Source organism: Symphalangus syndactylus, chromosome 7, assembly GCF_028878055.3.
Source record: "Symphalangus syndactylus isolate Jambi chromosome 7, NHGRI_mSymSyn1-v2.1_pri, whole genome shotgun sequence".
In the NCBI taxonomy this organism is placed as follows: domain Eukaryota; kingdom Metazoa; phylum Chordata; class Mammalia; order Primates; family Hylobatidae; genus Symphalangus; species Symphalangus syndactylus.
The window spans coordinates 51,954,402-52,098,580 of record NC_072429.2 but is presented as its reverse complement, the minus strand read 5'-3'; the positions used below and the strand labels follow the sequence as shown (position 1 = coordinate 52,098,580).

General features: G+C 42.0%; 1 protein-coding gene and 1 long non-coding RNA gene across 5 annotated transcripts; one reads left to right on the top strand and one right to left on the bottom strand.

The window, feature by feature from the left end:
- Positions 1–26,478: 26,478 nt before the first annotated feature.
- On the bottom strand, positions 26,479–61,490 carry LOC129486383 (uncharacterized). 2 transcript variants are annotated; one of them, XR_008658947.2, is made up of 4 exons: positions 61,393–61,490; positions 61,144–61,288; positions 57,584–57,668; positions 26,479–26,708 (listed from the first exon to the last, which is right to left on the bottom strand). It is a non-coding gene; the product is annotated as an uncharacterized lncRNA (long non-coding RNA). The 2 variants fall into 2 exon arrangements; XR_008658948.2 differs by having other exon boundaries at positions 61,367–61,450.
- DNAJC5B (DnaJ heat shock protein family (Hsp40) member C5 beta) lies at positions 54,790–139,510 on the top strand. 3 transcript variants are annotated; one of them, XM_055286207.2, is made up of 6 exons: positions 54,790–54,999; positions 81,857–81,980; positions 90,222–90,357; positions 115,997–116,210; positions 119,714–119,885; positions 139,315–139,510. In XM_055286207.2, the coding sequence occupies exons 3-6, from the start codon at positions 90,239–90,241 to the stop codon at positions 139,407–139,409; spliced, it is 600 nt and encodes a 199-aa protein (XP_055142182.1). In that variant the 5' UTR covers positions 54,790–54,999; positions 81,857–81,980; positions 90,222–90,238; the 3' UTR covers positions 139,410–139,510. The 3 variants fall into 3 exon arrangements, with proteins under 3 accessions (XP_055142182.1, XP_055142181.1, XP_055142183.1); XM_055286206.2 differs by lacking the exon at positions 54,790–54,999 and adding an exon at positions 61,492–61,694; XM_055286208.2 differs by lacking the exons at positions 54,790–54,999; positions 81,857–81,980 and adding an exon at positions 81,993–82,106.
- The last annotated feature ends 4,669 nt before the right edge of the window (positions 139,511–144,179 follow it).

Here is a 144,179-nt window from a genome sequence, read left to right as displayed (position 1 = left end):
CTGAGATCGGACCACTGCACTCCAGCCTGGGCAATAGAGTGAGACAATGTCATAAAAAAAAATAAAACAAAACAGAAGTGATGATACAATCTTGAAAAAAAAGTAGAACCCAAAATTGTGTGCCCTGATTACACAACCTTAACAATGCATAAAAATAAGTAGTGAGATTATACATCAGGATATTAACAATGGATGTGAGAAGTAATGAATCAATAAAAAATTCTTTAAAAATATTGTTTCTATTTTTCCAAATTAAAAGAGAACATATATTGTCTTTATAATTTAAATATATATATAAAGAAAGAGGTCAGGAGAGATGATGTTACAGTGCTTGTAGTCACCTGGCAAATTTTTCCTGTACAACTGTTTAATAAGCATCACCCAAAGTCCATGAAACAATCACACAGACGCTGATGACTGCACTCTGGAAAGCACAGCTGGAACATCACAGGCCGCTGTAAAAAGCCAGTATCCCTTTAGGAACTGATGACAACACTACCTAAGACTGAGGTCATGCACCAACCTGCCCAAGGAGTCTTTCCATGCAGTCACAGCTGCTGTAATACTTTACAAGGCTTCATAAACACATCAAATGCTTACTGGCCAGGAAATAAGCCTGGTAGTTAGATATTTTTGTTTATGTTCAACATAAAGTGTGTCTGTGTTTTTCAACTTTTCATAAGGTTAAGGTCACAGTGTTTTTCCATTATAAAATTGCTCATGTAAGAAAAAAATACCCACAGTTGCACCATAGAAAGTGTTTTTATTATAGGAGTAATCAGTAGACGTAGGATCCATTTTTTTCCCCAAATGTCATTTTAAACGTTCAAGTTGCATTTGTGCTGGTAGTATCAAGGAAGTACACTGGTAATATCATTTTACTTGTAGTTTTGCTGCTCCTTATATTGGAGGATGTTTAAAGTGAATGTAATACAGTAGGGGGTAATCTTCCATTTAGCTTGATAATTCTATCAGCAAAATGCCAGGGGAGAAGGAATATCATGTTCTCTTTGAATTGCATTTTTGCAACCTGAGATTCAAGTTCAGGTTTCTTGATGCAATATGAATTAATTATTGTGTCCAATTTCCTCCACCTAGCCCCTAAGGCAAGTGCAAACGAGCCATCAACGTCACTTCCATGGCCACTAGAGATCATATCAAAGGAAAGGGCAGAGTGATCCACTGCGCAATGTTCCACTGGTAAGAAGTTTTTTTTTTTTTGAGACGGAGTCTCACTCTGTCACCCAGGCTGGAGTGTAGTGGCACGATCTCGGCATACTGTAATCTCTGTCCCCTGGGTTCAGGGTATTCTCCTGCTTCAGGATCCTGAGTAGCTGGGATTACAGGTATGCGCCACCGTGCCCGGCTAATTTTTGTATTTTTAGTAGAGACGGGGTTTCACCATGTTGGACAGGCTGGTCTTGAACTCCTGACCTCAGGTGATCCGCCTGCCTCAGCCTCCCAAAGTGCTAGGATTACCAGTGTGAGCCACCTCACCTGGCCCACTGGTAAAAATTTATCCATTGGGAAGGACTGAAGGGAGAGTCAGGCTGGCCCAAATTGGAAGCTATTCGATACACTTAACATCTTCTAATTTAATTCACACTTTCCAGGTGTGGATTAAATCACATCAAGAACCACTGTGCTCTGATGATTAAAGGAGTACTTTTTTTTTTTTCCTTTTTTTCACTGTAGTAGCAATTAGCTAGGCACTGCCTACAAAGGGGAAGGCAGGCCTCACGCCAGGCTGCATGCTGCTGATGGGGTCGCCACCCATTCTTAGCGGGAACGTGGTTCTTTATGACAGGTGTGAGATTTGGCCTCAAAGAATGACTCACAAAAGCAAAAAGCAGATACAGGTCTTTCTAAAGCTCTTGCTTCTCCAAAAGATTTGTAAAACCCTCAGAGTATTTTATTTCCTATGATTTTGTAAGTCCCTAATAAATAATGATGGGCCTGTAATCCTAGCACTTTGGGAGGCTGAGGCGGGTGGATTACTTGAGGCCAGGAGCTCCAGACCAGCCTGGCCAACGTGATGAAACCATCTCTACAAAAAATACAAACATTAGCCAGGCATGGTGGTGCGCACCTGTGGCCCCAGTTACTCAAGAGGCTGAGACACAAGAATCTCTTGAACCCACGAGGCAGAAGTTGCAGTGAGTGGAGATCGCGCCACTACACTCCAGCCTGGGCAACAGAGAGAGACGCTGTCCCAAAAAAACCCACAAAAACCAAAAACCAAAAAATAACACAAAACAATCAAGTAAAAATGAAAAAAACATAATGATGGGATTAATAAAGAAATTTCATTATTTTGTCCTCTAAAATGTGTGTGCCTGCTCTCAGATTGTCTTTTTGTCTTCTGCGATTCTGCATAAAATGTCTCACTGAAGCTCTCAAAAGGCTGGTCCTGTGGGAAGAAAAATAGAATAGCATTTCTTATTCTTTTTATTGGAGACATAAGTGAAAAATTTCCTTCCTCTTAATGTAAGTTTTAGGGCAAAATTATTGAGAAAGACTTTATAAATCACCCAGGAGTTTAATTCTATACAACAGAGTATTTTAAAAATAAAAATAATAAACATTATTATTAATAAGAATGAATAATAATGAAATCTAGCAGACAGACTGTACAATAACATGGTCAGGAAGTGGATGAGAGTCAGACAGACTGGCGTAGAATCCCAAGCTAGTAACGGTCAAGACTGCAATTTTACTGCCTCTCTAGAGGCCATTATTATTGGTGGTGGTTTGTTATTTCTTGTATGGCTAAGGTGAATATGTAGGTGAGGAGGAGAGAGGTCAAATACCAAGAGAGAGCTGGAGAGGCCGCCGGGACCAGATTATGAAAGGCCTTGCTTCTGAGTTTGGATTGAATTATAAGCTTGATGTCCACTGGAAAAAATGTATCTTAGAGAGAATGACATACACCTTAGACATTCTGGCTCATGATGGAGAATGCATGGCCAGGGCAAGAGTGGGGACACGACCTGCTAGGATAATACAGTGGTCCAGTGAGAGGTCACGATGTCAGAGACAGTAGAGATGGGAACAAATGGGGATATTCTGAATTTATCTAGAAGTTAGAATCCACAGGACATGGAGATTGGCTGGAAGTGTCAAGAATGAATACTACCTTACAGAATTAAAAGACAAGGTATGACTCTCCTGGTGTCTATTGTGTATTAACAGGGACCATCTGACACATGGTAACTTAATCCAGAAGAACAGTAAATCTAGGTAGTTCTGTGCAGGCTTTTTGGACAAGACCCCTTTCAGGCCCTGACTGGTTGCTCAGCCCGTTGACCCACGGGGCTGGCCATCAGAATACGTTCAAGCGACATACTTTTTATAAGCTTTGGATTCATAATTGAAAAACCTAAATCCTTCATGCTGTCTTTTAAGTACAATACTAATTTTTCTTTAGTAAAGATTGTTAATTATATTTTCTTTACTAAATCTGTATCTTTATGTAAAAGAGGAAAAATTAATCTTTAAAAATCCTTATACAATGTGTGTGTGTGTATATATGTATATAGATAGATAGATTTTTTTTTTCTTTCTGATAGAGTCTCGCTCTGTTGCCAAGGCTGGAGTGCAGTGGTGTGATCTCAGCTCACTGCAACCTCCGCCTCCCGGGTTCAAGTGATTCTCCTGCCTCAGCATCCCTAGTAGCTGGGATTACAGGTGATCGCCACCACGCCCAGCTAATTTTTGTGTTTTTAGTAGAAACGGGGTTTCGCCATGTTGGCCAGGCTGGTCTCAAACTCCTGACCTCAGGTGATCTGCCCACCTCAGCCTTTCAAAGTGCTGGGATTGCAGGTGTGAGCCACCATGCCTGGCCTATAGAAAGTATTTTTAAAAATTAAAAGCAATTTAAATATCTAGGCAAGTTATCAAAATTTCCAGTTCATTAAATTGTAAGTAGCTGCATGGCCTGTTTGTAGCTTTCCCTTGATGTGTTCTTTCTAAAGCATAAATCAGTTTTGAAAGAAAAAGCCAGTGTTTCAAGTGGTATTTACTGAATGAAGAGCCTTGATACAAGTATGGAAATAAGTATACCATGATCGGATAGTATTAAAAAAATCAGAATTAACAGCCTGGGCGTGGTGGCTCACGCCTGTAATCCCAGCACTTTGGGAGGCTGAGGCAGGTGGATAACGAGGTCAGGAGATCGAGACCATCCTGGCCAACAGGGTGAAACCCCGTCTCTACTAAAATACAAAAAAAAAAAAAAAAAAAAAAAATTAACCGGGCGTGGAGGCTCGTGCCTATAGTCCCAGCTACTTGGGAGGCTGAGGAAGGGGAATAGCTTGAACCTGGGAGGTGGAGGTTGCAGTGAGCTGAGATCGCGCCACTGCACTCCAGCTTGGCAACAGAGCAAGACTCTGTCAATAAATAAATAAATAAATAAATAAATAATAAAATAAATAAAAATCAGAATTAACAAATATCCCATTCTGACTTTGCAATAATTTTTATGATTAATAATATATTTTAAAACCCTGTTTGTTTTTTCCCCTGGAGACTGATTTTTGTCTCTTTCGTTAACTTTATTGTTTACATTGAGAATTCCTCAAAGGTAAGACAAAAAAGTTACTTGAAGACTTAATATTGTTTTAACTTAATATATTACTTTACTGTTCAAGCATTTATTCTTTGATGACAATAAACCAACCCTAGCCTTTTTTTAAAAAAAAAGAAAAAATCTATATTATACTATTTATCTTTCTAACCTAGAGCATATAATTTATGTCACATATACTTTCCAGAGTTATAAACCAGAATTTGTGTGTATTAACTTACTAATATCTTTAATGAATTGACTATAGTCAATAAACAGTTAATGTTAATGATGATAACCACTTGCCTCTGTGTTATGCTACAGCTTACCCAGTGCTTTTATTTTTTTAATCTTATTTATCATCTCAAATGGTCTGTAACATAAATGAACTAGGTATTTTTTTTTTTTTTTTTTTTAGATTTTCTATGATTTTAATGTTTCTTTGACAGAGAATGATAATCAGTGATGTCTGATGCCTTCCAAATATATACAAGTAACATTTCCATGATTATATGTACAAGTAACAAATCCAAGATACATGAAATCCAAATATATGAAATGACTAAGATGGCAATAATTTGAAATAATTACATGAATCTCCCATATCACACAGAACACATCATTCAGTCTCTTGCTAATATTCTCGATTTGGTATCTCTTCTCAGATTAGATTCTTTAAACTTGATTTCTGATGCAGAATCATGTCTCTATTTCCCTAGTTGCTGGTAAAGGGGGAACATATTTTTTTTTTTTTTTTCTGCTTTCTTTTTTTTTTTTTTTATTAATTTTTTTTGCATACAAAAACAATAAACATTTTCTAAAAATACATACAAAAAGATGCGTATCAAACATATTAGGAAGGTTGCACATGGGAAGTCGGGGAATAGAAATGGGGGTGGGAGTTAAAATAAATGAGAGAGGGACTTTATATGGATCAGTGATAATAACTCAATCCTCTATTTAACAAAGAAGAGGGAGAAGGAAGAGGAAGAAAAAGAAAGTGGGATAAAGGATCAGAAAGGGAGGAAAATAGAAAAAATTAGAGTATGACTCCAGGGTAGACCTGTTTTGTTGTCATTGAGTTGGTTGGTTGGTTTGTCTGTTGTATTCTTCATGTTTCGCCAAGTTGGCCAGACTGGTCTCGAACTCCTAGCCCGAAGTGATCAACCCGCCTCGCCCCCCAGAGTGCCAGGACCACAGGCGTGAGCCTCCACGTCCAGCCCCCACGTTGCTTCTGGCCTCCGTGGTAGACCTCCCAGACGGAGCGGCCAGGCAGAGGAGCTCCTCACTTCTACCCAGACACGGGGCGGCCGGGCAGAGGGGCTCCTCACTTCCCAGACGGGGCGGCCAGGCAGAGACGCTCCTCACTTCTTCCCAGACCATAGGTGGCCGGGCAGAGGCGCTCCTCACTTCCCAGACGATGGGTGGTCGGGCAGAGGTGCTCCCCACTTCCCAGACGATGGGTGGCCGGGCAGAGGCGCTCCTCACTTCCCAGACGATGGGTGGCCGGGCAGAGGCACTCCTCACTTCCCAGTTGAGGCAGCCGGGCAGAGGCGCTCCTCACTTTCCAGACGATGGGTGGCCGGGCAGAGGCGCTCCTCACCTCCCAGACGATGGGTGGCCGGGCAGAGGTGCTCCTCACCTCCCAGACGGGGCGGCCGGGCAGAGGTGCTCCTCACTTCTTCCCGGACGGAGCGGCCGGGCAGAGGCGCCCCTCACTTCTTCCCGGACGGGGCGGCCGGGCAGAGGCGCCCCTCACTTCTTCCCGGACGGGGCGGCCGGGCAGAGGCGCCCCTCACTTCTTCCCGGACGGGGCGGCCGGGCAGAGGCGCCCCTCACTTCTTCCCGGACGGGGCGGCCGGGCAGAGGCGCCCCTCACTTCTTCCCGGACGGGGCGGCCGGGCAGAGGCGCCCCTCACTTCTTCCCGGACGGGGCGGCCGGGCAGAGGCGCCCCTCACTTCTTCCCGGACGGGGCGGCCGGGCAGAGGCGCCCCTCACTTCTTCCCGGACGGGGCGGCCGGGCAGAGGCGCCCCTCACTTCTTCCCGGATGGGGCAGCCGGGCAGAGGCGCTCCTCACTTCCCAGACAGGGCGGCCGGGCAGAGGCGCTCCTCACTTCCCAGACGGGGCGGCCGGGCAGAGGCGCTCCTCACTTCCCAGACGGTGGGTGGCCGGGCAGAGGCGTTCCTCACTTCCCAGACGGTGGGTGGCCGGGCAGAGGCGCTCCTCACTTCCCAGACGGTGGGTGGCCGGGCAGAGGCGCTCCTCACTTCCCAGACGGTGGGTGGCCAGGCAGGGGCGCTCCTCACTTCCCAGACGGTGGGTGGCCGGGCAGAGGCGCTCCTCACTTCCCAGACAGGGCGGCCGGGCAGAGGCACTCCTCACTTCCCAGACGGTGGGTGGCCGGGCAGAGGCACTCCTCACTTCCCAGACGATGGGTGGCCAGGCAGAGGCGCTCCTCACTTCTTCCCGGATGGGGCGGCCGGGCAGAGGCACTCCTCACTTCTTCCCGGACAGGGCGGCCGGGCAGAGGCGCTCCTCACTTCCCAGACAGGGCGGCCGGGCAGAGGCGCTCCTCACTTCTTCCCGGACGGGGCGGCCAGGCAGAGGCGCTCCTCACTTCTTCCCGGACGGGGCGGCCGGGCAGAGGCGCTCCTCATTTCTTCCCGGACGGGGCGGCCGGGCAGAGGCGCTCCTCACTTCCCAGACGGGGCAGCCGGGCAGAGGCGCTCCTCACTTCTTCCCGGACGGGGCAGCCGGGCAGAGGCGCTCCTCACTTCTTCCTGGACGGGGCGGCCGGGCAGAGGCGCTCCTCACTTCTTCCTGGACGGGGCGGCCGGGCAGAGGCGCTCCTCACTTCTTCCCGGGGCGGCCGGGCAGAGGCGCTCCTCACTTCCCAGACGGGGCGGCCGGGCAGAGGCGCTCCTCACTTCCCAGACGGTAGGTGGCCGGGCAGAGGCGCTCCTCACTTCCCAGACGATGGGTGACCGGGCAGAGGCGCTCCTCACTTCTTCCCGGACGGGGCGGCCGGGCAGAGGCGCTCCTCACTTCTTCCCGGATGGGGCGCCCGGGCAGAGGCGCTCCTCATTTCTTCCCGGACGGGGCGGCCGGGCAGAGGCGCTCCTCACTTCCCAGATGGGGCGGCCGGGCAGAGGCGCTCCTCACTTCTTCCCGGACGGGGCGGCCAGGCAGACGCGCTCCTCACTTCTTCCCGGACGGGGCGGCCGGGCAGAGGCGCTCCTCACTTCTTCCCGGACGGGGCGGCCGGGCAGAGGCGCTCCTCACTTCTTCCCGGACGGAGCGGCCGGGCAGAGGCGCTCCTCACTTCCCAGACGGTGGGTGGCCGGGCAGAGGCGCTCCTCACTTCCCAGACGGTGGGTGGCCGGGCAGAGGCACTCCTAACTTCCCAGACGATGGGTGGCTGGGCAGAGGCGCTCCTCACTTCTTCCCGGATAGTGCGGCCGGGCAGAGGCGCTCCTCACTTCTTCCCGGACGGGGCGCCCGGGCAGAGGCGCTCCTCATTTCTTCCCGGACGGGGTGGCCGGGCAGAGGCGCTCCTCACTTCCCAGACGGGGCGGCCGGGCAGAGGCGCTCCTCACTTCTTCCCGGTCGGGGGCGGCCGGGCAGAGGCGCTCCTCACTTCCTCCCAGATGGGGCGGCCGGGCAGAGGCGCTCCTCACTTCTTCCCGGACAGGGCGGCCGGGCAGAGGCGCTCCTCACTTCTTCCCGGACGGGGCGGCCGGGCAGAGGCGCTCCTCACTTCCTCCCGGACGGGGCGGCCGGGCAGAGGCGCTCCTCACTTCCCAGACGGGGCGGCCGGGCAGAGGTGCTCCTCACTTCCCAGACAGGGTGGCCGGGCAGAGGTGCTCCTCACTTCCCAGACGATGGGTGGCCAGGCAGAGGCGCTCCTCACTTCCCAGACGATGGGCGGCCGGGCAGAGGCACTCCTCACTTCCCAGACGGGGTGGCCGGGCAGAGGCGCTCCTCACTTCCCAGACGGTGGGTGGCCGGGCAGAGGCGCTCCTCACTTCCCAGTCGGTGGGTGGCCGGGCAGAGGTGCTCCTCACCTCCCAGACGGGGTGGCCGGGCAGAGGCGCTCCTCACTTCCCAGACGGGGCGGCCGGGCAGAGGCGCTCCTCACTTCCCAGACGGGGCGGCCGGGCAGAGGTGCTCCTCACCTCCCAGACGGGGCGGCCGGGCAGAGGCGCTCCCCACCTTCCAGATGGGGCGGTGGCCGGGCAGGGGTTGCAATCCCAGCACCCTGGCAGGCCAAGGCAGGCGGCCGGGGGGTAGAGGCTGCCGCGAGGCCAGACCACGCCACCGCACTCCAGCCCGGGCAACACCGAGGACTGGGTGAGCGAGACTCCGTCTGTAGTCCCAGTACCTCGGGAGGCTGAGGCGGGCAGAGCACTCGGCGTCAGGAGCTGGCGAGCAGCGTGGCCAAGATGGTGAACGCGTGCCTGCATCCAAAGGAGAAAAGGCAGGCAGCGGTCGCGCGCGCCGGCAGTCCCAGGCAGTCTGCGGCGCGGGCAGCAGCAAGCCGAGTAGATTGTAGCGTGGGCCAGAGAGGGAAAGAAGAAAGAAAGAAAGAAAGAAAGAAAGAAAGAAAGAAAGAAAGAAAGAAAGAAAGAAAGAAAGAAAGGAAGGAAGGAAGGAAGGAAGGAAGGAAGGAAGGAAGGAAGGAAGGAAGGCAATGAACTAGGTATTAATCCTTCTTTTTAAACATGAGAAAATAGAAACTGAAGAACCAAGTATCTTTCTCAAATATCAACTATTGGTAAGGGGGAAAGTCAGCCTTGAAGACAAGTCCCTGGGTAATGCCTTTTTCGATCACAAACCATTATCTTCGTCAGTTGCGAGTTAGTAAGACCCAGGATATTTTGTAGAAATAAATGAGAACAGATTCAAGATCATCCCTATACTAATATAAATTTTGTTTGCATTCCACTGTTACCTTTTTAAATCAGAGAGAAAGTTTTGGGCTTTTGGTTAATATTTTGCAGAACTGTGGCCAAACTTGCTTCCCTCTATTGTTGTGGGTTGAACTGTGTAGCTCAAAAAAGATATGTCAACGTCCTCACACTCATTACCTCAGAATGTGACCTTATTTGGAAATAGGGTAATTGCAAATGTGATGAGTTAAGCTGAGGTCCTGCTGGAGTAGCGTGGGCCCCGAATCCAATACAATTGTTGTCATTATAACAAAGAATGCCATGTGAAGAGACACAGATGCACAGAAGAAGACATCCATATGAAGATGGAGGCAGAGGTTGGAGTCACACTGTCACAAATCAAGAAATGCCTGAGGCCACCAGAAGCTGAAAAGAGGCAAGAAGAATCCTCCTCAGAGGTTTCAGCGGGAGCATGGCCCTGCTGACGCCTTGATTTCAACTTGTAGCCTGCACAACTGTGAGACAATGCATCTCTATTGTTTTAAGCCACCCAGTCTGTGGTACCTGGTTATGGCAGTCCTAGGAAACTAATACACCTATGGAAGTGCACTGTGTTTCAGAAGTGTTGTTCTTAAGAGAATATGGCTGGGCGTGGTGGCTCCTGCCTGTAATCCCAGCACTTTGGGAGGCTTAGGTGGGCAGATCACCTGAGGTCAGGAGTTCAAGACCAGCCTGACCAACATGGCGAAACCCCGTCTCTACTAAAAATACAAAAATTAGCTGGGCGCAGTGGCACATGCCTGTAATCTCAGCTACTGGGGATGCTGAGGCAGGAGAATCTCTTGAACCTGGGAGGCAGAGGTTGCAGTGAACCAAGATCACACCACTGCACTCCAGCCTTGGCAACAGAGCTAGACTCCATCTCTAAAATAAATAAATAAATAAATAAATAAATAAAATAACTATTTCTTCAAAGCTGTACAGAAGTTTGTGGTTGCTGACTATGAAATTTTGTCTAGACTTTGCTAGACATCTGCAAAGTTCATCATCAATGTTCATTAAGGGTCCCAATGCCTCACCGATGTAATCCAAGTCTTGGGAAGGCTGTTTACGATGGCACAAATGACCAGAGTGACCAAGGCAAGCAGGCAGTGATGAAGGGCCTGAGCAAGGAGTCTGCCTCCAAAGATTGCCCCAAGAAAAGTTAGAATTGGGCATTTCCAGGGCAAGTGATCCCTGACTTAGCTCTAGAATTCTCAGCTGGAAGTGAGGCTCCAGTGGAGCGTTGGGATTCTTGGCTGTCGCTGTATTTCAAGGATATGTCTTGGGCACAGTAGATATCAGGACAGAAGTGCAGGACTTTGGGGTTAATACTTGAAGGGCAAGCAGTGGACTGATGGTGACTGCTGAAGACCCAGTGGACAGACTTGTAATTTCATTAATGAATTCATACAAAGACACGGGAATGGGAAATGCTGGTACCTCAGCTATGGATTTGCAGATCCTGGGCTAAGCAGGTCACCTATAGGCTAACAGTTGATAATGGTATTGTTTCAAAACAGAATAATCCAGAACATTTAGCAGTTTGTTTATAATTTAGATCCCAAGAGTCCTAGTCTAGGAAAGATTCATCCCTGCAACCCCCAACCCACCAGTCGGCTGAGGGCTTGTAGCAGTCAGGATCCTGGGAGAAAGGAGGTGACACTCTCTAGCTGAGTAATTAAGGTGATTTTAGTAAAAGTACTATTTGCAAATGTGTGGGCAGGATTTAAAAAGAGCAACAAAAGACTTTGCCCTACTTTAGGCTAGTCACAGCAGGGAGCCATTTCCACATCTAAGTGGGAAGGTACAGAGGAAGGGAGAAGTTACCAAGGCTGGGAGACAGCTGTGTGGATGAGGCTGCTGCCAGGAGCTGTGCATTCAGGAGAGGCCTGCACAAAATCCACAAGGCCTGGATGGAGCAGTGTCAGGGCAATAAATCCTAAGCCTCACTCTCCCCTTACTCCATCTCCTGCTAGGGACTCTCATTGGTGAACTCCAACTAGAAGTAGGAGGGCAAGGGGACCCAGGGATGTAATCCACACAGTTAGCTTTTGGGGATGCAGAACAAAATGAGGACTGTGGATAGAGGGAATAGCCAAGTAAATGAAGATTACCAGCACAAGCAACCAGGATCCTTCCAATTGCAAGTGACAGAACCTTATCAGAAACTAACTTAGATAAAAAAGGAAATTTATTGGAAGTTGCTATGGTTTGAAGGTTTGTGTCCGTCCAAAATTCATATTGAAGCTTAATCTCCAATACAATAGTGTTAAATAGTGTGGCCCTTCGGAGGTGATTAAGTCATGAGGACAGAGTCCTCATGGATGGATTCAGTGACCTTGTGGAAGAGGTTAAAGGGAGCTCACTGGTCCTTCCACCATGTGAGGACACAACAACAAGGCACCATCTATGGAGCAGAGGACAAGCCCTTACCAGTCACTGAATCAGCTGGCACCTTGATCTTGGCCTCCCCAGCCTCCAGAACTGTGAAAAATAAATTTCTGTTCTTTATAAGTTACCACTCTTAGGCATTTTGTCATAGCAGCCCAAATGGGACAAAACAGAAATTGGTAGTGAGAAGTGGGGTGTTGCTATAAATATCTGAAAATGTGGAAGTAGCTTTGGAACTGGGTAACAGGTAGAGGCTAGAAAGTTTGGAAGTGAATGCTAGAAAAAAGCTATATTGTCATGAGCAGGACATTAAGGATGATTTTGGTGAGAGCTCAGAAGTAGAGGTAGGCAGTAGAGAATTCTTCAAACTTCTTAGTGATTAAGAAATAATTAACAGAATGTTGGTAGAAATATGAACAGTAAGGGCCATTCTGATGAGGTCTTGGATGGAAATGAGAAACATGATACTGGCGATGGAGTAAAAGCCATCCTTGCTATAAAGCAAAAAACAACTTGGCTGAATTGTATTTGTATCCTAGTGTTTTGTGGAAAGCAGAACTTAAGAGTGTTGAATTAAGATATTTGGTGGAAGAAATCTCTAAGCAAAGCGTTGAGGATGCAGCTTGGCTTCTCTTAACTGCTTATAGTAAAATGTGAGAAGAGAGAAGCAAATTAAAGACAGAATTTTAACCAAAAAGAAGACAGAACATAACGATTTGGAAAACTGTCATCCTGGCTAGGTAGTAAAGAATGAGAAAGCATGCCTGGCAGAGAAAACCAAAGGTGTGGCCAAAAGATCATTTGATGAGGAGATTAGCATGAATGCAGGAAGCCATGTGCTATTCATCAAGACAATGGAAGAATGACGCTGAAGGCATTTTGGAGATCTTTGGGGCTGCCACTCCCATGACAGGCCCAGAGTGCCAGAGCCTTGAGGGCAGAACGGGTTCTAATGGAAGACCCCAGATGGAAGTGCTCATGTGACCTCGAGGCTCCTGCCTAGGGCCACCTTAAGTTCCTGTCCCCCGCTTTCCAGTGTAGTGCTCCTCTGCTGCCCCACATGTGGCTCCAGTAGGCCCATGTGCAGTGTGGTCAGCTATGGCCACACCTCTAGAGGGCACAAGTGGTAAACCTTGGCAGCATCCACGTGGTGCTAACTCTACAGGCACAAACAGCTTGGGGGCATGGCTACCTCCACCTAGATTTCAAAGGATGTCCTGGAGATACTTGGGGCCTAGGCAGAGAACAGCTGCAAGTGTGGAGCCACTACAGAGAGCTCCCACCAGGGCAATCTCTAGTGGAGTCATAGGAGTGGGGCACCCCTGAGACCCCAGAACTCTAGTGTTACCATCATGCAGTGCCAGCCTGGAAAAGCCACAGGCACATGACTCCAATGTGTAAGAGCTACTGCATGGGTGGCACAAAACAAAGCCATGAGGGCAGGGCTTACTGGAGCTTTGGGGGCCCAACTGTACCCCCAGTGTGTTCAGAAGGTGGGGCGTGTAGTTAAAGAAGATTATTCTGGACACTTATGATTTAATGTTGGGCTGGGCGTGGTGGCTCACGCCTGTAATCACAGCACTTTGGGAGGCTGAGGTGGGCGGATCACGAGGTCAGGAGATCAAGACCATCCTGGCTAACACGGTGAAACCCCGTCTCTACTAAAAATACAAAATATTAGCCAGGCATGGTGGCGGGCGCCTGTAGTCTCAGCTACTCTGGAGGCTGAGGCAGGAGAATGGCGTGAACCCAGGAGGTGGAGCTTGCAGTGAGCCGAGATTGTGCCACTGCACTCCAGCCTGGGTGACAATGCGAGACTGTCTCAAAAAAAAAAAAAAAAAAAAGATGTAATGTTTGTCGTGATGGATTTTGGATTTGATCGGCATCTGTTATTTTTTCTTGTTTTCTATTTCTCCCTTTGGAATGGGAATGTCTATTCTATGCCTGTCTAAGCATTGTGTTTTGCAAGCAAATTTTTTTGACTGCACAGACTCACAGCAGGAGGGGGAATTTGACTCAGGATGAATCATACCTCAAGTGTCACTCACCCATATCTGATTTAGAGGAGACTCTTCAGACTTTTAAGTTGATACTGGAACAAGTTAAGACTTAGGTGGCTATTGGGATGGAATGAATGCATTTTGTATGGGAGAAGGACTTGAATTTTAGTGGGCCAGGGGTGAAAGGCTGTGATTTGAATGTTTGTGCCTCCTCCAAAATTGATGCTGAAACTTAATCTCCAGTGCAACAGCATTAAGTGGTGGGGCCTTTAGGAGGTGATTCAGTCATGAGGGCAGAGCTCTTGTGGATGGGATCAGTGACTTTATATAAGAGGTTGAAGGGAGCTCCCTTGCCCTACCACTGTGTAAGGGTGCAGCAAGAAGTCATTATATTGCAGCTGACAGCAAGGCCTCATGAAACACTGAATCTTCTGGTGCTCCAATCTTGGCCTCCTCAGCCTCCAGAACTGTGAAAAATAAATTTCTGTTCTTTATAAATTGCCCAGTCTTAGATATTATGTTATCGCAGCACAGACTGAGGCAGAAATTGGTAGTGAGAAGTGGGATGGTTGCTATAATAAATACCTGGAAATATGGAAGTGGCTTTGAAACTGGGTTATGGGTAGAGACTGGAACAGTTTTAAAGTAAATGCTAAAAAAAAAAAAAAAAAAAAAAGCCTGTATTGCCATGAACAGAGCACTAAGGGTGATTCTGGTGAGTAGTCAGAAGAAAAAAGAGCCTTGATCTTCTTAGTGATTATTTAAGTGGTTCTGATCAGAATGCTGGTGGAAATATGGACAGAAAAGGCTATTTTGATGAGTTCTTAGAAATTAAAACAAGGTACTGGAAACTGGGGGAACGGTCGTCCTTGTTACCACATGGCCAAAAACTGAAGTATGTCCACGCCCTACACTTTGTGGAAGGCAGAATTTAAGAGTGATAAACTAGGATATGTGGCCGAAGAAATTTCTAGGCAGCAAAATGTTCAGGGCGGTGCATGGCTTCTTTTAACTGCTTATAAAATATAAGAAGACAAGAAAATGTGAGAAGAGAGAAATGATTTGAAGACATAATTTATCATTAAAAGGGAAGTAGAAGTTAAAGATTTGAAAAATGTTCAGCTTGGCCATGTAAAGCATGAAAATAAATGTGTTCAGGAGAGAACACCAAGGGTGTGGCCAAGCAACCATTTGACGAGGAGATTAGTATAGACAGGAGGAAGCCAGGTGCTATTCACCAAGAATACGAATGGGAGAATGACCCTGAAGGCATTCTGGAGATCTTTGAGGCTACCACGCCCATTACAAGCCAGGGTGACAGGGCCTTGAGGGCAAAATGGTTTCCAGGAAAGAACCTAGGATTTCCATAGAACATAGGGGTTCACTTAGGCCATCTTAAAAGTCTCTGCTCCCAGCATTCTTGTGCAGTCCTTCTCGGCTGCCCTAGTTGTGGTTTAAGCAGGCACATGTGGCTTGGAATACCTCTCTGTAAGGTACAGGTCATAAACCTTAGTGGCATCCACGTGGTGTTAATTCTGCAGGCTAGCAGAATGCAAATGCTATAAAGGCATGGCTGCCTCCAGCTAGATTTCAAAGGATGCCTTAGAGACCTGCGGAGCCCAGGCAGAGAACTGTCACAGGAGCAGGGGTGCCAAAGAGAGCCCCCACTAGAGACATGCTTATTGGAGTTAAAAGGGGAGGGCCACTGCAGAAAGCCACCTCTAGGGCAGTGCTCAGTGGAGCCATGAGAACAGGGCTGCTCCCGAGACTCCAGACCTGTAGAGCCACCAGCGTGCAACACCCGCCTAAGAGAGCCACAGGCACCTGACTCCAACCTGTGAAAGGTTTAGTGTGTGTAGTGCCCAGCAAAGCCATGGAGACGAGGCTGCAAAGAGACTTGGAGGTTTAACCCCTGTCCCAGTGTGTCCAGAATCCAGGACATGGTGTCTAAGAAGATTATTCTCGAGCCTCAAGATTTAATGTTGTTTGCCTTGTTGGGTTTTGGTCTTACCTGGAACCTGCTACCCCGTATTCTTTCCAGTTTCTCCTTTTTGGAACAGAAATGGCCATATTGTATTTTGGAAGCACATAACTTGTTTGGTTTTGCAGGCTCACAGCTGGAAGGAAATTTCTCTCAGGGTGAATTATGCCCTGAGTATTATCTACATCTGATTTAGATAAGACTCTAGACTTCAGACTTTTGAGTTGATGCTGGAATGAGTTAAGACTCTGAGGGATGGAATGAATATATTTTGCATGTGAGAGGGACATGACTTCAGCAGAACCAGAGTGGAATGCTGTGGTTTGAATATGTCTTTTCCAAAATTCAGGAGTTGAAACTTAAGGGCAATGTGACAGTGTTAAGAGGTAGGGCCTTTAAGAGGTGATTGGGTCATGAGAGCTCTTCCTCTCATGAGTGGGACTAAGGCCCTTATGAAAGAGGCTTCAGGCCAGGTGTGGTGGCTCACGCCTGTAATCCCAGCACTTTGGGAAGCTGAGGCAGATTGATCACTTGATGTCAGGAGTTTGAGACCAGCCTGGCCAGCATGGCAAAACCCCACCTCTACTAAAAATACAAAAATTAGCCAGGTGTGGTGGCACATGCCTGTTGTCCCAGCTACTTGAAAGGCTGAGGCAGGAGAATCTCGCTTGAACCTGGGAGGTGGAGGTTGCAGTGAGCTATCACCACTGTACCACTGTACTCGAGCCTGGGTGACAGAATGAGACTCCATCTCAAAAAATAAAAAAGAGGTTTCACACAGTGTTTGCTTCTCTTGCCCTTATGTGTCCAGAATTGGTGGGTTCTTGGTCTCACAGACTTCAAGAATGAAGCCACGGACGCTCGCGGTGAGTGTTACAGTTCTTAAAGATGGTGTGTCCGGAGTTTGTTCCTTCTGATGTTCGGATGTGTTTGGAGTTTCTTCCTTCTGGTGGGTTCATGGTTTCGCTGGCTTCAGGAGTGAAGCTGAAGACCTTTGCAGTGAGTGTTAAAGCTCTTAAGGCGGCACGTCTGGAGTTGTTTGTTCTTTCCGTCTGGAGTTGTTCATTCCTCCTGGTGGGTTCGTGGTCTTGCTGGCCTCAGGAGTGAAGCTGCAGATGTTCGTGGTGAGTGTTACAGCTCAAAGGCAGTGCGGACCCAAAGAGTGAGCAGCATCAAGATTTACTGCAAAGACGAAAGAACAAACCTTCCACAGCCTGGAAGGGGACCTGAGTGGGTTGCCACTGCTGGCTCGGGCAGCCTGCTTTTATTCCCTTATCTGGCCCCACCCACATCCTGTTGATTGGTCCATTTTACGGAGAGCTGATTGATCCATTTTACAGAGAGCTGATTGGTCCATTTTGACAGGGTGCTGATTGGTGCGTTTAATCCTTGAGCTAGACACAGAGTGCTGATTGGTGCATTTACAATCCTTTAACTAGACATGAAAATTCTCCAAGTCCTCACCAGATTAACTAGACACGGAGCACTGATTGGTGCATTTACAAACCTTGAGCTAGACACAGAGTGCTGATTGGTGTATTTACAAACCTTGAGCTAGACACAGACTGCTGATTTGTGTATTTACAAACCTTGAGCTAGACATAGAGTGTTGATTGGTGTATTTACAATTCTTTAGCTTGACATAAAGGTTCTCCAAGTCCCCACCAGATTAGCTAGGTACAGAGTGCTGATTGGTGCATCCACAAAACCTGAGCTAGACACAGAGTGCTGATTGGTGCATATACAATCCTCTGGCTAGACATAAAATTTCTCCAAGTCCCCACCTGACTCAGGAGGCCAGCTGGCTTCACGTAGCAGATCCCACACCAGGGCTGCAGGTGGAGCTGCCCGCCAGTCCTGCGCCATGCACCTGCACACCTCAGCCCTTGGGCGGTCGATGGGACTGGGCGCCGTGGAGCAGGGGGCAGCACCCATCAGGGAGGCCTGGGCCGTGTGGGAGCCCACTGTGGGGGGCTTGGGCATGGCAGGCTGCAGGTCCCGAGTCCTGCCCTGCGGGAAGGCGGCTGAGGCCCAGTGAGAATTCGAGAATGGCGCAGGCAGGCCAGCAGTGCTGGGGGACCTGGCACCCCCTCTGCAGCTGCTGACCCAGGTGCTAAGCCCCTCACTGACCAGGGACAGTGGCGCCAGCCAGCGGCTCCGAGTGCGGGGCCCACCAAGTCCACACCCACCTGGAACTTGCGCGCTGGCCCGCGAGCACTGCGCACAGCCCTGGTTCCCGCCTGCGCCTCTCCCTCCACACTTCCCCACAAGCAGAGGGAGCTGGCTCTGGCCTCAGCCAGCCCAGAGAGGGGCTCCCACAGTGCAGTGGCAGTCTGAAGGGCTCCTCAAGGGTGGCCAGAGCGGACGCTGAGGCCGAGGAGATGCTGAGAGCCTGAGAGGGCCGCCAGCACGTTGTCACCTCTCACACCTTCTGCCATGTGAGGACACAGCATTTCTCCCTTCTGGGGATGCAACAGCAATGCACCATGTTGGAAGCAGAGAACAGCCCTCGCCAGACAACTGAACCAGTAGCACCTTGATTTTGGACTTCCTAGTCTCCAGAATTGTGAGAAAATAAATTTATGTTCTTTATAAATTACCCAGTCTCAGGTATTTTGTTATAGCAGCATAAATAGACTATAGTAGGCCATTCTTGCATTGCTTTAAATAAATACCTGAGACTGGGTAATTTATAAAGAAAAGAGATTTAATTGCCTCACATTTCTACAGGCCTTATGAGAACCATGGTGCTGATGTCTGCTCAGCTTGTGCTGAGGCCTTAGGAAGCTTACAATCATGGCAGTAAGTAAAGTAGGAGCAGGCACTTCACATGGTGAAAGCAGGAACAAGAGAGAGAGTTGGCAGGGAGGTCCCACACAGTTCTAAATGACAAGAACTCATCACAACTCACTCACTATCACAAGAATAGCACCAAGGGGATGGTGCTAACCCATTCATGAGAAATCTACCCCTGTGATCCAATCACCTCCCACCAGGACTCACCTCCAACATTGGGGTTTACAATTCAACATGAGATTTGGGTGGAGACAGATATATAAATTACATCGCAGGCTGAGACAAACACTCTCTAATATGGTTTGGCTGTGTCCGCACCCAAATCTTATCTTGAATTGTACTCCCATAATTCCCACATGTTGTGGGCGGGACCTGGTGGGAGATAATTAAATCATGGGGATGGTTTCCCCCATACTGTTCTCATGATAGTGAATAAGTCTCATGAGATCTGATGGTTTTATCAGGGGTTTCCACTTTTGCATCTTCCTCATTCTCTCTTTGCCTGCTGTTATCCACATAAGATGTGACTTGCTCCTCCTTGCCTTTGGCCATGATTGTGAGGCTTCCCCAGCCACGTGGAACTGTAAGTCCAGTTAAACCTCTTTCCTTTGTAAATTGCCCAGTCTCAGGTATGTCTTTATCAGCAGCATGAAAATGGACTAATACAGTAGATTTGTACCAGTAGAGTAGGGTGCTGCTGAAGAGACACCCCAAAATCTGGAAGCGACTTTGGAACTGGGTAACAGGCAGAGGTTGGAATAGTTTGGAGGGCTCAGAAGAAGACAGGAAAATGTGGGAAAGTTTGGAGCTCCCTAGAGACTTGTTGAATGGCTTTGACCAAAAAGCTGATAATGATATGGACAATGAAATCCAGGCTGAGGTGGTCTCAGGTGGAGATGAGGAACTTACTGGGAACTAGAGCAAATGTGACTCTTGTTTTGTTTTAGCAAAGAGAGTGGTGGCATTTTGCCCCTGCCCTAGAGATTTGTAGAATTTTGAACTTGAGAGAGTTGATTTAGGATATCTGGTGGAAGAAACTTCTAAATAGCAAAGCATTCAATATGTGACTTGGGTGTGTTGAAAGCATTCAGTATTAAAAGGGAAACAGAGCATAAAAGTTTAGCAAATTTGCAGCCTGACAATGAGGCAGAAATTTACTTAAGCAATGAGGCACAGAATGTTAATCCCTAAGACAATGGGGAAAATGTTTCTAGGGCATGTCAGAGGTCTTCATGGCAGCTCCTCCCATCACAGGTCTGGAGGCATAAGAAGAAAAAGTAGTTTCATGGGCCAGGTCCAGCATCCCTGAGCTGTGTGCAGCCAAGAGACTTGATGCCCTGCGTTCCAGCTGCTCCAACCATGGCTGAAAGGGGCCAACGTAGAGCTCAGACCATGTCTTCAGATGGTGCAAGCCCCAAGCCTTGGCAGCTTCCATGTGGTGTTGAGCACAGAAGTCAAGAATTGAGGTTTTGCACCTTCCATGTGGTAGGTGCACAGAAGTCAAGAATTGAGGTTTTGGAACCTCTACCTAGATTTCAGAAGATGTATGGAAATGCCTGGATGCCCAGGCAGAAGTCTGCTGCAGGGGTGGGGCTCTCATGGAGAACCTCTGCTAGGGCAGTGCAGAAGGGAAATATGGGATCAGAGCCCCCACACAGAGTCCCTACTGGGGCACTGCCTAGTGGACCTGTGAGAAAAGGGCCACCGTCCCCCAGACCGTGAATGGTAAATCCACCGACAGCTTGCACTGTGCACCTGGAAAAGCCACAGATGCTCAACAGCAGCCCATGAAAGTGACTGGGAGGGAGGCTGTACCCTGCAAAGCCACAGGGGCAGAGCTGCCCAAGACTATGGGAACCTAACTTTCATCAATGTGACCTGGATGTGAGACATGGAGTCAAAGGAGATAACTTTGGAGCTCTAAGATTTGACTGCCTCTCTGGATTTCAGATTTGCGTGGGGCCTGTAGCCCTTTTGTTTTGGCCAATTTCTCCCACTTGGAATGGCTCTATTTACCCAATGTCTGTATCCCCATTGTATCTAGGAAATAACTAGCTTCCTTTGATTTTACAGGCTCATGGGTGGAAGGGACTTGACTTATCTCAGATGAGACTTTGGACTGTGGACTTTTGAGTTAATGCTGAAATGAGTTAATGCTGAAATGAGTTAAGACTTTGGGGGACTGTTGGGAAGGCATGATTGGTTTTGAAATGTGAAGACATGAGATTTGGCAGGAACCAGGAGTGGAATGATATGGTTTAGCTCTGTGTCCCCACCCAAATCTCCTCTTGAATTGTACTCCCATAATGCCCACATGTTGTGGGAGGGACCTGGTGGGAGATAATTGAATCGTGGAGGTGGTTTTCCCCATACTGTTCTCATGGTAGTGAATAAGTCTCACGAGATCTTATGGTTTTATCAAGGGTTTCTGCTTTTGCAACTTCCTCATTTTCTCTTTGCCTGCTGCCATCCACGTAAGGTGTGATTTGCTCCTCTTTGCCTTCCATCATGATTGTGAGGCTTCTCCAGCCATGTGGAACTGTAAGTCCAATTAAACCTCTTTCTCTTGAAAATTGCCCAGTCTCAGGTATATCTTTATCAGCAGCATGAAAATCGACGAATACACTCCGCATGCAAATTGTGCCCTAAAGGTGCAATTCATTTGCTATTCCCTGGGAACAGCCCATGTCACCATGTCTGGTTGCCTCCTTTTCTTTCATCTCCTACCTTTCTTGATCCTACTAATCACTTGAGACCCTGCTCGAGTCTCACCATCTCCATCAGAACATCCCTGCTCCATCCAGGGGGAAGGAAACTTTCTGCCCCTGCTCTTCTGCTATGTATCGGAAAGCTATTTACATATCTGTCAAGGCCAGCTTTTCATCATGACTGGTGATCTACATCAGCCTCCCTCATGAGACTGCAAGGTCCTAAAGAGAAAGTCTCCTATATTCTGGACACACCGCCATACTCACATGCCCACACCCACACCCTCACCCACGCTTGTGCTTGGCACTGGGCTTGTGTATTTTTGATGGAAGGAATCTTGGGAGCTGTGGGAAGGAATGAAGACTTGACTCTCATTTTATGCCCTCCCCCGACTTCACATACCCTCACTAGCTTTCTCCTTCTTCTCATGCTTCCTGTCTGCTCTTGGCTTTTCAGTGGTTTGTTATAAATATGGTCACTCTTCTTATCCACATTGGGATAGATTTAAGATCATACTTTGGCTTTTAAAAGCATATGGCTAAGACACTGAGCTTGTAAATCTACCCTGGTTAAACATGTGACAAGTGTTGTAAAGCAAATGTGACTGTATTTCCTTTTAGAAACTGATGTTCCTCATAAATGTCAGAACTGAAATATTTTAGGGAATGATATTTTTACAAGAACTTTTTGAAAAGTGTTGATTATTAAGCCACATTAGTCAAAGGTGCATAGGATCAAACATCATTTGCCTATCCAAAGGGAGAGCTCAGTCTGACCTTGGTAGCTGTGGTTGGATTATAACTTCTTTTGTTCAGAGACATTTTGCTTTGAAAATGGTTTACACTTTACTGTTCAGAAACAGAAGTAAAACTGTTCATAGAGTGGACTGAGGGTCAATGGGCTTTCCTTCTTTCTTTTTTGGTGTTAACCACAGATGTCTTTAACTGAACATGGCCTTTCTAAATGACCCTTTCAGTTTCTATAGCTACTGCTTTGTGGACTAAAGTTCAACAGTTTGTGGGTTGGCCAATTTGACTTGGTAACCCCCTAAGCACACTCTGGAACAAAGTAAAAGACATAACATCTCTGTGAAGAGATCTGCTGAAATCCAGGTAAACAACAAGCCCTGAGTTTTATGACTACCAGTTAATAGTACATCTGTTCCAGGCCCTAGAACAACCAAAATGCAGCTTCTAATTATTAAAGCCACCATCTTTGTTTGTCCAACTAAGTAAAAGAGAGAACGTTAACATTTCTGTTACTTCCAGGACATCAAAAAAGCAATTCCCTCTCCCTCTTCTTTTCTCCATCAAACTAAGAAGGAAAAAGAAAAGAAGGAGGGAAAAAGCCTGAATATTTTCTACAATCAAACAAGGGAAATTTTAACAACTTTTCCAGAATAAGTGTAATGTTTCCCAGGCAAGAATCTTTAGTATAGTTGAGTAAACCAGATACTCTAAAATACTCTTCTTTTAGCACTCAGCCCCCATCACGACATATTATTGAATCCACATTTTGACACTAATTATGATAATTTTTCTAGAAGCAAAATGGAGCAGCAGTACAAGGGATGTGACGGCATTCAAAGTGGTTGGGACGTGTTGACTGACAGAGGGCCAAGAAGGAGCATTGAAGATGGCTTTACAGGTTTAAGCCTAATGATTGGGAAAATGTGTAACCGAAGTAGGAAATCAAGAGGGGAGCTAGTTTTATGAAGCAGTTGCTTAGTTCAAGTTTAGATGTTGGGTTTGAGGTAGAGACAGCAGTATGTTCAGTGGAGGCCTATGGGGGCAGATAAAATGGAGCCTACGGGATATTGGACATAAAGTATAGTGCCCCTTCTGGTGCTGCTCCCTAAGATATATTTTGCATAGGAAGTGCAATGGTCTTTCTTAAAATAGGGTGTATAGAGTGTTTCAGAGAGGCAAACGATTACATATTTATGGTCTGTACTTGTCAAAAGTTAGGCCTGAAAATTTTGGGGTTTGGTAATAATGGCCCTGTATTAGTCATTTTTTGCATCACTATGAAGAAGTACCTGAGGCTGAGTAATTTATAAAGAAAAAAAGTTTAATTGGTTCATGGTTCTGCAGGCTGTGCATGAAGCATGGTGCCAGCATCTGCTTCTGATTGGGACCTCAGGAAGCTTCCAGTCATGGCAGAAGATGAAGCAGGATCAGGTGTATCACATGGTGAGAGTGGGAATAAGAAAGAGAAGGGGGAGGTCCCAGACTCTTTTAAACAACCAGATCTTGAATGAACTAACCGAGTGAGAACTCACTCATCACCATGGGGATGGCACTAAGCCATTCATGAGGAATCCACCCCTATGATCAAATCACCTCCCATCAGGTCCCACCTCCATCATTGGGGATTATATTTCAACATGAGATTTGGAGGGAACAAACATCCAAAGCATATCAATGCCCCAAAATAAGAAATTAACACTCCATGCCAAGAAGGATAAAAACACCCAGAAGTATACCCCAAGCCAGGAAGAAGGGAATCTAAGCTGGATAATGCTGATACAATCCCCAAAACCACACTAGGTGTTACCACCAACTTCAGAGTGAGAAAGAAGCAGCATATCCAGAATCACCTACACTTTTACATCCAAGTTACTTGTTTAATAAACGAGATGTAGTTGTCATTCCCAACAAATCCTTTGCCCCATCCCTAGGTTAAGGAACCTCTCTATAAATTATGTGAAGCTTGTGTCATACAAAGGTCGATCCCATGCATGTCATCGTTCAGCTGGAGGTTGAGAAGGTAAGGTTTTCAGAAGTAAAGGGAAAATCTATGTTTCTCAAATTGTCTGCGTGGAGTATAATGTGTCTATTTAAAAATACACAATTATTGAAAAAAGTAAGAAAAACTTTCTGAGCCCACAAATTAAAAATATGCTTAAATAAAAAAAAAGTTAGGAGGATAGAACAAGGTGAATGCAATCCTCCATATGATAGTATAGTTTTGTTAAGTCAGTGTGAGCATCTGGCCTTCTTTCCAAGGGTTTCATCTCCTCAAAGAGAGTTTATCTGTACACCGGGTTGTCAACGCAGCTGAGAAACAAGCAATAGGCTTCAAATACTGGAACTAATTATACGAATGCCAGCTACCAGATTTCTTTCTTTTTTTTCTTTTCTTTCTTTGTTTTTTTTTTGAGATAGGATCTGGCTCTGTTGCTCAGACCGGAGTGCAGTGGCGTGATCCCGGTTCACTGCAACTTCCGCCTCCCAGGTTCAAGAGATTCTCCTGCCTCAGCCTCCTGAGTAGCTGGGATTACAGGCACGTGCCACCACGCCCGGCTAATTTCTTGCATTTTTAGTAGAGACAGGGTTTCACCATGTTAGCCAGGCTGGTCTCAAACTCCTGACCTCAGGTGATCCACCTGCCTCGGCCTTCCAAAGTGCTGGGATTACAGACGTGAGCCACGGTGCCTGGCCCAGCTACCAGATTTCTTTTACCTTGTGTAAAATATATATAAGGTCCTGAGCCCAGCATTCACATTCTACTTTGGCTTATGTTTTGAATACTGTTGTCCTTTCACAGATAAGGATGGTTATGAATGTATACTAGGTATGCTCATGTATGGAGTTATATGATCCACTGCTCATACAAAAGGTGTATGAGCTACATATCCATGTACGGGGAAGAAAGTATGCCTCTTTAAAAAACATAAATAGAGAAAGGGTTACTCAAGGAAAAAGATCCCCTAAAACAAACAACAATCATGAAAAATCTTGATTATTCGCATTTGAATTGAAATGAAAGACCAAATGTTTTGGATTTTTCTAGGCACTCTCCTGCAAGAAAGAAACACATTCGAAATCCACCTGAACTAAGAGATTTACTGGAAATGTCACTGCTTTGTTCTCTGGCACTTTCTACAATGAGAGTACTTGTCAGTCGGTGGGGTTGGGGGGTGGGGGGCGAGGGGTGGGGGGCGAGGGGTGGATAGCAGAAGGCTGAGGAAAGAGGGTGCAGATGAAAGCAGCAACTGGCAGTGTGGACGAGAACGACAGAGCCAGGATACCCCTGGGAGGTGAGGAGGACACAGTGCTGGAAGGCAGATGGGGTCCAATTCAGGTAATGAGTCAGGAACCAGGCGATCCAACTCAACGAGCAGGCATCACCCAAATTCTGTGGTGAGCAATGGGGTTCAATCCTGCCTTTGCCTTTTCAACTTGTGGCCTGGGCACAACAGGAAAAGGGAGATGTTGTCCTTTGGCCCTGACGATAATGCTTGAAAACTCTCCACACCAAACCTTGAGTGCAGTGGCCAAGACACAGGCTGTCTCAGCTCCTTTCTTGCCATGGATGTCTGCTGCCGTTCACATAGGCCCCTTGCAGCTGCCTGAGGTACTTAGCTAGAATTCCCACCTCCTGGGGCACAAGCCTAGTGGTTTGTGGACCCCTTGGCCTCCTTGTCTGCTCCCCTGCCTCTTCCTCTCCCTCCTCTGAGGCTGGAGCCCGTCTCCCCATGAGGCCCTCCTGCTCCTCCACTCAGTGCTCTCTCATCTCTCTTTCTGACTGAATTCTCAATCCTGGCTCCTAAATCTACCTGCACTGGATCATGAAAATGAAGATTGTGAGGTATTGCAAATTCTTCAACACTCTACATTCCTTGGAGGTGGGAATGTCTCTGTCTGTAATGTTCACCACATGTGCCTAGCCCCTAACAGCGTCTGCTTGTGCCTGGCATGGAGGAAACACTAACAAAGAATGAAAAATTAAAGTGAGTTGGTTATGTAGTATTCATAGAGAGTAGGAAACTTGGATTTTTTTTTTTTTTTTTTTTTGAGACTAGATCTCACCTTATCATCCAGGCTGGAGTGCAGTGGCTCAATCACGGCTCACTGCAGCCTTGACCTTCTAGGCTCAAGTGATTCTCCCACCTCAGCCTCCTGGGTAGCTGGGACCAGAGGCATGCTCACCATGCCCGGCTAATTTTTGTATTTTTTGGTAGAGACTGGGTTTCACCACGTTGCCCAGGCTGGTCTCGAACTCCTGAGCTCAAGCAACCCACCTGCCTCAGCCTCCCAAAGTGGTGGGATTATAGATGTAAGCCACCGATCCCAGAAGGAAATGGGTTTTTAACATAGATTGAAACAAAAACATTTTTCTGTTTAATGAGAAAATTAAAAGAATGAAACACTATGAAAAATTAAAAGAATGAAAAACCTATTTATGGTTGATTGAGATTTAAATCCCAAGTGTTTCATTCTCAAGGTCCATCAAATATGCCAAGCAGCCTCACTCTTCAAGGCCTTTGTGTTTGCTGTTCTCTCTGCCTGGAATGTCCCTCCATCAATTCTCCACATAGCTCCTGTGTTCTGCAACGAAGAAAAGGGAACACATATACACTGTTGGTGGGAGGGTAGATTAATACAACCTCTATGGAAAACAGTATGGAGATGTCTCAAAGAAATAAAAATAAAACTACCATTTTATCTAGCAATCCCACTACTGGGTATCTACTCAAAAGAAAAGAAATCAGCATGTAAAACAGATACCTGCACTCATGTTTATTGCAGCACTATTCACCATGGAAAAGATATGAAATCAAACTAAGTGTCCATCAATAGATGATTGGATAAAGAAAATGTGATATATACATATAAATTCCATGGAATACTATTCAGCCATAAAAAGAATGAAATCATGTCTTTTGCATCAACATGTATGGACTCGAAGCCATTATCTTAAGTAAAGTAACCCAGAAACAGAAAGTCAAAATACTGCATGTTCTCACTTATAAGTGGGAGCTAAATAATGTGTGCACTTAGACCTAGAGACTGGAATAATAGACTTTGGAGACTCAGAAATGTGGGAGGGTGAGAGCAGGTTGATAGATGAGAAATTACTTAATGGGTACAAGGTATACTATTCGGATGATGGTTACACCAAAAGTCCAGACTTCACCACTCCACAGCATATCCATGTCACAAAACTGCACTTGTGCCCCCAAATCTATAAAAACAATTTTTTTTCTTTTGAGACAGAGCCTCACTCTGTTGCCCAGGCTGGAGTGCAGTGGCAGGATCTCAGCTCACTGCAAGCTCCGCCTCCCAGGTTCACGCCATTCTCCTGCCTCAGCCTCCCAAGGAGCTGGGACTACAGGCGCCTGCCACCATGCCCAGCTAATTTTTTTGTATATTTTTTTAGTAGGTTTCACCATGTTAGCCAGGATGGTTTTGATCTCCTAATAGTAATCTTTTTAATTATGAAAGAAAATAGCCTAGTATATTTAATTTTATTGGACTTAAATACAAACTGACCTTCTGTTTATAAACATTGTGACATGGAGGTACATATTCCTCATTTTAACATACCCTTTTGATCTTCATTAACCTATTCTAAAATATGTTACTGCTTACTTACTCCACCATATTTTATCTGTCCGCTAAATAAGACAGAACAGCTGCCTCCTAGATACATAGAATGAATCATAAAACTACATACTCAGGTTATGTGCAGCAAAAGCAAGGGTCTTCATACACACTCATGCTTAATCTTTAAATGCATCTGCTAGTGGGGCTTTTGACACTCAAATAGCCAAAGTGCATTTATGAATTAATGCTTTTAAAGCAGCTCACTACTCATTCATGGATAATGCTGTTGAAACTTTTTCTTTTCATATCTAATGGGAAGTTTCAAGCCTACACCATGGGAAAGCATACATTGAATTTGGGGATTTATCTTGGTATCATATGTTAGACACCAGATTCTAGTCTTTGACTTCCCTGCTAAGCCAGAGAGCCCCTGAAAAGTATAAACACACTTGTCATTCCTGGGAGGTCGCTGTTCAACATGGATATAAAAGGATTATAAACAAAGATCAGGACAATTGGAGCAAGGGTGGTGAGGGGTCAGGTCTGGGAAGTGAGGATGATCTAGAATGCCCAGGGAAAATGGCGTAGGTCATTGAACAGGGGCTGGATCCACAGAGTATTTTTAGTGTCCCAAGCAAGATTTAAACTTTTATCTTTAGTTATTAAAACATAAGGCAGAATCTCCTGCTATTTCTTCTCAAGGAAGAGCTGTTTCTAAAGCTTCTACAGAGAAGCCTGAGACTTCTCTCTCTCTTACCAGAAGCTAAACGTAACAAATAAGAACCCTGGTCTCTGGTCAGAAAACCATTCCCTTAGCTGGAGGAGAGTTACTCAACTTCTCTGAGCCTTGGTTTCCTTACTTGCTAAATAGAGTAATAATGTATATCATAGGTTGCCATAAATATTAAATGAAACCGGCTGCGGTGGCTCATGCCGGTAAGCCCAACACTTGACAGGCTGAGATGGGAGAATTGCTTGAGCCCAGGAGTTCAAGACCAGCCTGGGTATAACACAGAGAGATCATACCTCTAATAAAAATGAAAAATTAATCAGGCATGGTGATGTGTGTCTGTGTTTCCAGCTATTCAGGAGGCTGAAGCAGGAGGATTGCTTGAGCCCAGGAGGTCAAGGCTACAGTGAGTCATGACGGTGCCACCGCACTCCAGCCTGGGTGACAGAGTGACACTCTGTCTCAAAACAAAACCAAAAAACAAAACCAAATGAAGCCCTCAAAAATATTAAATGAGATAAGGTACGTAAAGTGATAAGCTTGGGACTCGTGATTTAGTAAGCACTCAAGAAGCTCATATTAATGTTTACTTCTTCCACATTCTTCCTGTTCCCTTACTCCTCTCTGCTTCATTTCTCTTTCGTTTGTTTTTATCTCACTGTAGAGCCTGATTGTAACGATTGTTTGTAAGTATTTATTGAACATCAATCCATTATCATTAAATAATAGTTCAGGAGAGTCAATATGTATGTGAGGATTTACTAAACAACCCTCAGAAGCAATGGGCTAGGAGATACAGGTCAGAGACTGTGTGTTCGGTCCCCCTGGTGGGTGCACACTCCCACGGTGATGCAATGCAGGGTGTTATTCCATAGTGGGGGGCAACATAGCTTTTGGATGGCAGGAGGTGGCTGGCCTTGATAAAAAAGTAAAGGCCTACAGTAGTCGGAAGGCCTGCTCCCATTTGGAAGCCACAGGTTCCTGGGTAAATGTTTTCTAGAGAGGGGACATGGGAAGAGACTAGTTTTACTGCTTCTTAGAGTCTCTGAGACACCGGAGAACAGGCTTTGTGAACTCTGAAGTGGCAACTCTCTCAGGGCTGCTGCTAAGAAGAGGGCATACCTGGGAAATGGCTGTGTCCCCCAGAGGCATTTGGATCCATTATAGCTGGACATGGAGCTGGGAAGGCTGCTTCATGAGCCCCCCTCTCTACCCTTTTCCCTGTTCATACCTTTGTCCTACCTGGTCTGCTCTCTGCCCCCGGCCATGCCCTTCACTTCTTGCCTCCGTGTGTCTACTTCAGCCATGCTGAAATCCTTCCAGTTTCCTAAAGGGCTTTATTCATTTATTTATTTGTTTATTTGTTTGCTTGCTTGTTTATTTTGAGACAAGGTCTCGCTCTGTCGCCCAGGCTGGCATGCATGGCACGATCTCACTACAACCTCCACCTCCTGGGCTCCAGCAATCTTCCCACCTCAGCCTCCTGAGTAGTTGGAATGACAGGAGTGTACCACCATGCCTGGCTAAGCTTTTGTATTTTTTGTAGAGATGTGGTTTTGCCATGTTGCCCAGGCTGGTCTCTAACTCCTGAGCCCAAGCGATCTGCCCTCCTCGGCCTCCCAAAATGCTGGGATTACATGCTTGAGCCACTGCGCCTGGCCATCTTCTTTATTTATGAAAGGCAGAGCTGCTGCTTCTGCCTTTAATATTCTTTTTGGCCTATCTTCTATTTGTTCTCAAGACCCACCTCTATGCAGTCTCCCTTCATCCCCATCCCTTCCACAAGGTGCCCCTGCGGTGTGCATGGTCTTGGTACTGTGGCCTTGTGGCCCTCATCAGTCAGTGTATAATTGCTAGGACCTCTCACTCTCCTGGAAGTCTGTTGAGAGTAGAGATGGTATTCATTTCTCTAATCTCTGTGTCCCTAACACACAGCATGGTGCCTGATGCATAGAAAGTGCTTAGTAAGTGTTTGTGGAGTAAACTAATAAGAATCTTCCATCCTCCCTACATCCTCCATCTGAAGGTGAACTGTGACGGCTTCCCCCAAATAATTAAGTTGTGTTTAAAAAGCACACACTTGGTTGGATGCAGTGGCTCACGCCTGTAATCCCAGCACTTTGGGTGGTTGAGGCAGGTGGATCACCTGAGGTCAGGAGTTCGAGACCAGCTTGAACAACATGGTGAAACCCTGTCTCTACTAAAAATACAAAAAATTATCCAGGTGTGGTGGCGAGCGCCTGTTATCCCGGCTATTCGGGTGGCTGGGGCAGAAGAATAGCTTGAACCCGGGAGGTGGAGGTTGCAGTGAGCTGAGATTGTGCCATTGCACTCCAGCCTGGGGGACAAGAGTGAGACTCCATCTCAAAAAAAAAGAAAAAGCATACACTTTCACCTTTCCCCTTGGGTGTTGGAAAGATTAATGTCTATTTGGCAACGAAGATTTTGTAAGAAGATTTAGCTCCTTGAAGGAAAGGGGCCATGCATGTTTTAAAAGACTAATGTCTTTTAAATGATTTTGATCTGTGGTGATTGCCACATCTGTCCTCGTACTCTGCTTGTGGAGAATACAAGCATCCTTCACTATTTAGGAAAGTGGTACAACTTTTTAAAAGGACTAAAAATGACCCTATATTACCTTGAATTCTGGTCAGATGAAATAATTTTTAAAAGTTATTCTGACCAAGCAAAACAAATAAGATGAATTTGATTCACTTACTCTCTGTCCTCTAACAGAGAGTAAAAAAAAAAAAAAAAGGTATTCACTAGGTATCAGTGGCTACTGTACTTGGCTTTTGGGAAATCCACAGGGAGGTCCTTGCTAAGTAATTGTGAGGGTTTATGGAACAGAAAACATCATTCCTCCAACAGTTTCCTGTGCCCCTTAATTCTTTTTCAAAGTAAACTCTTCCACCTACTCTTGTTCCAAGGAACCCCTTGCCATTGAAGATTGGCCTTCCCTGGATGACAATAGGTGGAGACAGAGGAGTCTAATTTTGACCTACTTCCTAATAATGTCATCACCCAGGATTTGTCAAGTAATTGCTGAAAGAAAGGCCTAAAAAGTTTGAACAACATGGGGAAACTTCAAAGATGAGCATAAAGATATGCACTGAATACTTAATTGTTGAAATGCTTCTTATATCCCTGAGATGCCTCCAAGGAAATGTCCTTAAAATGTCACCATCAAGAGACAACATTATCACCATCAGCAAGGAAAATTTCTACATAAGTTTCTAAACTACAAGATTAGAGCTTTGACCAGCTAGGAGACAGTGTGATTGTTGTGAAAGAAAAGCATGGACTTTGTAGTACAGGCCAGGTTCACACCTGCTCCCTGACTTAGTGGCTGTCTAATGTTGGGCAAATTACTTAACTTCATGAAGACTCTCTTTCTTATCTTTACATTTGGGTTCCTAACTAACTTATAAATTTATTGTTTATTCATTCAAGTAATTAATAAATGTTTATTTATTGAGCTGGGTGCTAGAGATTTAAAAATAAGATACAATGTTCTCCCTCAAATATTTCATTGTCTAGGAGCAGAAACTGTTGAATACAAAAATAACTGTAGCACATTGTGAAACTGTCTTAATGCTAGTAAGTTCAAGGTGGTACAAAGGAGAAAGTGATCAGGTCTACTTGGGACAATCAAGGAAGGCTTCAAAGGAGAGAAATTTAGGCATCATCTAACGTTTAACAGATAAATAAAATGGAAAGACATCAAGTGCAAAATCAACAGAATGCTCAATGGCATTGTAAACAAATTCAGAACTTCAAGAGTTCAGGAAATGTCAAGTTGTTCAGCATCTCTATATATTTAAGAAGTGGAAGAAGCTTGGTGACCATCTGCAGGAGAAGGCATAGCAAAGAAAAGAATGACACTCAATTTTCTGTATTGAGTTACTTCGCTGAGGCTGATGTCCTTTACTGAGGGACATAAGAGGAGATGGTAAAGATAAAGAGATAACATTGGGATGAGTTGAGTGTGAGAGTTCTTTGAAATGTCTGCATGAAATGTCTTGTAAACAGTTCATTGTAGTGTTCTGGAACTAGAAGAGAAGACTGACCTGGAGATTCAGGCTCAGAACCCAGAGCCTTATTTCTAGGGCCAGATGAGCACTTAGATCTTCCCTCTTACACAAGATGGCTTCAAACCAGCAATATTAGGAAGCCTGGGTTGTAGGGGCAGTGTTCAAGAGAGAATTCACAGGTCAGAGTCTTGGGGAGAGGAGAGATATGCTTGAAAAACTCCCTATCCATCTTTTTTTTTTAATCTGAAATTCAGATCTTTTTAAATTTTTTTTTTTATTATACTTTAAGTTCTAGGGTACATGTGCACAACGTGCAGGCTTGTTACATATGTATACATGTGCCATGTTGGTGTGCTGCACCTGTTACCTCATCTTTTACATTAGGTATATCTCCTAATGCTGTCCCTCCCCCCTCCCCCCACCCCACAACAGGCCCTGGTGTGTGATGTTCCCCACCCTGTGTCCAAGTGTTCTCATTGTTCAATTCCCACCTATGAGTGAGAACATGTGGTGTTTGGTTTTCTGTCCTTGCAATAGTTTGCTGAGAATGATGGTTTCCAGCTTCATCCATGTCCCTACAAAGGACATGGACTCATCCTTTTTTATGGCTGCATAGTATTCCATGGTGTATATGTGCCACATTTTCTTAATCCAGCCTATCATTGATAGATATTTGGGTTGCTTCCAAGTCTTTGCTATTGTGAATAGTGCTGCAATAAACATATGTGTGCATGTGTCTTTACAGCAGCATGATTTATAACCCTTTGGGTATATACCCAGTAATGGGATGACTGGGTCAAATGGTATTTCTAGTTCTAGATCCTTGAGGAATCACCACACTGTCTTCCACAATGGTTGAACTAGTTTACAGTCCCACCAACAGTATAAAAGTGTTCCTATTTCTCCACATCCTCTCCAGCACTTGTTGTTTCCTGACCTTTTAATGATCACCATTCTAACTGGTGTGAGATGGTATCTCACTGTGGTTTTAATTTGCATTTCTCTAATGACCAGTGATGATGAGCATTTTTTCATGTGTCTGTTGGCTGCATAAATGTCTTCTTTTGAGAAATGTCTGTTCATATCCTTTGCCCACTTTTTGATGGGGTTGTTTGATTTTTTTCTTGTAAATGTATTTAAGCTCTTTGTAGATTCTGGTTAGTAGCCCTGTGTCAGATGGGTAGATTGCAAAAATTTTCTCCCATTCTGTAGGTTGCCTGTTCACTCTGATGGTAGTTTCTTTTGCTGTGCAGAAGCTCTTTAGTTTAATTAGATCCCATTTCTCAATTTTGGCTTTCGTTGCCATTGCTTTTGGTGTTTTAGACATGAAGTCCTTGCCCATGCCTGTGTCCTGAATGGTATTGCCTAGGTTTTCTTCTAGGGTTTTTATGGTTTTAGGTCTGACATTTAAGTCTTTAATCCATCTTGATTTAATTTTTGTATAAGGTGTAAGGAAGGGATCCAGTTTCAACTTTCTACATATGGCTAGCCCGTTTTCCCAGCACCATTTATTAAATAGGGAATCCTGTCCCCATTTCTTGCTTTTGTCAGGTTTGTCAAAGATCAGATAGTTGTAGCTATGTGGCATCATTTCTGAGGGCTCTGTTCTGTTCCATTGATCTATGTCTCTGTTGTGGTACCAGTACCATGCTGTTTTGGTTACTGTAGCCTTGTAGTATAGTTTAAAGTCAGGTAGCGTGATGCCTCCAGCTTTGTTCTTTTGGCTTAGGATTGACTTGGCCATGCGGGCTCTTTTTTGGTTCCATATGAACTTTAAAGTAGTTTTTTCCAATTCTGTGAAGAAAGTCCTTGGTAGCTTGATGGGGATGGCATTGAATCTATAAATTACCTTGGGCAGTATGGCCATTTTCATGATAGTGATTCTTCCTATCCATGGGCATGGAATGTTCTTCATTTGTTTGTGTCCTCTTTTATTTCATTGAGCAGTAGTTTGTAATTCTCCTTGAAGAGGTCCTTCACATCCTTTGTAAGTTGGGTTCCTAGGTGTTTTATTCTCTTTGAAGCAATTGTGAATGGGAGTTCACTCATAATTTATCTCTCTCTTTGTCTGTTATTGGTGTATAGGAATGCTTGTGATTTTTGCACATTGATTTTTTATCCTGAGACTTTGCTGAAGTTGCTTATCAGCTTAAGGAGGTTTTGGGCTGAGACAATGGGGTTTTCTAAATATACAATCATGTCATCTGCAAACAGGGACAATTTGACTTCATCTTTTCTGAATTGAATACGCTTTATTTCTTTCTCCTGCCTGATTGCACTGGCCAGAACTTCCAACACTATGTTGAATAGGAGTGGTGAGAGAGGGCATCCCTATCTTGTGCCAGTTTTCAAAGGGAATGCTTCCAGTTTTTGCCCATTCAGTATGATATTGGCTGTGGGTTTGTCATAAATAGCTCTTATTATTTTAAGATACGTCCCATCAATACCTACTTTATTGAAAGTTTGTAGCATGAAGAGTTGTTGAATTTTGTCAAAGGCCTTTTCTGCATCTTTTGAGATAATCATGTGGTTTTCGTCTCTGATTCTGTTTATATGTTGGATTATGTTTGTTGATTTGTGTATGTTGAACCAGCCTTGCATCCCAGGGATGAAGCCCACTTGATCGTGGTGGATAAGCTTTTTGATATGCTGCTGGATTTGGTTTGCCAGTATTTTATTGAGGATTTTTGCATCGACGTTCATCAGGGGTGTTGGTTAAAATTTCTTTTTTTGTTGTGTCTCTGCCAGGCTTTGGTATCAGGATGATGCTGGCCTCATAAAATGAGTTAGGGAGGATTCCCTCTTTTTCTATTGATTGGAATAGTTTCAGAAGGAATGGTACCAGCTACTCTTTTTACCTCTGGTAGAATTTGGCTGTGAATCCGTCTGGTCCTGGACTTTTTTTGGTTGGTAGGCTCTTAATTATTGCCTCAATTTCAGAGCCTGTTATTGGTCTATTCAGGGATTCAACTTCTTCCTGGTTTAGTCTTGGGAGGGTGTATTTGTCCAGGAATTTATCCATTTCTTCTAGATTTTCTAGTTTATTTGCGTAGAGGTGTTTATAGTGTTCTCTGACAGTAGTTTATATCTCTGTGGGATAGGTGGTGATATCCCCTTTATCATTTTTTTATTGCGTCTGTTTGATTCTTCTCTCTTTTCTTCTTTATTAGTCTTGCTAGTGGTTTATCAATTTTGTTGATCTTTTCAAAAAACCAGCTCATGGATTCATTGATTTTTTGAAGGGTTTTTTGTGCCTCTATCTCCTTCAGTTCTGCTCTGATCTTAGTTATTTCTTGCCTTCTGCTAGCTTTTGAATGTGTTTGCTCTTGCTTCTCTAGTTCTTTTAATTGTGATGTTAAGGTGTCAATTTTAGATCTTGCCTGCTTTCTCTTGTGGGCATTTAGTGCTATAAATTTCCCTCTACACACTGCTTTAAATGTGTCCCAGAGATTCTGGTATGTTGTGTCTTTGTTCTCATTGGTTTCAAAGAACATCTTTATTTCTGCCTTCATTTTGTTATGTACCCAGTAGTCACTCAGGAGCAGGTTGTTCAGTTCCCATGTAGTTGAAAGGTTTTAAGTGAGTTTCTTAATTCTGCATTCTAGTTTGATTGCACTGTGGTCTGAGAGACAATTTGTTATACTTTCTGTTCTTTTACATTTGCTGAGGAGTGCTTTACTTCCAACTATGTGGTCAATTTTGGAATAAGTGCAATGTGATGCTGAGAAGAATGTATATTCTGTTGATTTGTGGTGGAGAATTCTGTAGATGTCTATTAGGTCTGCTTGGTGCAGAGCTGAGTTCAATTCCTGAATATCCTTGTTAACTTTCTGTCTCATTGATCTGTCTAATATTGACAGTGGGGTGTTAAAGTCTCCCATTGTTATTGTGTGAGAGTGTAAGTCTCTTTGTAGGTCACTAAGGACTTGCTTTATGAATCTGGGTGCTCCCATATGGGGTGCATATATATTTAGGATAGTTAGCTCTTCTTCTTGAATTGATCCCTTTACCATTATGTAATGGCCTTCTTTGTCTCTTCTGATCTTTGGTAGTTTAAAGTCTGTTTTATCAGAGACTAGGATTGCAACCCCTGCTTTTTCTTTTGTTTTCCATTTGTTTGGTAGATCTTCCTCCATGCCTTTATTTTGAGCCCATGTGTGTCTTCTGCACATGAGATGGGTCTCCTTAATACAGCACACTGATGGATCTTGACTTTTTATCCAATTTGCCAGTCTGTGTCTTTTAATTGGAGCATTTAACCCATTTACATTTAAGGTTAATATTGTTATGTGTGAATTTGATCCTGCCATTATGACGTTAGCTGGCTATTTTGCTCATTAGTTGATGCAGTTTCTTCCTAGCCTTGATGGTCTTTACAATTTGGTATGTTTTTGCAGTGGCTGGTACCAGTTGTTCCTTTCCATGCTTAGTGTTTCCTTCAGGAGCTCTTTTAGGGCAGGCCTGGTGGTGACAAAATCTTTCAGCATTTGCTTGTCTGTAAAGGATTTTATTTCTCCTTCACTTATGAAGTTTAGTTTGGCTGGATATGAAATTCTGGGCTGAAAATTCTTTTCTTTCAGAATGTTGAATATTGGCCCCCACTCTCCTCTGGCTTGTTTCTGCCAAGAGATCTGCTGTTAGTTTGATGGGCTTCCCCTTGTGGGTAACCTGACATTTCTCTCTGGCTGCCCTTAACATGTTTTCCTTCATTTCAACTTTGGTGAATCTGACAATTATGTCTTGGAGTTGCTCTTCTCGAGGAGTATCTTATTGGCATTCTCTGTATTTCCTGAATTTGAATGTTGGCCTGCCTTTCCAGGTTGGGGAAGTTCTCCTGGATAATATCCTGAAGAATATTTTCCAACTTGGTTCTATTCTCCCCATCAATTTCAGGTACACCAATCAGACGTAGATTTGGTCTTTCCACAGAGTCCCATATTTCTTGGAGGCTTTGTTAATTTCTTTTTACTCTTTTTTCTCTAAATTTCTCTTCTCACTTCATTTCATTCATTTGATCTTCAATCACCGACACCCTTTCTTCCAGTTGATGGAATCAGCTACTGAAGTTTGTGCATGCATCATGTAATTCTCGTGCCATGGTTTTCAGCTACATCAGGTCATTTAAGTTCTTCTCTACACTGTTTATTCTAGTTAGCCATTCATCCAATCTTTTTTCAAGGTTTTTAGCTTATTTGCAATGGTTTTGAACATCCTCCTTTAGCTCGGAGAAGTTTGTTATTACTGATCTTCTGGAGCCTTCTTCTCTCAACTCGTCAAAGTCATTCTCTGTCCAGCTTTGTTCTGTTGCTGGCTAGGAGCTGCATTCCTTTGGAGGAGAAGAGGCACTCTGATTTTTAGAATTTTCATCTTTTCTGCTCTGGTTTTTCCCCATCTTTATGGTTTTATCTACCTTTGGTCATTGATAATGGTGACGTACAGATGGGGTTTTGGTGTGGATGTCCTTTCTGTTTGTAAGTTTTCCTTCTAACAGTCAGGACCCTCAGCTGCAGGTCTGTTGGAGTTTGCTGGAGGTCCACTCCAGACCCTGTTTGCCTGGGTATCACCAGCGGAGGCTGCAGAACTGCAAATATTGCAGAACGGCAAATGTTGCTGCCTGATTTTTCCTCTGGAAGCTTCACTGGAGGGGGAACCTGGCCGTATGAGGTGTCAGTTGGCCCCTACTGGGAGGTGCCTCCCGGTAAGGCTGCTCGGGGTCAGGGACCCACTTGAGGAGGCAGTCTGTCTGTTCTTAGATCTCAAACTCCGTGCTGGGGGAACCACTACTCTCTTCAAAGCTATCAGACAGGGACGTTTAAGTCTGCAGAAGTTTCTGTTGCCTTTTGTTCAGCTATGCCCTGCCCCTAGTGGTGGAGTCTACAGAGGTAGGCAGGCCTCCTTGAGCTGCGGTGGGATCTACCCAGTTCGAGCTTCCTGGCCGCTTTGTTTACCTACTCAAGCCTCAGCAATGGCAGGCGCCCCTCCCCCAGCCTCGCTGCTGCCTTGCAGTTGGATCTCAGACTGCCATGCTAGCAGTGAGCAAGGCTCCGTGGGCATGGGACCCTCCAAGCCAGGCATGGGATATAATCTCCGGTGTGCTGTTTGCTAAGGCCGTTGGAAAAGCACAGTATTAAGGTGGGAGTTACCTGATTTTCCAGGTGCTGTCTGTCACGGCTTCCCTTGGCTAGGAAATGGAATTCCCCGACCCCATGTGCTTCCTGGGTGAGGCGATGCCTCACCCAGTTTCGGCTCATGCTCAATGGGCTGCACCCGCTGGCCTGCACCCACTGTCCGACAAGCCCCAGTGAGATGAACTGGGTACCTCAGTTGGAAATGCAGAAATCCTCTGTCTTCTGCGTTGCTCATGCTGGGAGCTGTAGACTGGAGCTGTTCCCATTCGGACATCTTGGAACCTCCTTCCTTATCCACCTTTAGAGCAGAACTGCCATCAAAGAAAACCTGCCCAAACCCAGTAAATGCTGTTAAAATAGTTAAAGTTTTTCTTTTTTTTGCTTGGGTTCCTTTAACATTTTGCATGAATACATAGACCATAGAAACACTTCATCTCTACATAGACCATTAAAACCTCATCTCTTTCCCGTTTACTTCTCTCTCATCACAGACTGCTTTTCCAACACTCCTACACATTCTGCAAAGCCTTCTTCTAGTCCTAGCCTCCACATCTCCTGTCTCTACTTCCCTCCCACTTTCTCCTTATTCTATCTCTTGCAATCTGCAAAGATTTCAAAGAAGAAGTCTTTGGAAATGTTCGAAAAGAAGATTTCCAGTCTGGTGAGGCAAGAAGAGGCTTTCTGAAGAGTGAGAAAGGAGAAGTGAAGCCAGCAAAGTCAGGATTGTTTTAGAGGCCAGGAGTTGGGGAAAGGTTGGAAGGGCTCTTGCATTAATGTTTTTGTTCCTGTCACAGTGGACTCAAAAGCCAGGCTGATCTTCTAAATAAGTCATGCATGCAAAGAGGCTTAGCAGAGAGCAAGGACCCTTGAACCAGGAAGTAGACGGCAACCAAATGAAAGAAGAAGGTTCTGATCAGTGGGTGAAAGGTATTGCCCAGAGAAATTCCCTGACCTGCAGAGAATGGCCAAAGCAGCTTGTACAGGTTCTAGTGGTCTCTAGCACAGGGGAAAGGAGCCACTAAAGTGCTAATGAGGCCTGGACATCACTGGAAGAACGTATAGAGTGAGAAGAAAACAAGAGTCAGGACAGATGCTTAGGGAGCAAGTGGGAAAAAAGAGTCAATGAAAGATTCTGATGAGAAACTGTCAGGGATGTGGACGAGGACCACGAGTGTGTGGTGTCCTGGAAATTAGGAAGTATTTTTTAAAGAGACAGTATCGAATGTTTCATAAAGGTCAAGTTTGATAAGGAATGGAAAATATCCATTGGGCTTGGCAATTGGGAAGTTACTGGTGACCTTAACAAAAGCATCTTTAGTGGAATGGTGGGAGCAAAAGGCAGATTGCTCATTAAGAGTGAAAGATGACAAACTCCAGATGAGGACAAGTCTTCTGAGCAGCCCGTCTGAGGAGTGGCACAGGACAATAGCTAGAGGAGTTTATCCCACCCTCCCTCCGTTTCTTCTCCCTTCTTTCTCTTCCTTCTCTCTACATTCATAATAGGCAAGACATACACTTTTTTTTTTTTTTTATGAGATAGAGACGTGCTCTGTCGCCCAGGCTGGAGTGCAGTGGCATGATCTCCACTCACTGCAACCTCCGCCTCCCTATTCAAGCAATTCTCCTGCTTCAGCCTCCCGAGTAGCTGGGATTACAGGCATGTGCCACCACGCCCTGCTAATTTCTTGTATTTTTAGTAGAAATGGGGTTTTGCCATGTTGGCCAGGCTGGTCTCAAACCCCTGACCTCAAGTGATTCGGCTGCCTCGGCCTCCCAAAGTGTTGGGATTACAGGCGTGAGCCACCACGCCCAGCAACATATACTTTTTTAAAGGCTGTTAAGTAGGATCTTGTGATGAAGAGTCTGAAAGTCCAGAATGGAAATGGCACAGATGGAGGCATTGGCCTTGAATAAGAGAAGAAGGAAAGGAATATCTGTTCTTCTGAGGGTGGAGGGAAGGGATTAAGGGAAAGGTGTACATAGGAAGGTTTTTTGAGAAAGCAGGAGGTGATCAGTCAGCAAGTTGAGGGAGTTTGTCTGTTAGCCTACAACCTCCAAGTTCTCTTCAAGGGAGCTAGCAAGATCATCCTCTGAGAGCAAAATTAGGAGGCAGGACAGGCTAAGGGGACAGAGAGAGGTCTGGAATAATGACAGTAGAGAATGGGAGAGGGAGACAAAATAAATGGCACAGAGGGTTCACATGTGTGGGACCACATGTTTGTGAAACCAAGTATATTTGAAACTCATAATACATTTTTCCCCTGCTGCACCTGAATGAGGTGTAGAGATACTCATGTGAGATGTGCTCAGGGATGACAGGTGGAGGTAGATGAGGTGTTCAGTAAGTATCTGCTCTCCACTAGGCAGTGCAGGTTGGTGGTACAGAAATATGCAACTGTGACTTTCCAGTGAGAAGAGATATTTCCATTTGATGAAGTTAATATCAAGGATATGAAGGTCTTCTAAAATTGTTGATTTCAGGCGGAGCACAGTGGCTCATGCCTGTAATCCCAGGAGCAGTTTAGGAGACCAAGGCAGGAGGATTGCTTGAGCCCAGGAGTTCAAAACCAACCTGGGCAACACAGTGAGACCCTATCTCTATAAAAAATAAAAATAAAAAAATTAGCTGGGTGTGATGGCATGTGCCTGTAGTCATAACTACTCAGGTGGGAGGATCACTTGAGCCCAGGAGTTTGTGGTTACAGTGAACCATGACTGTGCCACTGCACTCCAACCTGGATGACAGAGTAAAACCCCAATCTCTAAATAAATACATAAAAATAAAAATATATAATTGTTGATTTCAAGTTTTGGAAGGTAAACAGCAAAATATCAGGTGGTGCTACTTGGTTATTGGACTTGGGATTGTGACTGCCCTTATCTTGAGAACACAACTGAAGTAATTAACTTCCTTCCTGCTCTACCCAAGTAAAGGGAGACAAAAGAATTTCCAACAGATCCAATCTTGACTTTGCAGACAACCTTCAAAGGAAGTAATAGGACAGTAAATTTGGGGAACATGCTCATGAAGTGTCCAGCACATGAGATCATCTATTACAATAACTACATGAAAGCAGAAATACCTTTTTCTTAGAAAAGAGATCTGAATTAAGATAAGGCAGAAGCAAGAGTAAGAGAACAAGAGCCTGAATGAATCAGTTTGTCTTCTTTTCCTGGTGGAGAAAGTAAATCAATCCTCTTGCAGGTAGGCGTCAAAGCAGGAAAAGGATATGGGGAATATTGGAAATAATGTCCAAGGATATGTGGAGACAGTCATGGATATGCTACTCCTTGAAATTGATGTTTGTGTAAGATTTCAGAAAGAAACCCACATCTGAGCCAGAGCTTCTCTTGTGGGATTGATTTTGATTTGAACTGGTAGCACAGCTCCCGTGTGAGTGTGAGTGGGTGATGTAGTGCAGGCCTGTTAGGAACTGGGCTGCACAGCAGGAGGTGAGCAAGCAAAGCTTCATCTGTATTTACAGCCACTCGCCATCACTTGCATTACTACCTGAGCTCTGTCTCCGGTCAGATCAGCAGCGGCATTAGATTCTCACAGGATCGCAAACCCTATTGTGAACTGCACATGCAATGCCATCAGATCTTGGTTGGGTGCTCCTTATGAGACGCTAATGCCTGATGATCTGAGGTGGAGCTGAAGCAGTGATGCTAGCACTGGGGAGTGGCTGCTAATTCAGACTAACATTAGCAGAGAGGTTTGACTGAACAGAGACCATAATAAATCACTTGCTTGCAGACTCATATCAAAATCCTATCAGTAAGTAGTTAAGTGACAAACTGCATCTGGTGGCGGGCTTTAAGTATGAATCTGATGCTTATTTTAGTCTGCATGTGGTCTATTATTTTATTTGCCACTTCTGTCTGTGCCTCTTTCCTGCACTGAACACTTGTCTCAGTCACAGTTTTGGTAAGTCCACAAGCTAACTCTAGCCAAAATCAGAAAAAAAAAAACAACCAAATTCCACTGGAGAGCTTCTTTGAAAAGGGGAAAGACCAAATGATGAGACAGAAGAAGACTCTAAGACTGCCAACAAAAAGAAAGCTTCATTTAAAAGAAAATACTGAGTCCTACTTAAATTACGAGTTCATTGCAACAGGTGATTCACATTCTCCAAGCCCACTTATATAGTACGCGGTGACCAGATATCCAATGAAGCCATGAAGCCTTCAAAACTGCTTTGCCATGTGTAGACCTGCACCCTGCCTTTGGAGTTTTTCAAAAGAAAAACAATGTGAACACGAAGAATAGAAGCAATTACTGAAGGCCAACACTTCATCAAATATGTCTGCACTGAGAGCATCATTCTCAGTGGCTAACCACATTTCTAAACCTAAGAATCCCATTACTGTTGGTGAAGAGTTGATCCTGCCTGCTGCTAAGGACATTTGCTGTGAACTTTTAGGAGAGGCTGCGGTTCAAAAGGTGGCACGTATTCCCCTTTTGGCTAGGATCATAACAAGGCGAATTGATGAAATAACAGAGGATACTGAGGCACAATTGTTAGAGAGGATTAATGAGTAACTGTGGTTCACAATCCAGGTTGACGAGTCTACCAATGTTGATGATAAGGCAACAATGCTTGTTTTGTGTGATATATTTTTCAGGAGGATGGGCATGAGAATGTGTTATGTGCACTTTTGTTGCCAAACAACACCACAGCTACAGAACTATTCAAGCCTTTGAATGATCACATATCAGAAAAACTGAATTGGTCATTTTGTGTCAATATGTACATGGACAGAGTTGCCACCATGACTGGATGGCTTTCTGGTTTCACTGCTTGGACCAAACAGGTAGCTTCTGAATATAAGTCTGTGGACTGTGTCATCTATAGAGAAATGCTGGTTAGCTGAAAAACGTCATCTGAACTTAACAACGCTTTGCAGAATGTGATTAAAATTATCAACCACATTAAAGTATATGCCCTTAACTCACCTCTGTTTGCTCAGCTCCATAAGAAGATGGACACAGAACACACATGCCTTCTCTTATACACAGAAGTGGGATAGCTTTCTAAAGGTAGATCGCTGGCCAGAGTTTTTGAGTTACTACAGCTGCACCAGGGATTTCTTTTAGAAAAACAGTCACTACTGGCTGCACATTTCAGTGACACAGAATGGGTCACAAAATTTGCTTACTTGTGCAACATATTCAACCTACTCAACAGACTCAATCTGTCACCTTAGGGGAGAATGACAACTGTGTTCAAGTAGGCAAATAAAGTGGCTGCCTTCAAAGCCAAAATGGAATTACGTGAGTGATGAGTGAACATTGGAATTTCTGACATGTTTCAAACATTAGCAGAGATTTTGAAAGAGACTAAGCGAGGGCCTGGTGCATGATCACCTATCTTAGCTTTCAAAAGAGTTTAAGCATTACTTCCAACCACAAAAGACCCCCAAACTGGGAAGGAATGGGTCTGTGAACCATTTCCAAATAAGCCAGGTAGGTCAACTGGTTGAGATCACAAATGACAGTGACCTTAAAAGTATATTCAAGACAACTTCTAATCACCATACCTTCTGTATTAAAGTCAAGGCAGAATATCCTAAGATTGATATAAGTACATCGAAAAGCTTGCTGCCATTTCCAACATCCTGTCTTTGGGAAGCAGGGCTTTCTGCAGTGACAGCAACCAAAATGAGATTATGAAGTAGATTGGACATAAGCAACACACTTCAGGTGTCACTGTCTCCCATCACCCCCAGATAGGACCGTCTAGTTGGAGGAAAACGAGTCAGGGCTCCCACTGATTCTACATTATTGGGAGTTGTATAATTACCTAATCATATATTACAATGTAATAATAATAGACATAAAGTGCACAATAAATGTAATGTGCTTGAATCGTCCCGAAACCACCCCCCACTCCTGGTCCATGGAAAAATTATCTTCCACAAAACTAGCTGCTGGTACCAAAAAGTTGGGGACCACTGATGTAGTGCAAAGGGGAAGGAAATAGCTAACATTTGTTGAGCCCCGACTAAGTGCTAACAACTCACTTTTCCCCATTTGATTAACATAACACTGTGCCATAAATATGACTTCCTACATTTCATAGGGGAAAGAATCTGGGGCTCAGAGTAGCGTAAGAAGTTGCCCAAGTTTACATGCACAGACCGTCCTGTGCATCTCAGATATGGACCATGGAGACAGGCAGAGCAGGCCTGAGATCTGGCTCTGCCACTAATCAGCCCTGTGACTTGGGAAACCAGTGAAAGGTAGTATCCAGGATGGTCGGTTTTATATATCAGCTTGGCTAAGCTACTGTCTCCAATTACTCAATCACAGATGCTATTCCAGGCATCGCTGTCCTCAATCAGAGAACGTGTTTTGTAGATGTCGTTAAAGTCCATAATCAATTGCCCTTAAGTAAGGAAGGTTATTCTAGATAATCTGGGTAGGCCTGATTCAATCAGTTGAAAGGACTTGAAAGCAGGGCTAAGGCTTCCCTGAAGAAGAAAGCCCATCTGTGGATCAGCTTCCCTGAATGCCTCAAATTCCAGCCTGCCTTTCTCAATGGCCTGCCCTATGGATTTTGGACTTCTTCAACCAACCCCACAATCACATAAACCTACATATAAAAATTCTGAATATCTCTTGCTGGTTTGGTTTCTCAGGTGGAACTCTGATACAGTGCCTCCCTCATGTGTGGTGAAGATTCATTGAAGTCATGGTATTACCAGATGGGAAGCATTTGACATGGTGCCAGGAACATTCAAACAGGTTTGAAACGTGGTCGTTATTACTGTGAGGACTTGGCAAACACCAGGTTAAGCCTACATCTAGTTGGCTCTCAAGCCTGACACTTTACCCAGCATAGACTTGGTCAACAGCTGTAGTTACCAGTTCTATCACACATTCAATGGGACCTACCACAAACTCAGTGTGACCTTGAGCTGGCTACAAACCTGATGGGCCCTGCCTTCCTTCCTGTAAAGGGAGGGGAGTGTGTACCAAATGATTTTTGTACAAACTTCCAGCTCTGATGTTGTCTGGGTCAGTTTTGACCTAATTGATGAGATTGTTATTGGGCCATGTCTACTTCCTCCAGCCACCAGACAAGATTTGTTCCATTACTGGCACATTCAGAGCTCCTCCTTCATAAATGGCCCTCTAATCACTGGGTGGTTTATGGCCTAAGAAAATGCAAACTGAGTTTAATATTAACTTGAGCAAAGCATTCATGTCAATTTAGTCAGTGGTTCTAGAGTTCCCACTCTCTCCCAGACGATGGGCCGTACAATATATTAAAAAAGCATTAAATTGGTCCCTGCCCTTAAGGAGCACAGGGAGACCTCCAAAAATCAGATCCTACTGTGAGGGAGTAGGTAATTAAGTCTAAGCACTATAAGAGTTGATAGTAAGGAGGCAGTAAGATCATTCTGGGCTGGAATGATCAGAAAAGCTTAGCAGAAGAGATAGGAATTTAGATAGGTGAGATGTGTATGTAAGAGGTAAGAAGGAATTTAAATCTTCCACTTTTCCGGTGCATCATGCATCTCAAAATCCAATGGGTATGATTTTGGGAGCTCTTTACATTACTGCTTGTCTTTGCTGGCAGAGAATCAAGAAGCAAATGCCACGAGATTTCAGGCTTTCTCTCCTATTCTCTGACGTCCTCATTAACCACCATTGTTCTCCGCAAAGATGAGCATGCACAGTAAGTTCACTACATCACAAACATTTATACACACGTATCTACAGATGCCCTGACTGTCCCATCATTCGTGCATTTGGGGACTCTGATAGTAGAATAAGTTTCATTAAGGTGGGTGGGTGCTAATTAATGTTTCTCTTGTCTGCTACGTATATCTTGCCTTCCACAAAGCAAGCCTTCAATAAATATTTATGGAATAAATAAATGAAAGTATAATCACTCTCCAGACTACGGGAGACACAAAGGAAAGTTTCCCTATCTGAAACTTTCAATGGCATTAAAACCCTAATAACGGTGAGTCTTAAACTTTGAAGATTCTTTGATTTTTAACGTCAGCCCAATCTAACTCACTGCTCCCACTTTTAAAAAAATATTGCTTACATCCTACCATCAGGGCTTCTTATTCAAAGAGCCATTGATAGAACCACAGCCAAAAACTTGCTGGAGCTGAACAACAACAACAAAAAAAAAAACAGTGGGTGTAGGTAGAAGAAAAGTTATGCTTGAATGACAAGCAAACACCAGAAGGATTAATTTTACAAGCTCACCTTTGCGATCAGATAAAGGCAGCATGACTTTTTAAAGACAATATTTATTTTTATCAGTTTAATAAACAGCTCTTAGCAACATTGATAGTCATCCTTCATGGACAAAAACAAAGAAGGCTTATTAACTTAAATTTAAATTGTTCACTAATCTTACTTCAGTTTGTTGCCTCTTTCATAATGATATTTCGCTAAATGAGTCTTAAAAAAAAAACTTGGTGATGTGTGTAAACAAGCCAGAAATTCTCAAGACTGTGGTCTAATGAAAGCAAATAAATAGAGTTTACAAAATAATTCAGAACACTGAAAGAGACAGTGTTTGGGATGTAAATATAGATTTCTACAAACAAGCAGCTAATAATCATAAGTCAACATTCATAAGGATCACTCTAAAGACTGGAAGTGGAAAAAATATCCTCTGGATTCAGAAGTCTCCTAGCCAATTGCAAAATAATTCTGTCCATGGAGTTCCAATTTGATGATTATTAACGTTTATATTCCAACAAATTTCTGAAAACATGTATTGAGCACCAGCTATGTGCAATGAGTAGTTCTCAAAACACTGCATCCAATCAATGCAACCAGTCATTACTTATTTGCCAAGGATTGTATTATGTATGTATAATGTAGTATGTATAATGTAATGTACACATGCTGTTTTTGCCTGATCAACCTCTGTGAATTCCCCCTTCTTCTGTTAACAATGCCTGAATTTTCCTTTGGGCAGCCACTCTACTTTATTCCACACACTGTGCTCAATAGACTGACCTCACCCTCCTAGCTCCAAGGGTCTTTAGGTGATCATGACCTGCTCAGTCCTATTTTGGCCTCAGTGATTGATTTAGAGATGGGCATAAATACAGACTGAAATAGAGATGGGTTTGGTTATATAAGCCAGGTCAATAAGACTAAATTCAGTAGCGGGGGATGTTGCTCAAAAAACTTGGGCAAGAGAAGCTGTCCTCCTGTAGCTTGCAAACTGTGAGGCTGATAAGCAAGACCCTGGTTAGGAAGAGGGTGGAGAGCACGTCTGACTTTGTGATGGTGCTGCATATCTTCCACTTGCTCCAGGTCTACCCTCTCCCCCTCTCTCTCAGCTGACTACATAAACTCTTCTCTGGCTTCCAAATGGGAGTGCTGACAGAAAAATTGGTTTATTTATTTCCCTCTCTGTGGGGCCTCCTGGGACTGGCTGTGTCTCCCTACTGAAAGCTGCAGCTCTCTCAGGGAACTGTCTCCACACAGCTCTTGCTCTTCAGGTTCCAGCAGCCACTCTTGCTTTGCTCCTTCAGGGTTAGCGACAACAGTGTCCCACTATTACTTAATCTTGGTACTTCAATATCCCTTGAATTTCTTAAGCCCCACCCTCATCTTTGTAAGTAGTCTTCTTTTTAAAACCCAATTGGACGCAGCCATCTATTTCCTGCCAGAACCCCAACAGATACAATGCCAGCATTTGTGTTCTGGGTTTAGACATGCCTAAAGATAGTGACACTCTTGGACTCTTCTCAGTTTCTTGAGCCAGTAAATGCCCTTTTTCCTTAAGCCTGTTTGGTTTTTCTGTTGCTTACAACAGACAGTCCTAATAGAGTCTGCTAGACTATCGAGATCACATAGGCTCATACAAGACGCGTTTTTAAAGGGAGCAGGCATTGTTATGGACTGAATTGGGTACCCCCCAAAATTCATATGTGGAAGTCCTAACCCCAAATACACTAGAATATGACTGTATTCGGAGACAGGATCTTTAAACGGGTAAGTTAAAATGAGGCCTTATGGCGAGTCCTAATTCAATATGACTGGTGTCCTTATAAGGAGAGGTGGTTTGGACACATGTTCAGAAGGAAGACCATGTGAAAACACAGGGAGAAGGCGGCCATCTATGAGCCAGGACAGAGACATTAGAAGAAATCAATCCTGCTGATCCCTTGATCTGAGACTTCCAGCCTCCACAACTGTGAAAAAGTGAACTTCTATTGTTTAAGCCACCTGGTCTGTAGTACCTGTTTTTTTTTTTTCTTTTATGGGGCAGCCCAGGCAGATTCATCTAGGCACCTATGGACTAGAACTAGGGGAGACACTTGTAAAGGCCAGCTGCTGCCTCCAGCTCTCTGAGCCAGCATGGCCTCCTAGCTGTGGCTGATATGTCTCTCCCTACATTGGATCCATTTGCCTTGGCTACTCACTGGCCCATCTTCCGTATTTCCCAGTCCGTAGTAACCAAAACTAATTGGCTTGGTTAACTACTGTCATTACCATTGGGTGAGACCTTTGCACAGGCCCACCTCATGGGTTTCTGGCTAGCAATGCGTAAGCTGCCTTTGGGTCCTATGCCCACATCTGGTTCCACCAGTGGCTGCTATGTGTCGGGGATAGTTCCATGATGGTCCCCTGTGTAGAACATGGTGGGGGTGCTCAGCTGCAGTGTGAAAGGGACGACAGACACAGCTGGCATTTGACAAGTCCAACACTGGGTCCCCTGAGCGAGTGGCATTGCTAATTATATGAAAACATCAATTCCAACACACCCTGCTCAGATTTGGCCTCAGTTTTTACTGTGCAGCCAATTGCTCATTCCAGTCACTCACAAGGCCACTCTCTTGACCTTGAGTTTTGTGAGATTCCCCAGAATCCTTACCCCAGCCACTTGGCTGGCTTGAGTTAGTTTGATGTGAGTTGATGTTACTTTGAAACAAAAAAGCCCTGATTAAAATAGTTTCCAAAGAAAGCCGCAATTTGGTCCAGGAAAGAGGGATCTGTTTATGAGTAAACATGAGTGTTACAGATTATTTACAGATTATTCCTGACAGTGCCATCAACTGTATGACTGACTGTGCGAGTAGTCAACTCTTCATCTAAATGAAATGGAAGGAAAAACAAACAGTGTTTTCCACATCCCAGGAACGCTGCCAGAGGTTCTGAAGAAGGTATCTCATGAGGTCTTCGGCTCCTTTCTCAGGCAGGAATTCTTTTCTTCTAGTTCCTTGATCCCGAAAAGGAAAATAATTTCAAGTTTCCTGAATTGATCAATTGATTAATTGATGTTTTTTACTGCTCCACTGACTTTGCTTTCTTTACTTTCTTTTTACTTTACTCACTTCCTGACACCTCAGAAGACAGAGGCATCTCTTGGTACAGGATTTAAGTGGGTGCAGGATTTCAGTTTCATGATCCGTGGCACAGATACCATACGTTCGAAAGTTTAATTCATTTCTGTCTTTGGTCATTTCCCCTTTCGGGGAGTTTGTGGGTAGTACATGGTGTTGGCCTGCGGTAGAACATGAGCTTGTAGGGTATTTAGGCTTTCAAGCCTGCTCTGCTGCCCAGTGACCCATCCAGCAGAATGTTTGCCCAGTGGGATTTCACAAGTGCCACAGAACAGGGACTGCTTCCCCTTTTGGCACAGGATGTTGATTTTTGTTAACCTATCTCTGTTCCACCCTTATATGTTTAGCGGGGGTGCTGTTCAGCAAATATTCACTCTGTCTCTTTTCCTCACCTATATTAGGAGTATCATAATCTCTCCATTGATGTTGGAGCTGGTCATGGAGTTGTTCTGGCCAATGAATGTGAGCAGAGGCTTTGAATGTGCCTGCACCCTTTGCCTTGACTTCTCAGTCTTTTGTGTTCCTTCCTACCCTACCATTAAGAAGAGCTTGCCCCAGGTAGCCACTGTTCCTCCAGTGTGGGTCCCAAAATGAGAGACTCATGGGACAGACCTGAGCCTCACCCACAGCACAGAGCAGGGCTGCTGTAGCTGACCAGCCAACCTGTGGGCAAGAAGTAAATGTTTTGATACTGCAAACCACTGAGAATTTTTTTTTTTTTTTTTTGAGACAAGTTCTCACTCTGTTGCCCAGGCTGTATTGCAGTGGTGCTATCACAGCTCACTGCAGCCTTGAGCACCTGGGATCAAACAATCCTCCCACCTCAGTCTTCCAAGTAGCTGGGACTACAGGCATGCACCATCACTCCCAGCTAAACCCAGAAATTGTGCAACATTATCACAACAAAAGCTGATTAATATAGCTGGTAAAGTTTCCCAAGGAAGGGAGGAATGGTTCTATTTGGGATTTAAAAGTGAGGAAGTAGGTAGGAAAGAAAGTCGAAGGGCTTTTTTGGATAAGGAGGCACTCTATATCCAAAATCAGATTAGAGTATTCCAAACACCACACCCCTGAGAGATGCTAGAAATGTTTCGAAATGACTAGAGTCCAATAAAGTATTCTTTATGCCGTGTTTTATATCAAACTTTAATAATTAGTGACACTATTAAAACTCAGGCAATGATATGCAGAAACTGGAATCTGGTCCCCTTCCTTACGCTACATACAAAAATTAACTCCAGATGGATTAAAAACTTAAAACTACAAAAAAAAAAAGAAGAAGAAAATCTAGGCAATACCATTCAGGACATAGGCACAGGCAAAGATTTCATGACAAAAATGCCAAAAGCAATTACCTCAAAAGCAAAAACTTAACAAATGGGATCTAAAATCAAAGAGCTTCTGCACAGCAAAAGAAACTATCATCAGAGTGAACAGACAACCTACAGAGTGGGAGAACATTTTTGCAATCTTTCCATCTGACAAAGATCTAATATCCAGGATCTACAAGGAACTTAAACAAATTTACAAGAAAAAACAATCCCATTAAAAAGTGGGCAAAGGACATGAACAGTCACTTCTCAAAAGAAGACATACATGTGGCCAAAAAAAATATGAAAAAAGCTCAACATCACTGATCATTTGATAAATGCAGATCAAACCCACAACAAGATAGTATCTCATGACAGTCAGAATGGAGATTATTAAAAATCCCAAGAAACAATAGATGCTGGCAAGATTGCAGAGAAAAAGGGATACTTTTACACTATTGGTGGGGATGTAAATTAGTTTAACCATTGTGGACAACAGTATGGCGATTCCTCAAAGACCTAGAGGCAGAAATACCATTTGATCCAGCCATCCCATTACTGGGTATTTACCCAAAGGAACATAAGTTATTCTTTTATAAAGATACATGCATACATATGTTCACTGTGGCACTATTCACAATAGCAAAGACATGGAATCAACCTAGATGCCCATCAATGATATGATAGTATGGATAAAGAAAATGTGGTACATATACACCAATGGAATACTATGCAGTCATAAAAAGAAATGAGGTCATGTCTTTTGCAGGCACATGGATGGAGTTGGAAGCCATTATCCTCAGCAAAGTAACACAGGAACAGAAAACCAAACACTGCATATTCTCATTTATAAGTGGGAGCTGAGTGATGAGAACACATGGACACATGGCGGGGAACAACACACACTGGGTCCTGTTGATGGGGGGTCGGGGGGAGGGAAGGCATCAGGCAGAATAGCTAATGGATGTTGGACTTAATACCTGGGTGATGGGACGATCTATGCAGCAAACCACCATGGCACACGTTTACCTACGTAACAAACCTGCACATCCTGCACATGTACCCCTGAACTTAAAAGTTGAAAGAAAAAAAAACACCTAGGCAATAATTACAGTCCCAGACAAGGTTCTATAATAAAGAAATACTAGGTTGGGCACGGCGGCTCATGTCTGTAATTCCAGCACTTTGGGAGGCCCAGGTGGGCAGATCATGAGGTCAAGGAGTTCAAGACCAGCCTGGCCAACATAGTGAAACCCCATCTCTACTAAAAATACAAAAAAATTAGCCAGGCATGGTGGTGCTGCCTGTAATCCTAGCTACTCGGGAGGTTGAGGCAGAAGAATTGCTTGAACCCGGGAGGCAGAGGTTGCAGTGAGCCAAGATTGCACCATTGCCCTCCAGCCTGGGGGGACAGTGCGAGACTTCATCTCAAAGCAAAATAACAACAAAAAAACAAAAACAAAAACAAAAAAACAGGAAATACCTTGGGAATCAGATAGAGATATAGAATCCTAATAAATGTTAGAATCTTATGTTCTGGAATGACCTATGTTAGATCATTTTTATGCAGAATACACAAGTATTAAGGATACACTTTCAACTGTGTTTTTATTAAAAATACCTTGACGATAATTGTTAAAACAGACATCTGAGACAAAAATTAACTTTTATATTTATAGAACAAGATTGAAAAGTTACTTGTTCGTTTTTTGAACCGTAAGTTTGCACCTGTTAAAATGAATATAGATAGAATTAAAATCCTTATTATAGCAAAGTTATTAGAGTCTGCCAATAATGGATTAACTAATAATAATATTGATATTTATTTCACTCTGATACAAACTATATATTTAATTTCATGTTAAGCAACATTTGATGCAACAAAATACCTACATAACAAAATAATTCAGACTTACCCCTTACCCATGGAGTTTGTTTTCATAGGAGCTGATCTACATTCAATGACTGCAAACTACTTGAACAAGTTTTACTTGTGTTTCTAAGAGACAGGTTTTTAAATAACATTTATTTTTTTATTTTTTTCCTGGCATTAACTGGGGACAATCTTGCCACAATTTTACTTTACAAAAACTACAAGGAAGGAACACTCAATTTGACGTTCACGTAAAATATAATTACCCACTTTTCTTCCTTTACAACATGTACTCCAGAGACAGGATGACAAGCCAGAGGCACATAACGCACTGCCTGTCATTAATAACAAGTACATGCTTTTGAAATGATTTCACAGTAATGCTTATTCAAAATATCCTTTATTTGCTTTTTTGACTATTTTATGAACGTTGTAGCCCCTCAACAAGTATTGCCTGTTTCAAAGCAATGACATAAATAGGAATTTATTGAATTAAAAAGTTCACCAGGTACAATTATAAATAAGTATTATAAATTTTAACATGTACAAAGTGTCATCTCTGCGCATGACTCTCAAGGTGGTCATGCTGGCAGGCTCGTGGTGCCTAAGTCAGGATTGCAGAGAGCTGGGAGAAGCGGTTCTCCACCTTGTCCTAAAGAAGTGTCACTCATCCTTCGAGGCTCTTCTCAAAGACCACGTGTTAAATGAAGTCTTTCTAGTGTCTCCCGAGAAAACATGATCTCTTCCTTCTTTAAATCCGTAGAGCATCTATTTTTTCTCTATAATAAAGCTAATAATGGTAAAAATCACACTGCCTTGTCATTGAGAACTTCCACTATGCTTCAACCATGCTGAAGTCTACAGCCGGTGTCTCCTTTCTTCTTTGTAGCACTCCTGCAAAGAAGGTATCATTCTTTCCTCTTTATAGAAGAAAAAATTGGGCAAGGATTGGAATTCAGGCTATAACTGCAAAAATGGTAGTCTTAACAACGCTGTTTTCACACTTGATTTGCAGTTGAGTTGTGTGTGACTTTTGTCTCCCTGCTCTGTGAGGTAGTTCTTCCAGCAGGTACTACTGTGACCCTTTCTATCCCATGGGAGTGTTTTGCATAGTAAGTAGTCAACAGAAATGAATACTGTATTTCTTTCTTTCTTTTTTTTAGACAGGGTTTTGCTCTGTTGCTCAGGCTGGAGTGCAGTGGGGCAATCATAGCTCATTGTAACCTCAAACTCCTGGGCTCAAGTGATCCTCCTTACCTCAGTCTCCCAACTAGCTAGGACTACAGGTGCATGCCACCACGCTCAGATAATTTTTTAAAATTTTTGTAAAGATGCAGTCTCTCTGTTGTCTGGGCTGATCTCCAACTCCTGGCCTTGGCCACCCACAGTGCTGGGATTACAGGCCTGGCTCTGGTGTCTGGCCAATACTGTATTCCATATATTCCAAACAGCAGCCCCTTTTTCTACATTTAAGCATCTCTTAAATTGGAACATATGTTCAATTGATGCCTTGATTTATATGGTAGTCTTTTCTTATTTTCTTTTCCTAAAAAGCTGTTATTAGCTCTTAGTTGTCTCCTAACCAATTTAATCTTAGAATCAAGGAGTAGTTATGCAAATAAACTGGGTAGAACTCAACCTAACGAGAGACTGCTCAGAGAAAAGATCAAGGTAGCTTTCTTTAGGTTTCTTAATGTTATAAGAGTATTAAGCACAGGGGGAATTCAGAGGATAATCCATCTGAAAATAAAAGGGAAGGTGATCAGAGGTGGCTTAGTAAAAATGAAAAGTCAGTGGTTTCAAGGGAACATACAGATAACACCAAGATCTCATGAGGAGAGGACACTTCCAAACGCTTGCTTTCCTGTGAATCTAACACCAAGGTAAGCCAGAAACACAGCTGGAGGGTAACTGGGGGGATTCTGAGGCCATCTGACCCTGAACTACACATACTCCATTCCCCGACATCCTGGCAACAGCATTGTAATGAGAAAGATCACATTAAAATGCTGCAAACAGTCTTTGAGGCAAGGACATGGGTAGTCTGTCTTCTAGCTGTAGCTGTAGCTTGAAGAAGTCCTGGGAGAGTTTGGTAGTGATGCCATGAAGGGAAATGATTAAGTATAAAATGATTAACAAGCCTGTGTTCTTTTGTCTCCTCCTTGTCTTGCTTTGGACATCGGCCTTATGGCTTGAAAGGAAATGTAGTAGATTATTTTTTTTTCCATTAGCTTAGCTTGGAAGAGAAGAGAGAACTTTAAATAGTTGTGTTGGGGAGAGGGGCTTGGGGTTTAGGGAGGTTTCGTGTTTTTATAAATAGAAAAGACTTGAGAATGTTTTTATGCTGAGAAGGTAGAGCCAGAAAAGAGAGAGAAAGAGAAAGAGAGAAAGAGAGAGATGGAGACAGAGACTGTGGTAGAAATTAGCTAAAGGGAATAATTGAAGGAGAAAGTTCTCAAAAGTAGCAGTATTAAATGGGGGCTCAGGTCACAAAGAGAGTATTATCCTTGGTCTGAAAGAGAATGCCTTTCTACTGAGCTGCAGGAACGTGTTAAGAGTGGGCACAGATGTGGATGTATTTAGAGTAGGGTAGGGTTGAAATTGAAAAAGGGAATAGTTAATGGTTTCTGAGATTTTGTGGAGTAGATGAGGCTCACTGCTAAGAATGAGAGGGACATAAATGAAAGGCTTCCAGAGATTGGTAAGAGTTTGCAATGAGTGTGCAGTGGACAGTGAGAGAACTGCCCTGTGCTGAGGGCATAATTGAGATTGGAAACTGTCTTGGTCCATTTATGCTACTATAGCAAAGGACCACAGGTTGGGTCACTTATATATAACAGGATTTTGTTTCTCACAGTGCTGGAGGCTGGGAAGTCTAAGACGAAGGCACTGGCCTTGGTGAAGGCTGCTCTGCTTCCAAGGTGGTGCCTTATGGCCACATCCTCTGGAAGGGTCAAACGCTGTGTCCTCACATGACAGAAAAGCAAAAGAGCAAAAGGGGCTAGTTTCTTCCAGCCCTTTTATAAAGCACTAATCCATTCATGAGTGATACGGTTTGGCTGTGTCTGCACTCAAATTTCATCTTGAATTGTAATCCCCGTAATCCCCACATGTTGTGGGAGGGATCCGGTTGGAAGTGATTGGATTATGGAGGTGGTTTCCTTCATGCTGCTGTTGTGATAATGAGTGCGTCTCATGAGATCTGATGGTTTTATAAGCGTCCGGCATTTCCCCTGCTCGCACTCGCTCCGTTCTGCCACACTGGGAAGAAGGTGCCTGCTCCTCCTTTGCCTTCTGCCATGATTGTAAGTTTCCTCAGGCCTCCCCAGCAATGCAGAACCATGAATCAATTAAACCTCTTTCTTTATAAATTACCCAGTCTTGGGTATTTCTTCATAGCAGCATGAAGATGAACTAATACAATGAGTGATTTAGTCACTCTACAAAAGGCCTCACCTCTCAGTACCACTACAATGAAGATTAAGTTTCAACATACGAATTTTGTGGAACTCTCAGGCCACAGCAGAGACCACTTGTACTTGGCATGGTCTGTATGGCATTATGTGTTTCTGCAATTGTGACTATTTGGGGGTAAAGAAAAAGGAGAAGAGACAGATTTCTATCGTGGGTGGAGAAAGTAGAAAAGTTTTCTGAGACAGAGACCACTGGGAAAGTTAGACCAATATTAGCTGCCGTCTGTGGGAATGTAGGTCTTCACAGTGTGTCTCATGTTTGGTTTAAAGCACTTCCAAAATATCAGACAGTTATGTCTGAATGGAATCACACAAATGTATCACAAAGCCAAACATAACTTTTTTTTTAGTTTCTAAAATGTGTGGGTTCTTGTTCCTATATATAACTTTCTGTTCTTCAGAGAAGAGCCACATAGAAAGGGCAGGCACTGGTCTTACAGGGATCACCTTATAGGATCTAAACCAATACATCCCTTACACTTTACTTACAATACAGCATACAATGCCTCTGCTAATGACTTGAGCATTGTATTTCTTGGATCTGTGATCACTTATTATTTTAACCTTTCAAAGCCAATACTTTTAGAGCATTCAACTCAAACTACTTTTATTGGCCTGGAAATGTTTTATTGCAGTTTGGCTGACATTTTCTTTTAATAATGTCATTAGCACTCCTTAAAAATGAATTCTGTTGGGGTATATAGTACTACCTTTGTTTTGAGAAAATGTTATGATTTTGTGTGTACATGAGGTGGATCCCATAGCTACAAACATTAGCAATATGTTTCTGATTCAACAGAAAGATCTTTCTGATTCTACAGGCACGCTTCTGTTTCTATTAAGCATAAGTAGCTTGGTTGGTAAAAAGACCTGAATTTAGATGTATTTTTTCAGAATTAAGTTGAATTCTCAACATCTTTTAAGAGGGAGTCCAGCTTCAGAGTCACTAGGCTTAATTAAAATCTCTAGCACTTAGTCTGTTTATATGCCTTACCTACTTTGTAGGTTTAGCTCTGGTAACTGTTGTTATGCTGACACTGGTTTCCAGTGGGTCACTAAAATCAAATTAATGCAGGCATCTGAAAAGTCAGACATCAATTGTGTTCATTCATTAAGATTCCCTAAAAGGTACAAAATAAGGAAACATGATTCTGTTTAACCTTGAAGTATCCTGAATGGATGGACATAGACTACGAGAATTTTAGTGGAAAAATAAAAATTATTTGTAAGAAAAAACCTAAAGAACAAAAACCAAAAGCAATATAAGAACAAAATTCCTTTCTATACCAATTCTTTTCTGAATACATAAAGACTCAAGGTCCAAACTCCATTTCCTAGGCCTTTGGAAATGCCTTTAGAGCGTACTCAATACTGTACATTCTGTACTACTATTGAGAGCACTCTATACTGTACATTCACTTTCTTGGTCCAAGTGCAGTAGTTCTCAAAGTCTGGTGTCCACCATCAGGCCTAGGAACCTGCTAAAAATGTCAAGTCTTGAGCCTCACTCTAGACATCCCAAACCAGAAACTTGATGGGTGGGGCCTGCAATTTGTGTTTTAACAAGTCTTCAGCCGGGCGCAGTGGCTCACTCCTGTAATCCCAGCACTTCTGGAGGCCGAGGTGGGTGGATCACGAGGTCAGGAGTTCAAGACCAGCCTGGCCAAAATGGTGAAACTCCATCTCTGCTACAATTACAAAAAATTAGCTGGGCGTGGTGGGGGGTGCCTGTAATCCCGGCTACTAGGGAAGCTGAGGCAGAGAACTGCTTGAACCCGGGAGATGGAGGTTGCAGTGAGCTGAGATCGTGCCACTGCACTCCAGCCTGGGCAACAGAGTGAGACTCCATCTCAGAAAACAAAACAAACAAACAAACAAAAAACAAAAGTCCTCCAGGCACTCTTTGGTTTGCTCTAAAGTTTGGGAACTTCTGGCCTACAGCGTTGTTCTCAAGTATTTGTGTACACCTACACCACAAGCTCCTGGAGGAGCTTGACTTAACATGAGTCTGTCACTTAGCCCCTGAGATTTGGAGGCAGTAAACGCAGGAAGCTGCGTGCGAATCTGCATATATATATATATATATATATATATATATATATATATATATATATACACAGTAGGTGATTCTGCTGCAGGTGGTCTGTAGAACACAATTTGAGAAATTCTGCCTTGAAGTAGAATTTAAGTGTTGACAAAATTAGCATTTCCCCCCACAAAATCCTCCTCCATAGCTGAGCAAAAACCTTTGAGCTCTGACTTACAAATATCTATAAATTTCACTTAGCCTGCAGAGTGCCTGCTTCTGAAGAGGTGTGCAGGCTTCCCTCATCACTGCCATAGGGGACTGGAGCTTCTGTGTGCTCCGGGTGTGAGGCTTTGCCTGCCTCTGCTACAGGTGTGCCCCTGTTTCATCACAGGGATGTATGCTCAAAGGATGCGGCATAACCCACACCTCCACAGAATGTACAGCATTGAGTATGCTCAGCCAAGACAGAACACAAGGAAAGATGTCATTTTTATTTGCCCTGAGATGATAGCTGGAGGAAGACTGCTTTGAACAAAGAGCCTTGACCTCTGCATATCCTGCCAGAGGAATACCCTGTTCTAAGCAAGGTGACCTTTCAAGCAAGTTTTGAGAATTACTGATTTAGTATGCAAGGTATGCATAAATATATCTAACTGTGATTTGGGATCAGACACACACTGCATTTCTTTTTTCCATTGAACCTTTTATAGATCAGAAGTGAAAAGAGAGATTTTTTAATGCAGAAAGGTGAAGTTTGTGATGGCAAAAAAGGGGATTACTTGTGATTTTATTAAATCAGTCATATGTTTTCTTCAAGGTATTGGGACCAAATTCATGCATTAATAACATTACTTTGTTTTCATTGTATTTGCTTTTATTTCATCTGACATTTAAAGTAATTAATGCTGTATTTCCACTTATGTTAATAATAAAAATACCTTTAAATAATTTTATTCCAGTAAAATGTATGAATTAATTTAAAGGAAAATGTTAAGTAAATATTAGTGCAGATGGTGATATTCTGAAGATGCCACATGAATAATCAAAGTGTGGGAAACTCTGACATTATTTTCATGAGTTCAGCATAATCCATTTTACCACTTTTCCAATGTTGAGCTTTATATTTGTTTTCTGTTATAAACAGTGCTTCAAAAAACCTCTTGTAGCTAAATATTTTTCATATCCATAATGGTTCTCTTAGGAGAATTCACAGATGTGGAATTGTTGGAAGGAAAGGCAATAATTATATTATTTTAAAGTTTAAAATTAGTGTCCATTAACCATTTCCCTAAGATTTTATGAAGACATTTAGGAAGTCAGTAAAGCAGTATTTATGACCTATGGGAATACTTTCTTCCTTGTTACTCAAAGGGTTGCTTAAGGCAGTGGCCTTCAAGTGTGTTCTGGGACCAAATGACAATTTCTCCCCAACCAGCGAAGCCCTGTGGTGGGGAAAAGGCTTGGTGGAAGATCTGGTTTGTAGTTAATGTTAAGTAACCTCTGCACCTAATTAGCTTTGTAATCTCGTGCAAGACACAACTTCTCTAAGCTATAATTTTCTCATCCATAAAATTATACTGAAAATAATACTCTGTTTATCTCACCAAGTTGTGAAGATTAAATAGAGTGATATATGTGAAAATAGCTTGTAAATGAAGCGTGATGTAAAATGTTATTGGTATTATAAAAGCCCAAGATATGTTCTCCCCTTGAGAGATTCTTAAAGCACAATTCTCTGACTTCACAGGTACGTCGTCTGATGCAATACAGATAATTTTTAGTATCATATGGGGTTAGTGTCTAGAAAAAGTGAAGGGTATGAAAGAACGAAGAAGGAAATTCCAGTGAGACTCTATTTCTTTACAGGTTGCTCCTCCCTGTCCCCTACTCAACGCTAGAACCTGGTATAGCGCTGTAGTCAATACTGTGTGTGTATGTGTGTGTGTGTGTGTGTGTGTTTTAGACAAGGTTTCATTCTGCCGTCCAGGCTGGAGTGCAGTGGTGCAATCTCGACTCATTGCAGCTTCGACATCTCGGGCTCAAGTGATCATCCCCCGTCAGCCTCCTGACTAGTTACAACTACAGGCATGCACAACTACACCCAGCTAATTTTTGTATTTTTTGTAGAGATGGGGTCTCACTATATTGCTCGGGCTGGTCTCAAACTCCTGGGCTCAAGTGATCCTCCCACCTCAGCCTCCCAAAGTGCCGGGATTACAGGCATGAGCCACCTCGCCCTGCCAGCACTAACTCTGGACTTTCATTTGAGCTTTGCTGCTTATCATCAAATCTCAATGAAAACATTAGTTGCTCAGAGTCACCTTACTTGTTAATCAAGAATTGGTCTGGTGGCTCAGGATTTCTGAGTCTGGGCTAGGACCAGAGCCAGCTACTCCTGGCACCTGTGTTGCTGGGGAAACTAATGATCTTCACTGAGACTCTGTTCTCTTCCCATAATGTACATTATCCAAATGGTCTCTTGTCGTGGGTGGATTCGGGTAAAAATTGTCTGATGAGCTGCCTACCAGAAAACTGTGATGTGGACAAACTCCAGAGGGTAGAACAAGATCTGAGTGCAGCGTGGTCAGAATGGCAGGGGCTGACACTGAGGGCACCTGGACTCTAGAATCAGCTCTCCCACTTCACCACATGAGTCCTCAGTTTCCTCATCTGTAAAAAAAAAAAAGGAGTTAGATGAGAATCTGGTCACTAGCCGGTCTTCTAGGTGTCTCCCCACAGTTAAGATACCATAATTCTGCAGGTCAGTTTATGACCTGCAAAGGGATTCTTCCCTGAGGGCCCTCACAAGGTTTTGAATGGCAGAGCAAATGGAAATGGGGGAATGTCCTTCCCAACCTCCCGCCGTAGGCAGGAGAGGAAGTGCTGTCCAAGAGGGCCTCAGCTAGACCATCTGGAGGAGTGAGGACTCCACTCTGTGACATCACAATATCCAGCCCAGGTTTGACCTTGACAACCGGGAAGGAGAAACAACAGGAGGCGCAGTTGCTGATACAGCCAAGGTGGGACGCTACTGGAGGGAGCTAGAAGGGATCAGCCAGCCATGCCTCCAGTTCAGGTACGTGGCATTGCTAAGCTCAGAACAGGACTTGCCAGTGTCTAAATGAAAAAGAGGAGAGATCTCAAGGCGAGTGTGTCTCCAAGCTTAAGAAGAACGGTATAAGCACAGACGGCGTGTGCCCCAGCTGCATTAGGGTAATGTAAGGTTCCACATGAGCAGAAGCAGAGCTGGGCGCATCTTGCCAACAGCCAGGCTGCTTGTCATGAAGCCGGACGGTGAGGACATTTCCAAGGCTGTAGTCCACTTGTGCTGCTGGTGATATATTTCTATTTAGAGGTTTTTTTCTTTCAATAGCTTCTCCCTGGAATGACAGGGTAGAGTAAACAAAAATAAGTGAACTGAAGGAAGTATTTTAATAGAAGCCAGTACAAAAACAAACAAAAGTAATAAAAGGTGAACAGTTGTATTATGGCTTAGCAAGCAAGACTGACTCTAAGGTCGAGTTTTGAAAGTTCAAATCTTGAAAGGCAAAAGGCCACCCCTATAAAGAGTAAAAGAGAAGCGCCTTTTGGTTGAGAGGTAAGTAAAACAGTTCTGCTGGAACATATACTGGACCCCCCATCCCGCCCCCAGGAACTCCCGCCAGTGAAATCATTGGTGGGGATGCGGACAGTTCTGTTTTCTTTACCTTGTCTTGGGGTTTTGGCTTCTACAATACTTGTTTCTTCCTGGAGTCTTGGGGCCCTGAGAGGCTCTGAGTGACGGCAAAGAACTGTTCTGTTTACCAGTGGGGCGGAGCACGGGGCCAGCGCCAGGCCCTGACTCATCCCCATGTGGACTCCCTTGGGTCTTAGCACACTGCGACCCCGGAGTTGGAGCACAGGACAGCTCAGGCAGGCACACTGAGCTCTGCCTGCAAGGTCAGAGTTGATCGCGATGCCCCCTCAGTGGGCGCAAGAGTACATGTTCTGACAGGTAGGTCAGTTACCCACAGGGGACCCCAACAGCCACCGACAAGAGGAGGAGGAGATGGATTCTCTATCCGCAGGACACAACTCTAACTCTCCTTGGTCTCCAACACATCATGAATAAATGTCACAGCAGTAAGGCCAATACTCTCACACTCTATGAAAGTAGTAGTAGTCCCCAAAGCATGTAAAACTGAGAGATCCAGATAAAAACAAAACATACTTGCACATTAACTTTATAGCACACATTCAACTTCTGTACAGAAGTCACTGTGATTTTCACAATTGGGTTATGATCTGATCATAACCACTTAAGACCTTGAACATTAAAATCTCATTGGCCCAGTTTTTAGGCTCCCTTCATTGATAGCCATTGAAAACTAAGTTTAATCTGAACCTCAGATAATACCCACAAAACACAGAGTGTCCTAACTCATCTCCATTTGCATTTATTGACTGTAACGTTCCCTGACCCTTGTGTTAGTCACATGCTGCTGCAGCCTGTCACATACTGCAGAATTTTAGAGTCGGAGGGGAACTAGAAGATCATCCATTCCACAGCTTCATTTCCAGGAGAAACCACACAGAGAAGTGTCTTGGCTAAGGGTGTCAAGCTAGTTAGTGCTGGGGACTAAAGTTTAAGCCCCCTCACTCTTAGCCTGGTGGCCTCTCCAATACATTCTGCCCCACAATGAATGAATGTATTGATTCATATTTGAACTAACTCTTTGATTTTCTAAGTTAGAATATTCTGAAAGGAGGAAATCTCATTTATCACCTTGGTGCGGTTATTGGTAAAAGCAGATATTCTCCTAGCCTCTGCAGCTCCATACGAAATAAGCTTTGGTCAATGACAAGAAAAAGCACCGAAGACCCTATTCAAAAGACTGAGATAACAGTGAAAATAAGTCCAGGGAAATTGACTAGCTACTGTAAATTGAGGGCTGATTAGAAATAATCCTTTATTTTCTTAAAAAAAAGTATACAATTTACCAGATTTTTACTTTATAATAAATATACAGTCTTCCTGTGGCCTTGTCTTTTCCAGTTTAGGTAGATAATACTTTGTTTATGAACGTGTGTGTGTACACCTTTGAATGTACAGATGAGTAAACACTTTATCTGGCAGGTGTGGGGCTGGCTATTACATCCATCCATGGTATCTGACCTACCCTTACTTACCTAACGTATCTTCTATATGAGCCTTCTGTGACTTATCCCATGAATTAATATTCTATTTGGAATTAACATGATAGTGTAGGAGGAGCCTCCTTAGACTTGTGCAGGGTTTGACATACATGAAGCTATATATGTCTTGCATCCCTAATTAATCTGCAAGTTTGAGCCCAGGCAGTCCCTGGGTGCAGGTAGTCAGCGTTTTTCCAATTAAATTCATTGCAAATGTATTAATATCAGTCCAAAGATCCAAATTCTGAAAGAAAATGAAATGAAGAATTTTTTTAATATAAATAGAGACCTAACTTTTATAGTCATCAGCGCCATCATTAGCCTTAGAGATGTGTGGTAAGTATTTTCTAGGCCATTAGATTGTTTTTTAGCCAACTAAAATGTGTACTTCCTGTAAGGATTTTCCGTATGTTTCTGGTATTACATGCAGATTGCCTTTAATAAAAGATAATTATGAAGCAATTACCAACAAGAAGGAGCATAAGAAAGAGCATTCCATCATGGCATAGGCTTTAAACAGTTGTTGTAATAGCTTTCAGCTTCCTTATTAATTTTAGAAGTTGTGTAATATATTGAGTAATTTTACACACACTACAGTGTATAACTGCAGAAGAAAGCTAATTGTGAAAAGCAGAGGGATAAAAGAAGTTTTAGTTTCAGGATTCTTCATTGTGGTTTTGAAGTTTCAAATCTCTCCAGTAAAATGAAACACAGGTATGCCAAGTAAACTTTTGAAATGTTTTCTCTTGAATTACCGGAGAAGATGCAGCCTTGACAAGTTTTATTTAAGAGGCTTGGAAGGAAAAAAAGCAAGAGGAAGCTATCTCTCTGTAGATCCTGAGACAGCAGAGTCTCCTCTTGCTGCCGTCCCCTGAGGCGCCTTGGCAGGCGGCCACACTGGATCTCCGACACGCGCAGGACACTGCCTGTCATCCCAGCCCAGCCCCCATGCCCACTCTCCCAAGAATTGTGCAACAGGGCCTTTGTAACCTGAGGCCTGTGAAGTCTGTGGAGGAATGTGACCCAGAGCCAAGGGGCGTTGGTGCCACCAGGGCTGAGAAGGAGCTCTCCTGCTGTTTACCCTGCTATCCCGTGGGAACCTCAGAAGGGGGAAGGTTATGCTCTAAAATGCATTGGGAGTCAAGTCCTTGGCACAGCTGTGAAGCAAGCACTCTAGTTAGTGTCTTTTCCCCTCATCTTTGCTGACCTCCGGAGGCATGCTTCATGCTGCTCCAGAGAGTAGAACCCGATGTGCTTTAATTTTTATTGCATTTGTATAAATATATGGGGTACAAGTGCAATTTTAAAAAATGCATAGATTGTGTAGTGGTCAAGTTTGGGCTTTTAGGATACCCATCACCTGACCCCCTCATCCTCCTTTCAAGCCACTCCTCCTCCTCCTCTTAATTGTGTCTCCTACTGAAAGCTACGAGTTGTGGTCCCATTATTCCAATGCCCTGTAAGGGTAAAGGGCATCCTGCTGTCTGGGGAGCAGGGATCCATATTAAATGTGATGTGGATGGTAGAGTGCCAGGCACCGGTGGCAGGACAGCCCCAGAAATCTTTGAGATTCATTGATTTACAAAACCAGCTTCCTGCCTCCTCTCCTCACCTCTCCCATAGACATCTTCCTCCAATAAAACAAGTACACAATCTGACCACCATAATACTTGGGGTTGTCCCATCTCTTCTGCCTGGGGAAAATGTCATGAGCTGAGTCATGAATACTCTCCTTTTAAGTTACCCAAACATCATGATGGCCACACAAATGGAGCTCTAACCAAAAGGAAGTGAAAGATTCACTCTCAGTCTTGCCATTTAAGTGGTGTGGAGTACTATGGCATGTAATTCACTATAAATGAAACTTCCACATTTTTATATTACCAATATTGTTGATCACAAAAGGTGGTCTCAGGAAAACAGACGTTTTAGCCAGTTGAGAAGACAACTTACTTGGCAACTAGAAGATGAGTATTTTCGTCCTTTGAAGTATATTTAGAATGCAAAATCATTATTATTACAAGAGAGGGAAAGCCTTTTTTTAATGTTAGGATAAGTTCCTCTGCATGGTAGGAACTGACGCTATCTCCCTCCCAGCATCGACCTTAACTCCTCTCATACCATGTCCTTTCAAGGAGGTTGTTTTCCACTCTCCTTTCTATGCCAAATGAATTCAATGTCAGTTTCAATCCAGTTTGTATTTTTGAAAACTTAATATGCACCTGGAACTGTACTAGGCACTGTGACAACAGCAAAATAAAATGTTTGACATAAGTTGGGCTCTTTAAGAGTTAAGAATTTAGTTAAGGAGACAAGATGTACACCTGCAAAGAGTTCAAAAGCAAAGAGGAAACTACAAAACTATGTGAAAAATGTGCGCACTGTGAACTTCAAAGTGCCCCAGGGGCTCAGAGTGAAGAAGCAGTGTTGTCTGGAGTGTTCAGGTTGCTCATGAGGGCAGGTCAGCACTGGGACTTGGGAGGAATCTTGAAAGGAAGAGAAACAGACTATGACTGATTGACACAAACTTAGGGAGAAAAACAATTTCCTAGTGAAAATTTTGGCCCCGGCACAACCGCTCTTCTCCCACTCACCAGCGCTCATGTCCACTCTACCTGCGCTTTGACAACTTGTTCTTGGCGTGCAAAGCAAACAATTCACATTGCTTCGTTGGGATATGAAAAAGAGGAGTCATGGAAACACAAGGACACCAGGAAGTATAAAATGAACTCTAACAGGTGGTTTCTGCGAACGGCCCTGCATGCTGAAACCAGGGCTGTGTCTGATTTTAATTAGGTACAAGGGCTTCTAGAGCCTACACCCTGAAGTCAACATGTTCCAAAACTAATTCATTATCTTCCCCAAACCTGCTCCCCCTTTGTGATTCCCAGTTCAGCCAACGGGCCTCACCATATTCCCAGTTTCTCTGGCGAGGATCTCAAGTCCCCTCCGATTCCCGAGTCACTCTCTACTGCTGCATTCAGTCATTGAACATTGAGCCTAGGGGGTTGGATCTCCACATCTTTTCCGAACCCATCGTCTCAGCCAGTTCTTCCTGCTGCCACCCTGGTCTGGGCCCTCATCTCCTCATCTTCCTCTAAGGTCACTCATCTCTCCAACCCCATTCCTGTGCACTCGTTGGCCACACGTTTCTAAAATAGAAACCGGCACTCTCCAGTTTCAAGTTTTTCCCGTTGTTTATAAAATGAGGACTAAACACCTTTGCTTGGTTTTCAAGGCCTCTCACCTTCTCTAGCTTCACTGGACCAAGCCTCTCCCCTTGGCCACCCATTTACCCATTCTTCCCCACCTCTTTTGCACGAGGCAGATCTGTCTGCCTTCAATTTTCCAGCTTGCCCAGTACTTTTCTTGCCTCCATGGTCTCGCTCGTGCAATTTCTTCAGCTTTTCTGATAGTTGAACCCCCAATGCGGCCTCCTCCAGGATTCCTGCTTCACATGGGCCAGTCCTTTCCTCTCTCTGCTTCCTACCTCCATCATTTGTGACATTCTCCTGACATTTAAAAAATTTGACCTTTTGCGCTGAAGGAGTGAGCCAGGTGGGACTGGGAGACCAGGGCAAAGGGAGTAGAAGAATGTTTTGAGACAGGGAACAGCATGTGTAAAGACTCAGAGGACAGAGAGAATGGTGTGTTCATGGAGCTAAACAGTGTATAGTAGTTAGTCGAAACTGGGTTTGAGTGGACAGGACGGCATTGGGAAGAAGTGGCACTGGAGGAAGAGGCAGGGGCAAGTCCATGGGGCTGGCCCTGCTAAGAAGCTGGACTTTTAGCTAAAGATCAATGGGCAAGTTTGAAGAGTTATCAGCAGGGCAGCGATGGGATAACATTTGCATTTCAAAGGAATGTAGTATATGGGGACCAGAGGAAGACTAGAGAAAGGACTGTCAGTTAGGAGGCTGGCAGGAGATAATAAGCTTGGTCAAGGGTAGTGACCAAGTTCACTACCTCTATTCAAGAAACAGAGGAAGAGAGTGGACTTCAGAGAGCTTTAGAAAGGAGACGTGATTAGGCCTGGTTAATTGATCGACCTGGTTTAAATGGAGAGGGTGAGTGAAAGGAGACACCTGGGTTTCTGGGATGGCCCAGAAATGAAACCATCCATGGCACAGCATCACTTCCTGCTGATGCCCTCTAAAGAGACTGGATCTCTCTCCCTTCTCAGAGATGAAACTTTTGACAGTGAGGGTGAGGGTGGTCGAGAGCCCCTGAGACATTTGCTTTGGAGAAGACACTTGCAGTTGATATGGGGCCTGGATCCCATTCATTTGTTACAGTCTCCAGGGCAACTAATTATTCAATAAACCTTGGTGAATAAACAACTGTGCCTATAAATACTGTTCCTGGTAGTCTTCCTGTTATGTTTTCTAAAAAATGTTGGGCATTTTATCTTTTATTGCCCTTCATAGTGTAACTGTAATGGAGCCTGTCTTCCTCTCCAACTCAGATTTCGGTTGAAAGTCTTCATCAGGAGGCGAGTCTTCTGCTAGCCAGGTTATTTGATAGCGTTCGTAGCCTTCATGATGCTCCTTGATGGCTGTTTAATGTCTGGTAGCTCAGAGTCATGACCAGAAAATCAGCTGTGTCCTTTGACACCTTCCTGGGCCAATGTCCACTTCCTACATCTTCTTTTCTCTTCAAAGTCATGGCCTGTACAACAAAAGATTAAAATCCCCTGGAGACCTATGTCCTTTTTTCCTACCTAGAACCTTAAAGGAACTAAACATACCATTTCTTCTGACTGCATCTTTTCTTATGAATCATTTCAAGGCATACTCATGTTGTCAGAAAGTAGTTCATCTCCAGAATCATGGGTCACGATGGACTTGCTGTGTCCTTCCCCTGCCCCCACTGCCCCCTTCCTCTGCTGGTAAGCCCACCTACTAGAGTGGGGAGGTCTCCTTCTCTTCCTCCTCCACCTGTAGTCTGTGCTTTTGTGGCATGTTCTTTTTTTTTTCTTTTCTTTTTTTTTGAGACAGAGTCTTGCTTTGTCGCCCAGGCTGGATTGCAGTGGCAAAATCTCAGCTCACTGCAAACTCTGCCTCCCAGGTTCAAGTGTTTCTTGTGCCTCAGCCTCCCAAGTAGCTGGGATTACAGGTGCCCACCACCATGCCCTGCTAATTTTTGTATTTTTCATAGAGATGGGGTTTCACCATGTTGGCCAGGCTGGTCTTGAACTCCTGACCTCAAGTGATCTGCCTGCCTCGTCCTCCCAAAGTGCTGAAATTACAGGCATGAGTCTTTCCTTATTCACATCTTGAGGCTGCTCACAGTCCTCCCTTGTGTCTGGAATCTGGTAGTGATGGCTTTCTCCTGGGCCCATGCTCATGAGAGCCCCTCACCACCTCTATAAGTTGAAGAAGCAATCATTGAGCACTTTCTTCACCCTCTTTAGCAGACAGTCAGGTTTGCATATCAGTGATTTCATCATAACTAGGGAATGGTAAAATCATAGTACAATTAATATAATTCTTTAATTTTAAAGAACTGTACAAATAGAAGGTAGTTATCAATATAAATTTAAAAATGTCTTTCCCAGAGTTTAAGGTAATGATATTGCCACAATTGATACACACATATGTTATTATAAGTGCTCATTTTAGAAGATGAAATATACCATTTGAATAGCATACAAATAATAAGTGCTATTTAGGTCATTATTGGCATTTCCTCCTACCTCTTAAAAAACATAATTTCAATCAGCTTTACATTTAGACATCATTTCTTGCTTAGTTTTGAGATAACAGAAATAGCAATCATTAAAAGCAACCGATTTTTTTTTAAGCACCTACTGTGTTAGTCAGTGTTCTTCAGAGAAACAGCACCAGTAGGAGAGATGGATATATGTGTGTAATGTATGTATTTTGTATATACACATATATAAAATAAGGAGTTGGCCCATGTGGTTATGGAGGCTGACAAGTCCCAGGATCTGCACTCAGCATGCCTGAGACCCAGGAAGAGCCAATATTTCAGTCTGAGTCTGGAGGCAGAAAAAAACCAATGTCCCAGCTCAAAGCAGCGAGGCAGGAGGGTCAGTCTTCTTGTTCCATTCGGGCCTTCAACTGATTCAATGAGGGCCACTCACAGTGCGGGTGGGGTGGGGGGCAGCAACCTGCTTTACTCATTCAACTAATTCAAATGATTCAAATGTTCATCTCACCCAAAACACCCACGCAGACACACCCAGAATCATGTTTGACCAAATATCTGGGCACTCTGCAGCCTAGTCAAGTTGACACATAAAATTAATCATTGTACCTACTATGTCATCAGTTGGCCTAGTAATTACCTCATTTAATTGCCACAAAGGCCTCCCAAATGGAAAGTAGTCTTATTCCCATTTACTCCACAGCTGTTTATTTAATAAATGTTTGCACATTTTAGCGATGAAGAACTGAGCCTCAGAGAATTGAAGTAACTTTTCTAAGGCAGCACAGCTAGTAAATGGCAGGGCCAGGATTTCAACACACGTCTAAAAGACTCAGCTGGGTACTCTGAACCAGTATGGCCACTGCCTCCCTGCACTGGTGCTGTACTCCCCACAGGCCCTGGGGCTTCCTCCTTAGGCTGGAGGAGAGCTGAAGGCATTGGCCGCTGGCCAACACTCAGGGCAGCAGCAGGGCAGGCACGCCTGAACATGTGGGACCTGAGTGCAGCTGGGAGCCTGGAGAAGGCTCCCCTTTCCTTTGCCTTTGAGATGACCCACAGAGCACGAATAGTTGCTAGTATTTGTTGAAAGCTACGTGCTCGTGCTTTGTGTGGATATTATTATTTAATATTCACAACATTTCTGTGTTCTTCTCACCACCCCACTCTGCTTGGGAGGGAGACAGTGACAGTGTCCCCATGAGGCAGCCATGGGAAAGGACTAGGAGGCATCCTTTTAAACTGCTGTCCTCAGAGCCACCAAGAGTGCCCTAGGTTGCCTTAAATGGCCCCATGGGCCAGTCCAATCCTGTTCCATCTCTCCTCAAAATCTGCCCATCAAAACTGCTTAAAATGTGCATGAATCAATGATTCCGCCGGTGTGTGCTGCCTGCTGATTCACCCACGAACAGGCCTGGGCTTTCCCTTCTATTTATTTGCTCCTCATCGCTTCATACATTGTTGTTCCTCATTTTCCATTTCCACTACAGCTTGGCAAAAACATTGTCTAGTTCTAAGCATAACTATGAGCCCCTAAATAAATCTTGTATAAAAGGAGCTCCTTTGTCCTCGACTCCCTGCAGCACTCTCTGTTTGCTCTACAGAGTCCCCTTCATCGTGACAACATAAGCAGTCCTCACGGCAATGCCCAGTTAGCTTCGCCCATAGCACAACTCTCATTTTGGAGATGAGGAATTGGAGACTCAGGAGAGCATGGGCCTTCCCCAAGTTCACACAGTTAGAAGCCAAGCCATCCGTGTCCCAGTCCAGTGCTTCTGGTGTATCCCACAGGCATCGGTTCTTATGGGGTGGGATGGGCAGGTCAAAGAGCAAGACATCTGGAGGTGGCCTTGCAGGAAGGCACGCAGGCTGGCCTGGGGCCAAATGGGAGGTCGGCACCTGTTTTGCATATTTGCCTCCATGTACAACCATGTGGGTGCAACACAAACAAAGGTACTAGAAGAGGAACTGGGATAGGGAAATACTTTTTACATTGGCAGAAGCAGATTCCCTGTGGTGTGCATGCTTTGCTGGAAGGCCCGGGAAAGAGCTGAGATTCCTAATTGACTAGAATATGACTCACTTAGGACTCCCATTCCCAGAGGAAGTGGCTTTGGCTCGTATTATGTGTTTACAGAGAATCTTCTCATCCATGTAAGCCCACAGCATCGGATCCACCCAGCGGATTCTTCTCCGTGACACCTTGGTGGGTCTCCAGACACGCATTTGGCTTCCATGGGATGATGTTTCCAGATTAGACCCTTGGTCTGCTCCCGAGCTGTGAACCAGACCACAGGAGCAGAGGGTGAACTGCCTTGTTTCAGCCTAGGACTGTGAGAATACTCTACCAGCCGAACACTTCCACAAGGAAACACAATCAGTGGTAACAACTCTCAGAGGAAAGGGAAATAAAACTGCTTCTTGCTTTCAAGATCATTCTGCTTTTTTTTTTTTTTTTTTTTCGTAGCATAAAGGGTAAATCAACTTTAGGTGCCTTGAGAGCAATTGAATCATAGTTGAGAAGGCAGCACACCCTAGAGGTGGATAGAGAATTTGGATGCTGTCCAGAGATGTGGGAACTCGTTCTGCATACCAAGGTCTCACTGGTAAAAATCACTACACCGCTTGACCTGGGATGCTCAGAATTGGGAGACCCATGTTCCTACCCTTGCTCCGTTAATAACTGTCTGATGTGTACATGAAACCCCTCTGAGCCTCAGTTTCTTGATTTATAAAGTGGGAACAATAACACTTGCCCTGCCTACCTGTCCTAGGTGTGTGGGTCAAATGACCCTATGTGAACACAGTTTGTTAACAAGGGAGTATTCTATCTTTTGTGTGTGTGTGTGTGTGTGTGTGATGCTGGAAGTGAGATGGGAATGCTGAGGAGTGGTGGAGAATGGTAAAAGGTCTTACTGGAACACACAGAGGGTGCTGGGTAGGGTTGCAGCTCCCTAGCACTGCAGACCCTGGGTCTGCAGTGCCAGCATTCACCCCACCAGCAGATGGACGTGCAGTCCAATGTTGGCTGGGATGGTGGATAGAGTTAGGAGCATTGACAAGGCAGCAGTTACAGTGATGATCCCAGAGATTTCACTGAACGGGGAAAGGGCTGAAGAAAGGGACCCAGCAGATAGGCTTGGGGAGCTCAGAGGTATCAGCAAGATGTAAGCATCACGTGCATAAGGGAGTTGTTAGCAAGGTGGCGGTGGTTGGCAGAGAGGTGAGGCTGAAGTTTCAGATTTGAGAGGTAGAGGGCATCCAAGATCTGACAAGGAAGGGGGTGCTGGCTGGGAGGGCCACAGGGGTGCTGAAGGGCCCTAGGCCAATCACAAGGTTGGGATGGAGAGAGTAGAAGCTGAGTGCCAGGGTCATCTCAAAGAATATGGTGGAGTTGTCACACCTGGGGAGATGGGAAATCTGTGAGTGGTGAGGACATCAGAGGTGGGGGCAGGTGTCTGGAAGGGCTGGGAGGAGAAGGCTGATGCTGCTTTAGGGTAATGGAGGCCCAGGAAACAGATCTGCCCGGATGCATGCTCAGATTTGAAATTGGATATGAATTACATACAAATTGGTCATTTTACATATAGATAACCAAAAGTTGTTGGGGCATCTTGTCCTCAATAATACAAAATATGCGTAAAAACTGTAATAAATAACTCCTTTTAGCTATCGACATTTTTCATGAAACAGGCCCAAGGGCATGGTTAATATCAATGAAAGAGAGCCACACATTGCTGAATTTTCAGGAGTTTTGCAAGCCAGGTGTTGTGTTGATAGCTTGAAATAGACCTGGAAGGGAAATTAGCAAACATTACAAACCAGGGCTTCCCTCCACTAATGCCCCCTACCATCCCTGGAAATCTAGTTATTAAATATTTCCCAGCACCACTGCCTAGGCCTAAATAAAATCTCCAAATCTGCCCAATTTGACAATCCTGTTGTGGATTGAATGTGTTGTTCCTCTAAAAGAGACATGTCCTAATCTCTGGTGCCTGTGGATGTGGCCTTATTTCAAAGCAGGGTCTTTGGAGATGTAATTAAGATCTAAATTAAGATGAGGCCTTACTGGAGTAGGGTGGGCCCTTAATCCGATGTCACTGGAGTCCTCCTTAGAAAAGGAGAAGAGATACAGAGAGATACATACAGAGTGGGGAAAACTGTGTGAAGACGCAGACCCAGGGCAGAACAGCATGTGACATTGGAGGCACACCACGGTGACACACACCGACGATTGCACAAGAGGCCAAGAGAAAGACATGAAACCAACTCCCCTCCAGAAACAACCAACCCTGCAGACACCTTGACTTCTGACTTCTGGCCTCCAGACCTGTAAGAGAAGACATTCCTGTTGCTTTAAGCCACGCGGTTTGTGGTACCTTGTTACGGCAGCCTAGGGAAACTTACAACCCCGTCACAGCCTCACGTTTGGGCAGGAGGGCATGGAAGTTCTTCCACGTGAACAGCAAAGGGAAGGTCGACTTTTACCTTTCCCTGTCTCTGCTCCTAGGGGACCTTCCCTCTTCCCGGCACCTCCAGCACATGTTTTCTTTACCATGATCTGGTCCTTCCCATTAGGTGCCAAGTATTGTGGGTCATGCTTCATGCTTTCCCTTCTAAATGACAATCAGAGGTTGTAAATGCAGATGTCCCTGTGGGTCAGAGTTGTTCAGTGTGATGCAGGGAGAACCTTTTCAAATTGGAAAGCGCATTCTATGTTTAAATTAAACACCCCAGTGAGCCGGCCAAGGAAAATCTGTCTGCGACCTGACATTTTGGGAACTCTTTGACGTGCTCTGAGAGGTGGAGGACATCTCTTAGCCTTGGCATTCCCCCAGCAGCCCCCGGCAGCATTTATTCACTGCTGGTGAACTGGCTGATTGTCTCTGGCTGCTTCCTGGGTTTTTGTTGTCATTTGCTACCTGGATCTCTCAGGTGTCTTTTGACCTAGCTGAAGAGTGAATGGAGTGGAGATCTCAGAATTTCCACAGTTGCTCCCATGTTTCTCCCTTCAGACATAAGCCTTACAAAAAAACCAGATTTTGTAGGTTATAAATCCCCCAACAGACAAGCTCTGGGATGCTATTGCAAAACTCTAGTTTCAGAAGAATGCACCGAGGGCGGCGTCCTCTCCAGACGTGACCTGCCCCACCCGGATATTTCCAGGAGTGTTTTTCTCGGCAGCTCTCGTCGTCTTAGGTGGCTGGGGGACAGGCATCAGGCACATGGAAAATCAAGGGTGATTTGGGGTGAGAAATATTTTGAAGTTGTTAACTCCTGTTTACAGTTTCTTTCTTTATGAACACCAGAGGGCACTACAGCCATACTGAATGGTGGGTGGGCCTTGCTTTAGGACTGAAATCCTGGTACCCAACTTTTTTTTTTCTTTTTAAGTTTAAGAACTAAGAAGTGCTGAATTGAATATGTATTCATTTGAATATTTTGCTCAGGCTTCTAAGAAAGTTGCAGAGGAGGCTTTTGGGGCCACTTGCTGGATGTTCACACCCAGGGCCTGGGGCAGGGGGCCCTGTGGGGCAGCACTCCTTGCCTGCCCTCCCCACCCAGTCCTGAGATTGTCCAGCTTTGGTCGGTTCTACGGCAGGGCTGGAACTGTGTCCCAGGCCAGAGCTACCTCATGCAGGGACCCAGCTCATTACTTCCTGGGCTCATCCTTTTAAACTGGCTCTGTGAGTTGTTCCACTTAGCACCTGGAGGTGAGGCCTGGCCCTGGGAGAATGGAGGATTCCCCAGGGAAGGTTGAGGGATTGCTGAGGTTGCACAGTTGTTGCCTCAACAGCAGTGGGGCTTCGGCAACAGGGACCAGTTGACTGGTGTGTGTGTGTCTGGGGTCTTGAACAGTTTCTCACTGATGCCCTCTGGTAGCTTCCCACTGACAGCAGAGCATTCATGGTTCTGGAGAAATACAGAAAATTTTCTGTAGGCTCCTAAAAGGCTCTGGAAGGAGCAGGAGCAGAGCTACTGAGGGCGTGGGAGGCTTCGTGGGTGCTGGGAGCTCTGTGAAAGGGTGGCTGGGCTGACCTCCAGGGAGACCCGAGGCCTGGGAGGAGAGACCATGTGGGAGAGGTGCCTTGCCAGAGGTGGGCAGCAGAGGGCGATACTACCAGCACCATCGCCTGTCTAATCGTGAGTGTCTGGGCCCCAAGAGGGTGTTTGTATGCTTGTGGAAGAATCTGTACCAGATGGCACAACTCATTCAGACAGGGGCTTTTCCATTCTAACCTCTGGGACAGTCCACTTAGTGTCAGCCATACAGTTTTGGGCACCTTCCGATGACACTCAGCAGAGAGCAAGACTGTTCTTAGCAACAGCATGTTGTAAATAGCAAAGGAGCAGTCGCTCTGCAGGAAAGCAGACGGCTTTGCAGACCAGAGGCTCCACTGATGAGTTGATGGCAATTTAGTGAGCCCTGGCTGTTTGTATGAAAGAGAAAACTTCAACGAAATGAGGGGAGAATGTATATCTATGAAAGAGAGTATAAGGGCATGGCTGTGACCTCCACAAGCAAGTTGAAACGTTCCGCCGAGAAGATCCACTGTGGATAATGGGAACTCGTGCAAGGCCATGATCTGCTTGGTGCGGTAAGCCCAGGAGGCAGGCAAAGGGACTGCCCTGCTTCCAAGACCAGTGACCACTGTGGGGTCTACCTGGCCATGAGGGGGTTCCCTTTGTCATTTACAATTCACTTGCTCCATTCAGTCTTTTTATTTAACTGGGATCAAGAAGGACATAATTGGTAGCAGATCATTTGGATTCCAGTTCCAGATTTGTGACCCTCATGAGTGATGTTCAGGCTTGGCAGAAGTCACATGATCACACCTAACAGGTTACCTTTCTTAAAATGGGCACCTATTAATAGTATCAAATAATGGATATGATATGACCTGTGAAAGCACTTAGGAATTGATCCAGTGTGACATAAGTGGTGTCATTAATCTCAGGAGGGAATCTTTAGCATTTCCTTCTCTTTCAAATATGTGTCTGTTACTTGGGCTGAGTGAGGCTCCATTTGAAGGAGGCTTATTTAGAGTTAAGATAAAGATATATCTTCAGGCCTATGCTGTTACCATCACCACACAAATAGGATTGGAAAGTATTTTGGGTTCTGGGTACTCATGGCTTTGTAGGCTGCTTAGCCACATTCAGATAACAATCTGCAGAGCAACTTCCCTATTAGACCTTTTTATGAAAAAACACAAAATAAAATTCAGTTTAACTCAAAAAGAAGTATCCAAAAACATTCACTAAAAAGGACTACTTTTGTCCCGAGCAGGGAATACCATCCTTGTTTTTGTTTTCTACCTTTTTTTAAGCTAATGTCAGAGACATCTTGGGCTAATGGGAACAGGGAATAACTACTGGCAAAATCAGGGATCAAGGTTCTGTTTACGTTTTGTCAAACAAATACATCTGTTTGACCTGAAGCCTCCTTGGTTTATTACAGCAATTGCTTACTGTAAGTAAGCAACAAGGTGTTTAAATTTCACACATGTGAAATACATATTATGTTGCCTAGCAGGGGCCAAGGCTCAGTCAATATTTTTTTGTAGCACAGTTCTCAGATTCTGAGCTTTACTTAACCAAAAGTTTACTTAACCAAAGGAAGCAAGTTCTTAACCTTGACGCTAGAACTGTGAGTTAGACTTTATTAGTGAACACACTTATTGGTAGTTCCTTGTTTAAGTCCATTACCACAATGTTTTTCTTGAGCTTTAACACATGCACCATTTGGCACAGTCATAGACTGATAAGCAAGGGAATATAGCAGGCAGCAGTCCCCTGGAATTACAAGCTCCTGAAGCAAAGCTCTGTAATGGGTGACAGCTTGAGCTATGGAATCATAGCTGCCTGATTTCAAAGACAGAGTCCACTGTTCACTGGCTGGTTACCTTGGGCAATTCACTCAACCTCCTCAATCTTAAATTCCTCCTCTAGAAAATGAGTGCATAAAAACACCGACTTCATACTATTTTTTTTTTTTTTTTTTTGAGATGGAGTTTCGTTCTTGTTGCCCAGGCTGGAGTGCAATGGTGCGACCTTGCCTCACTGCAACCTCTGCCTCCTGGGTTCAAGCGATTCTCCTGCCTCAGCCTCCTGAGTAGGTGGGATTATAGGTGCCCATCACCATGCCTGGCTAATTTTTTGTATTTTTAGTAGAGACGGGGTTTCATCATGTTGGCCAGGCTGGTCTTGAACTCCCGACCTCAGGTGATCCACCAGCTTCGGCCTCCCAAAGTGCTGGGATTACAGGCATGAGCCACTGCGCCCAGCCCACTTTATACTTTTTAGGGCTTCAATGAGATAATCTAGTTGGTGTTAGGTGCTATCACTAACATCATCATCATCATCACTGCCTCTTAGTCTCCCAAAATACCCAGTATAGTGCCTTGCACTGTGATAAAGGGGGAACAATTTCCATTTGTTGTATAACATATTCCATCCACTGATGCATTTTAAATTTGTAATGAAATCTATCAGGATTACAGATTCAAGTTCTTAAAGCTCTTCCAATGTACTTTGTTCCCATTTTGGGGGCCAGGGAGAGAGTACCTTCTTAAAAATTTTCCAAACTTCAACCCTAGAAAATAATCTATGTATATAAAAGTTCTCAGTATAATTCTTGGCACATCGTAGTAGACACTTGATAAAAGTTCTGAGATAAAAAGTAAAATGGGTTTATATTTTATGATGATTTTTAGGGGAGACATAGGCTTCAAGAAAGTGACTTGCGGCCACACACAGTGGCTCACACCTGTAGTCTCAGCACTTTGGGAGGCCGAGGCAGGCGTATCATGAGGTCAGGAGATCAAGATCATCCTGGCCAACATGGTGAAATTTTGTATTAAAATACAAAAAATTAGCCGGAAGTGGTGGCACTAGCCTGTAGTCCCAGCTACTTGGGAGGCTGAGGCAGGGGAATCACTTGAACCCAGGAGGCGGAGGTTGCAGTGAGCCAAGATTGTGCCACTGCACTCCAGCTTGGCAACAGAGCGAGACTCCATTAAAAAAAAAAAAAAAGTGACTTGCCCAATGTTTAAGAAATAAGAATCTTTTTGGATACTCCTTCTTGAGTTAAACTGAATTTTATTTTGTGTTTTTTCACAAGGATGCCATTATCTTCAGTAAATGTTTTCTTGGGAAACCCCGGCAGTGGGAAATTCCTCTAGAGAGCTGCTGGTCGGCAGGTGTTTTCCACATTACTTGACTGGAGAGCTGTCGGCAGTCAGATCTCTCTGACATGGTAAACAGCAGCTCTCAACCCAGGCAGCTCTTTAGAACCGTCCCATGAGCCTTAAAAAGTGCACAAGCCCAGCCCTACTGAGCCAGATTTTTGCTTTGGGATAGCCTGGGTGGGCCCCAGGCGTCAGAATTCTTAAAATCTTTCCAAGTGTTTCTAGAGAGAGTTATAATCTAGTTCTCTCTGCTTAGCCTTCTATAATTCTATGTTTTATACATGTTTATAGATTTCAGCACACACTAAAATTCTCTCCCCTTTGTAACTTCTCTTTAAAAGGGACTTTTTTTAACTTTGTAAAATGATAAAACATAATAGGAATTAACCAGTTTGTTCTTCTGCAGAAACATATAAGCACTTGATTTTATAGAAGAATTGCCAGAATTGTTCAGTAGCTACATCGTAGATACTGGAGTGGTAGTGACAGCTTTTTCATTTTATACAGTCAAAGCAACCACCTGTTTTTTTTCCCTTTCCCAAGTAAGTTAACACAATGACTCTTGATCAGATGATTTATCTCTTTGAAATTTACAAAGTGATGGCTTGAGTTTCATATATTGTAATACTAATAACATAAATAATGTAGAGAGGTAGTAAAAATAATAATATTAGTAATAATAATGCCTTTGTTCATCATGTCCTTGTACGTCACATGTTCAAAACGAGTGGTGTTTGAGCCTGCTGAGATATGAAATTTAAAAGAAAGACTATGCAACCCTAATGCTTATGTGTTAGATAGCTTGGGTTGAATATTCAGATAATTCATCTGGTACCTGCTGCAGATTCTGTGGTGGTGCACCAGTCATTTCCTAAAATAACCCTAACCATATGTGGCAATTGAAAGAGGTGTGTAAGAGGTCCCTAGGAGCCCCTAAGGGAATGGTGAAGACCCCACAAATAGAGAAAACAAGGAAAATTAGCAAGTAAAACCCTCCTCCCCATTATGGTTCTATCTTCAGTTTCCTACCTCAGAGACAGGACTTTTTGGTTCAGTCTTGGAAGATCTACTAAGTTCTTTTTTTCAAAACATAAATGATCCACTTTGCAATGCTTTTACAATACATTTGGTGCATTCTGAATCAAGGAATTGTTTAATGTCCTTACCATGAGTTATTTCCTTTTACAAACATCGTTTGAAACTCACCATTTCTAGAAAGCCTCACCTGGTTACGTGGAATATGATCCCATTGATCTCTGGCTGTATGTTTTGATATCAGAAGCCATATGCTTATAGGCATGTAATGACGTCCTATGTATGGGAGCACACATCAGAATGTCCCTTTAATTTCTCCGACTTAAGCACGTAGGACCTTTGAGCATGCTCTTCCACCTGCTTGGAATATATTTACTACTACCAGCAACTCCTTTATCTAGTTCTTTTCAGATCTCTGCCTAGTTGTTTTTGTTCAGGGAAGCTTTCTCTAACCTTCCTCTGTTCACTGATTTTATGTTCTTGTAGCATCTCTCCAAGGTCTCACTTTTCCACTTTTTTGAGTGACCATTTGATTGCTCACTGCCTGTCTTGGAAGGCTGTAACTCTTTGACTCACACTCCCAGGCTCTGTGTTGACTTTTGTTTATCAGTATTTTTCTGGCAGTTAGTCCAGTGTTTGAATTCAATAGGTGACTAATTGTTGAATGAATACTGCACTTTCTTTTTGAAACTCAGCTACAGTTCCACTTTGCTGAAGAGTTCTGCACTACTTAACTTTTTGAAACTAATGTTCTACGTAATACTTTAAAATAAAGATTAATGGTTAAGGAGAGTGATTAATTGTGCAAAAAGAATGACTTTTACTAAAAGTATTTCTTATTAGACTAAATTTGAAACATAAACTAAAACATACATTTTTAAAAAGCTGCCAATAAGCTCACCATATTTACACAGCAACTATTTTTATTTCATCAAAGGACACTGTCCTTAAGCTGAAGTGATGCTGAAACTTGGGTATTTCGTTCTAAATTTGTTTGTGTTTCTTCTTCTTCTTCTTCTTCTTCTTCTTCTTCTTCTTCTTCTTCTTCTTCTTCTTCTTCTTCTTCTTTCTTCCTCTTCTTCCTCTTCTTCTTCTTCTTTCTTCCTCTTCTTCTTCCTCTTCTTCTTCTTCTTCCTCTTCCTTTTCCTCCTCCTCCTCCTCCACCTCCCCTCTCTCCTCCCCCTCCCCCCCACCCCTCTTGCTCTTCTTCTTCCTCTTCTTCTTCTTCTTCTTGCTCTTCCTTTTCCTCCTCCTCCTCCTCCACCTCCCCTCTCTCCTCCCCCTCCCCCCACCCCTCTTGCTCTTCTTCTTCTTCCCCTCCTCCTCCTCCTCTTCTTCCTCCTCCTCCTCCTTCTTCTTCTTTTCTTCTTTCTTCTTTCTTCTTCTTTTCTTCTTTCTTCTTTCTTCTTCTTTCTTCTTCTTCCTCTTCCGTGATAATGGGCAGCTTCATAAACTCTGGCTGGAAATCCGAAGGTATCTAAAAAACCAATGCCCCTAGAGGCGAGAGTGCTCTGAATCATTCACACAAAATTGCCTGAAGCTGGGCTACTTGTCTTGGTAAACAGCACATTTAAACTACTCCTTCAGCCTCCAGGACCCCACTGTGCCAAATTCAGGAATAAAACCTGTCTCATGTAAAACTTTTTTAGTCTGTAGGATCTTACTCTAAATCATAGGAATTGTTGTCTCACTAGACTTTTTAATGTCTGTGAGAGTATGGACATTAGCAAGAGATGCCTTAACTCTTAAAACCACCTCAGTCAGTACTGTGACTCAATGCCTCTTAACTAGACGAGGGTTAAATATGCAGATTTGCAAATATTGAGTTAATAAATAGTGAGCAGTTAAAGTTTCCCCCTTATTAATGTTGCATGTTCTTTCCAGTAATTTTAAATCAACTGATCAGTACTAGCCTTAGACCAAAAAGAAAATGAAGTTTGAAGGAACCCACTTCACATGTAAGGAGATGAGCTTATTTCCTTAATGGAGAGTCCTGGTGGAGACGCTGGAGGCAGTTCCTCAGTGGTGTTTGGTTGAACCAAGCACCAGTCGACAAAGGATCAAAAATGGGCTGCGGCATATATTTTGGTATCAGTGTATCAGTGGATGCCTTGTAATTGCAAGCTTTACGGTCATGCATGTTTCATTCTCTCTTTGTTGTGTTTTCCAGAGGGATAACCAATTGGCTGGCAAAGTAACAAATGAACAGTAACCTGACTCTATTGACCGGCTTAACCCTGCATGGGGGGGAAGGATGGAAAGGAGCAGCTGTTTGCTTTGAAACAGTGGAACAGGTATGAACAGCAGCTTTTGCTGTTGCCTTCTTTTATTTCTTTGCACATCTATTTCCAGACCAGTTGAAAACAGCAAGTTGTTCCTGTTTGCGGACACAGAATCGGGGTTCCGGGTTCCAGGAACAGGTATTGTGGTTTACTGGTAACATTCTGACTTGCCCCATCTTCAGGTTGCCATTTATATAAGGATTAGTGCAATGAAAAGACTCTTTTTTTTTTTTTTTTTTTGAGATGGGGTCTCACTCTGTCACCCAGGCTGGAGTACAGTGGCGCCATCTCGGATCACTGCAACCTCTGCCTCCCAGGTTAGAGTGATTCTCCTGCCTCAGCCTGCTGAGTAGCTGGGATTACAGGCACCCGCTACCACAGCTAATTTTTGTATTTTTAGTAGAGACAGGGTTTCACCATGTTGGCCAGGCTGGTCTGGAACTCCTGACCTCAGGTGATCCACCCGCATTGGCCTCCCAAAGAGCTAGGATTACAGGTGTGAGCCCAGCCGAGACCATTGTTTTCAAATAGCAAATAAGTAATCCTGCTAGGAAGAATTATTACTTTTAAACATAGGATTTACATTTTGGAAGTGCATTTAGCTTTAAGATGCATTATTTGGGCGTATGGGAATTTTGCTCCACTAAATGAATTTCTATGAACAAATCATAGAAGTAATGACAAAACGGCAAAGCTTGTTGATTTTCCCCAGTGAATGCCATGGAAAGTGTGTTTGCTGTGTTTAATGATCTAATCTGCTCTGCCCACATTCATTTTCTCAGTTGTGAAGGGACCCTGCCAAGAAAGGCATAGTTTGACTTTTTCTATTTTTTCAAACTTCGCGTAATAGATATAGGTGAAGCTTCTTTTGCTTCGAAATGAAGATTTCATTTCAACATGAAAAATTTAGAACCGCACTCTTAGGACCCCTGGAATTAGAATCTTCAAAATTTTTGTTAATTATGAGTCAGTGCCTATTGTCACTGGGGGCGGGTTGTACCTTCTTTCAGTTATATCCATTATCAAGAGGCACATGAGCAGTACCCGGTTTGGTAGTCACTCTATAGAGGTCAATGCTTTTTGTAATATTAATGGCTTTGTCGTGCAGCTAGAAAGTAATTTTAAGTTCAGAAGATTAAGTATCATGTACTAGATGTTCAAAATTAAATCACTTAATGATTTCTCGACAAGATTTTTCTCCCAATTGGATGCCTGATAGATGAGGGACTATGAATAAATCATAAAGACTTGAAATTTGCATAGGAATATTATAATTCAAAAGGTTACAGAAAAAAGAGTTTTAAAAGCTGCATTTTATATAAGGAATATAAGGAATTTATATAAGGAATTTAAAAAGGTTATGGGCCCACTATTTAAGCTTATTTAAGGAAGAGTTTTTATGTTATTATGTTATCAGGACATAACATCTTTACAGCCATTAAAGGTTTCAATGTGTTACTCTATTGAATCTGAAACTAAATATCATAGAAATCAATAATATATGAGGAATCTGGTTTCTAGCTTAACAAGGAGGCATAAAATGTAGTGTGTTGTTGCTGCTTGAGGCACAAAGCAGCTTTATGGTTTTTTGGTTCCCTTATGTTTCTTTTTTTTTTTTGAGACGGAGTCTTGCTCTGTCACCCAGGCTGGAGTGCAGTGGTGCGATCTCGACTCACTGCAAGCTCTGCCTCCCGGGTTCACGCCATTCTCCTGCCTCAGCCTCTCCGAGTAGCTGGGACTACAGGCGCCCGCCACCACGCCCGGCTAATTTTTTGTATTTTTAGTAGAGACGGGGTTTCACCGTGGTCTCGATCTCCTGACCTCGTGATCCGCCCGCCTCGGCCTCCCAAAGTGCTGGGATTACAAGCGTGAGCCACCGCGCCCGGCCAGTTCCCTTATGTTTCAGTGTGTAGAGTCAACCAACTACTTCCCACATTGACCAAATATCTTTTGCTTGCATTTTAACATAATGCAAATGGACTTTTTAAAAAAGTTTCTTCATTAAAAGATGTTGTCTGTCTGAAAGGCAATATTTGGGAATAGGGCAAAAGAAGATGAAACAGACAATAAACACTCTATACTACCCATTCTGAACATTGATCAATGCATATTATAAAACAAGTTGGCTACTGGAATTTTGTTTAGTGGGAATAGATTATAATGTGATTCAATTTTTAAATGAAGTGATGATTGGAAAAAACATTATAAACCAAAGAATTAGCTAGCTACTGTGTCTTCCCGGGTGTGAGTTTCTGTGTATGAAACTCTTTGAGAAATGGAATCTGCCCTTTTTTTTCCATACTAGAAAAGGGAGGGTAGAGAAGCAAAGGCCTGGGACAGGGAAAGGCAGGCTCCAGGCTGTTTCCAGGACTGTTCTCTGGAAGCGGCTGGGAGCAGCCCCCACCTGAGCCCATTTCTCTTTTTCCACACCTGGGATAATTTTGAAGGAGGGAGCCTTGGAGAAAACCATCCTCAAAGGGCACCAGAGGGCTTTGCAGGCTCCCCAGGGCTGCTTTCCTCACACTGGAAAAGACACTGGACAGGATTCAGGCACCCTCAACTCCAGAAACCTCGGAGTCTTCCTCTAAGTCTAACGTTAGACTGCTTTGCTCAAAGACATTGGTGTACCCAGTAAAAGCGCTGCCCAACGCCAAACCTAACATGCCCCCATCCTGTCACCACCCAGTCAGCAAGGAAAATAAGAACCAGGAGTTTGGGAATGGAGAGGAGAGAGTGGTTTTTCACAGGTGGTAGGAGCATGCTTAACCAGACTAGAAACGCTCAGGGCTGTGGCTCATGTGGTTCCTGTAGCCCTGAGCCACAGGGCTGCCTGGAGATCCTCAGGAGGTTTTGACCCAGAGGCCAGGAATTTTCTTTCCTGTGTGGCTTACCAACTGGGCTCCCTGCAGGAGTTCTGAAATTCTTGCATAACCCACACATTCCTCTACTTCCAGATAACTCTACTTTCCTAACTAACTCCTTCAGGAGCTCCCTCAGTCCACGTGCAGGCTCAGTGGCTGCGCAGAGGGAAAAGGCTACTTGCCACCGTAGCCCTTAGATCCCACTGCGCCTTCCTGTGGCCCCTCACTCTGGACAGAGCTGCAGGGCCCCTCACGTCCTGTAGCTGGACACAGTGCAAGGCTGCTTCGGTTCAGTGTCACCACTATTCAGAGTTCTTGTGAGGATTAGATTAGATACTAGAAATTGTAAATTGTAATTGTAATTGTAAATTGTAAAGTATCTTAGAAATGTCAAGTGTTATTCAATATGACACTCTAGTAAGAACATGGGCTTTAGAACCAGAGAGCTCTAAATTCAAAACTCGCCTGTGTGAACCTGGGCAAGTTGCTTTACTTCTGGGAGATTCACTCCTCTCATCCGTAAAATGAGACTGCAAAGCAGAGAGGTACATGCCCGCTGCCGCTCGGGGACTACAGGCCGCTTGCCTTCTAAGAGACTTCATATGACAGCATTCATCACCATATCATGAACTTACTGTGGTCAAAATAGTGAAAGGCTATCCAGTTCTCAGCCTTGGAAGCTCAACCAGCTGAGATGGCAGCAGCCAGAGAGTAGGACCTTGCTGAAGGCCACACTCCCTGCAGCCACGTTCTTCGGATGGCACAGAAACTTTGGATGTCTATTATTTTATGAAGGGAAACAGCTATCCTTGGATGAAGACCACTTGTGTCAACATGACCAATAAATTCATGCCCTCCTTGTGGGTGGATCTCAGGGCAAGACAAATCATCAACAGATTCCAATTTATTCATTTACCAGGAGATAGAATTGTCCCTGAGACCAGTGAAAAGAACTGTATCCACGTGACCAGTGCATTCTCTTCCTTGAGGAAGACTTATGTAGGATGCCAGATAATAACCAGAAGGAGACTTGACAGCATGGAGTTAGATGAGTCCAATGTTTAACAATGAGGGCCGAAATTGCTGGATGGGCTTCTCTCAAGAGCAACTGCCTGGTCAATGGGGCCTGAGTCCTTTCCCTCCTTCCTTGCAATAGTGCTTGGATGGCCCAGCTAGCATTGGCCTCTGCATTTGTTTTTCTTTGCCTGCCCATGTCTGCTCATCCTCCTGAATAACTGACACAAGAAGAACCTGACACTGTCAGTTATGATTATGCAGTTAATCAGGTTCTATCAGGTCTTGCAGGCCCAGGAGCCATTTATCTCTTTAAGATGATTTTATAAGATAGCTTTTTACTGATCCAGCATGCACTGATCTCCCATTTTAACTCTCAGAAAACCATTTTATTTCTCTTACTCCTAAGCTTTTGGGGGTCCCTCTTGATGCCCCCAAGTACTGATAACAGGATTAAGTGATACAACATATGAAAGTTGTCTTTCTGGTGCATAGAAGGGGCTGAGTAAAGCCTAATTCCCTGTTCTCCTTCCCTTTCATGCAATATGACAGCTCTTAAGACTTTTATGGAACATAGCCATGTGCTATGTCACTTGTATTTCAAAGATTAATAGAAAATAGGATTCCAGCCCCTGAGGAGCTCAGAGTATGGTGGTGCAGGGACATTTAAGTGAATAATGTTTTGTTGAGCATAAAAACCCTGTTGTTGCCAGGCCCACTAGCTGTGGGAATAAATGTGGCCTTCCTGGTATTCATGTATTCATTTTGCTATGCTGCTAGACCTCACCTGTACAAATACAGGGCCCTACCTCCTGCAGAATCCTCCCAAAGATGTGCCAGTGCTCAGGGAGAGTTGCAGAGAAGAGCTTTAGTGTCCACCTTTATCACCATTATCTCTATTAGCATTAGTCCACACCATGCCCATTTTTAAATTTGAATCAATGATGTTTTCTTTACTCCTGCTAAAGTATATGCAAAGCAACCTGAAGGCCCCCCACACCCCCCCACCCAGCTGCTCACCCTTACTCTTCCTGCCCCTTGCTGGTATTCTTTCCCACATTGTGATTCTGGAGCTTCCAAACATCCCAAATATTTCTGAGTATCCCTAGGGGGTATTGCAATTGTTTTCTGAAATGACTCTGGGCCTTCTGCCACCAGCCCTTCTCCTATCAGGCCTGGGGTAGGGGGAAGGGGCAGGCAGCAGTGTCCCCTGACTTTCTGCCACGTTCTCTGTCGCTACTTTCTTTGTAGGAAAATGCTGGCCCAGCCTGACCTGGGTGCTGCCTCTCCCTATGAAACGGTTTCAAATTTGCAGATCTTTGTTCCCTTTAGTCTTTACAGAGGGCTCATGCAAACGTCTCTTCAGTCTCTAAGTTCTCCCCAAGAGGAGCTCAGAAACACATTCTTGGGTAGGGCAGGGGACCAATGGGCATCATCTGGTCTAGACTCCCCTCATCTTCTCTCTGAGCTAGATCCCACTCAAAATTTCCTCCTTCCTCTTTCAGCCCCCAAAGCCAGAAGTCCTATATCATGTTGACACATGCAAACAGATGACCAAGAGAGTCACTGGCCACCAAGGCCATACAGATCTGAGGTTAGACTTAGATAGAAGGGCAATAATAGAAAAATATGAACCAAGTTCTATTACAGAAGCAAGTGGTAGTATTGCTTTCAGTTCAGGCTTCACCTTTTCTGCGAGGCCATCCCTCCCACTCTCACTCAAGTTAAGCACTTGCTCTTGAATCAGCCAGCGGACATTTGCCAAATACCTAATATGTGCCAAACACAAAGCAAGGCCTCTAATGGCGTGGTTCCCAAGCAGAATCCTGTCCTCTAGGAGATCCCTCGTCTGTTTGATCTCTATATTTGGTACTTCTCTGACCCTGAACACGAGTTTCATTTTTAGCTTATACATTTGGATCCCATATTAGTGTGCAACCTCTCTGAAGACCTAGCCCACACTTTAGGCTTCTGAATAAATACTGTCATCTGAATAACAACATTTTGGTCAATGTCAGACTACATATACAATGGTAGTCCCGGAAGATTGTAATGGAGTTGAAGATTACTATTGCCTAGTGACATCATAGCTGTCATAATGTAGTGTGACACATGACTCATGTCTGTGACAATGCTGGTGTAAACAAACCTACTGCATTGCCTGTTATATAGAAGTGTACAATGACCTAGGCCTTCACATTCACTCATCCCTTACTCACTGACTCAGAACAACTTCCAGTCCTTTGAGCTCCATTTGTGGCAAGTGCCCTATACAGGTGTACCAATTTTTATCTTTTATGCTACATTTTTACTGTACCTTTTCTGTGTTTAGGTGTTAAAAAGTTGCCCACAATATTCAGTACAGTAACACACTGTACAGGTTTGTAGTCTAGAAGCAATAGGCTATACCATATGGCCGTGGTGTGTAGTAGGCTCTACTATCTAGGTTTGTGTAAATACACTCTGTGATATTCACACAATGACAAAATCCCCTAAAGATGCATTTCTCGGAAAATAGCCTCATCGTTAAGTGGTGCATAACTGTAACTGAATTGTCGGCTGTGGGTGTTATCATTATCCGTGTAGTAGATTATCTTCAGTAACCTGTATATCTCTTTCCTGGATTAGTGACAGCAAGATCCAAGTAGGAAGCAATCAAAGTGAGTGAGTCATAGGGCACGATGCTCACAAGCATGAAAATTATGCTTCTCTGTGCCTTGTTAAAATTGATTTTACAACTATCTGTTGATTTATGGGAGTCATGACATCTCTCTTATTTTACGACATAGATGATGGAGAGGAAATACATTTTTCCCTCAAATTGAAACTATCAAAATGGTTTCTTTTGGATGTTGCATATAGAGAAAAATCGACAAAGCAGACATAACTCTTCTTATCTGTACTAGAAATGTCAACACAATACATTTGAATCTGCTGGGTTTGAATATCTTAGTTTATCACTGTTATTTTCCCAAAGTGTTCTTTACCAAGTACCCAGAAGCCACATTCAACTTAAAGGCAGAGTAAGTGCAGTGGTTTAAGAAACATCCACAACAGTTAGTCTGGCTTGGTAATGCTCAGGGAGCTGCCACTGGTGTTTAATTGAGAGAGTATAATAGCACTTAGGAGTCCTGAAACACACAAGAAAAAATATGCGTGTACATTTGTACATGGAGCGGAATTTTATTGGCTCAATCCAAGGAAGGGTTGATAGACAAGCTGTTGTAGGGTAAGAGTTGCAGGTGGATCCAAGAACCACCGGAGCCAGGAACTGAACCCCACTGAGGCTCTCACTCTCTTTCACCCTCTCTTAATTCAGGCCAGCCAACAATACGGAAGCGTTCAGTTGTATAGGTTTCACCATCTGAGAGATAGTTCTATATTTTTAAAATCGTGGGGAAGGATTCTAATTGGTCTGGCTTCGGTCAGGTACTTCCTCCTGGTGGAATAACTGAGATCAGGTAAGGCTGAGGCAGGTCTCAGGAAAAGCACAAGTTGCAGTGGGGACCTATGCACTCCCCAGAAAAAGACAAGCTAAATGGCAAATAGGAAAATTATCTACGACTATGATCTCTGGCCAGAACGCCCCAAAAGGCACTTGTTAAGATGGCCTAGATGGCTTCTAGCTCTATATTCTGTAGTCCTAGGATTTGAATTATTATGTTGATTTGTTTATTTATTTGACAAATAAAAATTGTGTATATTTCTGGTGTACAGTGTGATGTTTTGACTTATGCGTACATACATGGTGGGATGGTTAAGGTAAGCTAATTAGCATACACATTCGCTCATTTCTCATTTTGTTGGGTGGTGAGAACACTTAAAATCTACTCTCCTAGCGATTTTCACATACATGTACAATATATTGTTATTGACTATTGTCACCAAGTTGTACAACAGATTTCTTGAACTTATTCCTCCTATTTAACTGAAATTTAGTATAATTTGGACAACATCCCCCAGCCACTGCTTGCCCCATATCCACCACTTCCATTGCTGGCTAAATTTGGAAAATATATGAAAAAGAAGTTAAGCAAATTCCAGAAAAAACGAAAGACCAAAAAGCTCTACATTTGCCTGGCCTGTGAGGATTGATTCTCAACAGTTCTGAATTCACTGGGTGTTTAGATGACATTTTGCTTCTATTTAACCGTGTGGACAAAGCCCTGTTCCATTTGCATGAGTGCCTGTAGTCTTTAACACCCTGATTCAGAGCTCTGCTTTTGGCTTTCCTAACCCTTTTCTCCCCTCTTTTTGTAGTTGGTACACAACTATTCTTCAAATTGTCATTTTACAAAAGGTCAAAAATGAGCTGTCTTCCCCTTTAGAGAGTGGTAAGTAGTGTGCATAACCTTCATGGCTATTTTCTCCCCTTTAGTTTTGCAGCCTTAGAAAATGGCATGTAACATACCTAACCAAAGACAGCGGACTCTGTCAACAACAGGAGAAGCTCTATACGAAATTCTTGGTCTGCATAAGGGAGCATCAAATGAAGAAATTAAGAAAACCTACAGGTACAGATTTCAATGGTGACATTTCTTGTGCTACTAGTGAGTTATTTTGTGACTGGCAGGTGTCTCCATTAAAGACATAAGCTTCTCGCCATTACCAGGTAATCCAAATTTTAGATCCAATGTTCCTTGCTCTACAACGTAGGAGTTAGGAATGGACAGGCATGACAGTGATTTTATGAAAGAACTCACTGATGATGCTGGGCCTTAGGAAAGGGCAGCCTGTGTCTTAGACCTGCAGTGAGAGAGAGCGAGAGAGAGAGAGAGAGAGAAATGAGTGAACCAACCACAATCAATCTCTGTCATTTTTTTTTTCTTTCTTTGACAGAGTCTTGCTCTGTCACCCAGGCTGGAGTGCAGTGGTGCAATCTTGGCTCACTGCAACCTCCGCCTCCCAGGTTCAAGCGATTCTCTGCTTCAGCCTCCCGAGTAGCTGGGATTACAGACACGTGCCACGACGCCCAGCTAATTTTTTTTTTTTTTTTTTAGTAGAGACAGGGTTTCACCATGTTGGCCAGGCTGGTCTCGAACTCCTGACCTCAGGTGATCTGCCCACCTCGGCCTCCCAAAGTGCTAGGATTACAGGCGTGAGCCACCATGCCCTGCCAATCGCTGTCATTTAACCCATCTGATATAGCATCACTGAGTCAGGTAGAGGAATTCTTTTTTAATAAAACGAGTTTGCTGCATTTGTAAGCTATACTTCTCAAGCCCTTAATTTTGATCTTTTATAGTCTGGTTCCAAGTTAGCTATTTTTGGAAAACTTTGAAATGTCTTTTTTATTTTACGTATCCAAGGAATCAAAAAATATTGAGGGAGAAATGCCACTACTACAACCCAAACATATGAGAGAAGGTGTTTGAAAATTAAAGGCAAAGGGACAAATCCCCAACTCAAAACACAAAAAAACATCTTCTTCTACACTGAAGTCTAGAAAGGCCTATCAGTGACAGAAGAAGCACTGGTTCGGGGCTTCCTACTCCAGGAGACTTTCTGCACTGGTGCTGTAGCATGTCAGTCCTCCAAGAATTCCATGATGAGTTTAATGAATTTCTCAAAACTCTGATATTTGTCCCACCTGTAAGGCATGTAGCCTGTCTGATACTTGTCTTGACAGTATTTTGGGACCTCTTAGGGCATTTTGAGGTATTTAACTGTCTCTTGGCTAGTTGGAGGAAAAAAGATGTGTGGACCTTAACCACCTTCTGGACAGGGGAGCTGCTTTCAGAGAGAGAAAATCTTTCCAAGAGAGTATTTGTTTGTTTGCTTGCTTGTTTGTTTAGAGCTAAGGCCTCACTTCTGTCACCCAGGCTGGAGTGCAGTGGTCTGATCATAGCTCACTGCAGCCTCGAACTCCTGGGCTCAAGCAATCCTTCCGCCTCAGCCTCCTGAGTAGCTAGGACTTCAGGCTAGCTACTCAGGCTATCAGGACCACCATGCCTAACTAATTTTTTTAAATTACTTTTTTAAAAAGATGAGGTCTTGCTTTATTGTCCAGGCTGGTTTTGAACCCCTGACTTCAAGTAATCCTCCCATCTTGGCCTCCCAAAGTGCCAGGAGAGCTTTGACAATTTCACATTGAAGTCTAAATTTGCTAAGACTCAGGCTCTTTCTTACATATAGTTTTAAGTGGATGAAACAACCAGAAACTTTTGACTTGTGATACTCTACCATGAAGGACATGGTGATAACAGAAATAGTGGAATAATTTGTGCTTGTAAACATTTAAGATTCACCTGTGGGTTTTGGTGACTGATGATTAAACTGTTTTCCAACTTGCAAAAAAAAAAAATATTGAGCACAAAATTAATTTGCTTATTGTAGAAAATTTGCAAATTACCAGAAATGAAGGCAATAACATTTATGCATAATCCTACCTCTAGTAATAATTATCATTAATATTTTGTTTCCCTCCAGTCTTTTTTTTTTTTTCTATCTAGAAAAGACATTTTAAAATCAGGTTGTATTAGTCTCTATTCTTCAGCTACCTCTTTTTTTTTGAGATGGAGTTTCACTCTTGTTGCCCAGGCTAGAGTGCAATGGCACGATCTCGGGTCACTGCAACCTCCGTCTCCCGGGTTCAAGCAATTCTCCTGCCTCAGCCTCCCGAGTAGCTGGGATTACAGGTGCCTGTCACCATGCCCGGCTAATTTTGTATTTTTAGTAGAGACGGGGTTTCTCCGTGTTGGTCAGGCTGGTCTTGAACTCCTGACCTCAGGTGATCCTCCCGCCTTGGCCTCCCAAAGTGCTGGGATTACAGGCGTGAGCCACCGTGCCTGGCCTACTACCCCCCCCCTTTTTTTTTTACAAGGTCTTATCATGAAAATATCTTGATGTTATTAAATAGTCTGATTTTTAATGGCTGCGGCCTACGGTTATTCTGTAATTTATTTAGTCACATTGCAAGTTGTTATTGAACATGTAAGTTCTTTTACTTATTCCTTATACTTAATATACATATATTATAACACATATTTTCAATTACTTATTTTCTTATGAGGTATAAAGCTCTGCCTTTACGGGAAAAAAATAATCAAAATATAAATAAATGTTCAGATTTTAATCAGTTATTTCTTGATTTAGTCTCGAATTAGGTTTTTTAAACCTATGTGCTTTTTCTTACTGTACAGAAGTTTAAAATTAGGCAAATTTGTTAGTCATTTATGACCTTTGTTTTACCTATTATGGTTAAAAGACCTCTCGCAATGACAACACTATAAAAATATTCACCTTATCTTCTTCTAGCACATTTGTGATTTTGCTTTGACACTAAATCTTGATCCAACTGGAGTTTATTTTGACATAAGGAATGAGGTAGAATTCCAGATCTCATTTCTTTCCAAATCCTTAGCCCACTAATACTTATTGAGTCTCTATTTTTGTCTATTAATGGGAAATTCTTTGGGTTTGGATTGGAAACTTCACCATGTGGCAAATTGCAGGAACTGAAATGCCTTTAAGAAGCATGTTTTGAAGAAAAAATGACAATGGTGCGAACTGCAATTTGGAACCAAATAGTTACATGAAACTGGTAGAGTCTGATAAAAGTCAATATCAATCTTCTAGTTTATATTTCCCTTAAGGTGCTAGGGAGAGAAAAGTCTTTGCTGTTCCATTTTACCCTAGACCTATCCAGAGGAGTGTGCCTGGGAGCTGCCCACACCTGTTGGTGGACGCCCTTGGCTGAAGATCACTGAATTTGCCTGAAGGCTTCAGGCTGGGACACTGTGCTGGGGTAGGGGATGTGGGAGGGAATGCCATAATTGCATTGTCAGTTAATTAATTTTTGTAATACCTACAAAAATGCTCCCCAAAATGGGGAGGGAAAAAAGTGACATCCAACTTCCTTGTAATTTTTAAAATCCACTTTACCTTACAAATGTGACCCTTAATTGTCTTTATTAATTTTGTAAGTTAAAATTTCAGGTCATATGTTAATTAAGGCATTAATTATGCTGAGTTGTTTGCAAGTTTAATAATGACAACATAAAGTCTATTCATGTAATTAGTGTCTTGCTATTAATTTTAATGTCATGCAAATATTATTTTTTCAGGTGATTAGGGTACTAGTATGCTGCCAAAAGCATCTACTTCTCCCTAAATTACACATTTGTATTCTGCAAGCTATTCACAATGTATGAGCAAGCTGGAAATCCACTGAGAATATTATTCTTATATTGTGGGATCTGGATCAAAGTAGTCACAATATAGTGAAATTAAAAGTCAGTGAAATTTAATAAAATTACCAGCTGTTGAATCCATACACCACTTGGCCACTGTTATAATATTTGGCTGTGCTCTTGAAAACAAGGCTGAGTTAGAAGACTTCTTTCTTTTTTTGCATTTTATTTTTAAAAAGATAATCTTTCATTTGATTAAAATGAAAACAGGTATATAAAAAAGTCTTTCTTTTACCTCATATCCCCCAAGTCACTTCCCCAGGGGAAACAATATTATCCATTCTTTGTATACCCTTCTAGAGAGATCTTATGTCTAAATAAGCATATATAGGCTGGGCACGGTGGCTCACACCTGTAATCCCAGCACTTTGGGAGGCTGAGGCGGGTGGATGGATCACTTGAGGTCAGGAGTTTGAGACCAGCCTGGCCGACATGGCGAAACCCCATCTCTACTAAAAATATAAAAATTAGCTGGGCATGGTGATGCATGCCTGTAATCCCAGCTGCTCGGGAGGCTGAGGCACAAGAATCGCTTGAACCTGGGAGGCGGAGGTTGCAGTGAGCCGAGATCATGCTGCTGTACTCCAGCCTGGCGACAGAGTGAGACTGTGTCTCGGAATAAATAAATAAATAAATAAATAAATAAATAAATAAATAAGCATATATACAGAACTTCCAGTCTAAGCAAGATGATGTAGACTTTTCTCTCCCTGCTAAGCACAACTAAAAACCTTGGAAATAGCAGGAGACAACTGAAAGAGAACTCTGAAAGGTAGAAAGAGAAAGGTTAATTGGTCAGAAATCCCAGGTCACAGAAGCAGGGCATTTTATAATCCCCTGCACCCCAACCCAACAAAAGATAACCCAGGCCCAGCTTTTCCCAATACCCAATCTAGCAGGAGAAGGCATCCAGGTAGCCTTATTCTTCCTCCAAATTGAACAGAAGTCCTGCCAACAACATTAGACAAGCCCCACAGAAACAGCAAGGGGCACCAATTGAAAGCCCCCCATCAACATCTTGCTGGGAAATGCTCTCTTTTCCCACCACCAGTCTGGGACTCCTCTCTCTCACCTAGAGACCCCACTTGACAGAGGAAATTTGTAGGGGGATTCCACCACAAGCACCCAGCCCAGGAATGCTTTTGTCCCCACAGGCTGGAGACTCCCCTTCCTTCACCTAAAGGCACCTGGCTCCTCAGCTACTACCAACAAGGAGTGTTGGGAGCCTCAGAAGCAGGAGACAAACCAAACAAACCAAAGAAGCACCGTAAAGACTCTGAAAAGTAGATTGTTATTGGAACCACTCACAAAAATAGGCTAGAACCTGCATGCTAAACCTAAAGAAGGGGACTGCCTGCTAAAATAAAGCAACTTAAATAGAACCCAGAATCTCCCAACATGATAGCCAAAATATCCAGATACAAACAAAATCACCCATCCTACAAAGAAGCAAGAAAATCACAACTTGAATAAGAGAAGACAATCAGCTAACTCCTGTGCTGAGATGAACCAGATGTTGGAACTATCTGAAAAGCATTTTAAAGTAACCATCATAGGCTGGGCGCGGTGGCTCTCGCCTATAATCCCAGCACTTTGACAGGCGAGGCGGGTAGATCACAAGGTCAGGAGATGGAGACCATCCTGGCTAACACAGTGAAACCCCGTGTCTCTTAAAAATACAAAAATTAGCCGGGCTTAGTGGCAGGAGCCTGTAGTCCCAGCTACTCGGGAGGCTGAGGCAGGAGAATGGCGTGAGCCGAGATCGCGCCACTGCACTCCAGCCTGGGCGACAGAGCAAGACTCCGTCTCAATAAATAAATAAATAAACAAATAAATAAATAAATAAAGTAACTATCATAAAAAATTCAACAAGTAATGACAAATTCTCTTGAAGCAAGTAAAAAAAATGGAAAGTCTCAGTGAAGAAATAGGAATTAACAAAAAAGAACCAAATGGAAACTATAGAACCAAAAAATAACATAAATAATAAAACTAACTGGATGAGCTTAATAGTACAGTGGAGATGACAGAGAATAGAAATTGAGGACAGATCAATAGAATGTTCCCGATCCGAACAACCGATAAACAATAAACTGAAAACAGAGTCTCAGAAACCTGTGGGACAATAACAAAGATACAACATTTATAGCACTGACATCCTAGAAGGAGAGGAGTGAAACAATGGGACTAAAAGAGTATTCAGAGAAGTAATGGCTGGAAATTCCCCACATTTGGCAAAAGATAGAAACCTACAGATTCAAGAGGCTGAGAGAACTCCAACAGGATAAACCCAAAGCAATCAATGCCAAGAAACATTATAATTAAACTTCTGAAAATTACAGACAAAGAAAAAAATTTGAAAGCAGCCAGGGAGCAACAATGCATGGCCAAACACCCATTTGAATGGCAGCGTATTTCTCATCTAAAGCAACAGAAGCCTGAAGGAAGTGACAAAGCATTTTTCAAGCGATGAAAGAGAAGAACTGTCAACAGAAAATTCTGTATCTGGTGAAACTATATTTCAGGAGTGAACGGGGAAATACGTTCTCACATAAAGGGAATCTAAAAGAATTGTCACTAGCAGATCTCCTCTTAAAGAATGGCTAAGGGAAGTTCTTCGAAAGAAAGGAAATGATAAAGGAAGGATCTTAGACGATCAGGAAGAAGGAAAGAACAAGGGAGAAAGCAGAAATATGGGTAAATACAAAAGACTGTCCTTCTCCTCATGAGTGTTCTAAATTATGTATGATGATTGGGACAAAATTTATAACACCATCTGAAACTCAAGACAATGACATTTAAAAAGGGGAGGATAAAGGAGCCAAAGTGGGAGTAAGGTTTGCACCTTCACTTAAACTGATAGCAATAGATTGTGATGTCACGCACGCATACACATATATAATACCGAGTCACTGGGAAACCCATATAAAATAATACACCAAAACACCACAAATAAATCAACATGGAATCCTAAAAATGTTCAAATAACCCATAGGAAGGCAAGAAAAAAGAACCAGAAGAATGAGAAACAAATGAAACAAACAGAAAATTTAAAATCTGTTTCAGCAGCCTACCATCTCCCCAGTTGTCCAAGTCCCATTATCTAAAACTTGTAGCCTTAAACCCTCACATAATAATTATATTGTGTAAACAGCCTAAGCATATGTTATATTTTCCTTTCTTCTACACATGGTGGTGTGAAGGAAAGAATAAGGGAGAAAGCAGAAATATGGGTAAATACAAAAGACTATCCTTTTCCTCCTGAGTGGTGTGTGTCCTCCCACCCTCGTTGGTGATGTGTTCTCCCTCCTAGCCTGTACTTTGTATTCCCTTAACAATATATCTTAAAGATCATTCCAAGGAATGATCAGTTCATGAAGGGTTTTCTCATTCTTTTCATATTACCATGCAGTATTCCACGACATGGATGTCCCATGACTTAGTTTCCTATTGATAGATATTCAGGTTGTTTCCCGTCAAGTCTGTCTTTTTTTTCTTTAAATGCTGTCTTTTTAAAACCAACTTTTTGCTTCTCGGAGGGGGAAAGCCCGTAGTCCAGAAAGGTAGATAGCAGTGAGGAAAGGGAAACAATCTTGGTTCCTGATCCCTTTTCAGTATTTGCATGTCCTGATCCCAAACTCCTGGAGCAAAGATCTCATGCACCCAGCCAGATCAGATGCCCATTCATGTCTAACTAGCTCTGATTCAGGGAATCACAGCTTCCCACTACCACTTAGCAAGGAGGTGTGATTCAACTTTTACCAGAAGGGAAAGAGACAGTGTTCTCTAAAAAAGGGACAAAGTTGGGAAAGAAATTATCAGTATCTCCAGTTCTTCATTCTTTTACAGAATTAACCATAAAGCAGCCTCAAAGACCTATCTCAGTCCCTCCCGTGTCAATTTGTAGATCTTTATCATAGAGTCTTCCTGTGAATAAAGCACCTTTTTCGTCTATCATCTGAAACTCAACCATACTTCATTAGTCAGCTGATAAAATGGAGTCCCCAGCTACCTCGAAGGATGGCTGGGAGAGGTGACAAGAGGAAGGCTTTTACTGTGCCAATCCATCAGGTATTGAAGCTCTTGCCTTATTGACATTTTGTGAAGAGAATAAGATCTTTTTTTTTTTTTCAAGGGATGCCAAGCTCTTTGTGGCAAAGCACAGTGAAAATATCAGGTACTACTGTGGATGAACAAATATCCAAGTCTAAAATTATCCTGCCCTTTGGTGCTGCTGTTTAAAAACCACTTATCTAGCATAAGATGAATTTGTGATCCAAGTCATAAGTGACATATCACAGGGTGAAACCCATGGTATGGTCTCATCCAGGGCCTTCATTATGGAATAAATCTGCCTTTAGTATTGCAGAGCATAATCATCCCAAAGGGGTTGAAGTCTAAGGCTCATTTAATCCAATTTTATCATTGCTAGATCATGTCACTTAATCTGACCAGTGTTTGCATGAGATAAGCAAATATTTTACCTGCTTCTCGCACTGCCTAAAAGTCTTAAGTCTCCCCTTATCATGCTGTCTGAAGGAGACTTATTTGAGTTAATCTTTTAAATTCAGATAGGCCTAGGAGAAGTTATCCATTATTCATACATTTGCCTGAACTTTAAACTGGCCTGTCTTGCCTTTCCACCTAATTTAGATATCGCTCCAAGAGCCAACAGGAATTTTGAGTTAGAAAGCTAGTGTAGGAGGTGAGGAGGAGGGAGAGTCACTAGTGGACAGTGGGATGATTGAACAATTGGGGAGATGGGAGACTGCTAAAATAAGAAACTCAAAGCTTTTTCTCTGCATAACCTCAATACTCAGGCTCAAGACCCTTTCAAGTGACTTGAGAACTTGGGTTCACTGCAGAGTCTCTGCCGTCCTTCTTCTAGGGGTCTCCTCTGCGGAAGTCTCCCAGGGCGTAGGAGCCAGTTCATGTCCATGTAGTGGCATTGTCCACCAAGCCATGTTGCCACCCTGTAGCTGATGCTGCTTTGCCATTTGCTGTGTGGGCATGTCCACGGTCACTGCTAGACATAACCCTGGGTGCTAGACTCTGCTGCTGCGGCTCCCCCGCCACTCAGCTGCATCACCCTGCCAGGCGTGGTAGGCACAGAAGGTGCTCCTTGCCAACCTCTCAGTCCCCAAGTCCTCTGACCGCTCCTTCAGGCCCAGAAGCCTCTTCTGCTGTTTACCTTGAGAGCCGAGGGAGCACCAAATCCTCCTGGGCTGTACCTCTGGCAGGGTTGAGGCTGGGCATAGCGGATGGCTCCCTCCCTCCTCTTTGTGATATGCTCTGTTAGAGCCCCCTGTGAGTTCAAAGCATGGTAGAAAAGGTCCTTGCAGTTTTCCTTGTAGCTCTCTTTTTCTCTAAGACCCAGACAGCGGGTGAGCCAGACACTAGCAGTAATGTCACTCTGCTTAGACTCTAGATCTCATCCAACAGACGCCCCTCCTCCTGTGTCAAGGTCATCACACCTGGCTTTCCTAAGATGCATTCTTTTCCAGAAGATTCTACAGTTCCCTCCCCAGACTAAGAGGGGTTTGTGTCAGGCTGTACCACTGGTTCTTTAGACGTACCCAGCTGGGGCTGCCACAGCCGTGGCTTGTATTCCTTTCTGGAAGCCTCTTCAACTCTGTGGGACTTCTGGGAGGCCACTGCTACCAGCTTTCCAAACACATTGCGATGTGCCCTAACCCCATGCAGTGAACAATGGGTGACAATGACTCAAAGAGCAGCCCTACCATATTCCTGCAGCAAGTCCACCTGATTCTGTGTTGAAGTGGGTAAATAAAGTGTGTCATTTTACTATTTGTTGCTCAGCAAGAACTGTGGGTGTGTCATTAGGTTTCCTCCTTTCTTGTTGGCACATAAAGGACTTTCACTCCAAAATCATTAGATTGTTGATCCATACAGCTACCTAATGATAGCAGAAGCCAAGAAGGCTTATCTGAGCATGTAGCAACCACCAGTATGTCTACAGTCTCTGACACTATCAATGGCTTTATACCAGCGAGTCTTGTTCATTATTCAACGAATATGTACTGAGCACCGCCTCTGTGTTGGCCACTGTCCTAGGTAAAATAGCAGTGAACAAAACAGACCTGCTTCCTTAAACCTGTTTTAAATGGGGCCAGGGGAAGGGGGAGGCCTAATAATGAACAAATAAGTAAGACACACAGCATATCAGATGTTGCTAAATTCTAGGAAGGAAAGCAGAAGAGGGTAGGGAGTGTTAGGAGTATGCTGAAAGTTCTACATTCTCTTTGAGATGTTCACATACACATTAAAATCACTCAATTGAAGTGTATTCTAAATATAATGAGCAGTTAAGAGCACAGGGTATTTCTGAGTGTGGCGGTGCTTGCCTATAGTCCTAGCTACTCAGGAGGCTAAGGTGGGAGGGTCTCTTGAGCCCAGGAGTTTGAGGCTGTAGTATGCTGTGACTGAGCCTGTGAACAGCCACTGCACTCCACCCTGGGCAACACAGCAAGATCCCATATCTAAAAATGAGTGCAAGATATTCAGAAAGATCTGAATTCAACTCACTTTTCTCAGCCTCATTCTCTTCATAAGTAAAGTGCAGATAATGATCCAGTCTCAGAGGGTTGTGGAGGATCACATGAGATGATGCATGCAAAATGCTTAGCCAAGGTCTGGCACATGGGTACTGGGTGCTACAAAAGATACACAAGGGCCTGAGAACCAACCATACAGAATGGCAGTTTCCAAACTCAGCTAGGGCACGGGCGCAGGGTGACGTGCCAAGAAGTGTTGAGTGTGTGAATGAGAAAGAATGGATAGAGAATGTGTGCATGCGTGTGTGTGTGTGTGTGCGTGTGTGTGTATAGGGGGTATTTAGATTATGTGACATTTAGATTCCATTGAATACATTTAAAAGAATGTTACAACTGTTTTATTTTAACATGCTGATGTTTATAATATGCTGAAAATTACATTCTTTGCATCTGTCTAATCTTATAAAAATTTTTAGATACCAAGTTAAAAATGTTGAAGGGACACAGTTTCTCAATATTATTTTAAGAGGTGTCTAAGCAAAAAGAATTTAACTGGGGGTGGGGAGGACAGAAGAAACCCAAACATCCCACCGAGAGTGATGACAAGGAGGCATTCAGGTGGCTTCGGGGAGTGGCAGCCTGTGGGGGTGCAGCCGAGCCCCTTCCTGAGGCCTTTCATTTGCTCCCTGGCCCACTGCGCTGTCCCAGCAGAGCACTGCAGCCTCACAGACAGTAGTTCCCTTGCTACTTTTCTCCCTCTCCCATTCCATGAGTTCCTTGAGGGCAGACACTGTGCCTGGTCTCTCATTGTACTTCCAGCCCTAGCACCATGCTAGTATTTGCTGAATGCAAAAAAGAATTAGAAAATAGAAAATGTCTGCCACTGCACTCCAGCCTGGGCGACAGAGCGAGACTCCATCTCAAAAAAAAAAAAAAAAAAAAAAAAAAAAAAAGAAAATAGAAAATGTCTGTTTTCTCCCTGATTATAGTCTCAGCTTCTTCAGGACCATTTCTCAAATAATTAGTTTGGTCACTTTGCTGAACAGGGAGTTATTCACTGACCCAATAAACAGAGGAGGGGCAGATCACCAAGAAAAGATACTAGCTTCCATCTGGGATCCAGAGCATTTTGTATGATTCTGGGACCTTCAAGTGAAAAGTAGTTAGGGGATAAGAAAAGGAAAACTGTAAAAAAACAGCCAGGTATGCAATTTAGAGTGTGTCTTCAGTGTTTAAAATCTCATTTGTAACATAAACATTGGTTTTTATTTACACCAATATGTACATTTTTTAAGTGAGCTAGAACAAGATTAAGATGCCCCAAAGTGAGGCTGACTGGTTTCTCTGGCATGTTGGGTGCAAGAGCCTAACAAAATGCTGGGTAAGAAATCACGCAAAGATCTAGCTCTTCCTTGGCTTTTTAGAGAGCCACAAAATTGGAGTGAGGCTGGGTGTGGTGGCTGTTGCCTGTAATCCCAGTAATTTAGGAGGCTGAAGTGGGAGGATCAATTGAGCCCAGGAGTTTGAGGCTGCAGTGAGCTATGATCATGCCACTGCACTCCAGCCTGGGTGACAGAGCGAGATCCTGTCTCTAAACAAAACAAAACCCTAAATAGATATTAACTTATAGACAGGCTTGGTGGCATGTGCCTGTGGTCCTAGCTATTTGGGAGGCTGAGGTGGGAGGATCTCTTGAGCCCAGGAGTTTGAGGCTGCAGTGAGCCGTGATTGCACCACTGCACTCCAGCCTACGTGGCAGAGTGAGACCCTGACTGTAAAAAAAAAAAAAAAAAAAAAATCAAAGTGAACTAGTTTTGCACATTAGCACTTGGGTCTCTGTGCCTCATGGGTAAGCTTAATTCCTCCTTGTTGACAAGGTACCAAGTATTCTGATTCACATGACAGCAGAAGACTCAGTTGACTCTTTTTCATTTGACTTCACATGGAATTTTCTAGAAATTATCTTCCGGTTCTGCAGAAATGAGTTGCCTCAGAGTAGACCAAAGTGAGGCAAATTCTGTTTTCAAAAGGAGCAGAAAAGAGTGCCATTTCCATAATGATCTGTGGCAACCCCAATCTGTGGTGCTTTTACCAATCTTTATTAGCAATTACAGGTGAAAACAGAGACTGCTTATGAATAAAGTGTAAATGTCAAGGGAATGCATAGTTAATAGAAGAATTGTAAATATTTATAAGGCAGAGTGATGATTCAAGCTCACAAGATTAATTGACATTAATCTCTATCAAGCACTAATTTGCTTCCTGAGTTCTAAAACCTTCCACTGAAAAGAAGAGTATGTGAGGCCATACTCACAGCCCACTTGGAAGAGTTGTCTTCCGGTGGGCTGCATAACCTCCCTTCTCCCTCGTCAAGTCTTTCACTTGATCGGGCCTCTTAGTTCTTCACGTAGTGCCAATCTCAGTCATTCCTTGGTGCCGGAATCATTACAATCCATAACTTTTTCACTCACTCATTCACTCAGTATCTATTTAGTATTGGATAATTATTTATATTATACTATGAGAGAGCAATATACATATAATATTCATTGTATTCATTAATATGAACCCTATGCTCAAGTTCATCTATCCCACTCACTATACTTTCCCTTGTTTTGCTTGTCTTTGAGACATATCTTTTCAACCTTATTAAATTTTACTCTATGTAGTAAACTCTTTAAATTTACTGGCTCTGGTTTGCAGGGTTGTGCAATCTTCTCCAGCAATGCTGGTCAGCAGAGAAACAGGAGTGGAATTAGTGGGTGGCTAATGTCATCTTCTTGGGGGTGAAACAGGAAATCGGAATGATTAAGAAATTGAGTAAGATGGTTTGAGCAGCATTCAAGTGCATGAACACAAGATTCAGCCTGTATAGCTAAGGAAATTGTCAGTGAGACTGCCAGTCTAGAAGAATAGGTCCTATTAGGTTTAAAAAGTGAATCTGGGGAGAAATGGGTTTAGGAAGAATAAGAGAACTTGACATAAAGATCAGAGGATAATGCTGTTTGGTTTTGCACTGAGAAAACTGAAAGACTAGAGACACTGGGAGCCTGAAAAGAGCTATTGGCAGGGACTGCTTCTGAAAACTACCAGGACCTGCTTGGAGCTTCGTCACTGGAACTTAAGCCGGGAGTCAGCAGGAGGAAGGCCTAGAGAGAGCAAGTGCTTGCTGAGAGCTTTGACTAGAACCAGTGGTGCGAGCTGCTATTGAAAGTAGGAGACAAGACATCAGGCGGAGGAAGTCTATACAGCCATTTCTCCTACACCCCAGTCTTATCCTCCCTTGACCTTCTAGTTCAGTAGAGATTGCTGGCCTGAAGAAAAACCACAAATGTAAATTTTCCCCCGGGAAACATAATAAAGTTAGATGCCCAGAAACTTTTATTGGGAGCTTGGGCCAGATACAGATATTTTGAGCTGTATGCAGCCTACAGATTCTGAGTGAGCTGTGGGCTGGTGGGTTGTGGAAAAAGATTATATTATACAGTACACAGAAATCTTAGTGGCTTGCTAAAAGCTGTCAGTGACCCACTGGTGTCAGAAGTTCAGGTCCTCATCCCCTAAAGTAGTGCCTTATGATTGGTGTTGGACATGTATTTTATCTACCGTGTTTGCACAAATATCCCAGTTCCTTCTACCTTATTAGGGAGGGTAATGAACTGGCTTTTAATCAGCCATAGGAAAAAACTGTAGTGACCAGAAAGCTACCTAAAAAAAAGATGAAGTATTGTTGTACTTTTAATCCTTACATTTAAAAAATCAAGTATAATGCCTCATAAAGTCAAGTTAATACACATTCTGGTAAAAATGTGGGAAAATACTTGTCAAGCAATGATTGAGACACAGTGGTTTCACCATCTCCGCTACCACTAGAGGTCAGCACTTGACTCTCCATATGGCTCTGTATGAGGGAAAAGACCAATTCTCTGAAACAGATCATCATCTATGGTTCCTGTTGTTATCTCATGCCATCTGTCTTGAATCACAAAGGTGACTGCATCCCAGAAAATGAGAGAACACTCAAACAATGGTTGGGGTGAGTTGCTCAGATATTCCATCTGCAAATGTGAGAAAATCATAGGATTGTGTAATGTGGCCTTCAGTGTGTCCTCAGTGGGGCCTTGCTGGTCAAAGTACTTGAATCATGTACTATGGTAGCAGGTGTTTCAGAAATAATTACACAGCAGGGGTAGCACTGGCATCACAATCTGCAATTTGAAACCAAATGGTGCCCTGAGCTTTCTATTCTGTCTCTTATGAAGGACAGAGACTAATCCTGGCCCAGTGGCTCCTGAGTCCCTGAGCCCTGCTAGCATTCTCAGCCACATACTGTACTCAGGCTTCTTGTGGGAGGGCAGTTGTACTAGGTGCAAGTGCATGAAGCGGTTGTAGGGGGTTTGAAGGATTTAGGGGCTGATCAAGAGAAAAGATATGACCACAAGAGGCAGCAACACATAATAAGCTTTGTTGGTGCTTGGATGCTTCGATATGGCTGTGTGAGAGGGGCCCTCACAGCATAAGACTGCCCAGGGGCTTTCAGTGAAGGGGCACCATCCGGGAGAGGAGGGTGAGGGAACTTCTAAGGAAGAGGGGGTCAAAACAGGGACTTATGGGTCTAGTTATGTCATCCAGCAGCATAGTAGGTCTTTGAGTCAGAGCGCTCCAAAGAGCTATAAAAGCTTGAGGTCTTATAACCACAAAGCTCTATCTTATCAAGAGTCAGCAGAAGCGGAGTGAGGTTTTGCAGGGTAGGTAAAGCAGACTGACTCTACGTGGCTGGAAATCTGATGGTCGGGCTACTTTTTAGATAACTGGATGTGTTAAATAGACATTTCTCAAAAGAAGATATACAAATGGCCAACAAACATATTTAAAAATGCTCAACATCACTAATCATCAGGGAAATGCAAACTAAAACCACAGTGAGATACCACCTTACTCCTGCAAGAATGGCCATTATTAAAAAGTCAAAAAACAATAGATGTTGGCACAGGTGTGGTGAAAAAGGAATACTTATACATTACTGGTGGGAATGTAAATTAGTACAACCACTATGGACGACAGCATTGAGATTTCTTAAAGATCTAAAAATAGACCCACCATTTGATCCAGCAATCTTACTACTGAGTATCTGCGCAAAGGGAAAGAACACAATATATCAAAAAGACATGTTCATGCATGTACTTACTGCAGCACAACTCACGATTGCAAAGATACAGAACCAACCTAAGTGCCCATCGACCAATAAGTGGCTAAAGAAAATGTGATATATATACATCATGGAATACTACTCAGCCATAAAAAAGAGAAAAATAATGTCTTTCGCAGCAACTTGGATGGAGCTGGAGGTCAATTATTCTAAATAGATAACTCAGGAATTGAAACCAAAACACTGTATGCTGTCACTTACAAGCTAAGCTGTGGGTACACAAAGGCATACAGGGTGACATAAGGGACTTTGGAGACTCAGAAGGGGGAGGGTGGAAGGGGGTGAGGGATAAAAAACTACAATGTGTACTACTCAGGTGTCAGATGCACTAAAATCTCAGACTTCGCCACTATACAATTCATCCATGTAACCAAAACCCACCTGTACTCCAAAAGCTATTGAAATTTTTAAAATATTTAAGAATAAATACATAAACAGTTAGATATATAAAAACCTGACTTTGGTGCTGGCAGGCTTTTGAGCTACTGGGTTTCAGCCTGCAGTGAAGAAATTTTAAAAAAGCTAGGGGCCAATACATAGAGGCTGTCTTTGGCTCATTTGTGTAACAGCATGTAAGGCCTTTGGTGGGATTAACATACAGTTGAAAGAAGACAACAGAAACATAAGTGATCATCAGGAGTTTCCTGGTTCTCACTGACTAGGTAATTTGTACCAATTGTTCCTCCTGCTGACAGCAACTAGAAAAACTGAAAGAACACACCCCCCACCCCCCCACCCCGCCCCCCACCGCCCCCCCACATATCTTAAAAGCATTTGAGAGTGAAGAATTACTGCTAACTGGGCCCTGATCTTGGAGAACAGAAGCTGAAAGCCTAAGCAGGACTTTAAAAAACAGCCCTACAGACAAAAGAGGAGAAAACTTGGACACTAGCCCAACAAGGATGAAGGTCCTGCAATTTTATTGAGATTCTGAAGTGCTGTAATCCAGGAAAAAGGGTAAACTAGAAGGAAATCTTCTGTGGTTGACAATTACTTTGGTGGTCATCAACAACCATGCCCACTGGTTTTCATGTCCTTGTGTTGTAAGTCATGAATCTGGGATGACTCTCTGACCCAATTTAACCCATAGAATATGGCAGAAGTGATGCTGTGCCTAAATATTAAAAAGGTCTACCAGTTTCTGCTTTTGTTTTAAGCTAGCCACCATTCAAGAAATTTAACTACCCCAAGACCGTCTTGTTGTGAGAAGCCTCACCTAGCCATGAGGAAAAGCCACATGGAGGAGAACAGAGTCCCCCAGAGAGCAGCCCTAGCTGAGCTCCCAACCACAGCCAGGACCAACTTATCGGCATATATATGAAACCATCTTGGGAGCATATCCATCAGCTCCAATGAAGTTTCCTCAGCCAATGCCAAGCAGAGCTCAAAATTGTCCCCACCAAGTTCTGCTCAATGACAACATTTGAGCAATTAAACAAAATGCTTGTTGTTTTAAGTTGCTAAACTTTAAACTTTATGTAGCTTGTTACAGAGAAATAAATAATAGGAACACCAGTCTTGTATGGACTGCAACTGAACTTTCAGTCATCTGGGTAGCCAAGGAAACCTTGATCTTTAATATTGGATTAAGATGATCTTAGTTCTGCAAAGACCACAGAAATCTGAAAATAGGAAATAAAAACACTTTCTGGTTTAAGATAATATCTTCTTAGTCCTCAAATTATTTCTTAAATATGTTTTAATGCAATGTTTGCCACAGAGATAAGCATACAAATCAAGACAATATGAACAAGATTTAGCAGAAATAATAGGAACAGAGCCATGAGAATTTTAGACATTTGAATGATCAGACACAGATCTTAAAATAACTATCTATGACCAAGAAGATAAAATATGAGACTCAGAATTTTTTTTAAAAATCCTGAAAATTATGGAAAGGGCTATTTCAGATTTGCAAAAGAAACAGAAACTCTACAACAGAAAATACAACCACCAAAGGAAAAAACCCAAAGGTAGGTTTTACCAGGTTAGAGAGTTGACTGGAAGATAGCTCAGAAGAAAATACCAAGGAAGAATTACAAAAAGATGGAAAACGAAAAAAGATTTAAAAATAGAACATTTATTAACAAGATAAAAACAAAGTTTCATTAACAAGAAATAATTACAAAAGGATGAAAAATGGAAAAAGATAAAAAACATAGAAGATTTATTAAGTTAGATATAAGCAAGTGGAGTCTAAAAAGGAGAGTAGAAAGAGAATGGGGAAAAGCCATTTGAAAAAACAACATGTCGATTTTCCAGGTTCATGAAAGATATTAAATCACATATACTCGATAAAAGCAAGCAAAATAAAGACAAAGAACTCTATACCTAGGCACATCACAGGAAAACTTCCAAAATCTAAAGATGTAAAGCCTTTATAGCAACAAGAGGAAAAAATACGTATTACTTGTAAAGCACAACAATTAGACTTACAGCTGATTTTTCAACCAAGGTAACAGAAGCCAGAAGACAGAGGACAAAAGTCTTCAATATGGTGAAAGAAGGTAACTGATAACCTACAATTCTACATCCAGGGAAATTTTCAAAATTGAGGTGAAATAAAGACATATTAAGTTTTTTTTAAAGAAAACTGTGAATTAATCCCCAGTGGATTTGAAAAGAATGATAAAAGAATATATAATTTCTAAACCAACAGGGAAAAAAAGTAGAGTAATGAGAAATTAATCCAACGAGAAGGCAAGAAAGGAAAGGGAAAAGAAATAGAGTATATTTTAGAAGGGACAAATAGAATACAGTGACTAAACCTGAAAAATATCAGAAATTATGTGAAAAATAAATATAGACCAAATGCTTCAATTAAAAGAAAAAAGTCACTCTGAATAAAAAACTGACATCATATGGTTTTTACAAAAGACCCATCTAATATTTAAGAATATAGAAAATTTGAAAATAAAAGGAGGGGCAAAGATGCTATGCAGATGCTTACCAAAAGAAAGCTGTATAGCTTTATTAAAATTAAAATGAAGACAGAAAGCATTACTACAGATAAAGAGGGATACTTCATAATGATAAAAATTTGACACCCTCCAAAGTCTAAACCAGGAAGAAGTCGAATCCCTGAATAAACCAATAACAAGTTCTGAAATTAAGGCAGTAATTAATAGCGTACTAACCAAAGAAAGTCCAGGACCAGATGGATTCACAGCCAAATTCTACCAGAGGTACAAAGAGGAGCTGGTACCATTCCTTCTGAAACTATTTCAAACAACAGAAAAAAAAGGAATCCTCCCTAACTCATTTTAGGCCAGCATAATCCTGATACCAAAACCTGGCAGAGAAACAACAAGAAAAGAAAATTTCAGGCCAATATCCCTGATGAACATGGATGCAAAAATCCTCAATAAAATACTGGCAAACCAAATCCAGCAGCACATCAAAAAGCTTATCCACCATGATCAAGTTGGCTTCATCCCTGGGATGCAAGGCTGCTTCAACATATGCAAATCAATAAACATAATCCATCGAGTAAACCGAACCAATGACAAAAACCACATGATTATCTCAATAGATGCAGAAAAGGTTTTTGACAAAATTCAACAGCCCTTCATGCTAAAAACTCTCAATAAACTAGGTATTGATGGAACGTACGTCAAGATAATAAGAGCTATTTATGACAAACCCACAGCCAATATCATACTGAATGGGCAAAAACTGGAAGCATTCCCTTTGAAAAACAGCACAAGACAAGGATGCCCTCTCTTACCACTCCTATTCAACATAGCATTGGAAGTTCTGGCCAGGGCAATCAGGCAAGAGAAAGAAATAAAGGTATTCAAATAGGAAGAGAGGAAGTCAAATTGTCTCTGTTTGCAGATGACATGATTGTATATTTAGAAAACCCCATTGTCTCAGCCCCAAATCTCCTTAAGCTGATAAGCAACTTCAGCAAAGTCTTAGGATACAAAATCAATCTGCAAAAATCACAAGCATTCCTATATACCAATAACAGACAGCGAAATCATGAGTGAACTCCCATTCACAATTGCTACAAAGAGAATAAAATACCTAGGAATCCAACTTAAAGAGATGTGAAGGACTTCTTCAAGGAGAACTACAAACCGCTGCTCAAGGAAATAAGAGAAGACACAAACAAATGGAAAAACATTCCATGCTCATGGATAGGAAGAATCAATATTATGAAAATGGCCATACTGCCCAAAGTAATTTATAGATTCAATGCTATTCCCATCAAGCTACCACTGACTTTCTTCACAGAATTGGAAAAAACTACTTTAAACTTAATATGAAACCAAAAAAGAGCCTGCATAGCCAAGACAATTCTGGGCAAAAAGAACAACACGGGAGGCATCATGCTACCTGACTTCAAACTATGCTACAAGGCTACAGTAATCAAAACAGCTTGGTACTGGTACCAAAACAGATATATAGACCAATGGTACAGAACAGAAGCCTCAGAAATAACACCACGCATCTACAATCATCTTATCTTTGACAAACCTGACACAAACAAGCAATGGGGAAAGGATTCTCTATTTAATAAATCATGTCGGGAAAACTGGCTAACCATATGCAGAAAACTGAAACTGGACCCCTTCCTTACACCTTATACAAAAATCAACTCAAGATGGATCAAAGACTTAAATGTAAGACCTAGTACCATAAAAATCCTAAAAGAAAACCTAGGCAATACCATTCAGGACATAGGCATGGGCAAAGACTTCATGACTAAAACACCAAAAGCAATGGCAACAAAAGCCAAAATAAACAAATGGGATCTAATTAAATAAAGAGCATCTGCACAGCAAAAGAAACTAGCATCAGAGTGAATAGACAACCTACAGAATGGGAGAAAATTTTTGCAATCTATCCATCTGACAAAGGGCTAATATCCAGAATCGACAAAGAACTTAAACAAATTTACAAGAAAAAAACAAACAACCCCATCAAAAAGTGAGCAAGGGTTATGAACAGACACTTCTCAAAAGAAGACATTTATGCAGCCAACAGACACATGAAAAAATGCTCATCGTCACTGGTCATTAGAGAAATGCAAATCAAAACCACAGTGAGATACCATCTCACGCCAGTTAGAATGGTGATCATTAAAAAGTCAGGAAACAACAGATGCTGGAGAGGAAGTGGAGAAAAAGGGATGCTTTTACACTGCTAGTGGGAGTGTAAATTAGTTCCACCTTGTGAAAGATAGTGTGGTGATTCCTCAAGGATCTAGAACTAGAAATACCATTTGACCCAGCAATCCCATTACTGGGTATATACCCAAAGGATTATAAATCATTCTACTATAAAGACACATGCACACATAAGTTTATTGTGGCACTATGCACAATAAAAAGACTTGGAACTAACCAAAATGTCCATCAATAATAGACTGGATAAAGAAAATGTGGCACATATACACCATGGAATGCTATGCAGCCATAAAAAAGAATGAGTTCATGTCCTTTGCAGGGACATGGATGAAGCTGGAAACCATCATTCTCAGCAAACTATCACAAGGACAGAAAATCAAAAACCACATGTTCTCACTCATAAGTGGGAGTTGAACAATGAGAGCACATGGACATAGGGAAGGGAATATCACACAGTGGGGCCTGTCAGGGGGTGGGGGGCTAGGGGAGAGATAACATTAGGGGAAAAGTTTAACGTAGGTGAAGGATTGATGGGTGCAGCAAACCCCCATGGCACGTGTGTACCTATGTAACAACATTGCATGTTCTGCACATGTACCCCAGAACTTAAAGTATAATAAAAAAATTGATTCACCAAGAATATATAACAGTTATAAGTTTACGGGCTTCTAAAACGCATGGCCTAAAATATACAAAACAAAGAGTTGGCAGAACTTTAAGGAGAAATCTGCAAACCTACATTCATAGTGGAAAGTTTTAAAACATCTGGCTTGATAAATCAATAAAATGGCTAAGGATATAGAAGATTTGAACGAAACAATTAACAAACAAAATCAAAAACTATAAAAACAAAGTACCCAATAAGAACAGACTATATACCCTTTTCAAACACACATGGAACATTTATAAAAATAATAAGACATAAGGCAAGTCTCAAATTTTAAAGGATTTCAATCATACCAAATATGTTCTCTAACAGCAATGCAATTATGTTAGAGAGCAAAATTTTTAAATAGCTCGAAATTTTCCATATGTTTGAAAATAACGACGTATAATTTAAAATAACTCGTGGCTAAAAATAACAAACCATAATTAAAATTATAAAATATCTGTAATTCAATGCTACATATTAAGATGTGAAATGCAGTCAAAATAGCACTTAGAGGAAAATTTATAGAGTTTAATGCACATATTAGAAAACCAAGCCCAGCAATAAATCTTAAAAATACATAACGACCAAATTGAGTTTATCCCAGAAACGTAAGCTTCATCTAACATTTAAAAACTCAATCAAGGCCGGGTGCGGTGGCTCACGCTTGTAATCCCAGCACTTTGGGAGGCCGAGGCGGGCGGATCACAAGGTCAGGAGATCGAGACCACGGTGAAACCCCGTCTCTACTAAAAATACAAAAAAAATTAGCCAGGCATAGTGGCGGGCGCCTGTAGTCCCAGCTACTCGGAGCGGGACGGGGGCTCTTAGCCAAGGCAGTACAGTAAGGGAAGAAATGTAAATGATATAAGAATTCGAAGAGAAAAAATCCAATTATCACTTGAGCTTATATAACTGTCTATGTAGAAAATTTAAAAGAATTTATAATTTAATAAAATTTGGACATGAGCTTGGGAAGTTGGAAGGATAAAAAAAATCAGCATACAACAATTATTTCAAACCTAAGCATAAAAATAGAAAAATAATTATTTTTATCTGCAATAAATAATTACGAACATTTTTAAATGTCAAAACCACAAAAAATTAAGCTCCTAGGACTAAATCCAAGAAAATATACATAGGACATAAAGGTAAAAATGATAAAACTTTAAAATTCGTTAAAAAGATCGAAATAGGTGGACATATTATACAAAAGTCAATCTCCAAATTAATCTGTAGAGTCAATGCAACTGCAATAAAAATCTCAATAGGTTGTGTGAATGTGTGTGCATGTGTTCGTGTGTGTGTGTGTGTGTGTAAATTGACAAGCTAATTTTAAAATTCATGTGGAAATGTACAGGACCCAGAATAACCACAGAACTCTTGAAGAATGGCAATATGGCAGAATTTGCTCTTTAAGATATGAAGACATATTTTAAAGCATCACATGTTAGACTGTTATTGGCCCAGAAATAACCAAACTGACCAATGGAGCAGAATAGAGATCCCAGAAATCCAGGGAAAGGATTTTCTTTTCCTAATAAATGATGCTACGAGAGTGGAATATCTATATAAAGTAAGTGAGATTAGACATCTACCCTCCAGCACACGAAAATGTCAGGTATAAATGGGCCATAGACTTCCATATGGAAGGAAAAGCCATAAAGATTTTAGAGTTATAGAGAGTTTATAGAACAATATCTTCCTGAATTGAGGAACAAATTTGTTAATTCAGTAAATTAAAATAATTTGTGATTACCAAGAGATACCATAAAGCAAAACAATAAGAAAGCCCCAGAATGGGAGAAGATATATGCAATACGTATAACTGACAAAGAATTCATATCTAGAATATGCATTCTTAAAATACCACAAATTAATTTTAAAAACCAAAGTAAAAATCTGTAAAGGACTAACATGCACTTAGAGAATATCCAAACGGTATATATAACAGCCTCGTATAAACCACGAGATTGACAGACATTAAAATATTTTAAGAGCTGGGACAGCATGGTTAGAATCAGGCCTCAGGTGACTCAGAGACTGGTAGAGAGTGGTAGGTAGTAGTAGTTTGATTGCATCTTGAAGTGTTGGATGGGGCAAGGAAGAGAATGGAGCAAAACATTGTAACTCTTAGAATTATGCCACTGCCTCAAAATAGGAAGATCTTGAGGGCTTTAGATAATTATAACTATAAACCACATGTTTATCTTATCTGCCACTAATTAAATTCACTATGCATTTTAGTTGAAAGCTGTCATTAGATTTTGAAGTGGAAATTAGAGGCATTGAATGCTATTTCTAATATTAGCTATAGCCATTCCACACTGACAGGTGATCAAGAGTGTAGAGACATTTAGAATTAAAGGCTCACATTCTGGTTGAATATTATGTCACTTTAAGTATCAATGTAGAAATGACAACAAATACCTTTAACAATGGATAGGTGCCTATTCTATTTAAAAATACTCCAAGCACTTCCTTCAACCCTACATTCTATAGTTGTTTCCTTGCTCTATGGACAACATGCAAGAGGGTGAGGCATTGCACGACCACCTCCTTGACGGTTGTGGAATTTTGGCAGCTGTCTCTACTCACCATATTTCCCGAGGATTCCTCAGAGCCAAGAGTATCTGCCAAGAGGAATCAAAATGTTGCTGATGACCAGGAATTGGATGTGTTACAAGTGGAGGTGTTCCAGCTCTCTGAACTTGCCAACTCCATTGTTAGGAGTGTGATAAATGGATTGGGTGCATCTGCCCTTGTGAGCTGACAGAGATCCAAGCTGTTTAAAAAATGACAGGAAGCCACCCTAGAAACAAGAAAATGTATGTAAAGAGGCATTTTCCAGAGATTTCTTCCTTCCTGTTTTTTTGTTTGTTTTTTGATTTGGAGTCTCGCTGTCGCCCAGGCTGCAGTGCACTGATGCAGTCTTGGTTCACTGCAACCTCCACCTCCCGGGTTCAAGCAATTCTCCTGCCTCAGCCTCCTGAGTAGATGGGATTACAGGTATGTGCCACCACACCTGGCTGATCAGTAGAGATGGGCATGTTGACGAGGCTGGTCTCAAACTCCTGACCTCAAGTGATCTGTCCGCCTGGAGATTTCTTCCTTTCAAGGCAGAAATAACAGCCCTTTCATTTGATTGGCCTAGACATGATATCTTTGGAACCATGGGAGGAAATGCTGCAATTCCTATTTCAGGGCCCAGAGTGAGAATTCCAGGAATATTAATAGTGCTGAAATATAGTAAACATAAAAGTAAAAAAATGACAAAAGGCATTTTATGCTATTAGCAAATATTTCATTATAAAATCTGTAGGTAAAAAAACATGTCTCCAATGGTCCTATCTATAAGAATTTATAAATACCCCAGATATCTTTCAAAAAGGATGAAAAAAAGTTTTGGTTAAATAAATTTAAGATGAACCATCATTGTTTGATTTTTAAAAATTTATTCTGAGTTTAGGATTAGAATGGATTATACATCATGATTTATGCTTTTAAATATTTTGGTAATTTCAAGCATCCTGATGCTGAGCTCCTTAAATATTCATCTACTTCCTAATCAATAATACTTCAGTTCCTAAAATAGATGTGATTTGTGCCGTTTATCATGTAGATTGATTTATAAGGTGTACTTTACTTTTCTGCTTTACTTCTGGACTTACTGTTTTAAAATGAAACAATTTGTTCTAAACTAATACAATAAATAAAAGCTTAAGGTGTGTTCCTACATAGACGTATGATAGGCACAGTAGGGAGATGAGTCAGGTGGAATTTCCAGCAGAGTCCCTCAGGAACTGCTTTCTGATCCACAGAGGAAAAGGCCTTATGCCCACAAGAAAATTTCTATAGATTATTAAGTGGAAAAGCCTATTTAGAAAGAGGCCAAATATGCATTTGAATACAAAGGAAGTCACAGTATTTGTTCAGAAAACCAAGAGATAGTTAGGACTTGTGAAAGATTAGTGAAGGGGTCTTAATTTTGTTCAGGAGAGACTTTTTTGATAGCTGAGTTGAACTTTTAGAATATATGTTGTGACGTTCTCTTAATTCTGGACAATTCTTCTGGTTCTAAATGGAAGTTTGGTGTAAACTGGTCCAGTTACTGAAACTCTTAAAGGTCTGTAGGGGCGGGCTACTGATAAATTCTTGGTAAAAAGAAACTTTGCATATTTGCCAACAACAAATGTCTCTCAGACAGTCATGCAGATACTGAGAATTCCTCGGGAAATGTGAGAGGAGAAATAGTACTATTGCGCCTGTGCATTCGAAACAAGGGACATCATTTAGTGAAAATGTACTTGTTAATCACCGCTAGTCTCAAACTTAACCATTTCACAGTATTTGCACTAATAAAGAATATACAAATGAACAGTGCCCTTCTAAAATGCCATGGTTCATTCTTGTCAATTAACACACTCTCCTTCTTTTTCTTTTATTTTAAAAGAAAATTGGCCCTGAAACATCATCCAGACAAGAATCCAGATGATCCAGCTGCTACTGAGAAGTTTAAAGAAATCAACAATGCCCACACAATACTTACCGACATTTCAAAGAGAAGCATATATGACAAGTACGGATCGCTGGGACTCTACGTGGCCGAGCAGTTTGGAGACGAAAACGTTAACACCTACTTCATGCTGTCGAGCTGGTGGGCAAAGGTGAAACTGAATTTCCTTTCTTCACAATCTCCTGCAAGACCATGATATTAATCACTCTTTTAGATTCCATCTCAAAGGAAGTCTAACCTTCCTGCTATTAAACTCTGGTAAATAAAAGAAGATATTGCTTCCACTGAATGCTATTATTTAGGATCATTTCTGGTTTAGCTCATCAAATAATTGTAAGATACAACATGATTTAAAATACTTCTAGACATTAATTTTATTTGAATTTGGAGCTTCAGATTAATTCTTTATAATGACTAATTAAGGACTGACTCATTGCTCAAAACCAAAAATAATTTATTAGTGTGACAACTGCTTAATAAATTATTACAGGGCAAATTTAGCCATGTCCTTTTCTATCTATAGCATAGTCCACATCAGCAAACACAATACTGGGGAGAATGAGTGGTAATTATGTCAGAGACTCACTTGGAGCCTGCTGTGAGGTAGAGGAGAAGGAAATGAGGGGAAAAGGTGAGAATTTACTAGTGGAGGACAGGGAATTGGAGAGGCAGAGACAGGGGGACAGAGAGCAAAATGGATACCTAGTCAAGAAAAGGGTGACATTTTTAGGGCTTAGTGCAATCAGAATTGACTTTTGTGTGGTAAATTTTGTTTGGTTTCCTGGGAATCTCTAGTATATATATGTTCGGTGATGGTTTTTATTTGTTTGTGATATTAATATCCTTATCTTCTGATAAAAGTATATTTACACATGGGTCATACATGTAGTCCATCAACATATTTTGTGGACAGTTCACATTCATATAAGTTCCAATACATAATAACAATTATTAGATATCTAAAAAGGCAGGTTTAACAGTAGTATCTGATTGCTATTTTCTTCCACTAAATCTTGCTAAATTGAGTTTTATGTATGCAGGAAGAGAGAGAATATGCTTTTGTACATCAGCATGCAAAAGGATTCTTGCAACCTAGCCTAATTTGCTTACTATAGTCCTCAGAGTTCTGTTTCTCGGGGATACCTGGGATTCCCGTTTGAAACCCCTTTCTCTGTTGTTGAAGACTTAGGGGAGAGAAAAGTTCCTGTTGAGCAGATTTGGAATTTGGAATGAGAGTGTACACACTGACAATGTCATTTACGACAATAGATTGAATGTTCATAGGACAGTATAAGCTTTTGTGGGTTTGCGTGGGAACCCAACCTCTGGGCGTGACACTGTTTCCATGGAAAGACACTGCAGAGGCAGGTCCAGATAATTACACACATCCACCTGATGGCACATCAGGGCCTGCCTGCATAAAAATGAGAATAAACTTCCTTGCTTTGGAAGCTGACATTGATCAAAATTCATATGGACAAGCAGAATCTGCCCAGTAGTGTGAGAGATACACAAAATAATTCCTGGTGTGGTTCTTTAAATATAAGACCACAGAAAACATATCTTTTCCTTCTCCTTGTGCCAAAGCCCAATTCCACAGCACCCATCAGAGTGGCCCTGCATGTAGCAATCGTGTGTTAAATATGCACTACATGAATGAATCAGTGTACCACAAAGATACATACTTATAAAAATATTAGACACCTACTTGTGCCTAGTACTGTACTAAGCACTGTAAGGGATAAAGCAAGGTTATTTCCACAGAAGGCAAACAATCAAGTTGGAATAAAGAACAGAACATTATATGAATGAAAAGAAAAAGTTCAGAGAAGAGAATATGGGAATTGCATAGTAAAAACAAAAAGGACAAAAATAGCTTAAAAAAGGGAGGAGTTTCTTGGGGCAATGGTCAAGAACACTGCACAGGAGGCTGCGGACACAGTTAGTGAGGTGGCAGGTGTTGCAGTTGTTTTCAGAGTAATTTACCTAAGACTACGAAAATGTAAATTTTCCATAGCGAAGAGATTATATGTTTGAGGATGTGACTGAAGCTCCCCTACTCCAAGCCACCAGAGGCTCCACCTCACACCTGGGGCCAGAATCAGAGATGAAGTCCAGGGCTACGAAGCAGGAGTGGAGCAGGTGAGGGCTGTCAGCATTAAAGATTTCTACCTGGAGTTATTGAAGAAGTACACAGGCACACAAGTCCTCTTTATCCCTCTTGCTCCCTTAATTAGATAAAATCTGTGTTTCAATTAAAGGTATATAAACCCTTTTCTTTCTATTTCAAATTACGTATTTTTGATAAAATCTTAAATTGATTTGCTCAATTCACAAAAACTGTTTATAACTTCACAGTGGAGGAGTTGAGAGTTTCTTTTAATTTTTAGCTATAACAAACAGCAAGCAAACCTTTCATGTTTTTGGGGAAATCCTGCTGCTGTTCACCAGGTGGAGCAAATCATTTGTTTATTTATTACTTTATACAATCGTTAATTCAGCTGGTATTTTATAAGCATCTAACACATAGCAGGTACTAAGTCCTTTGGTAGGAGGAACTGAAAGATGACTAGCTGCCAGTGCCAGCTTGCAGGAAGCTCACGGTCTAGTCCAATGAGACAGACCTATAAACTGATCAATGTTCTAAAAGTATCACTTAAAAAAAGCACCAAAGTAGAAGTCTGCATGAAATGCAATTGGGGACAAAGGAGGGAGTCACTGTTTTGGGCAGGATCAGGAAAGATGTCATAGAAGGGATCTTTAAGATGAGTCTTACACACCAGGTGGATATTTTGTTAGGTGACTGGGGAACTGGGAGGTGGACGCCCAGACAGATGAATCCACAGGGAGAGCAGAGCTATAAGGCAATGAAAGGCAAGAACAGGGCTGTGCTGGTGCAGGGAGGCATTGGCAGAGCCAGATCACCATAATAAGGATCTTGGCTGTATCTCAGAGGCAGGAGCGCCATCGCATGGGTTCAAGAGAACATGTATTTCAGAAAGTTCACTCTATCAGCAATGTGCAGCATGGATTTGAGGGAGGCTGGAGGGGAGGCAGGGAGGCCAGTCGGGAGGCTGCTGAAGTGTCCCGACTAGACATAGTGAAGGTCTGTTCTGAAGCCCTGCTGGCCAGGATAGAGGCATGAGGGAGGATGCAAGAGACTTGAGGAGAGACGCTGTCCAGGACTTGGTGACCAGCAGGAATGTGAGTGTAGTTGGGGGAGGTATTGGACAGTTCACTCTTTATCATTCTGGTGAGAATGATTCAGCTCCCCTGGGCAGGGGCTTGCTAACTGATTTGACCTGCAGAGGTTTTGTTGGTTGGTTTTTTGGTTGTTGTCTTGCTTTGCTCTGCTCTTAATAATGATCACCATATAGCTTAAGAATAAAAAAGGAAAGGCCATACTTTATTACTTTGGCTACAAGTCATTTCCTCTGGGTCTAATTTATTAGGCAAACTTTACCAGGAAATTGGTTTCTAAGGAAGTGAAATAGTTCTTATGTGGAGTAAGGATGAGGGTGAAGATGTGGCCTGTGGGGTGAACTGTGAAGTCTTCAGGTCTCTGGAGGTACCTGGGTGCAGACTTGATTTCATGGGTTCTCCCCTCACCCCATCACCCCTCATCCTCATTTTGCTTTGCCTCTGTTTCCCTAGGCCCTGTTTGTCATCGTTGGCCTCTTGACGGGCTGCTATTTTTGCTGCTGCCTGTGCTGCTGCTGCAACTGCTGCTGTGGACATTGCCGGCCCAAGTCATCAGTGCCAGAAGAGGACTTCTACGTGTCCCCAGAGGATCTGGAGGAGGAGATCAAGTCTGACATGGAAAAAGGTGGGGTAGGACGACAGCAGAGGTAGTGAGTGTCCATTCACAGGCCTGAGCAAGCACCAGGTCCCATGGAGACAGCTATCACTATAGTAGGAGAGCTCCTACAACCAAATGGGTGGAACCTCACAGACTGTCAGCTTTGGTACAGCTTCTAGGGAGAATGAAAAGATAGATACCTTTACCAGGCATAGAGAAAAGCAGTACCTGATGCCGTTAGAAAGAAAATCATGAAATATGCTGATGATGAATGAGAGGAAATATAATTCAGGTCTCATTACAAGAGAGTGAGCACTTGATTCAGGGAGGATTGGGTGAGAATGCTCAGGGCAGGAGAACCAAGGTAGAAATTTTTTCACAGAAAAAGTATTTCAGCTGGTTCCTTTAGGATCTCCTTTGAAATAGAAGAAAGTGGGCATCAAAAAAAGTCACCAACCCTTGACTTTGCTTCTTTTTAATGACTTGATTATGAATTTGGGTGAACTAGGAGAGAGAAGTCCTTCTTTACCTGAAATGTAGCTTCTTTCAGGAGTAGCCTCAAACCAGCATCAAGGATGGGACTATTTGCTTTGCTAACCCACCTCCGTATGTCCATGTGTATGAATGACTGTGATGTAGTACTTGATTCTTCAAATTCATTCTATCCAGAAATGAAAACTTTTTTTTAAATGTAAAGAAAGATGAGATCTCACAGGATTCGCAGCACCAGGAATACTTTATGTCCTCTGGGAAATGCCTTTGTTTAAAGAAGCTGGGATCAGACCTGCCATTGTCCTGCTCCACCTTACAGCCAAGATCCTCCTGTCATTCTCTCCCATTATTCTCTCTTATAGTTATCCTGGAGTACAGACTTTATCACTGAATCCCCAAAAAACCTAGATGGTCAAATAAAAGAATTACTTGATAATTCAGACAGTGGCCCATTTTTGTCAGAACTGCTAAAATTAGGAACAGTGTACTTTTCTGGACTATATTGTACTCTGATTCTTTTGATCACACTGCAATGGAAATTCCAGGTTGTCAAGCATTGGAGACTAGTTAAAAGCTTCCACACACCTTTTATTCCCTATGAAATGCAGTGTTAAGTAATATCCAGGTATTACCCACCCTGACTCCAGCTCAGAGGAAAGGGTCTTCAATCCTGTGAATTGTACAGATTCCCAGACTCTTTCAGGATTGGGAGCTCAGAGAGGACAGAAGGAGTTTTCTTGAAACCTGGGACCCCTTGTTGTGGGGACCTGTAGGTGGCCAGTCCAGCAAACAGAGAGGGTGTTCTGACCATTTTTTATTACTGACCTTGAAGCCAAATTGTGGGCCCACGGTGAAACAGAATTATAACTTTCTTTTCCTTTATTTGAGATATAAAAGGACAAATTAATCTTTTAATGGGGGCATATATACCAAGAAGACCAAGCAAGCAGGACTACAAGTAAATGGGTTGAGGAGTAATGTATGCATGGAAACTCCTTTTCTTCAGGAAAAGGTCCGTGACATTTTCACAACTTGCCTGAGAATGACAATCCTAGCATCTGAATCCTATCTGCTCTTGTAAAGGAGAGAAACAGTTTCAAGATTATGTCAGGGGTTGCTGGCCCCATAGACCATAGGATCTCCCATAACATCCATCAGCCCAGCCCAGTACGCAGTCACTGACAGGACCAGAAGAGACAGCAAGATAGGAGAGTATCTTCAACAACCTCCACTGGGTCAACCTAACTGAACTTTTCCTTTACAGTGGGAAAACCAAACCTAGGTGAATTGAACCTAGATATTCCCAATCCAGTGTTTCACACTTCTCTGAACAGCCTCACAGTCTTTCCTGTTTTAAATTAGATAAAGGCTCCACCAGGTCATTTCAGTAGACCTTCTTTGTGGAAGATTTCTTTTCTGGAACAGAAATCCATACTAGGTGCCAGATTGTACCCAGGTTTCCTCCCTGCTGGGTGATTGGTGATGAATCTACATGTCTCTCACTGTTCTCAGCTCTGACACCCTAGAGCTACCAATTCCATCACAGAGGTCAGATCCTGGATGAAGTAAACTACGATCCTGTTTGACTATGTTAAGAATTCTTAACCAAAAGGAAAACCTTTATCTTATTTCTAAATATTTAACAGCTCTTATGCAGGGATCCAGATTTTGTGGGACTTGAAATGTACACAATTTGGGCAAACCTCTTTAAGAAAAAGAACACAAAATTAGATCTGAAAGTGAATATATATTTAGAATGAGAAAAAGAAATCACAACAAATTGCAAGGCTTAAATACTTAACAATACCATAAATTTTACAAAATCTAGAAAAATCGCAATTGTTTAATTAACTGTCTGGCACACCTCTGCAATACGCTTCCCCTGAGGCTTTGTGGCTGCACATCCATTGATTGCTTCTTCATATTAATATAGCAATAATTTTGTAATATTTTCCATTTTTTTTTTTTTTTTTTTTTTTTTTTGAGACGAAGTCTGTCTCTCTGTTGCCCAGGCTGGAGTGCAGTGGCACGATCTCGGCTCACTGCAACTGCCGCCTCCCAGGTTCAAGCAATTCTCCTGCCTCAGCCTCCCGAGTAGATGGGACTACAAGCACGTGCCACCACACCTGGCTAATTTTTTGTATTTTTAGTAGAGATCGGGTTTCACTGTGTTAGCCAGGATGGTCTTGATCTCCTGACCTCATGATCCTCCTGCCTTGGCCTCCCAAAGTGTTAGGATTACAGGTGTAAGCCACCATGCCTGGACATTTTGAAATATTTTCTATCAAAAAAATAGAAAAATCTGCCTTTCCTCTAGCGTGTTTGATCAAAAAGTTTTATTACTGGTAAATTAGAAAAGTTTATTTCAGCTTTACAACTCATTATTGATAATGTTGTCTACATTTTTAGGGATTGTTGTCAAATTTAGGAAAACGCCTATTTAGTTTATTTCATATAGAAGACATAAGATTTGGAGGAATTTTCCACAGAACACCTTTGATTTTGTACATTTCAAATCTTGTTGTCCTTACTCCAACCAATACTCCCAGCATTAGAGCCCAATGGACACATTCACATTTTGTAACATCACCATTGGTTTAGATTTTCATGTCCCCTCAGCAAGTGAATTGGCACAGTGAGCTGTAGGAATCTACCTAAAGTCATTTCTACACTCGTAGGGCTAACAATAATTAACAAACAGAGTTGCTGCAAACCACAAAAACATATCCCACTAAATTCAACAGAAACCTATCCCTAACTCTTTATCCCCTCAATCAAATCCCCAAAATGTCTACAGTCCCTCTGTTGCCACTCATCAGACACAGAAATGTGATGGAAGGAAAGTCAAAGTGGAAAGAGATGTTTTTGTTGATTGTGGCCAAAATATCTGTCTTTTGCAAATAACAAAAAATGTGAACACATCGTTAGGGCCCCAACAGGCCCTTGGAAGGCTGTGCACAGGTGAGGGTCCCTGAGCTGAAGTTTCATTAACTGTGCAGTAAATCCAGCACTGCTCTTGGATCTACCCTTTCCTTATAAGGAACTATGCCTTATTTGCAGTTAGTTCTATTAGTTAGATTCACGTTTGTACTCCACTAATCCAGAGCTCAGGCTGGTTAAGGATGAAAATCAGACTTCATCTGAAGCTTTCTGGACTGTGGTCCAATAAGTGGACTGCACTTGCATCCGCTCTGCAAAAGAAGGGAACTCACTTAAGGTTCTTTAAGAAAATACGCTTGAAAGAATCTACTAGCCACTTAAAAATCAAGTGACTCAAGACAAAGAATAAACAGCATTCATCAAGGTTTGAATCCATTAGAAGGCACTGGTATGACACTAGGGCTTTAAGAATCTTATTTTAGTGATTCTGAAATTTAATTCAAAAATGGCAAACTTTTTATCACTTGGGGAATCCTTCATTGTTAGGTAGGATCTAATCAAAAAATCTTAGGATTTTAGACTTGGGAGGAATCTGAGGAATCAATCCTCACCTCTGCATGGCTTTTCTAGCCAGCTGCTCATTTGAAAGCTGCCTGTGGTGGGGAGGTTTAGGACTTTGTTTATAAGTAAGAGATGCCCATAAAAATTCAACCACCAAAGGAGGGCATAGAGTCCAACGTAACTCTACAGTCCACCCTCAGGCACCACTCAAGGATACCAAAACACAGTTACATTTATACAATTTTTGTGTAAATTTTTTTTTGTTTTACAAAAATGTGGTATCCACATGTTATTATGCCCTTTTCCTGCTTCTTTGCAGAGGAAAATTTTGATGAAATCATATTTATCAGTTTTTTAAAAATTGATTATGCTTTTGTGGTGTTATGTTGAGAACTCAGACTAACTTTATGTCATAAAGACTTTCTCCAATGTTTTCTAAAAGTTTTTGAGTTTTATGTTTAACATTTAGATTTATGACATATTTTGAGTTAATTTTCATATAAGGTGTGAGATTTAGGTTCAGACTCTTTTTTTTCTTCTTGAATATGGAATCTAATTGTTCTAAGACCATTTGTTGAAAATGTTCTCTGTATCCTCTACATGGTCTCTACTATGTATCCTTTCTTCACTGAATTGTCTTTCCATCTTTGCCAAAAATCAGTTGACCAGGGCTGGGCACAGTGGCTTACATCTGTAATCCCAGCACTTTGGGAGGCGGAGGCTGGTGGATCGCTTGAGGCCAGGAGTTCAAGACCAGCCTGGCCAACACAGTGAAACCCTGTCTCTACTAAAAATACAATAATTAGCTGGGCACAGTGGCAGGTGCCTGTAATCCCAGCGACTCAGGAGGCTGAGGCATGAGAATTGCTTGAACCCGGGAGGCAGAGGTTGCAGTGAGCAGAGGTCGTGCCACTGCACTCCAGCCTGGGTGATAGAGCAAGACTCCATCTCAAAAAAATAAAAATAAAAATAAAAATAAAAATAAAAATAAAAATAAAAATAAATCCAGGAGGCAGAGGCAGGAGAATTGTGTGAACCTGGGAGGTGGAGCTTGCAGTGAGCGGAGATCGCGCCACTGCACTCCAGCCTGGGCGACAGAGCAAGACTCCATTTAAAAAAAAAAAAAAAATCAATTGGCCATATTTCTATGAACATATCCCTGTACTCTCTAGTCTGTCCCATTGATCTATGTGTCTGTCTCTTCATCAATTCCACACTGTCTTGCTCTCTTGTAGCTTTAAAGTAAGCCTTAAAATCAGGTAGTGTGATTCTTCCAGCTTTATTTTTTTTACAAAATTGTCTTGGCTCTTCTAGTATCTTTGCTTTTCCATATAAATTTTAGAATCAAGTTGTCTATATCTACAGAAAAATCCTGCTGAGATTTTTATTGGAATTGCATTAAATTTGTAGATCAGCTTGGAAAGAATTGACATCTTTACTATGTTGAATATTCCAATCCATCAACAGTATGTATCTCTACTTATCCAGGTCTCACTTGATTTTTTTCATGAGCATTTTGTAGTTTTCAGCATACAAAGCTGGTAATGTCTTGTTAAATGGGTACCTAAGTATTTTATTTTGGAGAGAGCTATTGTAAGTGGCACTGGTTTTAATTTTGCTTGCAGTTGTTCATTGCAAGTATTTACAAGTTCTTTTTATATTGCCTTTGTATCCCATGTCTTTGCTAAACTCATTTAACAGTTTGGATTTTTGTGTGTGTGTAAATTCCTTGGGATTTTCTATGTAGACAATTATATCATCTACAAATAGAAACAGTTTTATTTCTCCCATTCCAATCTGTATTCCTTTTGTTTCTTTTTCTTGCCTTGTTGCACTGTCTAAGATTTCTAGCACTTGGTTTGCTGCTGTGCTGTCACTGTCTTAAAATTCTTAATTTTTGAATAAGGTACCTCACATTTTCATTTTGAACTGAGTTTGGCAAGTTATATAGCCACTACTGAGGATATTTCCTTGTGTGTACTATAAATCAGGATTTCAAGTTTGATGACTTTTGCCAACAGAAATTTTTCTTTGAAGGAACTATTAGCTAACTTTACATTTACATTTAAAAATCTACATTATATAAGGATGTTTAAAAGAACAGAAGAGCCAACCCTCACTGGCAAGGAAGAAGACAATATGCCTCCAGAGCATAATACTCTGGTTTTAGGGAAGGGGAAAACTAATTAAGATGAGACAAAGTGGGACGGGGAAGACTAAGTGGAGCCAGGGCTTTATATTAATTACCCATCTAAATGCTATGTTACAGATTATTATATTGTACTTGGAGATTTGACCAGCATATGAAGATTACCACAGGAAATTAGTTTTTCACACATGAGCACTGATTTTAAGGAAATATGATTAGCAGTTCTTTCTTCTATTATTCTCCCCATCTTTTATCCAGAAATGTCAAGATGCAAAGTATAGTAAAACTGACATGGGGCAATCTTTACTCCAGAATAAAAGTAATAGCTACTTAACACTTTGTCTTCTTATACCTTACTATACTAACAAATAAGAGAAAGGAACAGGGGTTAACTAGGGAAATACATTTATAATTTGAATTCAGTTACTGTATTAGTCTGTTTTCACACTGTTATAAAGATACAACCAGAGTATGGGTAATTTATAATCAAAAGAGGTTTAATTGACTCACAGTTCCACATGGCTGAGGAGGCCTCAGGAAACTTACAATCATGGCAGAAGGTGAAAGAGAAGCAAGCACCTTCTTCACAAGGCGGCAGGTGAGAGAGACAGTGAGCAAAGGGGAAGTGCCACACTTTTAAACTTTCAGATCTCATGAGAACTCACTCACTATCGTGAGAACAGGATGAGGGAAACCAGCCCCATAATCCAGTCACCTTCCACCAGGTCCCTCCCTCAACACATGGAGATTACAATTTGAGATAAAATTTGATAGGGACACAGAGCCAAACCATATCATTCTGCCCCTGGCCCCTCCCAAACCTCATGTCTTTTTCACATTTCAAAACCAATCATGCCTCCCCAACGGTCCCCAAAAGTCTTAACTCATTCCAGCATTAACTCAAAAGTCCAAGTCCAAAGTCTCATCTGAGGCAAGGCAAGTCCCTTCTACCTATGAGCCTGTAAAATCAAAAGGAAGTTAGTTACTTCCAAGATACAATGGAGGTACAGGCATTGGGTAAATATTCCCATTTGACCAGGGAGAAACTGGTCAAAACAAAGGGACCACAGGCCCCAGACAAGTCTGAAATCTGGCTGGGCAGTCATTAAATCTTGAAGCTCCAAAATCTCCTTTGACTTTATGTCTCATATCCAGGGCATGTTGATGCAAGAGGTGGGCTCCTATAGCCTTGGGCAGCTCTGCCCCTGTGGCTCTGCAGGGTACAGACCCTGCAGCTGATTTTCCAAGCTGGCATTGAGTGCCTGTGGCTTTTCCAGGTTCTTGGTGCAAGCTATTGATGGATCTACCTTTCTGGGATCTGGAGGATGGTAGCCTTCTTCTCACAGCTCCACTAGGCAGTGCCCCAGTGGGGACTGTGTGTGGGGGCTCCAAACCCATATTTCCCTTCTGCATTGCCCTAGCAGAGGCTCTCCATAAGGGCTTTACCCCTGCAGCTGACTTCTGCTTGGACATCCAGGCATTACCATACATCCTCTGAAATCTAGGCAGAGAATCCCAAAGTTCAACTCTTGTCTTCTGCACACCAGCAGGCCCAATACCACGTGGAAGCCACCAAGGTTTGAGGCACCCTCTGAAGCAATAGCCTTAGCTGTACCTTGGCCCCTTTCAGCCTTATCTGGAGCTGGAGTGGCTGGGATGCAGGGCACCAAGTCTTGAAGCTGCACAGAGCAGTGGGGCCCTGGCCCTGGCCCAAGAAGCCATTTTTTTTCTCCTAGGCCTCCAGGCTTGTGATGGGAGGGCCTTCTGTGAAGGTCTGTACATGCCCTGGAGATAGTTTCCCCATCATCTTGGCTATTAACATTCAGCTTCTCGTTACTTATGCAAATTTCTGCATCAGGCTTGAATTCCATCCCAGAAAATGGATTTTTCTTTTCTACCATATAGTCAGGCTGCAAACTTTCCAAACCTTATGTTCTGCTTGCCTTTTAAAGATAAATTCCAATTTCAAACCATCTCTTTGTGAACATATATAACTGAAGGCTTTCAGAATCAGCCAGATCACCTCTTGAATGTTTGCTGCTTAGAAATTTCTTCCACCAGATACCCTAAATCATCTCTTTCAAGTTCAAAGTTCCACAGATCTCTAGGGCAGGGGCAAAGTGCTGTCAGTCTCTTTGCTAAAGCATAGCATGAGTGACCTTTGCTTCAGCTCCCAACAAGTTCCTCATCTGCATCTGAGACCACCTCAGCCTGGACTTCATTGTTCGTATCACTATGAGCATTTTGGTCAAAGCCATTCAACAAGTCTCTAGAAAATTCCAAACTTTCCCACATCTTCCTGTCTTCTTCAGAGCCCTCCAAACTGTTCCAACCTCTGACTGTTACCCAGTTCCAAAGTCACTTCCATATTTTCAGGTTATCTTTATAGCAGTAACCCACTCTGCCTGTACCAATTTTCTGTATTAGTCTGTTATCACTCTGCTATAAAGATACCACCTGAGACTGGGTAATTTATAAACAAAAGAGGTTTAATTGACCTCTCAGTTCTGCATGGCTGGGGAGGCCTCAGGAAATTTACAGTCACGGAGGAAGGTGAAGGAGAAGCAAGCACCTTCTTCACAAGGCGGCAGGAGAGAGAGGAGTGAGCGAAAGGGAAGTGCCACACTTTTAACCTAATCAGATCTTGTGATAACTCACTATCAAGAGAACAGCATGGGGGAAACCGTCTCCATGATCCAATCACCTCCCTCGACATGTAGGGATTACTATTCAAGATGAGATTTGTGTGGGAACACAGAGCCAAATCAAATCAGTGAAAAAACACCACAAATTTCACTTTTAAGTACATGTTATAGGACATTATAACTATTTCTTAATTTATGAAATCCAAATTTGAAATATCAAATCCTTTCTTAACTGTTGACTTATAAAAACTATTAGAAATTTTTCACCTGCCTTAAGATAGTTTTAACAATTCTAATTATGTATCTATGACTTTTTCTTGAGTATTTGTTTTTATGTGCATATTCAAACATGCTTACTCCTTGACTGTAGCTAAAGTCTAAGCTACCTTTTGATGATACAAAATTGTACCAATCTCTGTTCAATAGTGGTGGTACAGGGTGGAATTTGGTAGCAGAAGGGAGAGATTTGTTTGGGTTTTTATGTCCCTTTAAACTATATCAGAAAGAATAATCCAGCTTCTACCTTTAAGAAATAAAGGGGGGAAAGTTCAAACAGTGGCATCTTCAGTATTCACTGGCAACTACAGAACTTATAAGCAGATTCCCATGTCTTTCTTAAAATAGAAATATACTCCCAATGGGATCCCAGGAACATAGAGGCATTCTATCATTTTTATGAATCAATCAAGATAAAATGGAAGATAGACTGTGTCTTGGGGGAACCCTTCCCCAGTTTTGTTGTCTTTGAAAATTTGAAATCTTAAAGGTAAAAGGTAATAGGTACCAACTTATTTCCCTTACTTTCATATGTTCACAAATTAGGAGTTCTACTTTATGAAATTTTGGGTGGTATATTTTTAAAAAGCTCACTTAGACTCTATACTCCTCTAGCAGCTGAAGGCCATGATGAAATCACAATTCCACTATGAGGGCTTTACAGACCATCTTGAGAGAGAGCTTTGTTTCATGGGACAATGTATGTGTATGCAGTGTGTGTGCGTGCGGGCATGTGTGTGTGTGTATGTGTGTGTGTGTGTGTGGTAGAGAGAGAGAGAGAGAGAGAGAAGGTATGGAAGCAAGAGCCCAAATTGGAACCAGTTACCTCTGAACACCCTGGCAAAGCAAACCCAAAATATAAGATCTAAATTCAGTTTGGTTTTCCAAGCTGAAGGCAGTAGAATGACATCCAACCAAAATTTCCAGCTAAACCCTAAAACAAACAAACAAAAAAACTGTGGAATCATGATTTCCCCAATTTTTTTTAAAGGAGGGAGAATAAAAGAGAAAGTGTTTTATACTATTAACCTTGGATCTAAAAATGTGAGATTCGGTGCATAGAAAAATCTGTTGACTGCTTAACTGTTCCTGCCACTCACCTGGATAAAACCCAAATACATTCACAACCACACAACCACTGAGAAGAAGAGGCCATATGGCTTGTAATTAGACTTTCACTCTTGGCCAAGATATTGAGACATTTATTACATTTGCTATTTAGTATTCATCACATCTTACTGCCCAGGAAAAAGGCACGAAGGAAGATATTAAATTCATCCTTCCCCTTTTTGCCACTCCCGACTCAAGCTTCTTCCTACCCCTTTCTCCCAGTCAAAAGGAATCAATTTCTAAAAATAATGCGTAGAAAACAATGCTTGCAACTAGTCAAGAATGCTTTGCTTCTTCTTTATATTAAAATATCAAGCAAGCACCATCAAGGTCTTGGGCCAGAGCAGTAGAACAGGTTTGTCAGCTCTGAATGCTCCCCCAAAAAGCAGCTCAAAGTGAACCCAAGATTTCTTTGATTTTTGGCCATCAAGTTTCAGTAAGCAAACTTACTGGTCAGGTTTATTGAGATAGTCTTTCAACAGCAAACATTTAGTGAGCACTTAGTATTTGCCTGATGCCATGCCAGGGGCTAGAGAAAATGAAGACATAGTTCCTGGTACTTTGGACCTTACAAACTAGAAGGGGAGAAGGGGAGACAAATATTAAGTAAATTATCACATGAAGAACTAGTTAATTTACAGGTACAATAAGCCTGCCAAAGGAGAAGCACAGGGGCTGTGAAAGTGAGCACTTGAGGCCTCACCTGCATGTAGGTTGAGAACACTTTCCCAGAAGTGACATCGAAAGCAGAAGACTTTAACAAGGAAGAGGAGTTGAGGGGTAGGGGATTCTGGGGATGGTGCACTCTAGAAGGGACCAATCTTAGTACAACCAAAGAATTGTCACAGCCTCTCCCCATGTTCTTGTGGATAAGATGGTGAATGGAGCTTTGCATGCCAGGCAAGGCAGGTAGAGTCATATTGGGCTGTTCTATTGAATAGTTTTATCAAGTAATCGAATGAAGCAGAAGTTGTGCAATGACTATTTTTGCAAAGAAACCCAAAGTGAGATATGCTTAGACAAAGGTTCAAACCATCAAAATGAAACATGATAAGTGGAAGTAGCTGGATATCCCCATCCCCAGTGTGCTAGAGAAGTGCAAGAGTGGTAGGATTACCTAGAAAAGGGGGAAAAGGACTTGAGAGACTCCATGGAGAAAAATGCAAAAATATAGAGGGGAGGTGAAATATTATTCAGCCATAAAAAGGAATGAGGTACTGATACATGTGGATGCTACAATGTGGACGAACCTGGGAAGATCATGCTAGATGGAAAAAATCAGACACAAAAGGACAAATATTGTACGATTCCATTTATATGAAATATTCAGAATAGGTAAATCCAAAGAGGCAGAAAGTAGATTGGTGGTTGCCAGGGCCTGTGGGGCAGGAAGAATAGGGAGCAACTGTTTAATGGGGACTGGGTTTCCTTTTGGAGAGATAGAAATGTTTTGCAATTAGATAAAGTGTGGGTCATACATTAACTGTGTATGTACTCAATGCCACTGAATTGTTTGCTTTAAAATGGTTGGTTTTAAGTTATGTGAATCTCATCTCAATTTTAAAAATATATAGTGGGGGAGAGGGTAGACCAAGATTTGACTAGAAAAAGAAACTGAACACCCTTCCTTCAGAAAAGGAGAGTCCTTTGTTCTCTGCAAATTCACGCAGCACAGCGAGTGGAGGAAATCACAGGCCTAAGCAAAGCATTAACATCCACGAAAAGGGACAGGGCAAAGGTGACTCAGCTTATTACACCAGCTACCTTGAGGGCAGTCCACGCCAGGGGCTAGGACAGAGGGCTGTGGAGTCAGACAATCCTGGCTCAGGCCTCAGCTCTCTAAGATACTGGTTGAGGTTCTGGGGGTAATTCACCTAACTCCTTTATCTGTTATTGTTTTTCTCAAATATTAAGTGATACAAATAAATATGACCTGAGTTTCTACCTCAGAAAAAGAATGTTACCATCACCTTTAGAGTTCCTTGTTTGCTCTTCCCTCCTCAGACGTAATGATCTTAAATCATGTGTAACCAGTTCTTACTATTCTTTTTAGTATTACAACTATATTTATAATCCTAATGGCATACTGCTTGATTTTCCCTATTTTTGAACTGTAAATGAATAGAGTTATTTGCAATAATTATCTTTCTTCAACTTTATTTTTACTGTGTAATATTTCTTTTTTAAAAAAAATGGTTTCAACTTTTATTTTAGATTCGCGGGTACATGTGCAGGGTTGTTACATGGGTATATTGTGTGACGCTGAAGTGTGGGGTACAGATCCTGTCACCCAGGTAGTGAGCATAGTACCCAATAGTTAGTTTTTCAACCCATGTCTGCTTCTCCCCTCCCCACTCTAGCAGCCCGCAGTGTCTGTTATTCCCATTTTATGTCTGTGTGTGCTCCACTCAGCGTTGTCCTTCTGAGATTCATTCACATTGTGGCTGTCATGCATGTATTTTCACTGTTGTATAATATTTTGGGAGAACATCCCATAATTTACTTATCCATTCTACTGCTAATGGACATTTGAGTACTGTCCACTTTTTGCCATTACAAACAGTGCTGTTATGAATATTCTTGCATGTATTTTCTGGTGCATGAATGCTAGAGTTTTTCTAGGTATATATGGAGGATGCAATTACTTAGTCAAAGGATATGCACTTGTACAACTTATTAGGTAACATCAAGCAGTTCTGCAAAATCATTGCACTAATTTACATTCCCACTAACAGTTAACGAGAGTTCCTGTTGCCCCACACCCTTGCCTCCACTTGACATCCCCAGATGGTAAATGTGTGACAATCTAGTAGGTGGGAAATGGTGTGTCATTGTGGTTCTAATTTTTATCTCCTTGATTAAAGTTGAACATCTTTTCATATGTTCATTGCTCATTTGGGGATCCCCTTCTATGAAATGCCCATTCAGATCTTTTGCAGGTTTTAAAATTATGTCATCTGCCTTTTCCTTACTGATTTTTAAAATATTCTGGGTATTGATTCTTCATTGATTATGTTTATTTAAAACATATTCTCCCAGTTTGTGACTTGGTGTTTTACTCTTTATGGCATTTTTTGATGAATCAAAGTTCTTGATTTTAATGTAGACAGACTTTCAGTCTTTGCCTTTATGTTTAGTGATTTTTGTAGTTTGATTAAGAAATCCTGTACTACCTCAAACATATAAAGATGTTCTCCTATATAGATTTTCGAAGTTTTATAGTTTTGCCTTTTCACATATAAGAGTTTAATCACCTGGAATTGATGTTTTACATGTGGTATGATGTGGGACTCCAATTTCATTTTTTTTCCAGATAGACAACGAATTGCTTCAGCACACTGATTTCTAATTTTGGTTTTGATAAACATTAAGTTTCAGTAGATATATGGAGCAGTTTCTGGGCTTTCTGTTCTAGTCCATTGGTCTTTTTTTTTTATTTTATGCAATACCAAACCCATTTATAACAATCCCTAATATCTGTTTAAGCAAGTCCTCCTCACTTGTACTTCAGGAGAGTCATATATCCTTAGCATTTTGCTTTCTTATATAAATCTCAAAATCAGGTTTTTGTCAAGTTATTTAACAAGAATTCCCTAAGCAAAACTTTTTAGGATCTTGGTTAGAATTGCAGTGAATCTACAGATCAACAGGTAGAATTGACACTTTTAAGAATTTGAGTCTTTTAATATGTGACATGGTATATTTCACCATTTATTGGCCTTCACTAAGGATGTATTTTCTATACCTTTATTACATTTATTTTTTAATACTTTACCATTTTTCTTACTACCAATCAATTATATATGTATTTTTCTACTTGTTTTCTGGCATATAGAAATGTACTTTTAAAAACATTGATTTTTGAATCCAAGAAACTAGCTAAACTCTCTTGCTAATTTTAATTATTTACCTGTAAATTCTTTAGGGTTTCTACATAACTGTTTGTCTCATCTGTGAGTACTGACAGTTTTGATTCTTCCCTTCCATCTCTTATCATTTTTTATTTTTTTAAAACCACACCAAGTATGTGAACCCATTTTTTGTTTTGCCTGTCTGTGTTTGCCAAGACTACTAGTAAAATGTTGAAGAGAAGGTACTTTCAGGGTTGCGTCATAATTAGTAGGTTTGCCGTAGGTTTTTGATCAGGTTAAGAAAATTGTCTTCTATTCCTATTTTGTTAGACCTTCATATTTCATCACGGAAGTAAAATTTTTTCAAATATTTTTTCTTCATCAGAGATGGTCATGATTTTTCTCCTTTGATCTGTTAATGTGATGAATTATATGAATTGGTTTTCCAATATTAAAACAACCTTGCACTCCTTAGATAATTAAACTCAGCATAGTCTTCATGTATTAACTATTGTATTATTTGATGAAATGAGCTGGTCAATATTTTGTTTTAGATGTTTGTGACAATGTTAATGAGAGTGGTCTATAATTTCTCTTTCTTAAACTTTCCTTACTGTATTTTGTATCAAGATTGTGCCTCATGAAATAAATTATGAAGTATTCCTTTGCTTTTTACTTCTCTTGGAGAGTTTGTGTAATACTGGGATTCTTTCTACAGGATTTTGAAGAACTTTCTGGGCTAGCATGTAACTGTGCAAATTTTAAACTATTGATTTAATTTATTTAATGTTTATACACCTGTTAGGTTTCCCTTCTTTTTTTACAAAAAGAAAAAATGGTTTCTTCAAGATTTCCTCTTATCCTTTATACATCTATAGTATCTGCATGATTATTCTATTTTTTATTCTTTACATTGGTCATTAATGCTTTCTCTCTCTCTCTCTTTTTTTTTTAACCATTCTCACCAGATGTCTTACAGTCTTATCAGTCTTCTCAAATAAACAACTTTTGGTTTTGTTATTGTTTCTACTTAATTTCTTTCTTTCTTTCTTTCTTTCTTTCTTTCTTTCTTTCTTTCTTTTCTTTCTTTCTTATTTCTCAGTTTATTTTGTTCATTTTCTAACATCTTAATTTTTGTACTTCTTAATTTTCAGCCCTTCCTCTGTTCTTACATTAAAAATTTAAGGCTATAAATTTTGAATTTTCCTATAAGTTATACTTTAGCTTTACACACACACACACACACACACACACACACGTTCTTATATTGTTCTCATCATCTGAGTTCTAAATATTTTCTGATTTCTATTATGATATTTTCTTTAAGCTAGGCCTGTGCATATCTTAATTTTCAATCTTGGAATTTCGAGGTTACTTTTTGTTGTTTGTATCTAACTTGACTGCGCTGTGATCAGAAAATGTCAACACTATGATACCAGTGCTTTGAAATGTCTTAGGACTTGCTGTACAGCCTGGAACTTAGCCAGTTTTTATAAATGTGCTTCAAAACAACACATTATGCATTTGTTACGTTCATTGTTCCATATATGTCTATTGAATAAAGCTAATTTATTGTATATATTAGTTTGCTAAGGAAGCCATGACAAAGTACTACAAACTGGGGGTTTAAATAACAGAAATTTATTCTCTCACAGTTCTGGAGGCCAGAAGTCAGAGATCAAGGTAGCAGGGTTGGTTTCTTCTGACACCCCTCTTCTTGTTTTGTAGCTGTTCATCTTCCTGTGATTTCACATGGTGTTTCCTTTGTGTCCAAATCTCTTCTTATAAGGACACTAGTCCTATTGGATTAGGGCCCTCTTTAGTGACTTCCTTCTAACTTAATTACCTCTTTAAGACCCTATCTCCAAATATGATCACATTGTAAGGTACTAGGAATTAGGACTTCAACATACAAATTTTGGGGAGACACAATTCAGTCCATAACATAGTCCTTTTCAAATTCTACATAAGATTTCCTTGCTTGATTTCAGGAGTTAAGTGCTGAAAGCAGTCAAATTTTCCACTGTGATGATGAATTTTTCTATTTCTCTATAAAGTTCTCTCGATTTTTGATTTATGATTTTGATTTTGAGGTTATGTTATTAGTATATATAAATTTAGAATATTTACAGCTATTTGGTGAATTAAACATTTTATTATTATGGAGTTACTTCTAGCTCCAGAAATGCTTTTGCCTTATATCTTATTTTGTCTGTTAAAATATACTTACATTGGATTTCTTCCCACTAGTGTTTGTGTGATAAATATGTTTTCATCATTTTACTCTCTATTTTTATCCTTATTTTTTAATGTAGCTTGGGTTTTTAAAATTCAGTCTGACAATATTTTTCTTTTAAATAGAGTATTATATCCATTGGTATTTATTATCTTCAATATAATGTACTTTGATCTTTTTCTACTAACCTACTTTTTGTGAGAGGCAATAGAGAAATAGTCTTGAAGAGAACAGACCTCTGGGAAACACTGCCTTGGTTTGAATATCAGCCCTATTACTTACTACCTGTGTAACCTTAGTCTAGTTACACAGTCTGTGCCCCCGTTTTCTCATTTGTAAAATGGTTATAATAACAACCCTACCTCATAGCATTATTATAGCTATTGAGTGAGTTAATATACATAAAGTGCTAAGAACACTGCTGGACATGTAATAAGATATATACATATACCTACTTTCTGGTAATTTTTTAATCATTATATTTATCACTTTAAGTTGACATGTTTTTCCTGTTTCTCTTTTTTTTTCTTTTAAATTGTCAGAGTGTCTTTTCTTATTTGATTTCCTTCTGTCCTTTGATTTGGAAATTATATTCTCTTTTCTGTTCTTTTGGAATTACCCTGAAAATTTATCAAATGTATTTAATTTGTTAAAGTTTAAAGTCAATTCTTATCTTTACCCTCCTCTTGAACGATACAAGAATTCTGTAACACTTTAACCCTGATCAATCTATTTCTGACTTATACATTATTTTTATATTTTAGATTTTTCTCAATTTTAAGCCTCATAAATTTTTATTATTGCTTTATATATTTAATAATTATTTGGTTTTACTGACATATTTACTGTTTTTTTTCAATTATTTTCTTTTTACAGCTCAATTCTTTCATCTGATAACTGTTTCTGCCTGAATTATATCTTCTAAATTGAGTCTGCAGTTAGAAAAATTTGTTTTTACTGTCTGAAAATATCTTTATCATGCTCTTTTAAAAAAGAAATGTAACTTATTAAGGGAGTTTGTCAATAAATATAGATTGATGTCTTCTTTCAGTATACTGGAGACATAGTTTCAATACGTTTTAGCTTCACAGTTTTTTTAGCTCCATAGTTTTAGCTTCCATATTTGCTATTGAGAAGTAAGATTGCTTTTAAAATCCTTGTCTTTTCTTTTTTCTTTCTTTCTTTTTTTTTTTTTTTTTTAGACAGAGTTTCGCTCTTGGCTCACTGCAACCTCCACCTCCCGGGTTCAAGCGATTCTCCTGCCCCAGCCTCCCAAATAGCTGCGCTTACAGGCACCTGCCACCACGCCTGGCTAATTTTTTTCTGTACTTTTAGTAGAGATGGGGTTTCACCACATTGGCCAGGCTGGTTTTGAACTCCTGACCTCAGGTGATCTGCCAGCCTCAGCCTCCCAAAGTGCTGGGATTACAGGCGTGAGCCACTGCACCCAGCCTAAAATCCTTGTCTTTTGTTCTGCAATGTGACTAAGATGTTTTAAATATATATATATATATGTATTTTTTTTTTTTTTTTGAGATAGAGTCTCACTCTGTCACCAGGCTGGAGTGCAGTGGCGCAATCTCAGCTCACTGCAACCTCTGCCTCCCGGGTTCAAGCAGTTCTCCTTGCCTCAGCCTCCCGAATACTGGGACCACAGGTGTGTGCCACCATGCCCAGCTAATTTTTGGATTTTTAGTAGAGTCAGAGTTTCACCATGTTGGCCAGGATGGTCTTGATCTCCTGACCTTGTGATCTGCCTGCTTCGGCCTCCAAAAGTGCTGGGATTACAGGAGTGAGCCACTGCACTCTTTAATTTATCCTGGCTTGTTCTTGGATCTATGGATTGGTGTATTTCATCAATTCTAGAATAGTCTCAGCCATCAAATATTCAAATATTGTCTCTCTTTTTTTTTATTTCTTTCTGAAAGTTATGTTAGATATGTTAGACCTTATAATTCTATCCATCATGTCCTTTAACCTCTTTTATATTTTCTCCTTGTCTCTCTTAAATTTTGGATAATCTCTTCCAATCTGTTTTCTACTTCACTAATTCTTTCTTTAGCTGTTAAGCCAATTCAAGAAGGTTTTTTCCATGTTTTAATCTCCAGAAATTCTGTTTAAAATTTTTAAGATCTATTGTTTTATTTAATTTATTTAATTACTTTTAAAACATAATTATTTTGTATTCTGTGTCTGATAAAAGCAGTTCTTGAAGTCTTTCTGGGTCTGATTTGGCCTTCTGCTGTTTATATTGGATCTTAGCATGCATTGTTTCTATATGTAATCTCTCTCTCTGTCTCTTTCTCTCTCTTTCTCTTTCTCTCTCTCTCATTCTCTGTCTCTCTCTCTCTCTCTGTCACACACACACACACACACACACACACATCTATTTCTCTACCTCTAATAGTTTTTACTATGAGCTCATGTTTCTTGCAATTTTATTATGATATTTTGAGGCCTAGGTTGAAGGTGAGGTCATTCACTTTTGCTAAGTGCCTGAGAGCACATCTTGCACTGGACCTCTTTAAACTAAATTGTCATCTTGAGGTTTCTTAGAACACAGAGATATTGAAAACTTGGTCCACCAACTTGTGTATACATTGGCTTGCCATTGAACATTTTTAGGGCAGCTTTCTCAACTCAGCACCCAAATCAAACGCTAACAAATCTCTCTGTAGATTTAGGAGTAGATTTAGTGATTTTAGAGAAAGCATAACCATTTTGGGCACTAGCTTTATGTGAGGATATTTCTATTAGACTCTCCCTCTAAGCAAACTCTCAGTTTTAACTCCTGTCCCAACAAGGGCCAGTCATCCAATTGTACACTACATAATGCCAGGGTGCATCTTTCATATAAACTATACCTTTCCTGTAGATATACATTGTAGTCTATATGAAAGGTGCCCTTTGATAATGTTCAGTTTCCAATCTGCACAACTATATGTGATGGTTCTGTCTGTATCCCCACAAGATGGTGAAAACTAAAGTTCAAGTTCACCAGGTTCAGCAAGTGCCCTCCAGATGAAAGCTGGGTTTGGTGCTTTGGTTTTATAATTCCATGACTGACAAAACTTGAATAAAGAGTAAAGACAGTGCCTCCTCCCTTTCGAAGTCCTTAAAATGGTAGGTATATTGATATCTTATGAATTGAGTTGATTTGCCAGTCATGATTTCCACAAAAATACCTATCACTTGCTTCATTAAAAGAACTGTAACATGATGAGAGTGTTTATTGCTTTGCTTTGTTTATTTTTAGATTTGGACTTTCCAGTTTTTCTCCAGCCTACAAATGCAAATGAGAAAACACAGCTAATCAAAGAAGGATCTCGAAGTTATTGCACAGACGTTTGATATTGAGCTCTCAGAGAGTCCACAGTCCCTCCTCTCAGTTCAGTCTTGTCTCCAGATGGTCGTAGGGGAGCGTGTGGGGCATAAAGTGCTGTGAACTTTTCCATCTTGGTGTTTTATTTTTGGGTTAGGAAAACATGATTGCTATATAATTTTCTCAGTATGCAGACTTTCTCTCTGAGTAGAATTTCTTATGAAACACATTCAATTTGGGTGAATAAAGGCCTGAAGAGTTATTTTACGCGCCTTGCCTGATGTAGGACAGTGGAATTGTACAGCCTTTATGAACCTGCCCTTTATGTGAGGCAGATCTAATTCCTAACTGACCAAAGTAATATTCCAGAACAAAAGCCACTCTTCTTCCATTTAACACAATATTCATATCTACCACGAACATGATCATCGAAATATATGAGAACTTATAAAGAGTTTTTGTGTGTGGAGCCTCTTCCATGTCAATATTCAATAAAGTTATAGAAATATTTCAAAAGCCAGAAAGGGATGATTATATTTTTTTTAAATCTCATTTTTAAGATATATTTTTGGAACATTAAAAATTGGCATTTACTGAAAACTGGTAAGTAAAACCAGGAAGAAGCAGGTTTTGTGTGTACTTTTAGATTTTCTTAAAAACAAAACAAAACAAAACTTCAACCTGGTTAAATGTTGTAAGTGAACCAGAAAATCATTCTGAGCCTGAACCTACGCCATCAGCATGTTGATCATTTTCTAGTAAAATAGTTTTTGTATAACTGGCTCAGATTAGCCAGACTAAGGAAAAAAAAACACATGAAGGGGTAGAACTCTATACGCTAGAGCCTAAATTTATACCAAAGCACATATCACCTCATTTTTGTCAAAATTAGTTGCCTTGACCAGAAATTGCTCAGCTCTGTGCATGTTACACAATTTAAGCCCAGAGGTCATCTCTGCATTTGCTTGTTTGATTCTTATATTTATTATGTGGTAGAAACCATGTGCTATTTCTAAAATACTATGGCAGAAAAAGTGTTCGTTTTTCTAGGTCTTTCTTACTTCTTTATATAATATTGCATTTTCAAGATCTTGTTATGTTTTTATATAATATTGTATAAAATGTCTTTATCTTTTTTCTTGTTTCTTATTCCACCCCAAAAAATTATAGTTAATTGCTGCTAAATATATATTGTAAGTGAGAATTAGTGTTATAGCTCTGACACTTCTGAAGTCATTAAAATTCCCCTCTAACTCTTTAGTTACTGAAATTATTTTTCTATGTAATCAAGTAGACAGAGCCTTGGTTTGAAAGTTAAGAAAACTGGTTCCAATCTAAACTTTCATTAACTAGCCTTGTGACCAAGTGAGATGAAAATAACATAGCTAATCTCTCTATGGCTCTGTTTTCATATCTGCCCTGACCACCTTCCAAGTTGGTCCACCAGATAAAATGGCTAAAGTGAAAGAAATCTGAAAAGTCAAATGTTCAACAAATGTAAGGTGGTTTTAAATGAATTTGTATATGTTGACGCACACAGACAAATGTACTGTGACTCTTGATGCATATAAACTCTCTCACCCAACAAGACCCATGGAAACACCCAGTATTAACAGCTCCAGTAACCAGCAAGTGCTTGGAACGCAGTACTCAACAAACAAATGCTACTTTCCATTTGGAGGAAACAATAGGATAAATAGCGCAATCTGTGGATAATTTGAGCCATTCCATTTCCTTCCTGTGGTCTTTTTAAGCAAAAGGTCAGGTCTATTTTGAAAAGCAACTTACAAATTACAAAGCTCACCTTCACTTTCTCGCCCAGACCTCATTTTCCTTTCTCACATGGAATTTTTTGCTTCCACTCCTAGTTCCCCAGGAAGCTGGTCCAAGAGTGGTTAAGATGAGAACAGGGCATGGATCAGAATCAGAATCAGATGGCTGAATCAAATTGCTAGAGGGGTTCTGGCCAATGTTCCTCACAAAGGGCTAGTTTCTGGTTACAATGATGTGTGACAAATGCAAGCACTTGAATACCTATGAATGAGGGAATGAATTCTGCAGAATGCTCCTTCAGCTACAGAGATACAAGAATCCACTCTTCATCAGAGGAGAAGCTGCTGAAGTATATTGTGGGGGTCTACAGAAGTGCTATCCGGAAGCACTGGCAGTCATTCTGAACCCACAAGCATCTTAGCAGGGAAGCTTCAAGGCAAGAAGAGAAATGCTGAGCGTGAGCCTCATCAGTGGTCACACAGAGTCCAATGAACAGCCCGTGTCAACAGCTCACCACCTATCCTGGGCATTGTGCTACTGGAATAGGAGACTTCTTAAAAAGTTCCATGAGTCATCCATTTATTTTTTTGCTGTCTTATAGTAGAACATAATAAAAAACATACATGTGCATTTTTCTTTACCAAAACACACACACATATATACATATATCTCAATTCTTCTAGAATAAGTGACATTCTATATCTAGCATGAAAAAACTGTCTATACATTAATTAACTTATTATTTTTTTGAGACAGAGTCTCACTGCAATCTCTGCCTCCTGAGTTCAAGCAATTCTTGTGCCTCAGTCTCCTGAGTAGCTGGGACTACAGTCACGTGCCACCACACCCAGCTAATTTTTGTATTTTTAGTAGAGACAGGGTTTCACCATGTCAGCCAGGCTGATCTTGAACTCCTGACCTCAGGTGATCTGCCCGCCTAGGCCTCCCAAAGTGCTCAGATTACAGGTGTGAACCACCATGCCCGGCTACATTGATTAACTTATTAGCATAATAGTTTTCTATAAAATGCCTTCATTTCAAAAAAATTTTTATTGTATTTGGCATGGAAATTATTTTTTTAAATCAACATGTAACATACTAGAAAATTAAATTTTTAGCTACCAAAACTTGAAAGATACATGTTATTCTGAGTCAAAGGGTAAAGTTTTAACAAAATAAAATGAGTCACCTTCCTACTCATATTCTGCATTTCTTAGCTCTCTCTTTTACCTCTTCCCTTCGCATCCCATCCCCCAAAATAGAGGATTTGAAAGTGTTGGCCTTAGGCTCATAGGTGCATTTACTTGTATTTGAGAAAGATGATTTATTCTTTCATAAATTAAAAATAAAATTTCTAAGAGAATAATAACCAAGAGTCGTAGTGCTTAGTACCTGACACTGCCCTAAGAGCTTTATATTGATTCATTTAATACAACAACCTGTGAGAGAAGTACTGTCACCATCATCATCTGTCATTTTTTAGACTATGTAACTGGAACACGGAAAAGATAAGTAACTTGGCTAAGATCACCTAGCTGTGGAGTAGAGCAGGCTGGTCCTGAGGCCACGATACTAAGAGCTGCACTATATAGCCTCTCCAGGATGACCTTGTGTTTCCAACTACATTTGTTCTTAAAAATGAATCCTAGTCTCCTCCCCACTCCCCATTCAACTTTTTCCCAGAGTTCTCTGACTTTCAAGAGAATATACTCACTCTGTCACTCCCTTTATTAACTACCTTTCTCTTCAACTGCCCTTTGCAGCTCAAGGAGATTCCTCTAAGAAATCTTCCTTGTTAATTCCCTGTGACTTCCTCAAGAGCAAATCTGAAGGCTTCCTATATCTCTTACTTCCCTCCCACTCCTTCCCCTTCCCCTTTTTTCTTCCTCTCCCTGCTCCCCGCCACCCCAGCACTTCCTTACTTGGGAGATCTCTGTGGTCTTAGCAGCTATGTCTTTACCACCTTCTCTTCTCTGACTAACCCATAACTGCAACCCTAATCAAGTGAAAAGTTGGATTTTAAAAAAATTTTCAGTGATTCTAGAGCGGCTGGTACTAATAATTGTGATTTTAAAAATTCTGATACATAAACTTCCTGCCATAATTTTCCAGGATGTTTAGATAGTGCCAAGAAAACTTTTAAAGATAAAATAGCAAACATATGTTGTGCTTACTAGGTGCCAGACACGATTCTAGCTGCTTAATATAGGTTAACTCATGTAATTCACACAGCAACCCTATGAGATAGGCACAATTACTATTTCCCATTTCACAGATGGGAAAATTGGGCAGCAGAGAGTCATTAATTAACTCAGGCTGTTAATAATGGGAAAGCCAGCGTTTGAACTCAGCTAGTCTGGTTGTAGCATCTGTCTGCTTAATTACTATACCACCTTGGTGCCCTAAGACATATTTGAAATCTGTTAACTTGGATTTACAACTGCTTATTTAATGTCAAAATAGTGTATACATTGAGTATATTCTAATTTGTCCCTCTCACCAAAAGTTAATACCATAAGCTTGTAAATCCAAGTTAATACAATTTGCTCTATTATTCTGATTCCATAAGATTGGGGTGGGAACATTTGTTACTGCGTATAAAAATAAGGCATCTTAATATCACTCATACAATTAGAAGTAAAATATTTTCATGTTATCTATTCATAATAAAACTGAAATTCTACCCAATTTATCCATTGTACAAAATATGATACAAATTATGAAGCAAAACCATACCATTGAATCTGCCAGACTACTAAATTAGCAATCCTTTATTATCTTTCATAGTATTATACAAAGGAAATACAATCTGCAAATTTTTAAAAAGAACTTTGTTGCCATTTAAAATAAAGAACATGTGTGTATGTTCATGTGTATGAACACATTTGTGTGTGTATATGTGTATGAATATATGTGTGTGGTGTGTGCATGTGTGTATAAATACATACGTCTATATACCATAAGCAATTTATTTTGCTTCCGGTCATCTGTGTCATTTTGCCATTATGGGAAGCACAACACCTGCC

Bases quoted from the DNA above. Each gene is read 5' to 3' on its own strand.
- DNAJC5B (XM_055286207.2), top strand. From the start codon at position 90,239: ATGGCATGTAACATACCTAACCAAAGACAGCGGACTCTGTCAACAACA. The intron at 90,358-115,996 runs GTACAGATTTCA...TTATTTTAAAAG, and splicing joins GAAATTAAGAAAACCTACAG to AAAATTGGCCCTGAAACATC. The intron at 119,886-139,314 runs GTGGGGTAGGAC...GTTTATTTTTAG, and splicing joins CAAGTCTGACATGGAAAAAG to ATTTGGACTTTCCAGTTTTT.